At 31.6% G+C, this 144,179-nt stretch overlaps 12 protein-coding genes across 21 annotated transcripts in view; 8 read left to right on the top strand and 4 right to left on the bottom strand.

Annotated features, from left to right (window-relative positions):
* The window catches only part of LOC114164493 (nitrate regulatory gene2 protein-like), a 5,050-nt gene extending 1,386 nt beyond the window's left edge, over positions 1-3,664 (top strand). For all 3 annotated transcript variants that reach the window (XM_028049194.1, XM_028049193.1, XM_028049192.1), the window contains 4 exons: positions 1-830; positions 1,128-1,339; positions 1,969-2,192; positions 2,748-3,664. The exon at positions 1-830 is cut by the window's left edge and continues 467 nt beyond it. In XM_028049194.1, coding sequence (XP_027904995.1) covers positions 1-830; positions 1,128-1,339; positions 1,969-2,192; positions 2,748-3,483 — 2,002 coding nt within the window. In that variant the 3' untranslated portion in view covers positions 3,484-3,664. The remainder of the gene's footprint in view (positions 831-1,127; positions 1,340-1,968; positions 2,193-2,747) is intronic.
* A 16,433-nt stretch (positions 3,665-20,097) lies between these two features.
* Positions 20,098-27,060, bottom strand: LOC114164451 (mitochondrial outer membrane import complex protein METAXIN-like). The gene is made up of 6 exons (XM_028049127.1): positions 26,778-27,060; positions 26,172-26,503; positions 25,901-25,977; positions 25,706-25,766; positions 23,583-23,751; positions 20,098-20,659 (listed from the first exon to the last, which is right to left on the bottom strand). The coding sequence occupies exons 1-6, from the start codon at positions 26,938-26,940 to the stop codon at positions 20,472-20,474; spliced, it is 990 nt and encodes a 329-aa protein (XP_027904928.1). The 5' UTR covers positions 26,941-27,060; the 3' UTR covers positions 20,098-20,471.
* Positions 27,061-28,450: 1,390 nt separating this feature from the next.
* Positions 28,451-37,250, top strand: LOC114196005 (pumilio homolog 6, chloroplastic-like). Its single transcript, XM_028086476.1, has 10 exons — positions 28,451-28,674; positions 29,401-30,101; positions 30,391-31,748; positions 31,840-31,981; positions 32,085-32,192; positions 32,505-32,717; positions 32,802-32,912; positions 33,689-33,883; positions 34,517-34,685; positions 36,673-37,250. Exons 2-10 carry the CDS (start codon positions 29,463-29,465, stop codon positions 36,693-36,695), a joined length of 2,958 nt encoding a protein of 985 aa, XP_027942277.1. The 5' UTR covers positions 28,451-28,674; positions 29,401-29,462; the 3' UTR covers positions 36,696-37,250.
* A 693-nt stretch (positions 37,251-37,943) lies between these two features.
* Positions 37,944-50,249, bottom strand: LOC114162107 (U3 small nucleolar RNA-associated protein 25). Of its 3 annotated transcripts, XM_028045884.1 has the most exons (25): positions 50,069-50,249; positions 49,810-49,871; positions 49,449-49,514; positions 49,103-49,224; positions 48,441-48,615; positions 48,078-48,216; positions 47,667-47,790; positions 47,277-47,374; positions 47,082-47,198; positions 46,201-46,281; positions 44,586-44,770; positions 43,745-43,817; positions 43,164-43,223; positions 43,002-43,040; positions 42,812-42,900; positions 42,657-42,721; positions 42,147-42,193; positions 41,828-41,887; positions 41,371-41,442; positions 41,009-41,038; positions 40,807-40,901; positions 40,564-40,669; positions 39,723-39,785; positions 38,994-39,065; positions 37,944-38,462 (listed from the first exon to the last, which is right to left on the bottom strand). In XM_028045884.1, the coding sequence occupies exons 3-25, from the start codon at positions 49,481-49,483 to the stop codon at positions 38,385-38,387; spliced, it is 2,025 nt and encodes a 674-aa protein (XP_027901685.1). In that variant the 5' UTR covers positions 49,484-49,514; positions 49,810-49,871; positions 50,069-50,249; the 3' UTR covers positions 37,944-38,384. The 3 variants fall into 3 exon arrangements, with proteins under 3 accessions (XP_027901685.1, XP_027901684.1, XP_027901683.1); XM_028045883.1 differs by lacking the exon at positions 49,810-49,871 and having other exon boundaries at positions 49,449-49,519; XM_028045882.1 differs by lacking the exon at positions 49,810-49,871.
* Positions 50,250-61,385: 11,136 nt separating this feature from the next.
* Positions 61,386-73,905, top strand: LOC114162846 (villin-4-like). Its single transcript, XM_028046826.1, has 24 exons — positions 61,386-61,697; positions 63,253-63,355; positions 63,509-63,608; positions 64,035-64,103; positions 64,224-64,460; positions 64,588-64,765; positions 64,861-64,993; positions 65,811-65,976; positions 66,071-66,218; positions 66,363-66,463; positions 67,235-67,390; positions 67,967-68,035; positions 68,130-68,198; positions 68,298-68,435; positions 68,554-68,682; positions 69,768-69,915; positions 70,039-70,049; positions 70,817-70,957; positions 71,130-71,255; positions 71,334-71,399; positions 72,423-72,759; positions 72,879-73,081; positions 73,210-73,379; positions 73,493-73,905. The coding sequence occupies exons 2-23, from the start codon at positions 63,300-63,302 to the stop codon at positions 73,321-73,323; spliced, it is 2,895 nt and encodes a 964-aa protein (XP_027902627.1). The 5' UTR covers positions 61,386-61,697; positions 63,253-63,299; the 3' UTR covers positions 73,324-73,379; positions 73,493-73,905.
* Positions 73,906-78,463: 4,558 nt separating this feature from the next.
* Positions 78,464-84,651, top strand: LOC114163856 (putative glucose-6-phosphate 1-epimerase). Of its 4 annotated transcripts, XM_028048218.1 has the most exons (9): positions 78,465-78,685; positions 79,020-79,094; positions 79,664-79,720; positions 80,485-80,645; positions 80,778-80,918; positions 81,783-81,885; positions 82,693-82,792; positions 83,279-83,525; positions 84,138-84,651. In XM_028048218.1, the coding sequence occupies exons 1-8, from the start codon at positions 78,566-78,568 to the stop codon at positions 83,491-83,493; spliced, it is 972 nt and encodes a 323-aa protein (XP_027904019.1). In that variant the 5' UTR covers positions 78,465-78,565; the 3' UTR covers positions 83,494-83,525; positions 84,138-84,651. The 4 variants fall into 4 exon arrangements, with proteins under 4 accessions (XP_027904016.1, XP_027904015.1, XP_027904014.1 ...); XM_028048215.1 differs by having other exon boundaries at positions 78,464-78,685; positions 80,485-80,918; positions 84,155-84,651; XM_028048214.1 differs by having other exon boundaries at positions 78,464-78,685; positions 80,485-80,918; positions 84,143-84,651.
* A 2,346-nt stretch (positions 84,652-86,997) lies between these two features.
* LOC114164186 (peroxidase 16-like) lies at positions 86,998-89,277 on the top strand. The gene is made up of 4 exons (XM_028048752.1): positions 86,998-87,250; positions 87,935-88,132; positions 88,269-88,434; positions 88,805-89,277. Exons 1-4 carry the CDS (start codon positions 87,047-87,049, stop codon positions 89,209-89,211), a joined length of 975 nt encoding a protein of 324 aa, XP_027904553.1. The 5' UTR covers positions 86,998-87,046; the 3' UTR covers positions 89,212-89,277.
* A 3,716-nt stretch (positions 89,278-92,993) lies between these two features.
* On the bottom strand, positions 92,994-96,623 carry LOC114164197 (probable basic-leucine zipper transcription factor K). The gene is made up of 3 exons (XM_028048767.1): positions 96,175-96,623; positions 94,872-95,110; positions 92,994-94,044 (listed from the first exon to the last, which is right to left on the bottom strand). The coding sequence occupies exons 2-3, from the start codon at positions 95,106-95,108 to the stop codon at positions 93,352-93,354; spliced, it is 930 nt and encodes a 309-aa protein (XP_027904568.1). The 5' UTR covers positions 95,109-95,110; positions 96,175-96,623; the 3' UTR covers positions 92,994-93,351.
* Positions 96,624-113,750: 17,127 nt separating this feature from the next.
* Positions 113,751-115,430, top strand: LOC114162697 (nifU-like protein 3, chloroplastic). Its single transcript, XM_028046656.1, has 4 exons — positions 113,751-114,015; positions 114,145-114,265; positions 114,593-114,891; positions 115,098-115,430. Exons 1-4 carry the CDS (start codon positions 113,914-113,916, stop codon positions 115,287-115,289), a joined length of 714 nt encoding a protein of 237 aa, XP_027902457.1. The 5' UTR covers positions 113,751-113,913; the 3' UTR covers positions 115,290-115,430.
* A 4,513-nt stretch (positions 115,431-119,943) lies between these two features.
* Positions 119,944-120,993, bottom strand: LOC114162966 (transcription factor bHLH146-like). Its single transcript, XM_028046987.1, has one exon. It carries the CDS (start codon positions 120,666-120,668, stop codon positions 120,099-120,101), a length of 570 nt encoding a protein of 189 aa, XP_027902788.1. The 5' UTR covers positions 120,669-120,993; the 3' UTR covers positions 119,944-120,098.
* A 9,397-nt stretch (positions 120,994-130,390) lies between these two features.
* LOC114163400 (protein SUPPRESSOR OF npr1-1, CONSTITUTIVE 1-like) lies at positions 130,391-135,135 on the top strand. The gene is made up of 5 exons (XM_028047715.1): positions 130,391-131,186; positions 131,493-132,597; positions 132,695-132,994; positions 133,092-134,338; positions 134,787-135,135. Exons 1-4 carry the CDS (start codon positions 130,720-130,722, stop codon positions 134,292-134,294), a joined length of 3,075 nt encoding a protein of 1,024 aa, XP_027903516.1. The 5' UTR covers positions 130,391-130,719; the 3' UTR covers positions 134,295-134,338; positions 134,787-135,135.
* Positions 135,136-137,178: 2,043 nt separating this feature from the next.
* LOC114163401 (TMV resistance protein N-like) lies at positions 137,179-142,115 on the top strand. 3 transcript variants are annotated; one of them, XM_028047717.1, is made up of 5 exons: positions 137,179-137,904; positions 138,267-139,377; positions 139,954-140,256; positions 140,353-141,626; positions 141,781-142,115. In XM_028047717.1, exons 1-4 carry the CDS (start codon positions 137,342-137,344, stop codon positions 141,229-141,231), a joined length of 2,856 nt encoding a protein of 951 aa, XP_027903518.1. In that variant the 5' UTR covers positions 137,179-137,341; the 3' UTR covers positions 141,232-141,626; positions 141,781-142,115. The 3 variants fall into 3 exon arrangements, with proteins under 3 accessions (XP_027903518.1, XP_027903517.1, XP_027903519.1); XM_028047716.1 differs by having other exon boundaries at positions 141,801-142,113; XM_028047718.1 differs by lacking the exon at positions 141,781-142,115 and having other exon boundaries at positions 139,954-140,066; positions 140,180-140,256; positions 140,353-140,643.
* The last annotated feature ends 2,064 nt before the right edge of the window (positions 142,116-144,179 follow it).

Here is a 144,179-nt window from a genome sequence, read left to right as displayed (position 1 = left end):
AATTTCAGTTGAGGAAAGGCCTCAATCCCCGGAAAGGGTACGTGTTGAGACATATTATCCTCCAATGCAGCAGCAGTATGGTTTTGATGGATTTTTCAACATGCAATCCTCACCAGTGAATCCCTCAATTTTTGCCTATTCTCCCAATAATAGGCCTAATATCCCTCCCCCTTCACCTCAAGCTTCCCAATGGGATTTTTTTTGGAACCCCTTTTCGTCTTTGGACAGCTATGGCTATCCTGCAAAAAGTGTTGATCACACTGCAACGGATGATGAATACAGAGGACTCAGGCAGGTTAGAGAAGAAGAAGGAATACCAGACCTGGAAGAAGATGAAACTGAACATGAAGATGGTGTTGGAAAAAGAAATGTAGCAGAAGAAAGAACTAGACCCAACATGAATTCTTCAAAAGAAGAAGTTATTGTTGAAGATGTTGAAGATGATGACGACGATGATGATGATGATGATGAGGAAGAGGAGGAGGAAGAGGGTGAGGAGGAAGAGGAGGAAGAAACAGACGTTGAAGATGAGACTGAGCATGTTGCCAAAGATTCCCAAGCTCATGGAAGTGCAAGTTTTGAAGTATCAAAAGCTCAAGCAGCTGGTCATATTGAATCTAGCCATAGAGAAATGACAATTGGTAAGAAGGATGCTGTGGAAGAAACACCGGGTTTTACTGTTTATGTAAACCGAAGGCCAACAAGCATGGCAGAAGTGATCAATGACATTGAAACTCAATTCACAATCGTATACAATGCAGCTAATGATGTTGCAGCATTGTTAGAGGCCAAGAAATCTCAATATTTGTTGACTTCTAATGAACTTTCAGGTTTGATGAGAGAAAACAGTTTATATTTTCATTTTGTTGTAAGTGTACTTCCATGTTTTACAATTATTAGTGAAGTCCTTATGAATGGAAAAGAATCAATAGGCAGCCTCAAGTTTGACAATAAACTCCATTGTATAAATCTTATTTCTAGAGATCTCAGTATGAAAATCATATATCCAGAAATAATTTTTCATCTTTCCCATTCCTCATTTGATTTTACTGAATCTTTTTCTTTTGTCAGTCTTGTTTATCTGTAAAGTTTCATAAATATTAATTTGAGTTAGATTTCATTTGCAGGATCAAAGTTGTTGAACCCGGTAGCTCTGATTCGATCAGCTTCTTCACGCTCTTCTTCATCACGATATTTGGTAAATTGTTCAAGCACTGGCAAGGAAGGTTGTGATGGCACAAAGGATCTCTCTGAGGAACATTGTATGTTATCTGGTAGTCACCACTCCACATTGGACAGATTAAATACCTGGGAGAAGAAACTCTATGAAGAAGTCAGGGTATGCTACTGAACTTATATTATGTTTGTAAGGAAGTCAAATTTATAGAAAAGGATTTCTGGGAAGTTCTTTGTGGTGGTGTGCTTTGAAACAGATAGTTTTGCTACTTAAATATAATCTAATAAAACTGTAGAAAAGAACTTGAGTCCTATGCTCATTTCTCAATTATGTTAGACTTTCCTGCACTCTTCGTGTACAAATTCCTTCATATTCTTATAGCCTTACTCTTGAGAGATGAACAAAATCAATGATTCACTCATGTTCTGGATTCATCAAGGAAAATACTCCTCTTCTTGGCTCTTATGGTTATTACTAGAAACAGCAAACAAAATAAGTTCTCATGTAGTAATCATAAAAGAGGTTCAACTTCAACATAATATGAAAAGCATTATATCTTTAACTACTGGGCATAAACCTTTTTAGTAGATGATTGACAGGATTTGGAAAAAAGGACAGCAGAGATCAAATTGAACATTTTAATTTATATTCAGTTATTTTTTCTCATAGTCCTTTTTAAAGTATTTATATTTTTCATTATTGTTACAGGTCATTATGCTTGTGATCACATACAGTTTTATTTTATTGTTGGGAAACTTATTTGTTACTGTGGCCACTTTCTTCTTCAACAGTCTGGGGAGCGTATCCGAATTGCATATGAGAAGAAATGCAAGCAACTCAGGAACTTCGATGCAAAAGGAGAGGACCCCTCTTGCGCAGATAAAGCAAGAGCAGCCATTAGAGATCTTGATACCCAGATAACAGTTTCAATACACTCAGTTGAAGCTATTTCAAGGCGAATCGAAACTCTAAGGGATGAAGAGCTATATCCCCAACTTCTTGAATTGGTGCAAGGGTATGTATAAATGTCAAAAGCCCCCATGTATATCTTTGATTTCTAAATGAGACTAAACCCCTTCTGTTGAAGTTTCAAGTATTTTCAAACCTCAAACATACTTGTAATATTTTCAGATAAAGACATTCTCAATTACTTATATAGTTGAAATTTCTGAAATGTTTCATTACCTTCAGCTTACTTAGGGTGTCTTTGGTTCAGTGTTGGAGAATTGATTCCAGCTGAATCAATTCTCTAACGCAGAAGCAAGAATTAGTTGTTTTTCATTCTACATGAAATTTTTACCCTTTAATTGATTTTGGAAACCAAACACTTATTGATTCTGCGTTAGAAAATCAATTCTAATCAATTTTACATCACTTTGACGCAGAACCAAACATGCACTTAGTTTAGAGTTTTCCTTTATCAGTCAATGTCATCATCTTCCTTAGTAAAACACCAAGTGGAGCCATCAAATTTCCTGGTTTTTACTTTTTACATGAGCAACACTTTAAAGAAAACAATCTACATTTGCTTACATTTTGGTTGCTGATTCTTAAATTATGCAAATGACAGGTTGGAAAGGATGTGGAAAGTGATGGCAGAATGCCATCAGAAACAGAAGAGAACCTTGGATGAGGCTAAGATTCTTCTAGCTGGAACTTACTCTAAACTACATGCTAGAAAACAGTCTTCCATGTTAATGACAGATCCGAACAGGCTAGCTCGTTCAGCCTCCAATCTTGAATTTGAGTTAAGGAACTGGAGAAACGCCTTTGAGTCATGGATCACTTCTCAAAGATCCTACATTCATGCACTAACCGGATGGCTTCTTCGGTGCATGAGATCTGAGCCTGATGCATCCAAGTTACCATGCTCTCCTCGCAGATCCAGTGGCACTCACCCTTTGTTTGGACTCTGTGTTCAGTGGTCAAGGCGCCTAGATGCCATACAAGAAAAGGCAGTGCTTGATGGCTTGGACTTTTTTGCAGCTGGAATGGGGTCCCTCTATGCACATCAGTTGAGAGAAGATTCTAGGAGAAACTCATTTGGACCAAAACAAAGTAATGGTAACATGGAACTAGTGGAAGCTGGTGAGGTGGAAGAGGTAATGGCTCCAGAAAAACTTGCTGAAGTTGCTATCAAGGTGCTTTGTGCTGGAATGTCTGTTGCTATTAGCTCACTGGCAGAGTTTGCTTTGGATTCTGCAGAGGGTTACAATGAAGTTGTTAAGCAATGGGACACTGTCAAGTGTCAAAATCAAAACACTGCTTCTAACAACACCAGGACTTCTAACAACACCAGGACTTAGCTGTTTCTCATTTTGTGTTAATTAGTTTAGGTTTGTTTAGAAAAATGGGTGTCTTAGAATGTAATTATGTATTTAACTAACCAGTATAAAAGTTAGAATAGCGAGGGCAATTGCACCCAATATTTTGTTATAATTGAATTCCTTTTATTAAATTTTCAGTGGGTAAAAATTGTTCAACTGATAATTCACCTTAAAAATTAGTCATTCATTTACTTTTTTCATTATATACTTGTGAGAACATCAAAACGTAGTAAAAACTTTTGAATTTAGAAAAAAAAAAAAGACGTAAAAGAGAAAGAAAAATAATCAAAAATGAAACTTTATTTTCCTCAAGAATACATCAGAATATGTTTTTTATATGTCCCCATTGAACGAGACCGACACATTCTTCAGGCTTATGGTGAGTGATTGTTCTGGTGTTACCCGGTATAACCTTTACCAATAAATCAGTACATTTAGGATGCATAGTAAAAGTTTGAACCCATCCATTATCCAAGAGAACCTCTCCTACGATAATCATATGTAAACTAAATCTCGTGGTTCCTTGTTGCATGTCTTCATCAATGGCCTGAACCACTGTGTCATCCACAATGGGTTGGTTCTCTTCCCACCCAGTCGTACTCAAATTTAAATGAACCTTTTTTGTCGCCCCATTTTCCAACAAAGAAACTTCCTTCGATAACACATATTGTGGCATGATGGGAGTGATCACAGCTAGCGTTTGGTTTTCCTCGTAACTTATTCTCGCTTCCAGATTTATGAGGTTAATGTCGGAGTTGTTCATGACGTTCCAAATTGTTACGTTCATAACCCACGTGGATGAAACCTCGCCCTCGGAAACTTCAAGGTGAGGAACCTCAAACGAGTCGAGGAAGAACTTGGGTGGGATGGGATCAAACGTTGGTTGGTATAATTTCCTTTGGTGAAGGGCAAGTCCAATGAGCAACATTGATGTCATGATCAAGCGTAGAAAAATCACCGCACCATCCCAATCCAAATGTTCTTCTTCGCATGGCTCCACCCTCACTATGTTACCATCATTGATCTCAACATGGTGTTCTTCAATGTCTTGAGGAAGAGGTGAGAATTGGGTCCTTGATTCAAGTGCAGGTGTTGAAAGAGACATTGTTATGTTTTTTAGAAACGCAGAGTTAGGTTGGTGAAAATTAGGAATGAATGATGATTATGATAATATTTGACTTGATTGAAATTGATGTGTCACTATTAAATATATATATATATATATATATATATATATATATATATATATATATATATATATATATATATATATTAATTCTGATGAAAGGAACACAATATGTTAAATCTTAATCGGATAATGTTGACTATGTTACAACTGAAATCCAAATAGGGTTAATTTTGGTGCAAGAGCAGCCTGGGGCTGGTAAATATATTAATTACAATGATTGAGCATTCGGTAACTGTTTTTTTGTTGCCTGTGGTGATTTGTTTTAGGTGTATATCACTTTTTTAATAACTAATGTCTCAAAATTTTGAAAACTTTATTAATCATTTGTTTCCTAAAGACCTTATTAGTTATCTTTATAATGGAAAGGGTTAAAAGTCAAATCAAATCATCATTAATTTATTTCCTGTTAAATGATAAGTTAATAAAGCAACATAGTGTTGTAAGAAGATTAAGGTATGGTCATATCCTAAATTGTGTATGATGAGAAATGTTAAAAAATGGAATCTTTGCAAAAAATAAAATAAAATCAAGGAATAGCAAAATATAAGAAATCAGTTGTCAGATTCTCATAAGGAAAAATCCAAAATTTCTCAAGCTGCTATTGTTGCATCACACACAAGAATAAATGATGTTGAGAAGGAAGAATTAAGAACATCAGAAGAAAAGATTCCAGCAGAAAAATAGGTCAAAGTCTCAGTCAAAAAGTAATTGCAACGAAAATGATAACATAAATGGATTTTCAACAACTTTGACAGACAAACCTTTTAACAACAAATTTGTAGACAAGATCTCTCTATAAATAGGTTCCTCCAAGAAAAAAAAATTACCAAATGAAAAATTTGTTACATTTATAGAATTGTTGTAAATATTTCAAGCACAATAAACTTGGGATTCCATGTGAATACATTAAACATAGAATATAAAAAATTAAAGAAAAGAGCATACAGTTGTACAAATGTTTTGGAAGTACTTCTAGTACCAAAATCTAAGGATTCCAACAGTGGGGTTATTAGGGGTCGTAGGAACATGTAACATTTTAAGAAAAAAAATTCTATAAAATGAGATGGTTTGATTTTTTTTAATGGAATAATAACTATAATAATATTTGCCAATAAATTTACAAACAAAGCTTCACACAATTTCTAAATGACAAACTCCTTGACTACTATGAACAACCCCGACTTCTAATTTTATGTCAAAAGGATAAATTAAGAATAAGATTTTACTAAAAATAATTCACTTTGTACCTATATGACTTGATAGGTACACGATCCAAAAAGGTTCAATCAGTCTTATGATCACAAAATATTCTAAAAATATCCATATATTAACGGTAATCATGATAATCTCGACAATTTGATCACGTCCTACTACTAAATTTTAACAAATTACATCATAATCTTCCCTTATACTAAATATGAACAGAATATTTAGTATATCAGGTAATATATCACCTTATTATATTTATTAAGCTATATATCGCATTATTAGTATTATACTTAGTTGAGGTAAGTTGTTATAACGTTAATATTACTCTATTATCATATGGATCCAAGTCTCAGAAAGGCCCTATAAATACACATAATATCTTCCATTGAATACTAACTTTGAAAACAATCATTCAAACTCATTCTCTCTAAAAAAATCCATACTCTCTTACTGGCTTGAGTATGGAAAGGTCTTTTGCAGGTGGATCTCCCCCCTTTTGGAGCAACAAGGAATTCAATTCCGGCCATCAAAGCACTCAAGCCACCGAATCCCGATAAGAACATTTGATCCCTACTGGGAGGCCAAAAGTAAAACATTTTCTTGCCTCCACATTTATTATGTGAGATCATGGCAGCTTAAAATTGTGTCACTCATACTACCATGAACATTTATGGTAAAAAATTTGCAATTTCTTTAAGAAAATGTTATCTTTCTACATTTTATTTTGATATAATAATATATTGAATATCGATGGAGAAACAATTTTTTCCCTTTACTTTAATAACATCAACCTTAAGTGCTACAAGAGGAAGCAGGTCCAAAAGCGAATTTGGAAAAATTAGGACTAACCTTGCTTCTCCACCACCATTCACAATGGTTTCACATCAACAATTGCAAATCTTAGAACAACCACGTCCAGTAAACTGTTAGGAATCCAAGTGTGAGTCTAAGTCCCACATTGACCAGAAATGAGAAAGTAGAGCACTATATAAGAATAAAGACCCATAAACCCATTGCCTTAAGGTTTTGGGTTGAGAGTGGTGTTAGTGTCTTATGTGGTTAGGCTCAGATCTCATTGGTGTTGTATCTCCCCAGTGAAACCTCCTCTGTAAAATCTAACAAGTGGTATCAAGGTCCCAGGTAAGGGTTCCAGGTAAAGCCCTTCCGCTGGAGGGGAAGTGTACCAATGTGGTTGAAGGGACTCACCCTTGAGGGGGAGATTGTTAGGAATCCAAGTGTAAGTCTAAGTTCCACATTGACCAGAAATGAGAAAGTAGAGCACTATATAAGAATAAAGACCCATAAACCCATTGCCTTAAGCTTTTGGGTTGAGAGTGGTGTCAGTATCTTATGTGGTTAGGCTCAGATCTCATTGGTATCTCCCAAGTGAAACCTCCTCCTTTATAAACCTGACATAAACTAATATCGCTTTCTCTCTTTTTAAGTATCGTGTTATTTGGAGTTTGTGGCATTGCTTTCACTTAGAGATATCAATTATCCACCTTTGCTTGTGTGAACTAACTCTTATATTATCAAACGGCATAAACATACAACTTTAAAAAGCCATATTAAAGCACGTCAAAAAGTTTATTCCAACAAGCTAAAAGGTAATAAGAGGTATGCATTTTATTATGCCACACATAATCATATTTTCCCGCACTCATATGTGTTCTTACAAAGATCAATTGCATGTGTTTCCATTTGTACCTGGACAAGCTTTATCACAATGACAATGGATGAACCATTTCCACCATAGAATTGCCTCCACATCTAGGTGCTTTTGGAGGTTAACAACAGCAAGACGGGGTTAACCACTCTTGCACCTCATGAGAAATCTCAATTCCCTAGCCTGTGCTACTCTCACCAGAGGTTCACCTGCTCCACCGTCGCGATCCATGGTCGACATGACTGCGACCTCCAAACACAGAGCGACCCCTCGAGGTGGTTGAAACCATCGACGCAATGGTCACTATAGGCGCTGACGATTCCCAAGTAGTAGTGATCCCAGGAGACGGTGTGACGAAAAGTGAAGCTTATGCGGTGACCATGGTCAGAGAAGACAGATGCCCGAGAGGGAAAGCCCTATCACATCGTTAGCGTGACTTCCGATCTCGTTCGCCGCCGATGTCACTAGCAGAAGCTGGTCAGAGGGTTGGGGGTGTGAATCATAGTGAGTATAGTTTTCAAAATGGGCCACCTGACCCAATCCTACTCAGTCCACCGCGAGTTGGCCACTTAGTGAGCTTATTCAATCTAGTTCATTTATTAACAAGTCAAAAAAATTTGAATCTAACCCAACACACTACGAATTGGTAGGTTAAACGAGTTAGCTCACTAACTCACTTAAATAAAAATACAACTTTTTTTCTTTAGTCACAAAAATACTATAATTTTGACTAAAATCTAAATAAACTTCGATACAATCCAAAATGATGTTAAATTGCAACTCCGAAAATACAAAATTACTATGAAACAACAAACTACGAACAATCCAACCCAACCCAAATGCAAAGCTCAACAAAATAAAAAACACTTGTGTGACCCTTTATATGTAGGTTGGTGAGTCAATCTTGTTTACCATAAATATATTAAAATTTGTAAAATAATTTTAACTCAATCTAACCCGAACTCGACTAGGTTGATCCACGAGATATAACCCATTTTAATAGCCCTACAAGTGAAACTTGATCACGTGGTGGAGAGAACTTTTTGTAGAAAAGGGAGAAGATAAGGAAAGGGTTCCATTTTGTGCATGATGAAGAAAACGGGGAAACCCTTAGGTTTCTATTTTTATAAGAGGGAAAAGGGCTCTTCTTACACATATGAAGGATATAATGAAGTTGGGCCTGGTCTAGATTTTCTCTACTTTCAGCACCTCTGTTTTCATTACACAATCCAATTTTTTATCAAACTATTTTACGTCTCACTGTCACTTAAAACTACACGTTTCGAGAGAATTCGGCAAAACCACATATATGAATTTAAAGGCTTGAGGGTTACAAGGAAGTTGTTAAGCAATGGGACAATGTCAAGTGTCTAAACACTTATTCTAGCAACAACAGGACTTAGATGTCTCACATTTTGTGTTAATTAGTTTGTTTGTTTAGAAAAATGGGTGTCTTAAAATGTAATTATGTATTTAACTAACTACTACATAAAAGGTAGAATAGCAAGGACAGTTGCACCCAATATTTTGTTATAATTGAATTCTTTTTATTAAAATTACGGCGGTTAAAAAAAATTTAACTGGTAATTCACCTTAAATAATATTAGTCATTTATTTAGTTTGGTTATTATATACATGTTAGAACATCAAAACATAGAAAAAAAATTGAATTTAGAAAAAATAAGACATAAAAAGAGAAAGAAAAACAATCAAAAATGAAACTTTATTTACTTCAAGAATACATTAGAATGTGTTTTCAATGTGCTCCCATTGAACGAGACCTACACATTCTTTAGGCCTATGGTGAGTGATTGTTGTTGTGTTACCCGGTACAACCTTTACCACTAAATCAGTGCATTTAGGATGCATAGTAAAAGTTTGAACCCACCCATTGCCCAGCGAAACCTCTCCTATGATAATCATATGTAAACTAAACCTCGTGGTTCCTCGTTGCATATCTTCATCAATGGCCTGAACCACTGTGTCATCCACAATGGGTTGGTTCTCTTCCCACCCAGTCGTACTCAAATTTAAATGAACCTTTTTTGTCGCCCCATTTTCCAACAAAGAAACTTCCTTTGATAACACATATTGTGGCATGATGGGAGTGATCACAGCCAGCGTTTCGTTTTCCTCGTAACTTATTCTCGCTTCCAGATTTATGATGTTGATGTCGGAGAAGTTCATGACGTTCCAAATGGTTACGTTCATGACCCATGTGGACGAAACCTCACCCTCAGAAACTTCAAGGTGAGGAACCTCAAACGAGTCGAGGAAGAACTTGGGTGGGATGGGATCAAAAGTTGATTGGTATAATTTCCTTTGGTGAAGGGCAAGTCCAATGAGCAACATTGATGTCATGATCAAGCGTAGAAAAATCACCGCACCATCCCAATCCAAATGTTCTTCTTCGCATGGCTCCACCCTCACTATGTTACCATCATTGATCTCAACATGGTGTTCTTCAATGTCTTGAGGCAGAGGTGAGAATTGGGTCTTTGATTCAACTGCAGGTGTTGAAAGGGACATTGTTATGTTTTTGAGAAACTCGGATTTAGGTTGGTGAAAATTAGGAATGAATGATGATGACGATGATATTTGACTTGATTAAAATTGGATGTGTCGCTATTAAATATATATAACTATTAATTCTGATTGAAAGGAACACAATATATTAAATCCTAATCGGATAATATTGACTATGTTACAACTGAAATCCAAAAAGGGTTAATTTTGGTGCAAGAGCTTATTAGGGCTGGTAGATATGTTAATTACAATGATTGAGCATTCGGTAACTGTTTTTTTTTTTTTTTGTTGTCTGTGGTGATTTGTTTTAGGTGCATATTATCACATTTTTAATAACTAATGCCTCAAAAATTTGAAAACTTTAATAATCATCTGTTTCCTGAAGACCTCATTAATTATCCGTCTAATTGGGAAGGGTCAAATAAAATGATGGTTATTTAATTTCCTGTTAAATGACAAGTCAATAGAACAACATAGTGCTGTAGGAAGATTAAGGTATAGTCATATCTTAAATTTTGTATGATCAGATATGTTAGAAAATGAAATTTTTGCAGAAAAAGATCAAGGAAGAACAAGATATCATATATCAATTGTCAAAGATTCTGATGAAGAAAAATCCAAAATTTCACAATTTAATATTCTTGCATCACATTCAAGAATAAAATTAAATGTGATGAAATAATTAGTTAAATAGTATTGACAACATATATGTATAACGGGAGAAAAAATTGCAGCAGAAAAATAAGTCAAAATATGAGTCAAAAAATAATTGCAACAAAAATGACAACATATGGATTTTCAACGACTTTGACAGACAAACTTTCTAACAACTAATATGTAGACTAGATCTCTCTCTCTCTATATATAGGTTCCTTCGAGCACCAAATGAAGAAATAATTACCAAATAAAAAAATTGTTACATTTATAGAAATGTTGTAAATTCTTCAAGCACCATAAACTTGGGATTCCATGTGAATACTTTAAAACAGAGAATAGAAAAATTAAAGAAAATAACATACCGTTGTACAAATGTTTTGGAAGTACTTCAAGCACCAAAATCTAGGGATTCAAATAATTATCAAAGTTTAATTACGTTCTGATCTTTGTCGGAGTACGACAGAAAAAATAATATTTAAACGATCTTTCGATTATTTCGCATGTTGCGATTTTTATAAATTAAAGGATTAGTTGTATTCTCATGTATAAATTTGCGAGAGAAAATGCAGAAAATTGAGAGATAAATCACTTTTCACATCTCACCAAAATAAGCGAAGATTGGAAGTTATGCATAATTTGGAGTAATATCCTCCTAAATGATATATTTATATATAAACTAAAACAAATAATAAATAATGATAATACATATGTGATACTAATATTATTATTATTTATTTATTTATTATTAATATTTCGATATATATATATATATATATATATATATATAAAATAAAATAATAATAAATAGAATATATAAAATAATAATTGGAATTAATAATATATATATTTACAATAATTAATAATAGTAAATGTATATAAAATATAATAATTAATAAAATATGTATATAATAATAATAAATAATATATATGTATAGTAATTAAATATAATAAAAATAATATATATAATAATTAATAATATTATTATTAATTAATAATAATGATAATTTAATGTAATTTAATTTTCATAATTATTTTATTAAAATTTATTAATTAATATTTTTTAAAATTTAATATTTTTAACTAATCTAAAAATTATTTTATATATTTTTTCTATTAAGGACATTTTAATAATTTTAAAACTTTATCTATCATAACTTTTTATATTATTTATTAATCCGTCAAATCACTTAATCGTTTTCATAAAATTGATCTTTAGTCCACCCAGGCGTTGTGGCATCCACTCAAACTACACAACGAAAGTATTTTGTAATTGCAGGGGTTTATGATTTGGTTAACCTGTGAAAGCGAAGAAGTAGTGACGACATCTCACGAGACTGTGTGACGACAAGCAAAGATAATGCGACAACCATGGCTAAAGAAGACAGATGTGCAAGAGGGAAAGCACTATATATCACACCGTCAATGTGACTTTCGTTCTCATTCGCTGCCTTCGTTCTCATTCGTTGTCGATGTCACTGTTGGAGCTTGGTCAGAGGTTGGGTATGTGAATCCTAGAGTTGTTAAAACGGGCCACCCGGCCGGTCCTGTCTAGCTCACCACAGGTTCGTTAGCTCACTTATTAGCAAGTGAAAAAAAAAATGAACCAGACTATCACTAGTTGGTGGGTAAAAAAAGTGGATTCACTTAATTAAAAAAGAAAATACAATGATTTTACTTCAATCGCACAAAAAAAATTATAGTTCTGACTAAAATCTAAATAAATTTCAATACAATCTAAGATGATATTAAATTGTAAATACAAACCAAAATTACAAAAATACAAATTACTATGTAACAACAAATTACAAACAACTCAATCTGACCCAAATACAAAATTCAACACAATAAAAAAAACCTTGTTTGATCGTTTATCTACGGATTGGTTAGCTAACCCGAATTCGCCAGATATTGGTGGGCCGGATCAAGAATTAACACACAGTTTATAAAAAAAATTCAACTCAACTCGATCCAAATATGTGGTGAGCCAGTTAACCACGAGTTATAACCCATTTTAACAGCTCTACCGGTTAGTCTTTATCTTCTATAGAGAACCTTTTGTAGAAAAGGGAGAATATAAGGAAAGGGCTCCATTTTGTGTGTGACGAAGAGAACAGAGAAACCCTAGGGTTCTACTTTTCTAAGAGGGAAAATGGCTCTTCTCACATCAGAAAGAAGATATAAGCAAGTTGGGCCTGGGCATGGGCCAAGGCCAGATTTTTTCTACTTTCAGCACCTCTGTTTTGACTACACAACCTAATTTTTTATCAAACTATTTTACGTCCTGTCACTTAAAACTACATGTTCCAAGAGAATTCCGCAAAACTACATTTGTGGATTCAAAGGCTTGAGGGGATACAATGAAGTTATTGAACAATGAGACAATCAAGTGTCAAAACACAGCTCCTAGCAACACCAGGACTTAGATGTCTCACATTTTGTGTTAATTATTAGTTTCTTTGTTTAGAAAAATAGGTGTCTTAGAATGTAATTATATATTTAACTAACAAGTATAAAAGGTAGAATAGCGAGGGCAATTGCACCCAATATTTTGTTATAGTTGAATTCCTTTTATTAAATTTCCAGTGGGTAAAAATTATTTAACAGATAATTCACCTTAAATATTAGTCATTCATTTAGTTTTGTTATTATATTCTTGTTAGAACATCAAAACATAGTAAAAACTTTTGAATTTAGAAAAAAGAAGACGTAAAAGAGAAAGAAAAACAATCAAAAATGAAATTTTATTTTCCTCAAGAATACAAGAATACATCAGAACATGTTTTCTACATGCCCCCATTGAACGAAACCGACACATTCTTCAGGCTTATGGTGAGTGATTGTTGTGGTGTTACCCGGTACAACCTTTACCACTAAATTAGTGCATTTTGGATGCATAGTAAAAGTTTGAACCCACCCATCGCCCAACAAAACCTCTCCTACGATAATCATATGTAAACTAAACCTCGTGGTTCCTCGTTGCATGTCTTCATCAATGGCCTGAACCACTGTGTCATCCACAATGGGTTGGTTCTCTTCCCATCCAGTCGTACTCAAATTTAAATGCACCTTTTTTGTGGCCCCATTTTCCAACAACGAAACTTCCTTCGATAACACATATTGTGACATGATGGGAGTGGTCACGGCCAGCGTTTCGTTTTTCTTGTAACTTATTCTTGCATCCAGATTTATGAGTTTGATGTCAGAGTTGTTCATGACGTTCCAAATGGTTACGTTCATGAGCATGAGCCACGTGAATGAAACCTCGCCCTCGGAAACTTCAAGGTGAGGAACCTCAAATGAGTCGAGGAAGAACTTGGGTGGGATGGGATCAAACGTTGGTTGGTATAATTTCCTTTAGTGAAGGGCAAGTCCAATGAGCAACATTGATGTCATGATCAAGCGTAGAAAAATCACCGCACCATCCCAATCCAAATGTTCTTCTTCGCATGGCTCCACCATCACTATGTTACCATCATTGATCTCAACATGGTGTTCTTCAATGTCTTGAGGAAGAGGTGAAAATTGGATCATTGATTCAACTACAGGTGCTGAAAGGGACATTGTTATGTTTTTTAAGAAACTCAGATTTAGGTGGGTAAAAATTAGGAATGAATGATGATTATGTTGATATTTGACTTGATTGAAATTGGATGTGTCACTATTAAATATGTCTTTATTAATTCTGATTGAAAGGAACACGATATATTAAATCCTAATCGGATAATGTTGACTATGTTACAACTGAAATCCAAAAAGGGTTAATTTTGGTGCAAGAGCTTGTTGGGGTTGGTAGATATATTAATTACAATGATTGAGCATTCGGTAACTGTTTTTTTTTTTTTTTGCCTGTGGTGATTTGGTTTAGGTGTATATCACATTTTTAATAACTAATGTCTCAAAAATTTGAAAACTTTAATAATCATTTGTTTCCTGAAGACCTTATTAATTATCCGTCTAATTGGGAATGGTCAAATAAAATGATCGTTATTTAATTTCCTGTAAATGACAAGTCAATAGAGCAACATAGTGTTTTAAGAAGATTAAGGTATAGTCATATCTTAAATTGTGTATGATCAGAAATGGTAGAAAATGAAATCTTTGTAGGAAAAGATCAAGGAATAGCAAAATATCAGATATAAATTGTCAAAGATTCTGATGAAGAAAAATCCAAAATTTCACAATTTAATATTCTTGCATCACATTCAAGAATAAAATTAAATGTGATGCAATAATTAGTTAAATAGGTTTGAGAACATATATGGATTAGATTCTAACAGAAAAATAGGTCAAAGTGTCATTCAAAAAGCAATTGCAACGAAAATGACAACATATGGATTTTGAACGACTTTGACAGACAAACTTTCTAACAACTAATATGTAGACTAGATCTCTCTATATATAGGTTTCTTTAAGCACCAAATGAAGAAATAATTACCAAATAAAAAAATTGTTACATTTATAAAAATGTTGTAAATTCTTCAAGCACCATAAACTTGGGATTCCATGTGAGTACTTTAAACAGAGAATAGAAAAATTAAAGAAAATAACATAAAATTGTACAAATGTTTTGGAAGTACTTCAAGTACCAAAATCTAGGGATTCAAATAATTTTCGAAGTTTAATTACGTTATGATCTGTTTCGGAGTACGAAAGGAAAAATAATATTTAAACGGTCTTTCGCTTATTTCGCATGTTGCGATTCTTGTAAATTAGAGGATTAGTTGTGTTCTTATGTACAGAAAGAAAATGCATAAATTTGAGAGATAAATCACTTTTCATCTCACCAAAATAAGCGAAGATGGGAAGTTATGCATAATTTACAATAATATCCTCCAAAATCATATATTTATATATAAACTTAAATAATGATAATAATATTAATAATAAATAATGATAATAATGTTAATAATAAATAATGATATAATGCATATATATAATAAAATAATAATAAATAGTATATATAAAATAATAATTGAAATTAATAATATATATTTATGATCATTAAAAATAATAAAAGTATATAAAATATAATAATTAATAAAATATGTATATAATAATAATAAATAATGTATATGTATAGTAACTAAATATATATAATAATTAATAATATTATTAATTAATAAGAATAGTTTTAAATAATAGTAATTGTTATGAAAATAATAATAATAATAATAATAATTTAATGTAATTTAATTTTTATTATTTTTTTATTACAATTTATTAAATAATATTTTTTAAAATTTAATATTTTTAACTAATTTAAAAATGATTACATATTTTTTCTATCAAGGACATTTTAGTAATTTTAAAATTTTGTCTATCATAACTTTTTATATTATTTATTAATCCTTCAAATCACTCAATAGTTTTCATAAAATTCATCTTTATTCCACTCAATTCATATGGATCCAAAGCTCAAAGAGATCCTATAAATACATATAATATCCCATGAAATATCCACCCTGAAAACAATCACTTAAACTTATTTTCTCTAAAAATATCCTTACTTCCTTATTCACGTGTGTCGAATAGTCTTTTATAGGTGGATCTCATCTCTTTTGAAGCAACAAGAAATTCAATTCTGGCCGTTTGAGCACTCAAGTCACCACTGAGATCTTGTCACCTATACAAAGGTCCCTACTCCGGATCTCGGTAAGAACATTTGACCTTGTGGGGCCCAAGTAAAACATTTTTCTGCCTCCACATTTTATTATCTCTATGTGAGATCATGACAGGTTATAATTGCATCACTCATACTATACCATGAGCATTTATGGTAAAAAATTTGTAATTCCCTTAAGAAAAGGCTATCTTGACACTCCTCTTTCATACATCTTATTTGGGGACTGTGGCATTTTCACTTAGAGGTATCAATTATCTACCTTTGCTTGCTTGTGTGAACTAACTCTTATATTACATGGCTCCGTTATCAAATGACATAAACATACAACTTTAAAAGGCCATACTTTCAGCACCTCTGTTTTGACCACACAACCTAATTTTTTATCAAACAATTTTACGTCTTGTCCCTTAAAACTAAATGTTCCAAGAGAATTCCGCAAAACTAAATATGTGATTCAAAGGCTTGAGGGATACAATGAAGTTATTAAGCAATGAGACAATGTCAAGTGTCAATACAGCTCCTAGCAACACCAGGACTTAGATGTCTCACATTTTGTGTTAATTATTAGTTTCTTTGTTTAGAAAAATGGGTGTCTTAGAATGTAATTATGTATTTAACTAACCAGTATAAAAGGTAGAATAGCGAGGGCAATTGCACCCAATATTTTGTTATAATTGAATTCCTTTTATTAAATTTTCAGTAGGTAAAAATTATTTAATAGATAATTCACCTTAAATATTAGTCATTCATTTAGTTTGGTTATTATATACTTGTTAGAAAATCAAAACATAGAAAAAACTTTTGAATTTAGAAAAAAGAAGACGTAAAAGAGAAAGAAAAACAATCAAAAATGAAACTTTATTTTTCTCAAGAATACATTAGAATGTGTTTTCAATATGCTCCCATTGAACGAGACCTACACATTCTTTAGGCCTATGGTGAGTGATTGTTGTTGTGTTACCCGGTACAACCTTTACCACTAAATCAGTGCATTTAGGATGCATAGTAAAAGTTTGAACCCACCCATCGCCCAACAAAACCTCTCCTACGATAATCATATATAAACTAAACCTCGTGGTTCCTCGTTGCATGTCTTCATCAATGGCCTGAACCACTGTGTCATCCACAATGGGTTGGTTCTCTTCCCATCCAGTCGTACTCAAATTTAAATGAACCTTTTTTGTGGCCCCATTTTCCAACAAAGAAACTTCCTTTGATAACACATATTGTGGCATGATGGGAGTGATCACGGCCAGCGTTTCGTTTTCCTCGTAACTTATTCTCGCTTCCAGATTTATGAGGTTGATGTTGGAGTTGTTCATAACATTCCAAATGGTTACGTTCATGAGCCACGTGGAGGAAACCTCGCCCTCGGAAACTTCAAGGTGAGGAACCTCAAACGAGTCGAGGAAGAACTTGGGTGGGATGGGATCAAACGTTGGTTGGTATAATTTCCTTTGGTGAAGGGCAAGTCCAATTAGCAACATTGATGTCATGATCAAGCGTAGAAAAATCACCACACCATCCCAATCCAAATGTTCTTCTTCGCATGGCTCCACCATCACTATGTTACCATCATTGATCTCAACATGGTGTTCTTCAATGTCTTGAGGCAAAGGTGAGAATTGGATCCTTGATTCAGCTGCAGGTGTTGGAAGGGACATTGTTATGTTTTTGAGAAACTCAGATTTAGGTTAGTGAAAATTAGGAATGAATGATGATGATTATGAAGATATTTGACTTGATTAAAATTGGATGTGTCGCTATTAAATATATATATATATCTATTAATGTTGATTGAAAGGAACACAATGTGTTAAATCCTAATCAGTTAATATTGATAATGTTACAACTAAAATATTTCCAAAAAGGGTTAATATTGGTGCAAGAGCTTGTTGGGCTGGTAAATATATTAATAACAATCATTGAGAATTCGGTAACTGTTTTTTTGTTGTTGCGTGTGGTGATTTGTTTTAGGTGTATATCACTTTTTTAATAACTAAATGGAAAATGTCTCACAAATTTGAAGACTTTATTTATCCTTTGTTTCCTTAAGTGTTATACAATTAGTTATATGTGTAATGGGAAGAGTCAAAAGTCAAATCAAATCATCATTACTTAATTTCCTATTAAATGATAATTCAACAAAGTAACCTAATGCTATAAGAAGATTAAGGTATGGTCATATCGTAAATTGTGTACGATCAGAAATATTAGAAAATGAAATATTTGCAGAAAAAGAACAAGGAATAGCAAAATATCAGATATCAATTGTCAGATTCTCATGAAGAAAAATCCAAAATTGCATAAGCTGCTATTGTTGCATAACACTCAAGAATAAATGATGTTGAGAAAGAAGAATTAAGAACATCAGAAGAAAACATTCCAGCAGAAAAATAGGTCAAAGTCTCAGTCAAAAAAGTAATTGCAACGAAAATGACAACATATATGAATTTTCAACGACTTTGACCGACAAACCTTCCAACAACTAATTTTTAGATTAGACCTCTATAAATAGGTTCCTTCAAGTCGAAAAAAAAAATTACCAAATGAAAAAATTGTTACATTTGTAGAAATGTTATAAGTACTTCAAGCAACATAAACTAGGATTCCAAGTGAGTACTTTAAACCTAAAATAGAAAAATTAAAGAAAATAGCAAACAGTTGTAAAATGTTTTGGAAGTACTTCAAGCACCAAAATCTAGGGATTCCAATAATTATCAAAGTTTGGCTAATCAGAATTTGAGTTTTGTGGGAAATGGTGTAACAAGAACCAATTTCATTATTTTAACCTTATGTAACTTTTTAAAAAATTTCTATAAAATAAGATTGTTTCTTTTCTTAATGGAATTATAACTATACTAATATTTACCAACAAATGTACAAACAAAACTTGGCACAATAATTCTAATTTTGTTTAAAAAAAGATGGATTAAGAAATAAGATTTTACTAAAAATAATTCACTTCAATAATATTTTCACTTTTCTAAAATAATTAATCTCCAACAATCAATCAAATGTGATCAAAATCCTTATATTTAATAAAAAAGAAATGTGAACTTAAGGTTCTCTTTTGTAAAAAAATTCTATTATGTTTCTTAAAGTAGAAAATCTTCCGTGGCAGTAAAAATTCAAATGGTGACTTTATTACGAAAACAAATTTAGCATGTTTGCATCTTAAGTAGCTCCCCAACTTATGCAACCAACACCCCCAAATAGCAATACTTTTATCCAATGGGAGAATTCAAACTAAGATAATTTGAAATAAATAGCTATTACAGTTTGACAGAATATAATTTTATCATTACATTAATCTTTAGATACGTTCACCTAACTAATTATATATATATATATATATATATATATAGTATTATTTAATTAAAAACCCTTAGAACAATTTAACTTTAAAATATTCTGACATGTTATTATTTTTATTTTAAAAGATCTTATTTGTTAGTGAAATTTGTTCAAAGTAATTATATTTGAAGTTAACGATTTGTATTCAAACTGGTCGTACACTTTCAAAACTAATTGTCAAAATTCTTCCTCAACAAAATTATAAAAGATGAACATAGTAATAAATAATTGATAGACTTTGCTTTGAAATATAAGCATAGCTATCAGAATATAAACATAGTTAAAATGTTAAAGTTCATATCGATATTTAACATAAACTTGTCAGAAATAAATTAATTAGATGTGTTTGAAAACGCAATTAATCCATTTCAAACTAATTTTATTATTAACCTTCAGGCTTGTCTCTTATCTCAGTATGAACAATATAACAGTAAAAATATGGTCCCAAAAATCAAGTACAAGACTTACAAATCCACTCAGCTCATGGATGGTTCATTTCTCTAACTCAAACCTGCACCATAATCTAATGAAAAAGTATAGCTACTACTCATTAAACAATGACCAGTCTACTGAAATCAAATCATGTATAGAGAAAATGGATCCTGTAGGAAAAATTTATGTGAATGGTACTTTTCCATACTTCTAAATTTGGACCATACACAAGAAAAGGATGCACATCTTCAACATGCATTCAGCCTAGGCTTTGTCATTGAGAGGAAGATAAACAAATGAATGCATTTTCATTCATCGAAATCATAGCCTACATCATCTAAATCCAAATCAGCATAATCACCAAATCCAGACCTGACACTGAGGAAAAGAATAACAGCAACTAGCTGCGCTACCACAAAATATTTAGCCCTTCTTCTAAAGGTTTTCTCCTCCTTTGTTTGTGGCTTTCTTTTAGGTTTAGTCTTGGGCTTTGAACCTGAGAGTCAAAAAAATGACGAATCAAACTACATCAAAAAATGAAAGAATATAAGTAGTAACAAAGCAATTTGCAGATTTCCTTGGCAGTTTTTTTTTTATTATTATTCGTTTTTTCTTCCTATTCAGAATTGTATAGGTCTTTTGGGAAGATCTTTTTTAGAGGAGTTTAGTTTGGTCCTCCATGATTTTTGTTTAGCTTGGAGTGTTAACATAGCTAAGATGTTAAAAACACAGTGATGCCTGATAAACAAAGCAAGTTGCAGATACAACATTTTTCACATAACTATATGTATTAATAGGACAAAAGTCTCGTTTCCAAAATATAAAGCCCCATAAATAGAACGAAGAGTTGAAACATGCATTTAAGGCAGAAATAGCTAGCATTGGTGCCTTGGAGACACCAAATTCATTCAAGGAGTTAATATAAAAAGAAAAAAGAATGAATAGTACAATATTTGACCATGTTGTATTTCGATATGAACTAAGTGAACAAGCATAATATAATAAACATTCTTAGGAGAATAAAGGTTTAAATGTTCAAGTTATAAAAACCTATTGCCGAACACCAACAGTTATCATTGTCAATTTTCGGACTACTTTATTTTAGCTCTTTGGCATCTCCATTACCAAGTTAGAGATGAGTGAAAATGTTTTCAAATTTATCATTGTCAACTTTCTGACTATTTTATTTTAGCTCTTTGGCATCTCCATTACTAAATTACAGATGAGTGGAATTGTTTTTAACTCTTTTTTAGACGCATTTGACTAAATTATATAAACTACTTTATAGTAACCTATAAACCTCACATCTTGTTATGCAAATAAATAGAATATAATCATGTTTTCTTTTTCTATTAATCTAATCTATTTACATATGAAAAAGCTTATATGGCTTCTTAAGGCATCAAATTAAATGGTTTTTAAATGAGCCAAGCAAAGAAAGGCTTGAAAAAAAAACATATATAACAAAGAGTCAAGAGAAGTCTTGTAGAAGGTTTTCTAATAACAGTAAACATTTTGTTTGCAAGAAAAAAGGTTCTAGTAGACTATATTAGAAAATGATCTCAGAAGAAGTATAATTTAATGGATATTAGATTTAACTTCTAGTTTCTCTCCCGTGCTTATTGTATTTCTATGTGTTCATTGGATTTCTAATATTTTAGAACTACATCCTGTATTATTTAACATTTTCATCACTTATTACATCTTTTTTCAAAAGCTTTTGTAATAGAATCTGTCAAATTTTCTTCTCTAGAACTAGTTTTATACCTACAGTATAAAAAGCTTGGAATTTATTTATCTTCCTTTATTTGTGTGATTTGATCTTTTTTCGTGTCTTCTTGTCACCCACCTCTTTTTTATAAATTCCATCTTTGAGTTTAGAACTCGAGATGGATATATAATATGTTAAAAAGGAAAAGAAAGACATCATGGGAGAACTAGGCCAAAGCCCAACCAAAAGAACCAAACAAACATATAGGTGAATCTATATCCGGGCAAGCCAAATCTGTTTCTATTTAAGTCTTTCCCACAAGTAGGAGGTAGGGAGGGGAACCGTGTAAACATGGCCTAAGAGTAAATTCCAACGTTGGCAAGTCTATCAGCACATCTATTTCCTTTCATATAAATGTGAGATATCATAACGTTTTTCTTCTAATTCTGATTAGGCAACATTTCCATCTGTTCCTAATGCCCCAAGGTACAACCTTCATATTCAAAAAAGCCTTGGTTACTAAAATGGAGTCAGTTTCTAGCCAAAGGTTCTGTCATCACCTCTGTAACGCCAACTCTATGGCAAGAATGTCACCAGTTCAGCTATAGTGGCCAGGGCATTGCCAATAAAAGCCAAAAATCCTCCTATCTACTTGAGGAAAATGATGTATAGGTAAAAACAAGATTGTCATACATGTTTATAAATTAAAGAATCTGTGATCAATATTACAAAATAATGGAATAATTAAGGAAAATGTCAGAAAAATACAACTCGGGTGGTTTAAAATGGAGAAAGGCTGTGACTGCAAGATATCTAGCAAGCTTAAAAGGAAAAATTTTATCATACGGCAACATGACCAATTGAACTTTAAAGGGGCGAGAAAAAGTGGGAATAAACAAAATAAATAAATGCTAAAAAGACGTGTGGTCACACAAGAAAGGGAAAAATACAAAATGAATGTATATAAAGGAGAAATTAGTGCAGCACATTCAAGGAAAAAATTACAGAAAATTGATTAAGGTGGCTTGGACATGTAAGAAAAGGCTACTAGAGAAACCAATGAGGAGAGTAGCTTGTATGGTTTTAGCCCTATGAAAAGGAGGATAAGGATTACCTTACCGAGAAAAATATTAGAGGAAATTATAAGGGATCTCATGGTGAATAATATCCAAAGAAAATTGGCTTTTAACAAGCTCAATGGTGTAGTGTGATCCATGTAACTGGTCACACCTACTATAGTTGCTTATGATGAAAAGCATGTGATCAGAGAAGAGTATCACAAACCTAGAATCATTCATTGTGTACTCATGTTCATGGCTTGTTTCATTTGTTCTGTTTGTATGGCAACTAATTATCATGAAGGGGTTGTCTTAAACTCGTTCATATAACATTCAGCAACCGGAAACCTAAACATTTCAGAATATTCCACTCTATACCATGAATATTTCATAGTAGTTATAGAAATGGTACAGTCCTATTGCTATAATATCAAGCCAGTATATTATAAGCCACAGCTTTCCAATATATTCATTACTACAACAAATTTGGATATATATATATATATAGAGAGAGAGAGAGAGAGAAAGAAAGAGAGAGAAAGAGGGAGAGAGAGATGAGTGTGTTCGTCATTTAAAACGAAAGGAAAAGAAATTTGCAGTGGTTACACTTTTCAAGGAAATTCATGAAATAAATCCTAAAAATATCTTACCTGAAGTTGAACGACCTTTAGAAGCTGATGATGATGATGATGGCTCTGCATGAAAATCTGGATAATTGGAAGGCAAAGCACTAGCTTCTACAATTTTTGTATTGCATTGCTGCACATATCTCACCAAAATGATACGTTCCAAAAAGTTGGCCCGCAAAATTGATGATTCCTGGGTAGTACATAAGTGCAGCAATACTAGTAAAAAATTTGCCTCAAATATAACTTTGCAGTGCTTTTAGTAAACAATTGCTGGTAACCAGATACACAAACAGCACTTAGCTCAGTATCAAAAATCGAAAAGGTACCTCAAGGGTTGAATATAGTGCAAAAACAATTAAAGTGTAAAGGATTTGCCACACCTTTGGGGCAGCATTAACTGCACAATTTTCCTCGTTCAAGAGTATTTCCCATTATCCAGCTATGCTTTAAGAATAACATTTCCCAACACAAAGGAAATGATGAATCACAAACTATCATTCTCCCATTTGCAGGGACACTTCTGTATATCTAACCTTCTTGCATAGAATCATTACTAGGTAATGGAAATTCTTTTGCAGCAAGAATTCACTTCTAGTCCATAACTTTTTACCTAGTATTGACATACTAAGCACATTCAAGAGCAGGTTACTAAATGTGTGGTTTTTTTCCAATCATACAATCCTAGTTAATGAGTTAAGAGAAGGAGCAAATTAAAAACGTGAGATATTAAGAAAATTTTTGAAATGAAAGGGCTTTTTTATTGAGTGAGAAGGTGCCTATGGAATAAAAGTTCAGCAAGAAGCAAGTTTCATAGCAAGTAAATTTGGACAGCACGTTGTAAAACAAGTTGCAAGGTGAAAGTATCTTACTACCTTGTATCTGTTTTAGAAAGTGGTAGGGGGAATTGAGAAGGATGTAAGAGACAGGAAGCATGAGTGGATGAAATGAAGAAATGTTTTCAGACATAATGTGTGGACACAGGGTTCCTATCAAACTAGAAATAAGACCAGCAATGATCCATGGCAATGAATGTTAGGGGCCAATAAGGTATCAATGAGACAAAATATACCTGAACTAAAAAAGGAAGAGGAAAACCAAAGGAAACTTTTAGAGAAACTAGAAAATATCTTTACCCTTAATGGATTTATCAGTTTTGATAGAGTACAAAGATTTTTAATCCATATAACCAACGACACACAGGAGGATAAGATTTGACTACTATTTTTGCCACAAAGTGGTAACAAAACCTGTATTGGAGAGAAGATTAACCAAAGAAGTCAACCAATTTCTACAAGTTTCTTCCATGGTAGTCAAATAAATTGCACTAACACAATTTAAAGGTTCCCTTACTAGGCAGCCAAAGGAAAAATTGATGCTTATTCCAGAACACCAATTACACTCAGTTCAGGCAATCAAATTTACAGCACCGCAGAAGAATATTAACTTTTCACGCACCCCACTAGCAACTGTCACTTTACAACCATGGTTGGTTGGTGGTCTTTCAATACACACTCAGATCAACTGTAAGTTTGCATAACCAATAATTACTTTACCAGTCTATTACGAGACTGGTAAATATTGGAGTACAATTTTACTCTGGCATTTATTTTTACTTTACTTGAATAGCAGTAGCTGAACAGATTTAGAAGATATGTGACAGATGGCTTCTCTAACTAACTTAGTTATCACCTGAAACAGCTTCAATTAGAATCTATTGACTCTAGTCTCTGTACTATATAAACAAGACATGCTGTAACTTCAATATAATTGGGCAATGAATTCTTTTTCACCAGACAGAGAACTTTTCAAAGTCTCAGCTTTAAGTTCACCGTGAATTACTTTACCAATTCTATTACGAGACTTGTACTAAAATATTCTGGGATCCTAACTCTAGTACTTATAGATTCAATGAGTACAATTCTTCCTGATGTTAAAGCAAAGTATCTGTCAAATAAATGCTAGCAGTTATAAGTTCCTTCCGGACACATGCCACAACACACAGATCTGCAGTTCAATTCTTATTGATAGGGGATTTCTTACTCAAATGGGTATCACATTAGTTGCCAGAGTATCCATGCTATCTTAAAAATCTTAAAAAGTATATACCAGAAGCATGGCATAGTTACTGATATAACATAACTCACAGGTAAAGCTTGAAGAACAACTAATGCATGAGCAAGAAAAATAGCATCCAAGCTTGATGGCCTGCATAAACAGGAAAGAGCATACAAAATACATTACTAGGAGTTCAAAGTCAAAACTTTATCTCTACATGAACGGAACCCAAAATAGTAGCACATATTACTCTAATGGTGTATAACATAAGACCAGCATAGAACCTGTTTTCAAAAAGGTAGTTTTGCTCCCCTAACAAAGTTGACAGAGCATCATATGCAGAGTTTGCTCTCCTGTAAATCTGTTGACCAGAGACAGCTCCATAAGATTAAAAATCACATAAATACAAATGTTAAATAAAAGGAAAATATAGGACCAAAGGTTAGAAACTAAATAAAATTCACCTTTTGTAAGCAATGTTTAGAAATGGAACAGGATAGAGAGAACTTGTCCCATTCTCAAGTGTTGTCAGAGCAAAGTTCAAGAGAAACTAACCTCTTCTTCCTTCTTTTCAGCATTGTCTTTAGTTATCCCATGTTTCTGCTTCACCCAAAGAGCTTTCTTCCAATAGAGAACCTTCCCTACAGGCCAGGGAAGATCAGAATAATAGATCTTGTAAGCAGGGGAACCACTACATCCCATCCACAGTTCGTACTCCAGCGCATCAGCAAGCCATGTGGTGAGCAATACTTTGGTTGCTATCCAATCAGGGAGAGAAGAAATACCACTATCTAAATCACCCACGTCCCTTTTCAAACCCTCAATGATTCCCTCCTTCTCATTGTTGTACGCCACACAATCTCCAGCCTCAAAGTAAGGAATCTGATCTAAACACCACAAAATACAGTCAAAATGAAAATAACATTAAAAAATACAATCAAACCCATTGAAACACCCATATGTCAAGAAAGAACAAGGATAACAAAAAGAAAGACACTTAATCAGATGGAGTATGAATGTAAGAAATATTACCCACCCAGAAGCCTCAAACACAATCAAATGATTAAAACGCCTAAATTTCCAAAAAAAAAGAGAATAAAAGGGATAATGAACAATTCTTGATTCTTTACTGTCATAAAAGAGATGAAGATTGAGGTTTACCAGAATCAGGGTAGTTAGGGTGATAGTCCAAATTGAAGGGAACTTGAGAGAACTTGAGAAAAATGTAGGCGGTTAAGCATTGAGGGCAACCGGTTGGGAGACCAAAACACGGTTTTCTAACTACAAGGGTGTTCTGTGTGCTCTCATTAGCTTCTGTTGCCATGAAGATGATGAAGAAGGTGAAGAAGAAGAAGAAGATGGACCAACACAAAACTGAACACTGAAAAAGTCTCTTAGCTACAGTAAACAATACATTGAGACAAAATCAGGGTTTAGGCCTCTCTGATCTGTATAAAGTAGTGTTCCTGAGTTTGGTCCATTCTTAATTATTTTATCAATTTCAAAAAATAAATAACTTTTTTTATCAATTAGATAAATAAAATATTTATTTATTTATCTATTTATTTATTCGGTTGCATAGGGTAAGTTTGATTAGAGAAAAAACAATTGTTATGATATTATATACCCATGTAGTTATTTATTATGATATTAAATAGTCATGTAGTTACTTGTCATGGAGATTGACTCATCTTTCTTTATCAATGTGATTGAGAATTTGTTCACATTTTTCATTTATCAATCATCAACATTTGCTTGTGAGAAGTATATAAATAAAGAAATAAAAGATGTAGAATGGCACAACAATGTATGTGTGAGTATGTGCATTAACTGAAGAGAAAGACACAGATGTGTGTTTAAACAAATTCATGTTTAATGAAAGATATTCAATGTTATAATAATTGAGTTGAATTAAATTTTCAAATTACAAAATTATAAATATATTTTGTATACTGCATTTTTTAATTTATAATCTTACATCATTCATTAATTACATATTATGTATATGTGTTAACATTATTTTCCATTAAAAGTTAATTTAAATTTGAATATACAATTTGTATATGCAATACTATAACATAAAATGAAAATCATGTATAAGTATCTAATAAATTTAAATATGTAATACTAGTAAAATATAGTTTTAGTCAAATATATTGAAATTTATTATGATTAGTAACAAGCAAATTTAAATTTAATAAAAAATATAAAATATAAAATTAATTTAAATATGCTAAAATTAAATAATATATATATATATATATATATTAAATATAATATTTTAAAACAAAATATAAATTATTTAATTAATTTTTATATATTATTAACATTGAATTTATATTTTACAAAATAATTTTAATTTATATAAAACTAATTGTTGTTATTGTTTATTGAATCATTTTGCAACTTACAAGTAGAATGCATAAACATTAACATTAATATTTTTTATTTTAAAATAATAATTTAATTTTATATATTATTAAGTATAATAAATTTTGCATGTCAATTTAAAGATTATTAAATATATTTTTCAAAATATAAATTTATTAATAAATTCAAATATATAGAATCAAAATATATTTTGATATAATACACCTGACTTTATTATCACTTACAAAATAACATTAGATTTTTTTTTTCGTCATTAATACTGTTATTATGATTGAAACTACATAAAAGTTTCATGATCTCAATTATTTATTGTTTGGGTTGAAACAATGATGGGCAATAGTAGTGATATTATGAAGGCTAGTTTAGTTTCCATGTTTGTCCCATTCTGACTCTAGCAACACAGACCAAAGGAAAAAAAATATATAGGAAAAGCGCTTTTTCTTTACTATTATCCGTTTGCAGAAGAAAAAAAAAATAAAACAAACGCAGCTTTTGTTTCTTCTCTTTTCTATATATTTAAATTCAAAACAAGTAAAAAAAAAAAAATCCTCTGCTCCTCTTCCTCATTGCACTCTTTCGTTACACCTCTAAACTCAAAACCCATCAATATCTCTCTTGCTGAGCGATCAATTTAGGGTTTTGAAACAGTGAATCTTCACCACCTCAGGTTTGTTCTCTCTTGCTCTGATATTTCTTCAACTAGTTTCTTTTTGATTTCGAGGTTGCTCTCTCTATCCGTGTGTTGCATGAAATTTAACTTGTTTTGGTTTGCGTGTTATGGTGATGATACTCGAGGTAGGTTGTGAAGATGTGTGTAGGATTGTTGTGCGTTTCCTTGTATGGTCAACGACTGGGAGTATCGTAAAATACGTAAACTACGTGTTTCTTTGATCAGGAGAGACGCTTGTCTGTCGTGTAGTTAGTTTGTCTTTTACTTTCCTTATTGAATTGGATATGTAGGGATGAGGTGCTTTTGATTTTTTTCTGAGTGTTTGTGTAATTTCTGGTTTCATTAAATGTTTGATGTTGTGCATGGATGGATGGATGACACGGATCATAGTTGAAGTTCCTGTTTTTCAGTGTGATGTCATGCATTTAAGCTGTGTGACACGGTGGTTATTTGTTTTGTGTTGGTCAAATGATATTGTTTTGTGTTGGTCAAATGATATTGTGCTGTTGCCTCTGTGAAATTGAGTTTTTACTCAATGCTCCTGCAAATTTGTGTGTAGGATTTGAGTAAATGGCTTTTTCTATCACTAGTTGTATTAATTGGCTGGAGTTATTGTTTGTTTCACTAACCTGGTTTACTTTTGTGGTGGAATTTTGTGTTGCTGTTATGACGTATTTCTTGATCAGAGAATTTACTGACTTACTGATATTGGGTGTTCTTTAGGATGCAATGTGATATTTGTAATTTTCATTACAAAAGAAGGGGACAGATAATCTTACAGTAGTATGGCAACTGAGAGTCCAATTAGAATCTCCGAAGCTGGGGGTAAATGGCCATCACATAAGGAAGCTACAGCTTTCGGTTCAACATCTCGCAACATGGCAACAGAGGATTTGGGTATACTTTTGAATGGCCATAGGTTCCATGGTGGGAGAAAGGATGTGACACCAAACCGCAGTGGCAGTGCACCTCCCAGCATGGAAGGCTCGTTTTTGGCCATAGAAAACCTCTTACCCCAGCAGATCATCACCCAGAATGCAAGCTTTGCAGCTCTAAGCAGTGCCATGCAAAATTGCGAGTCTGAAGAACAATTACGAGCAGATCCAGCTTATTTGGCATATTACAGTTCCAATGTCAACCTAAACCCTAGACTTCCTCCCCCACTTACATCCTGGGAAAACCGCCATTTAGGACATCATATTGGCAGTTTTAGAAATAATTGGAGAATGTCTGCTGCTGATGATAGTGATAAAAGTTCTTTAGATTTGCCTCAAAGGACTCTTTCCACACACAAGGAGGAGTCGGAAGATGAATCACACCAACAGCCATATGATGACGAATTGATTAAGGCGAGCGGATTGTGGCGTAGACCTGATGCGGCTTCATTGGCATCTCAACCTAAAAACGTTGTTGATTTAATTCAGGTGATTGTGCTGATTTTGTAAAATTTTCGTTAAATTTTCTGCTTGTATAAATACATATTTAAGTCCCTTAATTTTCTTTCAAACAAATGGTATGTTTATCATGTTTTTTCTCCATTTATCTTCTCTAGTTTATTTTGACGTGTGCTTATAGCAGTGGGTATTAATCCCACAGTTATGTTTTTTTTTTTTCTGATTTTCTATTAGTTGTAAAGTATTTAAATTTTTTGCCTCCTTGTGTATAAATTTGTGACTGAATCGTATTTTTGTTGTGCAATACTCAAACTTTCAGGAGGATTTTCCTCGCACCATGTCACCTGTATATAGTAAGTCTCTTTCCGAAAGTCCTGGACTGGTGGATAAACCAATTGACTTAGAAGTCGGTTCTAGTTCTTCTCATGATCCCCCTGTTACTACAGTAGAAGCTGCTAAACCTACTGTAGGTGCGGATAGCATAAGGGTGTCATCAATTGTTGATACCCATGCCCCTGTTGCAAGCTCATCATCTCTTGAATCCACTGGTAGCATTGGTGTTAATGACTTAGACGTTGCATCTGTTGCATCTCAACTGAAGGCTCTTGGTGTATCTAATCTACCACACTCAGAAAGTCTGAGTTACGAAGAAAAGTGGAAGACTAGCTACCAGAACAATTTGATGCAACGCCCAGGATTCCAGCAACAAAACAATGCATCTGATATTCCTAGCGCCAATTCTCAAAATGTAAATTCTGTGTATATTGGTAGGGAACAGTTTCCTTTTAATTCAAGCAAGTTCTCCAATGTCCAGCCACTACTGCAGTCGTCTGGGTTTACACCTCCCCTATATGCCACAGCAGCTGCTTATATGAACTCAGCAAATCCATTTTACACAAATATGCAGGCCCCAGGTATGTATACTCCACAATATGTTGGTGGATACACTGTAAATCCGACAGCTTTTCCTCCATATGTTACTGCATACCCTCCTCATGGTGCTGTACCGTTTGTTGTTGATGGAGCTACTAGTTCTAGTTATACTCCACTAACACCTGGGGTTTCAACTGGGGGAAACATTTCACATGGAACTGAAATGGTACAGGCAAACAAGTACCTTGGGCAATTTGGATTTCCTGTGCAGCCTTCTTTTGGTGATCCCATGTACATGCAATATCAGCAGCAGCCTTTTGTGGAGGGATATAGTATTTCTGGTCATTTTGACCCAATGACACCTAGAGCAAGTAGTGTTAACCAAATTAGCCCTTATGATTCACAAAAAAGGCCCAGTACAGGTACTTATTTGGATGATAAAAAATTACCTGATCAGAGATCTGCTACTAATATGAACTCAAGAAGAGGTGGATTATTGATTCCTAGTTATTTTGGACACATGCCAAATATGGGTTTTTTAATGCAGTATCCAAGTTCACCACTTCCAAGCCCAGTTTTATCTGGATACCCAGAAGGAAGTCCAGGCCATCTAGGTGGTAATAATGAAATAAAACTATCCCCAGCTTCTGGTAGAAATGGAGGCATAATATCTGAATGGCAAGGTCAGAGATCATTTGATGGTGGTCATGACCCCAAAATTGTTAATTTTCTTGAAGACTTAAAATCTGGCAAAGGTCGAAGGTTTGAGCTATCTGATATTATTGGACATATTGTTGAATTTAGGCAAGTAACCTTTTAGCTGTCTTTCCAGCTGTTTAATTGATCAGAGTTTCATGGCTTTGATAATTGTTTTCACTGTGCTTTTTAACTCCAGCTCTGATCAGCATGGGAGTCGATTTATACAGCAGAAGTTGGAAAGTTGTAGTGTTGAAGAGAAGACATTGGTGTTTAAGGAGGTTCTTCCACATGCTTCTAAATTAATGACTGATGTATTTGGTAACTACGTGATACAGAAGGTTTGTTTTTGAACTGATGTATATTGTCACTAGCCTTAAGAGTTCTTATGAATAGTTGGAATGTATTTTGTTTGGTCTAATTTTTCCCTTTTCATGTGCTTAGTTTTTTGAGTATGGAAGCCCTGAGCAGAGGAGGGAACTTGCAGATCGGCTGGTTGGCCAGATACTACCTCTAAGTCTGCAGATGTATGGCTGTCGTGTAATCCAAAAGGTATATAATCTATAATTTATGAGGATTATATAGCTCTGGACATTATTATACATTTATTTCATTGACAAGTTTGACAGGCCACAACTATTTAAATCTGTGTGGAAGCTGTGATTGTGGATTTTTCTCTCTGACTTTGTTTCTGTCATTGAATCATAGCATTAACATTTGTAGTTGACATTTATTAATTCTTTGGGCATATGCATGTCATAGTTAAGCATTGGGATTGGGATTTAACAAATTATGTTCTTAAAATGGGCTATCTGTTATTGTATATTAGAAAATAAATTATTATTGTATTTTATGTCCATGCAGGCACTTGAGGTTATTGAGCTTGAACAGAAAGCTCAGCTTGTTCATGAGCTAGATGGAAATGTTATGAGATGTGTTCGTGACCAAAACGGTAACCATGTAATTCAAAAATGCATCGAATCGATTCCAACCAAAAAAATTAGTTTTATACTATCTGCATTTTGTGGTCAAGTTGCTATTCTATCAATGCATCCCTATGGATGTCGAGTCATACAGGTAAATTTATTTTATTCCCTTCCTTCCTAAAAAAATTGTTTTTGTTTGGTCGTCCAATCAGTCATTCGATTATATTTCATGTAGAGAGTACTAGAACATTGCACAGACGAGAGTCAGTGTCAGTTTATTGTTGATGAAATCTTGGAGTCAGTTTGTGATCTTGCTCAGGACCAGTATGGCAATTATGTTACACAGGTACTTGGTCACTATTCTCTCCTAAACAATAATTTAACTTTTAGCTTCAGATGTTTATGGTTCATAGTAAAAAGAAACTGACAAGTTAGAATGTGATGTCCTTATTTCTGTGTACAATTATAAATTACAGAATCTGCACACTGGCTAAACAAATCCCTTACAGAATCTGCAAGTGCTACATTGATGTTTCACTTTCTATTCTTTTTTTTACTCCCTTTTTATTCCACTCTCCGTATACTTTTATTTCTAATCCCTCTCAAATTTTCTATTTCCCAAACCTATTTCCTAGATCTCTGTTCCCAAATTAATCATTTGGTTTCCATATTCTTTCTGGTTGGGATTTTTTTTGTCTTCTATAATTGAAGAGTGTATTCTCTCACAGTGAGTTTCTCATTACAGAAAGGGCTAATTACATTCAATATTTGTGCTAATTATGCTTGGATTATATTTGATTGAAAAAATGTTGTTTTCATATACCTTGCCTATTGTTTTGTTCAGAACGTACACAGGTACACAATAACCTGGAAAATAATAAAGCAAGGGAGGTTGATGTTATTTCCTATAAAAAAGGGTGCAAGTGTAATTAACAGTAACCTCAAGGGAGATCAGCATTAATATCCCTTCTAAAAAAGTGCTAATGTATTCATGAATTGATGGTTCATACTGTTAGTATTAGTTACTTTGGACTCAGTTTATGGGTTTGTGTTTTGCTTCCCTTTCATATGTCAATTTTTCTTAATTTCTTATGCTTTAGTGCTTTCATTATGTGACCACAGCATGTCTTGGAGAGAGGAAAGCCTCAAGAAAGGAGCCAAATTATCAGCAAGTTGTCAGGACATATTGTTGAATTAAGCCAGCATAAGTTTGCTTCAAATGTTGTAGAAAAATGTTTGGAGTATGGTGATGCCACCGAACGGGAGATGCTAATTGCAGAGATATTTGGGCATGGTGAACAAAGTGATAATTTATTGGTAAGTTTAAACTTACAAAGGCAAATTCCGCATTAATTGTTCTTTAGAATATCTAATTGTTCCATTCTAAAAAAAAAGGCTTCACTCCCCAGCATCTTTGTTTAGTTTGATGTTGAAGGAGATTCCCCACAAGCTTTGAAGTCTGTTTAAACAATGAATTTAGTTTTGGGAGTACTGTTTGATGCTTTCAGGGTCTTTCAAGGAAGGAGAGTCTCATTTTCTGGTTGTAAAAAATATTCATATATTGTTCACACGAGATTACACTTTTAAAAAATCCTGTAGAGCCTCGTGACCTAGATATATATTTTTCAAAGTTTCCAAACAACCCTTTCGGTCTACTACTAATTCTACATTGATCTTTCATATTTGATGTTGATCCTGTGGAGCCTCGTTACTTAGACATATATTTTTCAAATCCAAACAACCCTTTCGGTCTATTACTAATTCTACATTGATCTTTCATATTTGATGTTGATCTCTTCAAAATTCTAAATCATTACAAACGTTGAATTTTTTGCGTTACTTATAGCATGAACAATGCTAAGTTACTAATGAATTGGATTGTGTTGTAATTAATGCATACACCTTTGAGGTATGTAAACTTACTTTATTGTATTTTGGTTTTCATTGTAGATAATGATGAAAGATCAATTTGCTAATTATGTGGTCCAGAAGGTCATTGATATCTGTTCTGAAAAACAGCAAGCGATGTTACTTTCTCAAGTAAGAATTCATGCACATGCTTTGAAGAAATACACATATGGGAAACACATTGTGGCTCGGTTGGAACATCAATTTGGAGGTGTGTATTTCTAGCACTTTGATTAACAATAAGAAATCCTAGTTCTCTTTGGTGGAACACATCTGAATTATTGTCACGTATAATTGAGTAGCTTGGGTATTCATGCTAAAAATTATTGATTTTTGACACTAGATGATTAGGTAATGGTCCATGGTCTCATTCTGTTGCTATGCAAACTATATGCCTATACCTTGTACTATGGACAAAAGAGTTAACCACAGTGAATGTTAAGAAGAGTGCGGTGAGTGAGATTCTTATTCCGTCTTTTTGTTTTAGCTTTGTCAATCTACCTTTCCACCAAATAGGATTATGCAAACATTCCATTAGTTATTTAGATAAAGACAATAGACATTTGATTGAAGCTGTGATTCTGTGTCTGAATTACACAATGGAATTGGAGGAGACTATTGTGTAGAATTAATTTTATTGCATGGATAAAAGATAAATTTTTTAAAATGAAAATAAGAATGCTAAAGCATCACTATACAGGCTAAAATCTGAACTAGGTTAGAACTATAGGCTGTACTTTGCAGCATTACTGATACCATATATAAAAGAAAAGAAATACAAAAGTGGCGAACCAAATCAAAACCCACCGGAAAGCCTAAAATGTGGAAGCCCAAATCTATCTCTAACAATTGTCATAAAAAATACAAGGGGGAATTCCCTCCCACCAAATAAAATCAACACCTCTAATACCATAGTTAGCCAAATTATCAGCACACCTATTGTCTTCTCTGTAGATATGAGAAAATCTGAAATTCATCCTTTTAGCATTATTCCATCTCCTTTATCTCCAAGGAACTACTAACATATTATCATGGATAAAAAATAACGTAACTACCATAATTACAAGATTTCACTAGCCTATTGCCCTATTTATATATTACTTATTTTCCCAAATTCCCATTCAATTTGGAGAATATAGGTCATATGCCCCAATCTTATGACATGTATAAGTTATCAAAATCCTCGCTAAAACATAGTGAAAATATCCTTGAGTTGACAAAGCAAGTGGTGTTGCTCTCAATGAAAGTTTCTCTCTGATACTGACATTTGACGTTAAAAAAGTTTTATAAAACTTGGATGGCTCTCATGTTGTAAGTCGATTTTATAAAATTAAATCTGAACATAAGACCAATTTTTAGGATAATGTCAAAGTCTATCCAAGATGCATTTGTTCGGCCAACTTGCTCATTGTTACCCTCTAGGTTGGAAGTCTTGGTGTGGGGGGAGTGTTGGAAAGCCACCTTATCAAACCATGAATCAGTTATCTACTGTGATCTCCTTTCTTAATAAGAGCTTTGTTGTACAACAGTGCGAGTGAAAGAAATTGGGGATCGCTTTCTAAGCCTGCTAATAGTGGAAACAACTTAATTTGTGAACAGAAATTCGGAATGTGACAATAATAGCCTTAAAAACAACAGCATCTGGTCCCAGGAGCCTCTCACACTAAACCTCATATTCCGCCACTGAAAATTGGAATACAAATTCTGAAATTACTGCATACCATAGGAAGTGACGAGCACGAGCAGATATCTGCCTTGATTTACTGTTTCCAATGGGCAAATTTTGTTTCATCAAGATGCAGAGGTAAAGTGCGACAGTGTCATGGGAGCAGAAGTTGGACTACAGGTAGATCTGATGCTTGGAATGGATTGGGATAGGAAGCAAGTCATGGCTCTGGATAGACGTCATGGGTTTCTTGTCTACCTACTTAACCAAGCACAGTTTAGAAAACCACACGGAACAAATGGATTTCCTGTCATCCGGATTACCTTTCTCTATTTGTATAAATTATGTGGTCTTAATTACTTGAATCGATAATAACAAGTCATTGCTTGGGGTCCAAATCCATAAACCACCCTCTCTTGAGAAATAAAATAAAATATTAAATTAAGAAATTACCCAGTGCCTGGACATGGTGACTGCCCTTACTCTTTTTTTTTCCCTGTATGCTTTCTTACCCTATATTTTTTACTGGCAGAGAATCAAACACCAGGCTCATGATGAGAAGAGAGACGAAGCCATGTGTCTTCAATGCAACTGTGACGTGCAAAACCCACAGCTTCAACATATGTTGTTTGGTCACAGGAAATAGCTGAGACATTGATAGGTTCCTGTTGTTTTTCTCCTGACTTCATGCCTGCGCCTTGATATAGCTTCCACATCGATGGCCTCAGGAGATATCAGTATATACAACTATACTTTTAAACTCTGTAATTATGAGATTCAAAATAATTGCTTCAAAATGTTATTTGGGTATAATTATTTGGAAGGAAACCCTTCCCTTCCTGATGTATAAGTTACTGTGTCTTTCGTGCTCAGTGTGGGGTTTTCTTGAGATACAGGTATTCTAGAGTTCTAGAACTGAACTAGTGCGTGTCACTTTAGCACCTGATCCTTGTGATGGATGCATGTATGTTTTAGTTGAAAATGATTAAATTGGTTGCCGTTTTTTTATCACTCGTAGCAGATATTGGGGAGTAGATTCCCTCACTCTGACTGCGACGAAATGGTGGAGTTGATGCTTCTTCAGCCAATGAATATTATTTTAATCATTTATCAGCTAAACTTTAAACTCTTCCATAGATTCGTGGTTGACGGTGTTATTTCTTTCTAAACCGACACACACTCTCTTTGCATTTAACTATCTGTCTCATTAATTAAATTTCATAAAAGAGATTTCTTCCTGCACCTCCATAGTCTTAGTGAAATGAAACACAATTATTAACCTTACACAAACTACTTGTATAAGTAGATAAGCCACGTAATAACTGTTAGTTTATTAACCAATGACTAATTCATATACTTGTACGAGATATTTATTTTCAATATTTTCTTATTCAGTCTTCCTATGAAGTTTATTACATTTTGTAATTCTCTTATTTACTTATATTAATATAAAATTGTGTTAACATTTTAGAATAGATGAAACGTATTCTGAAAAGAAAAATTTTTCAGGACAAGCTTTTTCTCGCAACACGTTCTCTCCTTTCACTAAGTGGCTGCAGCATGGTGCATTGGAGGAAGATATTTTAGTCTTTTTCTTTGTTAATTTGGGTTGTATTTAGCAATGATGGGTACAGGAAACATAAGTCTTCTTCCTATGATGATTTAAGGGGCTGATGCTAACTGACAATAGCGGTTTTAATCGGCACGTATGATGATTTGAGAATGGACACTGTCTTCCTGCACCTCCATAGCTTTCTTCCACCACCCTCCTACAAAGAAATTTCCTACATTGCCATGTTGAGATTGTACAATCTGAAAGCCACTTTTTGTCTTAAGAATTGATAGCGTAATACAAAAGCTTAAAACAAAGTTTTTTTGTATGAAGGTGCAGGATGAAGGTTCCTCATTTTTTGTGCTGTTTCGAACCAAAGACCAAAGTCGCGTAAGAGATGAAAAGTTGAGTACGATAGCCTCACTATGGACGTAGAGAATCACGTCACAGATGTACGATTAAGCATACTGTAATCAAATCACGTTGCAGAGGACCATGCAAAATATGTTCTAATAATAGCACAAAGATTTTCATTTTTTTCAGATTGCTCCAGCCTTTCCATCTGTCTCTTGCATCCGTTACCTCATTCTTCATGCTCGCGGTACAATAATTTTCAAGAGTAACATATTCTAATACACGATGCCATCACCACGGACCCAAAAATTATTTTGCATGGTTTCCCAGGAAGAATTCTAGTGGCAGAAAACAAAAACACCCTTCTCCGCAGCCACCATCCTTTTGGCTGGAGTAGTGCCAACAATTCTTTCCAGCTGAAATGCAATCCATAAAGGAAATAAGTAATTATTATGACGAGAGAGACGCAAAAAAGAAAACAAGATAGCAGGACTAGCAGTGTACACACACACAGACATTATATATCGAAAAGAGCAAAACCAATTATGTCACCACAATACAGAAAATTCTCTTTCCCTGTTGCAAAGGTGCAACATATTATAAACATTATATGCGACAAAATATCCAGAATGTTTAATCAGTTATACAAGTTCACCAAAATCTACAGTTTGTCAACGGATTTTCTTTTGTTAAAGAACAGAGCTCTAGACAGAAAAAGTCCATTGAGCTTTAGAGATGAAAAAGTCCATCTATTATCTATAGGCATACTCAAATCAACAATGTAGCAGTAAGACAAATTAGGAAGCAATAATATACAAAGCCATCAAATCTCAATCTCTACATTTACATCTCCCATTCTACATTTTACTCAAGTGCATATAAACCCACACAAACCAAATTCTAGCAAGGAACAATATAAAGGGGCAACAAAGAGAATAAAGTATTACCCGAAGCTTGTCAAGGCAGGAAAAAAGGACAGTGCAAGTCATATTGTTAGACCCATCAAGCATATTCACAATCTGCAATAGCAAAAGAATAGCAATGAAGGAAAAAGACACATTATGTTTTTTGTTTTATGCAATTATAGAAAACAAAAAAAAAATGTTGTAAATAGCAGATCATTATTATAAAAAGATTTTCAATTTCTCCACAGTAATTAGGAAAAAATATATGAAGAATCCTCCTATTCAATTCAAGATATTTGTATTTCCTTTCTTTAAAGGTTTTTCTTATTACAAATAGAGATGATGAGAATGTGATTGAATAAAATAATTCCTTATTTTCTTAAATTGTTCAGGTTAAACCATGAACGCCAAATTTGATGAAATGCATGTTATAGAGACAGTTGAAGAATAATAAACTGAAGAGGCCTTTTTTGGTTGTGCCTTTTAAAGTCTGTTGATTGTACTGGAGAACAATTCCAAAATTTTAGCCATAAATTTATATGTGGACAGGTTTGTTTCCTTAGCTACCATAGGAGGCTTTGCATGTTGGATTTTTCAGTTTTTCAAGGTTGACCATGCTATAGAACAAGAATGTTCTTTTGAACTGATCTATTTTCTTAATTTCATTCATTTACGTAGCAACAAGAGGATTTATATTTCATCAGTTTTATACCCCTTAGTGAATTATTTAGTCAAAGCCAAAAAAGTATCTGACTTTACAAGCCAGCTTACCTCAGGGTAAAATTCCTTCCTCTCTGGGAGTGAATAAATGATTAAATTCTGAACTCCTCGAATCTGCCATCAAGAAATAAACTAAATATAAAATTATAAAAATGCAAAAGATAAAACTTTTGACACAATAATAATCCAATTATTCCACTTCATAATAAAAATGGGCAACAAATTACAATCATAAAGTGTCATAAAACATTAGAACTAAATAAGATTAGTCTACATAAATGAATAAATCACATAAATTCACACAAGCATTAATTCTTAATGTGACAAGAATTCAAAAGGAAATTAATTTTTTCAAATAATATTAGTCTAATAAAATACTGCCATTGTTCAATAAAAGTCGGACAACAATTACATTCGATTTGAAACTCATTTATTTCTTTTTTAACTCGAGATTTGAAGTGAGCTCACATATTTACTCTTTAGCTTGTCTCTCAGTTTGGGATAATAAACTGGTAAGAGTTTAAGAGTTAACTGAAGAGTTTGACAACCTTTTCTATTTCTATGACTTCAAATTCAACAGTTACTTAAAAATATAACTTGATTCCGGAAAGATTGGTTGCTTTCAACCATGGCAGTGCATGTCCACAAAAAGTGGCCTTTTTCATCTCTCAAGACCAATTTCTATGGACAAAAACAACACAAATTGTCAGTTTCAGGATTAGATGTTTAACTCTTCAGCATGTATGTTACTGCATGCCATCCCATATTGTAAAATGGCCACAAACTATCTTTTTATTTTTCCACAAAAACATCTATAAAAATAATCAAGGCAGAAAAAAAATGACAAGGAAGAAAAGGAGGGAGAGGGAAAAAAATTATTTGAATTTATAACCTTATATCTGTGGTAAAAATGAGATCTCTCCGTGTAAACCATAACTTTTCTACTTCCTTCATAGAACCAAAGACGTGCACGAGAGATATCACTTTGGGTTGTATACCTAAATTAACAAAAAAAGACGCCATCAACACAAGAACTACTAGGAACTTGTAAAAAAAAGCTACTGCTATATTATTAAATAATATTGAACTATAAAACAAACAACACAATGGCATAATGATGGAAATCGATCCTTACTCCCCAAGCAAACAAAAGGAAGCATTCTGTGACTTTAAGAAATTACGGAGTCGAATAAATTCAAAGTAAGAACTGGTAAATAACATCGTCCCGCCCTGCATCAAAGATCACATCAAAGAAAACCAATATGTTAGTGCATCAGTTTAAATTATCTCATGCATAAAACATAGAAAGAAAATGTGAAAGCTTAACTAAAAGTAACCTGATCTAAATCTTTTATTCTGGGGAAAACCTGCAAGACAAGAATTATTGATTGTTATTTAAATGATCCAATTGTCAAAAAAATGTATAATAACAAACATTCTCATACATTGAATCTGATGTATATCCCAAGTTATTATAAATATGAAATTCCAGAAAAGAGGAATGCACTCTCTCAAACTCATTCTATATTCCCGTGTACCTTTCTCAAGTGTTACAATGGTCATTTGAAATCTGGCTTGAGCCAAGTTTTTCAAAAAAGAACATCAATGACATCAAATTCTCATAGTATATGGATAGATAGTTCTTCACAACCAATACAACATATCAATATTTTCAAAATCACAAATCCAAAATGTATACCTTTGTAATAAAATAATCAAAACGGGCATCATCAGCTTCTACTATCGAGTCTACATCAAATCGTTCGTAAATCTACAGGGTTCAAAATTTAAATGAAGTGTTAGCTCAAAATTGGAGTGAGGCACAAACCTACAGTAATAAATCTGAACATAAATTGATGACACTACACAAAAAACTAATTGCCTGACCGCAATAATCACGAAGAAATAGAAATGATGCAACGTTAGTATATTAAATTAACTAATCATGAAAAGAAAACCAATTAGTTTGTTCACAAATCCTTGAAACAAGAGTATATTAGCACCCTAGTTTTCGAATTATTGAACACCCATTAAAACATGCTAATTTTGTAAAGCATTGATATTACAGTCATTCCTAAAGATTTACAAAGGAAATAAACCATCTTCAAAAACGCAGAATATTTACTCAAGCAGCCAGAAATACTGAAAAAGATTACTTGTCTTATTTCCGGTAACACTTTGTGTAAGACACCTTTGTATTCACACATCAGTTTCACCTGCAGATATCAAATAGAAGTACTGATGACTAGAATATTTAAAAATTAAAAAGAAGCATTATCTTTTGTGTAATTGCCATATCAACCATATCCTTGATGCAGTTTCAATAGCCAATAGTGAAATGCTGGAAAGCAAAAGCCATCAATGACTAATTGCAGTTCTACTAAAATCCAGTGCTGTAAGGAAATGGCATGGTAACAGTGCAAAAACCTTGAACCTATGAAAAAGCTTGGCAGTGAAACCATATATCTTACATACCTTCCCTTCATAATTAATACACTGATGATTGAATGAAGCATTTATATCTGCAACAAGGAAATGCAGAGGTTATAATAGACTTGGCTATGTTTCAAATGTTCACAAAAAAATGGATTGAATGGGAAAGTCATAACTCGGCACCCCGTATATGAAGGTGCAATGCAGCATAAGTTTAACAATTTCAGAAAAGGAAAATTAAAAAAAATCAAAATTTCACCAATGTAATTGAAAACTGATTATTATGATAATTGTGATGTAAAATGTAAACACAAATATACAAAATCATGCACACAAAAAGGCGGGATGGATGGACCTTGTGAAACAAAAATAAAAACAATACATTTTTTGTAGAAACTAACATCCCATTATTAAACAGAATAAAAAAGGTAAACTGTTGTAAATTACATATGCTCAACAGATCTAGCTTCATCTAAAAAAGGTAAAGGCAAACAGAAGAATAATGTAAATTTGCTCTCAAAAGACATCACTACAAGAAGCAAGGATCATTACCTGGATTTGAATAAAAACCCAGTATTATTGTTTGCCTGTAAAATTTTGCGTGATCATCAAGATACCTAAGAAAATATACAAATCTCAAAATTCTGGTGTAGAAAAATCACATTTGTATATCTTACTTCCAATAGAATAGTTACAATAGAATATACCAAGGTCTAATGCGCATTACATCTGTTCCAGGTTGCTTGGATGGTAAGCGGTTCAAGTGTTCAATAACTGTATGCACATGAGACCAATTCTGGCAAGTTTTTAACATCAATGAGAAACAACATTCATATATAGTCAAAATAACGGGAAAATCAATTTGATACAGTAATTTAAAGGAAGAACACTACAGACCTGCATGGATATTACATCTGCATGATCAATAATCAGAACCTGTTTAGAGTAAATAATACTGTCAACTACATATTCTATGCCCCACATGCAGGCTAACTACATATTGAGATAGATTTGTTATTAATTAAATATGATCTAGCAATAACAGTTAGGAAAACTTACCTCTATGGATGAAAGAAAATCTACATCTTTTTCCTTGTTAATCCCAACCTCCTCAATTTTCTAGAAAATTGAATAATTTAATGTATAAGCAATACATTTGTAAAAGATTCAGCACACATTGATAAGACTAAGGATAACTAATAAATAAAAACTCTTTAAATTCATATTTTAGAAAAGGAACAAAATACGGAGAAAATTTTGAAAAAATAAGCATGTGTATGTATACTTTAGTAGAAAAGCCACACGATAATAAGCAACTGTATTACAATGAAGTTATAATTTTAAAAGAAAAATAAGTTGGGCCTCTATACTTGACATAATTTTTATTTTTATTTTTAGTTTAAAAAACACTACAACTTTCTCTTAGAGGAAAGATGTTTATGAATCAGCCCCTAGCATTGGCCTGAGTTATAACAGTTTCATACTGAACTTAGAGGAATATGAACTTGAAGGTTGGACACAATGCCCAAAACTGAATAAAGTTTATTCCCAACAAATATGAAGTTAATCTAAAAAAAAATCTAAAGGGAACAAAAGAAATCTCTAGAGGTATGGAAATAAACAGAAATAAAAATGCTTACATTAACCAAGCATAGTGGTGAAGCAATAATAATGTCTGAGGTATGGAAATCACTGAACAACTTGATTGTCTTCCTGTAGAAAACAAAAGCATAAAAGTTAAAATAGAACTAAAATATCATCTCATGTTGCAAGTCACAACAAATACAAACTGAAAATTCATCTCATATCTCCTTATTTTGTGTAACCAAATCATATATCTCCCTCCCCCCTCAAGTTAGAGCATGTGTTATATAAAACAAGCTTGTTACAAATGTCATCAACACAAGATCCCTTGAGAAATTTAATGAACACGTCAGTCAATATGTTGCTAGAGCTGACAAAGTAAAAATGATAAAGCTAATAGATATTTCCAAACATGACTTTCTCATTGTCAAAGTAACAATCAATCTTCAATGTTTTATCCTTTCAAATCATATCATCAACACTCCACCTCAAGTTGGGATGTATTATGTTATGCATCCAGAGAGAGAAACTGGTTAGATGACATTGCGGCTGTCTGAAAGCAAAAATTACTCAGAGGACAAGATGGTTGCAGGAAAAGAAAACAAATCAGAGTACATAACAGTTACTGTCGGCAAACAAAAATGCTCTAAGGACAGCCAACTACCAAAACCAAAGATGCTCAAAGGACATGACGGTAGCCTTCTGAACAATCACATTTCCACCAATATGAACATATTATCCTATCAAATCACACCTTACAAGCTGGTTTTGACATTAGAATAACAAACAATTTTGGCATTGAAATAATCTTAATATCATAGTCCATGTTCAGGTGCACTTCTTATGCACCAAAGAATAAATTCATTAAACAATGCTACACTATAAGAGTATAATTACCTAGTGAATTTGATGCCAATCATGAAGTCATCCTCATTATTTCCACCAAAAAGCATTTCAAAGTCAGATGCTTTGGAAGACTTATGAGGTTTCGCATTTTCGGACTCGTCAACATTTTCTATATCACCTGTATGTTCTTCACTTCCAAATTTAGTGGTAAAACGATCCTTATGTTCAACATTGACCTGAAAAAATGAAAATAATTACCATAAAGGACCAAAGGAATTATTTTTTTTCTCAAGGAAAATACAATTAGGTAAGAGAGATAATATTAACAAGTAACACTAGTACAAATGAAACAAACAAAATTTCAGTTTAAAGTTACATTTATATGCAATATTTTGGCCTACAAAGTAATAATGAAGGTTCAATACACAGATCTATCCCTCACATTAGAATTTCGCTACCCATGAAATTTGACATGCATTAAAGTCAATAGTATGAATTGGTTATATCCATTATACAAACATTTGTTGACCTTCTCACGTTATGACCTACTCACCAAATGAATCTTATCTTGAATTTCTTACTTTCAAGCGGGAATTTTCTTTTGCACTGGTCTTGACTCTATCAAATGGTGTCTTCTTCCATGTTTTTCATTTCCTTTGTTCATTGTTCTTGTGTTGGCTGTGAGACACTAAACACCAAAAATGGGTTTTGTACCCATTCATAATATTTATACATGAGTTTCAATCATTCTTGCTTCTTCTTGTGTTTCCTTTGATATGTACCGATTATAATCTTGTTTCTATTCATTTTTATTGTTCAATCTAAATTGTTGAATTGTTCTATATGTTCCATTTAATTGCCAAGACCAAAAGAGACAAGAAAATGAGTTTCATACCCATACATGTGATTTAATCCATGAAGCTCTCTTAATTTTGAGCTCCTTTTGTGAATCTAAGTGTAATTCACCGAGTATTATCATGTTTTATCTTAAAAAGTAAACTTAAACTTAACTCAACCTTACAAAACCAGCTTGTAAGGTGAAAAGGTTTTCACCCACTTATACATAATAATTTGGTCACATCTATAGTCAATATAAAATCTCCAACTCATCCTCACATGCAAAGAACTATACATCTCAAGCGTGGAAATAGATATTTATGAGTGATCTGATAGCAGATAACGAATAGCACAAAAAGCCCAACAACCCATGATAAGATAAACTTCTATAGCATCTTAGAAATGGACTTTAAGTTTAACTCAACCTCACAAAACCTGTAAAATAATAGATTTGCACTCACTTATATACTAAAATTTGGTCACATCTTTAGTGGATATGGGATATCCAACATTTTCTATCATTTCTATGTTTTACTTTGTTCATGTGTTCTTGCTAGATCATTATAACACAACGCATGGAGATAGATCTAGTTTTCTATATTTGAAAATCAATTGTATTCATAGTTTGACAGATCATATACTTCCTTAATACATACCTAGCTTATATCAACATGTAAAGATATAGATAAAATTTTATGCCATTATACTTTATTGGTGTGTCATTTCAGTTAACTCATTAACAAACATGTTATGCAAAAAAGGATCAATTCAAATGCTTGGCATGACTATACTTTATAACATATATTACAAAGTGAGAACACCAACATACCTTGTAAGCTGAAGGTGTAAGATGTATAAGCCTCTTTACAACACGATACATAATACTTGCTAATGGCAATAATATTAAAACCTAGAAAAACAGAGAAGTATACATAAAACATGCTTAGCAATTATTAAATAAGAGCTTACTTTTAACTTAAAGTTCATTTAAAAGGAATACTAAGTTTATCAAGAACTACCACTAGAAACTGAAAGCATATATACATGAAGATGTGCTTAGCATTTCTTAAAATAGAAGCTTACTTTAAATTCATTTCAGAGGAATACTAAGTTTATCAATTAAACAATCAACAAAGAATTGGGGAAAGGGGGAGCATTATCAAATCCACCGTGAAATATGAATTTCAAGTGAACAAATCTATTAATTATAAGGTTAAATAAGTTTTTCATACCTCCAAAATTGACCCACGTTTAAATTTGCACCTCTAAAAAATTTTCAATATTGTTTATACCAAAATTTAATAAACATGCAAATCTGGTCCTGACACTAAATTTATTACTCTTGAATTAATTGTGTTGACATGTCATACTAGTAAGATATTGCTAGGTATGCTAGCGTGTGACACTGTCCAAATAAACAAAAGTAACAAAATAACTATTATGACCAAATTCACTGGGAAAGAATTGGAAGTATCAATATTAATACAAACCAATTTTGAAGGTATCAAAAATTTATTTCACCCTTAAAAATGTTAAGAAATAAAATGTTTGTTTTCTACTTGTCATATATTTCATATGACAGAAGTCAAGAGTACTAGAAAAAATATATTGGAGAATATTGATTGGGTAATGCTGTTAAAGTAATATATATATATATATATATATATATATATATATATTCATCATAACAAAACAATTAGGAACCTTTACCTTTGGTCGAGTAAAACCTTGATCTCGAAATTTATCACTTTCAGTATACTCTTTAAGCTTGGTCAGTTTGGCATCATTTTTTTTCACAGAGTCTCTAGTTCTGAAGACATGATTGAGCTGTGTATAAAAATCCCTATATCAAACACGTTCAGAAAGTCCATAACTTCATATAGAATGATACAGAAATATACTTACAGAATGCATTATGTATGCATCCATAATGCTTGCATCTTCGAGGCCTTTGAAATAGAAAGGCCTCTTATTACAGTAAAGTACATCCCGGTAGCTGCTGCCTGAAACCAAGTCAACATGAAGTCAATGCCAACAAAATTATAAAAAATAATTAAAAGTGCAAAAGTCATTTGTTTCTTTTTGGTTTAGCATTTTGCTAATTTCCCTCCACAACCAAAATGTAATCCCCCATCAGACCAGATGTCCAATAGAAAATAGAAGAAATAGTAAATTTTCTAAATACACAGAATTTACACTCAGGGGAAGACAGTGCAAAGATTTAGGCCATTAACGATTATGATTGCAAATGCACAACATATTGTAATTGATCATTATCATTCACAATCAACTTACAAAGGGAGAAAAACATGCTTTGTTTAGGTGAACTGATATCTTTGCCCCCAGATGTCTTGTAGACATCCATCCAATTCTCAGACAACTTTGCCTTGAGACCGTGACAAGAATTGATATCCAAATCCTACACAAGAAAGCAAGAGATAACAATGTAATATGTACTTCAAGCATACAGCCAAATGAAGGATGAGAATATCTATTATTATCCAAAGATTATGAACTTTTGTGCATGTGGGTGGATTTTATACATAATACAGAATTACAATAAAGCCAAGATATGTGCCAGAGCCAACCATTCCTTAAGGCTACAGACTGGCAAATGGCAATGAAAATGTGCTAAATTTTGCATTTTCAGAGGTTGGAAGACATGAAATCTTCAATATACCAAAAGAATATTTTAACATGAAATACCTTCATAATGTTCTCTCCAGTTCCTATCCATTTGCAATTTTTCATACCAACAGCTGCAGTCTCCCAGCTAAATTTCACATTACTTTTGCAGTCAATTTCTTCTTTCGATAAATTATGTTGCAAATGTAAATCAAAAGAGCTGCATGGAACAAAAATGTCAGATTAAAGGATGGCTAAGCTAGAATAAAAATCAAAAGTATATGCAACTGATGTAGAACGATCCAGTGACACAAATAATGCCAAGTAACTAGTCAAGTCAGTAATAACCAGATTCATTTCGACAAATTCACAACATGGAACAGAGGTCAAAATTATAAAGCAAATTTAAAAATAAAAGATAAAAGATAAATAGCATTAAGAAACCTCAAATGGATTGAATCTTCAGAAGCTGTTTGACTATTAATTCCAATATCCTCTTCATCTGAATGAAACCCAACATCTTCAGTTTCAGAACCTTCTGTTAATCCAGAATCATCTTCATCAGGATCTTGCCTCAAATTTTCCACAACTTTGCTTTTAGTAGACTCATTGCCAAACCCTTAGCAAACAAATAGTAACAACGCATCAATTAGATAATTAACAATCACATAATCATCTCATGTCAAAACAAATAATTAATTAGAGTGGCGGAGCATGAAATCAGAAACAAATAACTACATCTATGTAACAGTGCCTTGACAAAAGGATTTTGTTTGGTAAAGCTTTGCACAGATATCAAAGCTTCTTGCTTTCCACATAAATATGTAATACTTTCATTTGGATATAAAAAATTTGATTAAAAAGATAAGAAAGCATATTAATTATTAAAACACAGGTAGTGAGTATAACATTTCCCTAGTGATATACAAAACATTTGTATTCCACATCGAAGAGTGTACAGTTTCAATGACATGTGTATTCGTCCTCCCTGCAATGTCCTTTTGCTATAGTATGAGGAGACCAGAGGATTGATGCAAAATAGACTATGGGGATAAGCAATAACAATCATAATTTCAAGCGTATAATCACAATATGCTTAATCTAACCTTCTCCTTCATCATGGTCATCCTCTAGCATGCTATGAGGTTCCCGGATGTCTACAACCTTGATTTTTTCCTCTTTCTTACCTACTTTCTTTTTTTTCTTGCCTTTACCTTCTTCCCTTTTCCTGAAAAGTGATCAGAGAGCAAAGCAAAATTCTAATTTTTAGCAACAGGTTTATTTCACCATGAACATACAATTAAAAGAGCTTTCACATGATAAGTGAAGTTTGGTAAAAGATTATTTCAAGGAATTCCAATATCAAGTAAGTAACAAGCTCAAATAACAAAGACACAGCTAAGAATGTGATGAAAGAGAGCCCAAATCAGAACAAACAAGTCATAGTATTACCTTTTCAATTTAGAAGCGGGTCGTGGCGTCTTCATACCGTTCGGGATTTTCGTTTGGATGATTTATCTGCACTGAGTTGGTGTCAGCGAGCAAAACAAAAGAGATATAACAAAAGAGCAAAAATCACTTTGGCATTGAAATTTCAAAACCATGGCAATGGCATTGAAAGAGAATTAGGTTCGAGGAAACCGAACAAGACCAGAGAGATGATTTTGAAAGTGAAATGACAGCATATATAGTTGTCAAACTCGCGGGTTAGTTAACGTAGTCGCTCCTACTGTATGCAAGCACTTTTCTTGCTGTAGAAAGTATAAAGTATCGCAAGTAAGGCAACAAGAAGAAAAGAGGCTCGGCCACTAACAGTTGCGTTAGAATTGCCTCTCCATCCGCCGCTGAAGAAAGAATCTCACCCTTCCGCTGTTCCTATTATTCGAAATTTCTCGGAGGAGTCAATCAGTGAGGGAGGGGATTCAAGACTGAATAGCGTGGATGTGAGCTCGGTGAACTCGCTCAAACTCACAAGTTTGGTACCGAGTTGGCAATTCCGAAGGAAAAAACTTGTAAACCCCAAAACGGCAGCCACCATAGTTGTTTAGTGTGAGAAACTGAAGGAAACTCACCTAAAGTAGGGTTTCACTTCTGCATCCGCTGTTATGTTCGTTCTTAATCACTGTGCGATCGCGTCTCCTTGCTGCACCGCCGCCTGTCACGCCGCCTTTTGGTTGCCGCGTCTCTGTTGCCTTAACGTTTAGGAGAGGAAGGAAAGTTTGGATGATGAAGGTTTGGGCGCGGAAAAGAGAACTATACTTAACAAATAAAATGTATATATAAAAACAAGACAAGATTAACCCTAACAAAATTTTAGGTTTTTTTTTATCAGTAAATAACTTTAGATTGTAATGTCTATAATATATAATATTTTTGTTTTGTCCCTTAGCATTTTAAAAATGTTGTTTCGATCGTAAATTTTAATATATTTTATGTGTATATAACTTAAAATATGGATGTAAGTTTAAATCATTTATCTTCACATATATGTTGTCTCGTTTTGATTGATAAGAGTGTTTTTAAAAAAATATATAAATGTATTTTTATTTGTATATCAAACTAATAATTAAGAGTGTAAATTTTAAAATAAGGGATCCAAGTAAAGTAGAAGTGCAATGCCAAAATATGGGTGAGGTAACATGAGTGTTATTGCAACAGTAACAAAAACTGCATAAAAGGGGTTGAGGTTAACAGCTACGGGGTACATAAAGCAAATTAGAATGAACCAAACTCATACCCAATTCTTTTTCTACTGGGGTTTTACTTTATCATTTCATCATTTATTTATTATCGTTTTATTTATTTTATATTATATTATTATTTTTTAACTTGTTTAATAGAAGCATCAATATCTTCTTCTTCATCATTCGCACAATACCAACATAAACCTTAACACACTCATACTTACTCCAGTCTCGATCAAAACCGGAGTTGTTCATCGGAGATGTCACCAGCATCGTTGTGGCGCTGTTTCACCTCCATTATTTTCTTTTTCCATAACGCCCATCTCCCCTGTAAAATAAACAAATAAAAGAAATTTTGTGTTGTATTTTATTGAAAGGAAAAATATATATATATAATATATATATATATATAATATATATATATATATATATATATATATTTTACGGGTCCTTTAATAATTTTCTTTTATTGGAAAGTTTAACTTTTTTGTGAAAAAATCCATTAGCTTCAAGATATCTACCATCTTTGATAATTTTTAAAGTGTATTTTCTTTCTGATATGAAAATACCTTTTTTAGAACGAGATATCTCAATACCTTGAAAAAATTTAAGATCATTCAAATCTTTTATCCGAAAATGATTGTGCAGAAATTGTTTAAGACTATATTGCAATAGAGTCGTTACTAGTTATAAGAATATCATCAACATAAATTAACAAAATTGTAAATGACTTGGGATTGTCAAAAAGGGTCTGACTCAACGGGTCAGCCCACCAACCCGACATAAAAAAGGGGGCCGGGATAGGATTTTCAACCCGCGAACGATGCAAGGGAACCACATGTGGGGAATTAGTGGGAGACACAAATGTATTTTCTGTAGGTGGTGGTCGAGTGTATGGAAAAGCTGTAAACGAAGGATTATGTGGGACAACATTAGGTATGACAGGGTCTATGATGGTGAAAGAAGTGTGAATGGATTCATACGAAAAAATATCTTCATGAAAGACAACATCACAACTAGTGAAGACTTTCTGAGTTTGAGATCATATAACTTGTAAGTCTTATGGCCAAGAGTATAACCAAGAAAAACACATGTTTGGGCACAAGGAGCAAACTTATCAGAAATATGAACATTAGCAACAAAAGCAAGACATCCAAAAACTCAAATGTGTGAATAAAAAGATATTGTATCATATAGGTGCTCAAAAGGTGTCTAACAAAGAGACATAAACAACCTGATAATATTATGGACAACAATGGAAACATATTATTTCCAAAAGTGTAAGAGAATAGGAGCTTGAATGTGTTTTGATCAAAAGTAGTAAAACATATTTACATTAGAATTATGTTCATAAAACATTATATATCACCCACCAATTAATCTATAATTTAATATTTCAATCATTGGTTATTTCATTTACCTTAAATTTCAATATTTTATCATTGATTTTAAGGTACACCAACATTCAAAAGATGATTATTATTGTCTAAAAGCAAAATTGGCTTAACATTTTTCACTTAAAGTTAAAATATATTTATTAAACACCATAGAAACTCTTATTAACTGCATAATCATCAGTGAATATGAAATGAAGCGGAATAGTCTGTCGGTCACAAAAATGTGACCGAATTATAATTCTCAACTCATTTTTAATCTGTACGGTAAACCAACTCAACTAGCTTTATGTGGATCAATTACAGATTGAATCGACTTGCATTACCACTTTTATATATATATATATATATATATATATATATATATATATATATATATATATATATATATATAATAAGGTAATCAAATATTCATTTGTTATCGTATGATAATTTTATATAATTTGTAGAAAATCGATATATCGTATAATAAGGTAAATTTCAACTGGTAAGAAACTCTTATCTTTCACACAAACTCAAATTGTAAAAATCTTTTCCTAAAATTTGCATAATAACTAACATAGTTAGAAAATTTTCATAAAAAATTTACTATTTAATACACACCCTAAAACAAGTAATATTTCTTCACTAAAAATAACCGCATTTACATCACATATATATCAATCAAACAATTTTATTAATTGTCCATACTTTACCCTACTCACACACAAACTCGGTAGATTAGAGCAATTAAATAAACGGTGTTAAGTGTTACTACAGGAAATAAAGTTGTTATAAGTCTAGGGGATGTTTTTGTTCGAAAGTGTATTATTTGGAGTAAAAAATCGTATAAAAAATGGGAGTTTAATAAATATTCATATTTATTTTCTTAGACCATCCTAGCCACAGCCCAGAAGATTCTCTTAAGTGGGCATTGCCAGCACTTCACTCTTAAGAAAATGATAACTTGCAAATCAATACTATAATCAAACATGATGACATAATATACGTGCAACTTTTTAGTTGCACGTTGTAATGAACCAACATTTTTGGTCAATCTCAAATTAAAAAAAGAAAATGAAGTATTTGATTTGATTTTGATTTATGTAAAAATGTTCCCAACACATCATTGTCCATCGAAGAAGAAACCAAACCAACTTCTGAATGGCTGCGATGACTGCGCTTGCCGGTGGGCCGGTGCCTGTCACCTACTTTACAGGTAACCATTCAAATCATAATGTATCTCTTTTCCAATTCAATTATCATTTTTTTTTTACCGTGGAATCAAATTTTTATCTTATTCTAATTAAAAACATAAGCAGCTATTTCACTCTTCAAGGTTACGTGACTTGTTATTTAACTTGGTGCAGTATTATTTCAATTTAAATAATTTTATTATATAATTAATTACAGGAGCTTTATTAACAATCAGTTTAATGATAAAATTTTTTATTTTAGTAATTAATTTAGATATTAATTTATAAAATAAAAAATATTAATATAATTATTATTACAAATTAAAAATTATAATTGTTTATTAATTAATTAGACAATAATTTATAAATTACTTTTTTCATAAATAATCTTGACGATTAATATTTAATGATTAATTTTTTTAATAGTTAAAATTTTGATAATTAAATTTTAAAAATTAATTATAATTTTATATTTATAATAATGATTATTTTAGTAATTAATATTTTTTAATTATTTTCTAAATTGATACCTAAATCAATCAACATTTAATCAGTAAAAGTAATTGATAATGAAATATTTTGTTACTGTAAATATTTAGTATCCGATATTAAATATAACTTTATTCTGTGAATGAATCTAATAAAGATTCGTACTTATTGAAAAATCGAGTTCTATAAACTATTAGTTCTAATTTATAAGTAATTATTTATAACTTAAAGCAATTTATGTTTGTGGAATCCACATTAACCTAATATTTTTTATTTTTAGAAAATATTTATAAGTAACTTCCATTAGAAATGCCCAGGAAGCTTAATGCCTAAATGTTTTGCTAGCTAGCTAAGCACAAGTAAATTTAAACATTTTGTTATTCATTGCTTATAAATAAGGATGTTAAATAAATTAATATATATATATATATATATATGTTTAGATATAAATATGAATATAAATAATATCCAACTTTTAAAAACAAGGTACAATAACGATGATGTACATGGTTTTATTTTGTTTTAAAGTCCTAGAGTAATCTCAGTTTATTTTTCTACTCTATTCTAAATTTGATATCATTATAATTTTTTATTTTTTATTTGGTATTTCATATTAAATTAATTGCAATATAATGTATTATTTTCTTTAACTTTTATCTTTTACAAAAAATATATATCGTAAATGTGTTTGGTTATATATATTTTTTCATATATAGGTTATGGTTATAGTCACTGAGAGATTGTATTTTCATATGGTTATATGACACTGGTCTTACACATATAAAGCTTTTGACACCATTTTAACCCCAAAACCTCCCTTCAAGGGTGAGTCTCTTGTTGTTGTTTTTTTCTCATATGATATATTTAATTTCAGTTGTATGAGTGACCGCTTCTTGGTTATGGTTATGCGGTCAGTCACTTTGGTGACCCCTTTTTTGTTATGGTTATGATTATGCGGTTAATCACTCCGAACCATCGGCTCTGATACCACTGTTGGGTTATATATATTTTTTCATATGGGTTATGGTTATAGTCATTGAGAGATTGTGATTCCATATGATTATATGACATTTGTCTTACATATATAAAGCCTTTGACACCATTTTAATCCCAAAATCCTAAGACAATAGTGTTATGAGTCTTTATTCTTATATAGTATTTAACTCTGTCTATTCTATTCAATGTAAGACTTTTTTGACTAACATTTAAACTATTCCCAAGTATAAATATAAGTTTATGTTATAAAATAAATTTATCTTATTGAAAGCAATGTGAAAGTGAGATAAAATTTATATAATTAAAAAAAGAAGATAAATATAATCTTTTATTTGAAAATGAGAACATTTATAGTCAAATTATTCGACGTATCTCACTATATGTGTTGTTTTCTTTACCTTCTAATTAAACTTAAATTCATAAAATTATGGATTACAAGATATAAAAGGCAATAGTTAAAACTACATTACAAGATGGAAAAAATAAACCGCAAACGTAACAATAGTATGATAATTACTACCACAAATTGGGTGAAAATGATATTCAAAGTTGTGAAACTAATAATAAAAAGTTTAAATAGTTTTGGAATAATCATAAACTATTAAGTTGGAAAAATGCATTTTATATTTATAACAATGTATAATTTGTTTTCCTATTAATCCACCTAATACTATTTTTTTCCTCGTATTCTCTTTCAAATAACTGCTAAAATTAATATTCTGATATTACAATGACAAAGTCCTGGGGTTTTGGCAATGTGTCGGGGTTGGAGTGTTGTTTTCTCATGTGATGTGTGACTTACGTTGTTCACACTCATGGAAGCATTAAATATAGTGATGCAATTCTACATTTCAAACATCTTACATATCACAAAGTGTTGTTTATTACTACTATTATGAGAATTAGACTGAAGCTTTTCTCGGTAGAGAGGTTATCCATTCATCATTATTATGTGAATATTATTATAAAATATATATTATTTTTAGATTTTTCTTGTATCTTCTATTTTAACGTATTTTGTAATAATTTAAAATATCAACCTTCATAATTCATATGTTTCAATCTTCACTAAAAAAAATGTCATTAACAGTCAATTTTAGTGAATAAAATTGTTAGTCATTATAGTGTCTAATTTATATATCAATTTACAAAGTAAAAATTATGTTTACTAAAATAATCACTCGTTATAAGAAAAACCGTAATTATCGAGAGCAGTAATCTGTTTGTAACGACACAAATCTGTCAATAAATTGATATCAATGACGGTCAGAAATCTGTCAGATAACGCATCGTCAGTAACAATTTACCGACGGATGTTTGAGATCCGTCGGTATTTACCAACATATTCATTTAATAAAATACTATTATGAATAACAAATTATAATTGATCGTTAAATTGATCACTAATTAATAAAAGTCTAATTTATAAACAAATTTCGTTGGTAACTAAGACGTTGATAGTTAATATTTAATACCAATTCCATTTGGTAGTTATAACCTTGTAGATAAATTTTAGAAATCAATTTAAAGACAAAATTATAATTTCTTGCTCATAATAGTTACTATTTTAGTAACCAATGATTTTTTTATTTTATTTTGTAATTTGGTATATAAATTGATCACTATATTGACTAATAAATTTTTATCACTAAAATTGATTTTTAATGAAACTTTTTTTAGTAATTTTCTACCACTGAGTTGAAACCTTATATTAAAAATGTTATTTAAACTACTTTAAAAAAACTTGAGAATACAAAACAAGCAAAAAAATGCTTATTTTAAGAAAAAACATTTTCTATTTTTTAAAATTTTCTGTCATTTAAATAATTGCTTCATGATTTTGAATTTATTTGCTGTATTTAAATATATGTACATAAAATGGTAAAATTGTTTTTATCTTCTTTATTTTCAATCCAAAATTTAGGAAACACAATAATATATTCAAAATGATGTAACGATTTTGAAACTAAGAATAATTATAAAAAAAAGATGGGTTTTTATCAAAGAAATGAACCCTAATATAGTAATATATTTATAAGCCACTTGTTAAGTAGAACTTGAATATAATTACTTAAATATTTGGAGGTTTTTTTAAAAAAAATAAAGGTTTAGTTCAATACTATCTGTAATAATTGTTTATATTAAATAACCATGAAGAATATTGATCTGAAATTTTATTTTCAATTAACAAAAAATAACATAAACCATAGGAATTTGTATATGAATTTTGAAAAATTATAATCTGTATAAAGTAAGAAATTTCACACACCAAAGTTTTGTCTTACCTCTATTAACATGATGCAAAACTATCTTACAATGTTATTTTTTATGTGCATGTCAACAACTTTTTTTACACTCATTAGAAATAATATCTCTATATATTTTAATTTTGAAACATTTTTACTGCTACAATCTCATCTTTTAATACATATGCAACTTTTATTGCAATATAAACAAATCATTTAAAGATTTAAAAATAAAAATTAATTGGAAACTAATTTTTGTATTTATTATTTCTATAGATAGAAAGAAGAGAAAAAGTTGAATGAGGGGCATGATACTTTTTTGATACTAAAATGAGTAGGAAGCATAGAGACCCACACACATTAGGGTTTATGACAATTTCCATGAATAATAATAGCATTAGCCGGTGACCGACCTTTCCCAATTTTTTTTCTCTTTTGCCTTATAATCCTTTCTCCATTGCCAACTCACAAATATATTGCATTTCACTGTCAATCACACTTTCACTTCTTTTATATATTTATTATAGTAAAATTAACATCTATTCACTCTAGTTACTTATTTATTAATGTTGTTTTTGGGAGTTTAAAATTTATATTAATTAAACTAGCGTAAACACATATCGCGCTTCTGTGTACATATTTTTTATATATACATGTACATGATATTATATTAGTAGGTAATGATAGTGTAATGTTATTAAGTTAATATATAAAATAAAATTATATTTATTAAAAATAAAATAAAATATATCAGAAAAGATGTAAGGTCCGTTAAGATTGCTCCTTATCTTTCAGCCCTAAACTAAAAGGCTGCCCTTGTAAGTGGGCCTAAGGGCTGGTCCAGTTGATAAAAATCAATCTTAGTTGTCGTAAGTCTCATTTTCCATTCATTTTAGAGAACCTAAGACTGCAGCCGTCAACCCCCCTCCGCTAGGGTTTGCTTCCACTGTCACGTTGAGCTAAGAGGACTTGTACTCCATTACCTTGAGTTGCCCCTTATGTTGTCGTTCTCCGCTGTTTAGGAGTCGAGATCTCGTGCTTGTCATTTTCCAGGTAGGGAAGCTAAGACCTTACTCATATGTCCCGTTTCCTTCATTGTTTGGCTGTTATTTCGAGTTTGTGTGGTTGGTGTGTTGCTATTTTGGTTCTGAACGCTTGAAATTGTTGTATGAATATGTTGTTTGGGTTGGAGCGAGGAACTGTTGTAGGAAACCAGTGGCGAGACTTGTGAATCTCGCCCAAGCGGGCCAGTCTCGCCTAGGCGAGATGAACAGGGACTCGCCCAAACCTTTTTTACGCAAAAGGTCGCCCAGGCGACCCACTATTCTTTTTGAGCGAGCGAGTATCTCGCTCAGGCGAGAGAGGTCTCGCCTAAGCGAGATCTCGCGTTGATTTCTGGATGCTTTTTTAGCCCTCGCCTGGGCGAAGGGGGCTCGCCTGAGCGAGCACGTCTCGCCTGAGCGAGACCCTTCAGCCTGAGCGAGGTGCTGGGCGAGACAGTGCTGTATTTAGATCCTTGTTTATTCTTGGCTGATTGGTATTGGTTTGGGTATGAATGTTGTGATGAGAGACATGTATGTAATGGAGTATTATGTATGCGTAGCATGATTCATGAATTGTAGATGATTGGTTTGATATGAAAATTGGCATGTGAACTAAATGAGATGGGCATTATTAATGTGGCATGATAACGAGACGAGTTGAATTCATGTACGTGGATTGGAATTAAAGTAACATGGTGTTGATATGAGATGAGGCCCTAGACTTATGGGGTGGTGATGACCAGTGATATGGATTCAAAATGTGATACGTATGAGGAATTAATTCCAGGGGTTGGTATGAAATTGTAACCATGATTTAATGTTCCCATACTGTTGATTTATGATTGTTGGTCCGTGTCAACGTGTAATTCCTTAGGGTCTTTAGGTGAGACCTTTGAGGTTGCGCTTTAGTGGTCGGGACGTAATTCTATGGCCCCTGTTAATGGGTGTCCATGGTGGTGCCCCATCTGTATAACTAGGTAAGGATTCAAGGTAAGGTTGCATCCTGATACTCTAAGGAGTCAGTTAGTCTCACCTAGAGCGGACTGGCTCCTGTGGTGAGAGTAGCAGGAGGCATGAAATCTTCTAAGGGCTAACCTTGTGGTGAGGGAAATTGATTTATTGTAACACTGTAACACATAGCTCGGGGGTGAGCAGAGGTATCCACCACAAGTGCAAGCATCCGCTGAATCCGACCAAGCTATATGTATCCAGATGAGTCGAGTCGAGTCGTAGTGTATTGCTTGATGAGTCATAACATACTTGGTTGAAGTGAGTGTATGATACTGTGAAATTATATCGGACTTGATGGATGAAATCTTTTGTGCTTTAGCTTACCCTATTTTTGTTATTGTGTGTTCTGCTGTGTGGTACTCTCTCTTGCGATGATCATCAACTTGTTGGTGTGAGCAGATGCGAGGAACAACCGCAGACAACAGGGAGGTGATGATTCCGCTGCATGATCTGCATGTGCTGGATCTTGGTTTTCCTTTAGAGCTTTGTCCCATGTATCACGCCATGCTTTACTTTCTCTACCAGTATGGATTAGACTTTTCAACTGTATTCTTTCAACATCGTGGTGTGTCTAGTTTGTAGGGGTTGGGTTAAGGACCCCAAGATTGCTATATAGTATCATTTGTGTGTGGCGTTTCTTTAATTATGTTTATTAATTAAATGGGACGTTACAAAAGATGAGAGAATAACAATTGATAAATAAAAATAAAAAAGAAACAAAGATAGATTTTATAAAAAAATTGTAAAAGTAACGGTCAATTTTTAAAAAATTAATAAACAATTACATTTTAAAGGGTAAAATTGAAGTTTTAAAATGTGAACACATAAAATCCTTTTTATATATTGTTAGAGATGTTATAGATAAATCATTAATTTAATTTACTTCAAATTCATCTAATTTATAAATCAATTGAGTTATTTCACTTTATTTTATAGTTATAAAATAATTTATTTTTATAAAGTTATGTAAATTTGATATTTATAAAAAATATGTACCGATTCAAGAATTTAAAAATTTACTTTAACATTTATATATACATTTTAGTTTGATAAAAATACTTTATTTAATCATGCTTAAATATTAATTAACTATAAATTTTTCAAATGTTTAATTATTAAGTTTTAAGTATTTGCTATGGAATATAAGAAATCACATTAGTTAATATTAGTTAAATAATTTAGTTAACATATATTTAACTATGACACTTTAAAAACCGAACTTTCTCTTCTAGATTGTATTTATTGAAATTTGATATGAAAAAGGTAATCATTCAAAATAAAGTCTTAATTAAATGAATAATTACTTTAGATGGTATTATTAAATAAAGTGAAATGATTGGAGATTTATTTCTATTTGGCACTACATACATTTTTTTTTCATACATTTATTTAACACTAAATGAATGCATCTAAAAATATGATTTTGTTGCGTGTAACACATGGGTCAACAAAATTTATTCAACGGTTTCAAATCTTGTTTTCCATGTATTTTTTATTTTATTTTATAAATACTGTCAACTTTTAAAATGTTCTTTAATTTTGGTTGTTCTTCCTAAACCTAATAACTTGTACAAAAAATCAACCACATCTCATATGATATAAACAAAGTGCTCCATTCGATTTATAATAAAAATAAATAAATTTAGGAGAGAATAAAAGGAAAAGAATTTCATATTTTTCTTCCTAAAATTAAATTTTCCCATTTTATTTATTTTTTAACACTAAAATAAAAAGTCATAGTTTTTTGACTTTTTTTTTTTTTACTGTAATGCCATCAGAACATAATTAGCACATTATTGTCTTTATCTAAACCACCTCAACTTCCAATGTTTAAACTAATTATATGCATTTAATTACTATCTAACTCGATACCACTACATAAAAAAAAAATCACTTATTTTAGGAAAAGTTCAAATTTCACCAACAGTAACACAGTGCTAAAAATCGCGTTCAAGAGCAGAAATGCGACAAAGTAACACCTGAAACACAGACTGTGGAAACAGCAACAAAGACAACAATCACCATTACAATACCAAGCTTTTTATTTTTCTTCCTTGTCCCACAAAGTAATTATTCAACTTACTTGTGTGACGAGTCAGAAACAGAAACCAAAAAACAATTAAAAAGAGGAGATTATTAATTTATTAATTATTTAATTTGGATGCTGGAAAAGAAAAATATTAAAAACTCAGTTTTACAGTTCATGTGTGTGGTGTAGTGTGGGGTTGGGGTTATGTTGCCGTTAGTGATAAGCACGCCTGGCATTTCATCATTCCCTCGCTTTCTCTCTCTCACACCTCATTTGTTTGCTTTTTTGATTTTTTCTTCACTTTCTTTTCTTTTTCCCCTAAATATTCTTTCTCTCTCTAAATTTCTTCCTTCTTTTCTTCTTCTTCTTCAGTCCCCACTTTCCTCTTCTCACTTTCCGCCACCTTCTTTTTTCCTCCCATTTTCTGCAGCCGCTAAAACCCTCCAATTCTGCGCATCTTATTGGATCTGTGCCTCCTGTTCATTCCGATTCATTCACTATTTTTTTCTTAAATTGTTTTTTCAATTTCGCGATTCCAGTTTTCTCAGCTTGAGGTCGTGCTTTTTCTTAGTTGTTTTTTTTTTTGTTACGACGAAATCGATTGGTGTTGTATCTCTGCTTCTTCTTTCTCCAGGTATGAAGCTCCTTGAATCCGTTTTCGTTACTTTGGTTTTCAGTGACAGTGTTTGTGTTTGATTTTTATTTATTTTTACTCTGCTCGGTTTTCGATCTGTTTCTGATTGGTCTGAAGTGCGATTGAACTTGATTTTCCTGAATCGGATTTGCCGTTTTCTCTCTCTTGTTTTTCGGATGCCGAAAAATTTGTATGCCTGCATGCCTCTGTGTGTTTCTTTATTTATTATTGTTATTATTATTTTTCAAATTCATAGATATTGATATTCGAGATTTTGGGGAATGGAACGACATCGCAGGGAAGTGTTTGAGCGTTTTTAGCGTCATCGTGTTTTCGGGATCAGTCAAGTGATAGTGTGGCGTATTATTTTTTGGTATACGTGTCAGCTACTACCTAGGGATACGGGTAGTTTCTTTGTGCTTTATTGTTACTGCGGTGGCGTTTTGTCGAATGGGTATCTGTCATGGGAGTGTGCATATCGTGGCAGGCGGATGCGGTGGGGTGTGTCGTCTACGAGGAGGGTTCCGGGATTTTGGTTTCTTTCTCTTGTTTTGACAAAATTCTACATTGGATGCCTTTGTTTCTGAAGCTGCTTTGGCGTTGGATCAGTTATCCTATGTGGTTTATATATTTTATTAGGGAGAGTGATAGTATGATGAGTTTATCTTGACCATTCATTCTTATTTGGATGATCGAAATTGATTTTAATTAAATTTATTCTATGTAAGATTGAATGGTGGGTATTAGCTCATTTCACCACTTCCTCTCTCTGTCTGTATTCTTGTTTGATATTATCAGGCAATTATTTCAGAATAGTAGAATTGCTAATGGCAATTCTCCTCGAATTAGTGAAATTTTGCTCAGTGCAGTGCAAAGGCTGTTTTGGTTGCAAAAGTGAGGATGTATGTGTTTTCTTCGTGTACGTATCACATAACTTAAACTTGTATCAATTGATGGCTATCAAAATATTAGCGCTATTAAATAGGTATGCAGGATTGACATAGTGACACAAGATGCATTTTTCTGTTATGCTATTGTCTGTTTTTAAGAAACTTCTATGAAAAGGCATTTGTACTTATTGAAAGTGCAATTTCTTACCTGCTTGTGAACAACCCGAAGGCAGTGTCTAGTTGCTGACAATGACATGCTTAAGAATGTGTACCTTTTCTTATTCTTTCGTTGTGATACATCTTTCTTAACTTGTAAACATGTATTTAGGTAAATAAGCTCTTTATTTACTTGGAATTCCTAATGGTAGAGGGAACTAAATATCTAACAGCTACAATTTGCCGTGCCTGCTCTTTCCCTTTTCTTTTATTGCTTATCGCCAGCAAATCAGTTACTGGTTCTGATCTTGTGTATAAACTATTCCGATTGCTGAGAAACTTCTATACTGTTTGAATAAGTAGTTGTAGTGCCTGAACTTCTTTGTTGAAATTGTTTAGGGAAGCATTCGCACTTCCTTTTTCATCCTCTATTGTCAGAGCTTCGGAAAATTGTTACTTTGATCTCACATTTCTAACCACTCATTATATTATTTATGGTTTCTTTTCAGGGCAATTTTTTTTTTTCAATATTTACTCTAGCTACTAGAAGAGTATTATGGCAGTTTCCATGAGAGATCTGGATCCAGCTTTTCAGGGAGCTGGACAAAAGGCGTATCCTGCTTCTTGATTACATATTGTGCTTTTCACTATTTATCAAATTTTCGTATGTAGAAGATTTGTTCAAGGTTTCTGCCATGTTTTTTCAATTTGATGCTTTGGTGCTGGATCTGTACCCAGTGCATTATTTTCCTTAACCATGTACAGGGGACTTGAGATATGGCGTATTGAGAATTTTAATCCAGTTCCTGTTCCAAAATCCTCTTATGGGAAATTTTTCACTGGTGACTCCTATGTGATCTTAAAGGTCAGCCATTTTGAAATTGCTTATTCATTCTTGCAATGCTATACTCATCTTGGTATATTCTATTTTAGGAAGTTACTATTTCTGTTTATTTTATTGTATTGTATGAACATTTTAATTTAAAAATAATTTTTGTTGGGGCATGACAAACACAATATTGTTATGTAATGACATGTGGATCAATTCCGTCTTCATTTTTCTTTGGAAAACATTGATTCAGATCTCTTCATATTATTCAGTAGAACTTATTTTGGCTACATTAGTTGCTTGTGCTTACTGCATTGTATATGAAACAATTTTTCACTGGTATGAATATTATTTTATTTCTGATACTTTGTTTGTATGCAACTGCTTCAAAAAGTTGCATTGCATATGAATCAGTTTTTAACTAGTATGAATATTATTTTGTTTCTGATACTTTGTTTGTAGACAACTGCATCAAAAAGTGGTGCTTTGCGCCACGACGTCCATTACTGGCTTGGTAAAGACACCAGTCAGGTAACATTTTTCTTTTATATATATATATATATATATATGTATATACACACACACACACACACACACACACACTTTTCTGGTTTAAAGCTAGTTGTACTAATGAGTGTAAATTTAAAACAGGATGAAGCTGGTGCTGCAGCCATCAAAACAGTTGAGCTGGATGCAGCTCTTGGAGGACGTGCTGTTCAGTATCGTGAAGTGCAAGGCCATGAAACTGAAAAGTTCCTGTCTTATTTCAAACCATGTATTATCCCTCAAGAAGGTGGAGTTGCTTCTGGTTTCAAACATCCCGAGGCTGAAAAGCATAAGACACGGTTGTTTGTATGCAGGGGAAAACATGTTGTACATGTCAAAGAGGCAAGTTTGAGATTATTCCTTTGCCATGGAGGTTCAAGTGTTTGTCTTTGTTTTCATTGAATGAGATGCATGAATATATAGAGACATTGTTTTCTTCTTGTTGAGTAACAATTTATGCTGGTTATAGGTTCCATTTGCTAGAGCTTCACTGAATCATGATGATATTTTTGTTCTGGATACCGAATCAAAAATTTTCCAATTTAATGGTTCCAATTCATCAATTCAAGAAAGGGCTAAAGCTTTGGAAGTTGTACAGTATATTAAGGATACCTACCATGATGGAAAATGTGATGTAGCTGCTGTTGGTAAGTGAACAAATATATTTTGATGCTTTAAAATTTAAAGGTTATTACTGATTATTATGAATTGAATGAATATCTATACTCGCACTTCCATGTAGAGGATGGAAAGTTGATGGCTGATCCTGAAACTGGTGAATTCTGGGGTTTCTTTGGGGGATTTGCTCCTCTTCCAAGAAAAACAGCTGGTGATGATGATAAGCCTACTGATTCTCGCCCTCCGAAGCTGCTCTGGTAATATGTTATTTCTGTTTTATCCCTAGTAATTTGTTCTTTTTTTTAACTTGCAGTCTGTTCCATTTTTTTTAGTTAAAATGTCATTTGGATGAAGATAATTGATGCTTACATGTTATTTAGTCTTCTCCTTCCCTCTATTGTTTTTGGGTAATTTTTTTGTAACACTCTTTAATTTTTAGTATCTTAGAGTTTGAAAAGGTGTAAATGGAACGCCCCCTTCCTCTCCTCCAAATGAGACTCCCCTTATTTCACACTTTGACCGTAAAACCCTGATGTCAAGTAAACTTCTAAGAAGTAAGGTTGTAATGACACGCACGTGCAGAGGATACCCATTAAAATATTTTTTAACGTCTAATAATATGATCAAATGAAAATCTTAAACAGTTCCTAGGAAAAACCTGGTTAGTTTTCAGATTTGTGGTATTGCTTGAGGTTTAAACTTGTTTTGTTGTTGTAAGATTTACTCACGTGACATTTCCTGATTCCTATGATCTTTTGATGGTTTTCTTGATGCAAGTGGTTTTGCACACATAAATACGAAGTCATACATATTTTATCTGCCTTTAAGGTTGATTTTATCCACACGTGGCACAAAGTTGAAGGATCAAAGAAGAATCTACCCATGTTTTAATGCATTTGCGATTTGTGAGACCGTATTTTAATCTATTGTTAATACTTGCAAATCTGCAACACTTTTGGTCTAAATGAGATAATACTGAGAGTTTTAAAAGTAATATTAATTATTTGACAGTACACTGATGGAATTCATCTGGTGTATTAAATTCTATTTCTGACGAGACTATCAATTTTGCAGCATTGAAAAGGGACAGGCAGAACCTGTGGAGGCTGCTGATTCTTTGAAAAGAGAATTACTAGACACAAATAAATGCTATATTCTTGATTGTGGGTTTGAAGTGTTTGTCTGGATGGGTAGAAATACTTCTCTTGATGAAAGAAAAAGTGCAAGTGGAGTGGCAGATGTAACCCATTTCTTTAATAGTATCATTTAACATTTTGCTATAAGGTTTAGTTTTGGTGGAAGTTTTGATTATTGTTGCATTTCACCCAAAACAGGAGTTAGTCAGCGGCATTGATAAACTGAAACCCCAAATAATTCGTGTGATAGAAGGATTTGAAACAGTAATGTTCAGGTCCAAATTTGATTCTTGGCCTCAGACAACTGATGTAACAGTATCTGAAGATGGCCGTGGCAAAGTAGCTGGTAAGTGTTAAGTAATGTTACAGCTATTAGCTTATTGCGCCTAAAGTGATCCTTTTTACAATAAATTTTGTCATCAGCAGCATCATTGATAATGTTATAATAATATATTTCAATTTTTTCCCCTTATTGCTTTTGACTTTGTAGCTCTTCTAAAACGCCAAGGAGTAAATGTGAAGGGTTTGCTGAAAACGGATCCAGTGAGGGAAGAACCTCAACCCCACATTGATTGCACAGGGCATTTGCAGGTACTCTGCTAGTTGCAAATCATCTCTCAAAACTGATATTTCTTGATGTAACTTTAATTTGATCAGTTTCTTAATGGTTTTATATCGTTTAATTTATATTTGCTAATGTGAGAATTTATTAGAACTATTGTGAGATCCTTGAAAGCACTATCGCTAATCTAGAAGAGAAGCAGAATACCCAGTGGTTCTGTACAAAAGAGCTTCATTCTATCATACATCTGGAATATGTTAAACTTTGACTACATGATATTCATATTGAAATAAATAAGTAACTTCTTGATATCCTCTTTAAAAAAGTGAATTTAAGATTATGAAAATGAGTTAGTGTAGTATTGGAAGCATACCACTTCATATGCAAATTAGAATGTATACACATGATTATCAAAATCGAGTGTTGAAAACGTATGAATTTATGTTCCCATAATTTGCTCGAGTTAAATCATAAGCAAACTTGATTTTGGAGCAGGATCTGTTGGCTCGCTGCAAACTCAGTTATCTCAACCAAACTTGCGAGCTTGCCATTGAGTTGGCGAGTTCAAAGGGGTATTTTTTTAAACGAAAATGGTGCCATTGATTGTTGTTTTTGTGTGTGAATAAACAAAACTCAAGACTATTAGGGTTTGTTCTTCTCCTCCTCTACTGCTTGCAGTTTAGGGTTCCTTTATACTTCTCTTTATTAGGGTGAAGAGGTGATTTGGTGTGATACAGTTCTAAACGTTACTTTTTTTCTTCTGTTTGTTGACAATAGTTTACTTTACTCTAACTGCACAGGTTTGGCGCGTGAACGGTCAGGAAAAGATTCTTCTTCAAGCTTCAGATCAGTCAAAATTTTATAGTGGAGATTGCTACATCTTTCAGTATACATATCCTGGAGAGGATAAAGAAGATTGTCTTATTGGAACGTGGATTGGAAAGAATAGTGTTGAGGTAAAATATTTATTATTTGATTCCAGTTCCACTTATATGTGATTTTATTATCAAATAGACAAATAATCCGATGGCAAAATGCTCACATATAGACTGTAGCTGAAAGATACAGTAGCAGTTAAATTAATCTGCACGCCTCTTTATGTTTAGGGTATTCTTAGATTGGTCCCTATAGTTCAAAACTATAATTAGGTCCATATATTATTTATTCTTTCGATTGAATCTGTGTTTGGAACCTAACAAATTATTGTTTTCAGTGGTCCTGTTGAAAATTTATATTACCTCATTTGTCATTTTAAATCGTAGGGACTTTAAGAAATGTAAACATCTCATGCTTTTATGAGAGATAGTCCTAGACAGGAATCAATAATTCTCAAAGTATTGAAGTCTGTGGATTAATTTAATCTATATTTTATAAATATGGCTATACTATTTGCAACACTGATAACTGTTCTAGGACTAGAAAATGTTAAATAAATGCATATGAAATTTGTTTCAGTCTTGCTATATATTTGCCTTTGGAGTCTTGTGAATCTATTGCCTGCATTGTTTACAAGCTCTTTTAGTCAAAAACAGGAAGAACAAGCTTCAGCTAACTCATTGGCAAGCAAAATGGTTGAGTCAATGAAGTTTCTTGCTTGCCAGGTAATTTTCTGTAAATTGTCCTTTTCTTTTAGCAGAGATATATTTGTGCTCATTTCTGTCTTTACTGATATTGTACATGTCTAATTAACTGTAGGCTCGTATATATGAAGGCAATGAACCAGTTCAATTTCATTCTATCCTTCAAAGCTTCATTGTTTTTAAGGTTCATTTTACTCTTCTTTCTTTTGGGAACTGAATTACTCTTGTTAGTGAGTGTGTGTAAATTACTGACCATATTACTTTTCTTTCCTTTAATTATTAGGGTGGGCTTGGTGAAGGATACAAGGGTTACATTGCTGGAAAGGAAATTCCTGATGAGACATACAATGAAAATGGTGTTGCATTGTTCCGCATCCAAGGCTCTGGACCAGATAATATGCAAGCGATACAAGTTGAACCAGTATGCCCTGATTTCTCTTTGTAGTAGTGCTATATATTCAGCAATACACACGTTCGAATGAACATGTTTATTTATATTATTCATTTTTTCTTTTTTTTCATATTCTTTCATAAACCAGGTTGCGTCTTCCTTGAATTCCTCTTACTGTTACATACTTCATAATGGGCCAGCTGTCTTTACTTGGTCTGGAAACTCTACAAGCGCAGAAGACCAGGAACTTGTTGAGAGGATGCTGGATTTGATAAAGGTTTGTTATTTACAAAGATATATGTTATAGTCATAGAAATCAAATCCTATATAATCAGAAATATCTAGATTATATATGTATTATCTGGAACATTTTTATTTATTCCCACATTGGAGGATATAAAATCTTTTGTAATTATTATATTGATTCTGTATTCTCAATATAAATAAACCATCAGTGTTATCTCATGAACACGATTTCAGCCCATGTCTCTATCTTCGCTATAATTTAACATGATATTAGAGTTTATTTTAGTAAGGTTTGCTGGACTTATTGTACCATTTGCTATTGGACCACTCACAACTATCTACAGTCCTAGGTATGAGAGTTTTGTTGTAGATCCCACATTGTCTAAAGATGGCTAAATTATAGTATAGGAGTGGCTACAAATCTTTCTTTGCAAATTGGTTTTGTAAGGTTGAGTTAGGTTCTTAATCTACTTTCTGCGTATATAATTAGTGAGAAAATTGTGATGCATTTATACCAACTCTTGGAAGTTAAGTTATATTGATACTAAAAAAATATTATATTAGCCTACTCATCTATGTGAAATTTAAGTTTCTAAACTTTCAAAATTTTTAAAGGGATTAATTGACTAAATTACTCTTCCTACCCTGATAAATGCTTAAGGAAAGCCTTTTATCTCTTTGTGATTCTCAACATCATTGGCAATTAGTTTCCGATCTTTCAACTTCAAGATTTTGAAGGATGAAATGCTGATTTCAGGTTTAGTTTCAAAGCTCAGAAATGTTTAAAACTTTATTTCATTTTCTAAATATACTAAACCAATAATAGGATGTTCTAAACTAGTTGCTAGTGACATTAAACGTTTCATTGAGGAAATATGTCCCTAGGAGGGTTGTTTCTAGTTTCTCACTTTCACCATAGGGTATGTTTACCTTAAAATGGACTACAATGTAGCATATTTTATCTCATAAGGAAAGAGAGTGTAGCTTTTAAAATCAGAGAGGGTGACAGTGTGTAACTGTGGGATTTTTGAAGGGAGGAGAGTATAATTTTCCTTCACATTAAATATATTTTTTATCTGTTTATCTGGTTCTTATATATGTTACCAATTTCTGCAGCCAAATTTACAATCCAAACCACAGAGGGAAGGTTCTGAATCTGAACAGTTTTGGGATTTGTTAGGCGGAAAATCAGAATATCCCAGTCAGAAGATCCTTAGAGAGGCTGAAAGTGATCCTCACCTTTTTTCTTGTCACTTCTCAAAAGGTAAGACAAAGTTTTTTGCTTGCTAAACTGATATTTATCTGTGTTTCCCATCCCCCTTCTGAAGGCAAAGAGCTGACTTGCTTTTGATGGTTTTCTTCCAATACCTGACTGGGAAATGTGCAGGAAATTTAAAGGTGAGTGTAAGCACTGATCTTAAGCTCTAGTTTCTGCATACATGTTTTTGGAATTTATGGAGATTGAATGGTGTATTAAGGTGCATTAAACTAGAACTTCATACCTTGCCTCAAAAAATATATTATTTATAACTTGTCTAGTCGCTTTGTCATAAGTAAAAGCTTAGTGACAATTTTCATAAACACAAGCGACACATTATTTCTATTAAAATAGATGCTAGGTTGATCAGCCTGATACTGTTGGAAAATGTAAGCAATAAGACCCAGACAGGGATTAAATACAGTTTGAAATACACAAACTCTGAGAAAAGTGATTAGTGATGATATCAATGAATGATCAGTATGAAAATTGGGGAGCATTGCTACTGTTACAAAAGTAAGAGTTGAAGATGAAAATGTAAAGACAAGTTTATGAAATTGCAGCAAATGTAATTCGAAGTCAAATTTACATTACTAGTTGTATAATGAGCACTTGAGCAGCAAAATAGAGCAAATACTTCAAACCAACGTAAATATAAAATTTTAGGGAGTTAGTACATATGCTTGATCACTTCAAAGTGGTTCACATTTCCTTTAGAATGTGTTCTGGCGAAGGTTGAGTCTGGCCAATGAGCTATTGAACACTTTTTTGATACCTCAGCTTATATTAGAAGCACATTCATGAATTCTTTAGGGTTAATTTACTCGAGTGGGCTGTGCTACTTATGAAGATAAATTACTTGGATTATTTTCTGCTAAAATGCATTAATCCCAAGCAATATTTTCAGGTGACAGAAGTATACAACTTCTCCCAGGATGATTTGATGACAGAAGACATTTTCATCTTGGATTGTCATTCGGAAATCTTTGTCTGGGTTGGACAGCAGGTTGACTCCAAAAGTAGATTGCAGGCTCTAACAATTGGGGAGGTATGACTGGTTTTACTGGAAGCCATCAACATGCACTATAATTTAGTGGATAGTGTTTTGAAGACTTCGATATGTATCATTAGAAAAGTGTTAGGTTTTGCTTAAGCATTCTTGTGTCTTAAACATCACATGTCATGCGCTGATTTATTGACTTCTTTTTGATTTTGAACAGAAATTTCTTGAGCATGATTTTCTTCTAGAAAAGTTATCTCGTGTAGCTCCAGTATATGTTATCATGGAAGGGAGTGAGCCACCTTTTTTCACACGCTTCTTTAAATGGGATTCTGCAAAATCTGCAGTAAGTTCTCATGTAATATTGATATGACTACTGGTCGTTTTAAAATCCTGACTATTGGCAATTCATTTTACTTTGCAGATGCTGGGAAACTCATTCCAAAGGAAGCTAACGCTTGTGAAAAGTGGGGGTGCTCCCCTTTTGGATGTAAGGCACATTCCCCCTGCCCCCCTCTTACAATAACTAATTACCAATTAAATGTTCCTTGCTTAAAATATTTATTCAAACTCCAAAAGTCAATTTTTCACTATTATTAACTTGTTAGAAAAACAGGGAATGGTATTCTGGTTCAACTTAAAATGGATTTTTCGTGACCCCTTTTATGTAGTAAATTATTGTTGGCATAATAACACATTCAATTTTAAGGATCCATGATAACTGCTGCTAATTTAGGTTTTGTGGAAAACGTTGTAGTCAATACAATGTAGTCATTTTGCATATTCAGTGCCTATCATATAAATAAATTAAATTCATAAGGGTCGTAAAAAATGTTGTAGTAGTTCCACTAGAAAAAAAGAACAGAAAAAATTATTTTTATGAAAGACTGTTTCTTTTCTGCAGCTAATTATAGCCCAATCTTATATTTTACCTATTAGAAATTCTATACATACTTTCCTAATGCTACATAATAAATGTAGGATGTTTGGAAAGATTAGAGTTAGGTGGGTTGTTTGTTTGGAAAATAAAAATCACAGGTTTATCAAAGTGTATGCTTATAAAGAAAATAAAAATCACAGGTGTATGCTTATAAAAAAATTATTAATCTATGTATATCTACTGTTTATGGAAGGAAAGATGATTTGATTAATGATTGGGTGGGTCAATTGTCTGACACCAATATCGCCCCCAAGATTTGAAATGAAAGATTCAGCCAGTTCCGGTTGAGCTACACATGCTTGAGAAAATATAACATTATTTTAATTTTGGGACATGTGTATTCTGCTCCTTGATTAAGTATGGATACAAGCTTGAGTGGTTTTCAGATCTACTTATTTCATGATATAGATGTAATGTAACTAGTTTGGATTTTTACCTCTGATCTTACTGATGTACTTGATGTTTTAATCCGCTCTGCCTTGCTACTTTGGAGGGAAAAATACTTCAGTGTATTTTTGTTTCTGTTTGCATTTTTTTTTTCTTTTTGGTTGTTGAACACCTTGTATATTTCAGAAACCCAAACGGAGAACACCGGTATCTTATGGGGGAAGGTCAAGTAGTGTGCCAGATAAATCCCAGCAGCGTTCATCCCGCAGCATGTCTGTCAGTCCTGATCGTGTTCGTGTGAGGGGCAGGTCTCCAGCCTTTAATGCTCTGGCAGCTACTTTCGAGAATCCTAATGCTAGGAACCTTTCAACCCCGCCTCCAGTAGTTAGGAAGCTCTATCCAAAATCCGTGACACCAGATTCTGCAATACTGGCACCAAAATCTGCAGCCATAGCTGCACTTAGTTCTTCTTTTGAACAGCCACCTTCAGCACGTGAAACTATGATACCTCGGTCACTTAAAGGTAAACAATAGATAAGATAATTAAACGTCCCTCTCCCTCTCCTGCTTTGAGTAATTCTTTTAGTGTTATAATTTACTTAAAAATATGCTTTCTGTTTATTTGGTTGTTGCAATGTGAAGTGAGTCCAGTAATGCCTAAATCAAACCCTGATAAAATTGACAAGGAGAATTCTGTGGGCACTAGAGTTGAATCTCTTACCATACAGGAAGATGTGAAAGAGAATGAAGTTGAAGATGAGGAAGGGCTTGTGATTCATCCGTATGAACGCCTTAAAATAACAGCGACAGACCCTGTAACAAGTATTGATGTGACTAAGCGCGAGGTATAAGGGATTATCTGGCTATAAAATCTCTTCCCTAGTTTTTCATCCTTTTGTTGTTTACTTTATTCTTTGTAGTTGCAATTAAAAAATAATTTTTATTTCATTTTTTTGTGCTATGATGTATACAGACTTATCTATCATCTGCGGAGTTCAAAGAGAAATTTGCGATGACCAAGGATGCCTTTTACAAGTTGCCCAAATGGAAACAAAACAAACTCAAAATGGCTGTTCAGTTATTCTGATTCTTGAAAGTTTACTTAGCCTTCTGTCAGCTCCATGCAGTTTATTTAAGTTGCAGGTAGAAGAAATTTTGATTATAAAGTTTTAGTTATTCTTTCTTTGGTTGACATTTTTGTGTTTACTTCTGGTAGTGTTTGTCTTAGACCTTAAAGGAGTTATTCTGTTTTGCAGTGAGGAACTAAACATGTGGAAGTAAAAGGGGACAGCATCAGTGTATTTTTTAGCATAGCTGCATCTGCTCCCAAAAAACTTTTCATGAAGAGAAACTAGAGATTTTCCACCTCTCTCCCATCTCTTTCCAATGGTTTGAATGTTTAGGGTTATTTCTTTGTTGAGTTAGCGTGTGGCATTAATTTTATAGGCCAGAGTTTGTTTGTGAGCTTGCTTTTATTTTGTTATTTTTGGGGTCTCATGTTAGTCTTCATTTTATTTTTTAATTTAAATTGTTTTGGTAACGCAATCTGGGTTGCAAATTCGGTCTACTTAGGTTGTATTGATATTGAGGATGAAGTGTGTACAGTGAGTGTAACAATCAGTCAACTCGTAATTTGTTTTGGAAATAAAGTGTGATTCTTTTTTGTCAATTGCACTTTCGAACCAGATTCCCTCAGCTTAATAATATACTTGTAACAAGTTAACTTGCATTGTAAATTTATCTGGTATTATAGTAGCTTTAGACTTGATGTTCAATCTCATATATACAGTCCAATTTCCTTATTTCCCGCAATTAATCTAAATTCCTCAGTTTGACTAATCTTACTACGGACTCAATTACATTTCATGAGTTTTAAATGAATAAAAGTGCCCTAAGCTCACACAGAAAGAAAAGTACTTCCTGATTTCAGGGGATTAGAAACTTGACTCGATCAAATAATTGTTGGAACATGAACCTTCCGTTTTTGTTATTTACACCAATCCCCATTTTTATTGTCAACTTTTTTTTCCAGTAGCGCTTTTATACTTGAGTTTTTTTTTTTTTTTTTTTCTGTCGAAAGTTAAAACAAGGATAACTTCAGAACTTAAACTCTTGAAGTCATACGTTTTGAAGAGAAAAGAAAAAGAGACATTTTTGAAACTCGGATAAGGTGTCGAGCGTCTGTCTCGTCTACTCTTTCATTTTCTTTTTATCATATTGTTCCATTTTCTTAGAGTTATCCTTTGAGTTGTCCTACCCGTATTGTTTTTCTCTCCAAAAGTTAAGCAGTGATGAATTTTGGGTATAAGGATAGGTGCTGCTATGAGGAAGGAGGAGAGCAACCAAACTGTAAGGGTTGCCCGTTTCGACTTTCTAAGGTATACCAACAACTCATAATAAAGCTTTTGGCATTCTGTTAGCATTGGTAAATTCTTAGAAATTCAATATTAGATTATATTGTATTTAAAGGTCGGTTACACAATAAAAAGTTAAAAAATTGGAAATAAATATAAAAAATATTGAGATTATATTTTGTGGTCTATGTTTGAACATTTATGTCATTAATAGATGATAATAGCTTAGGTGTACCTAGTTGCATGATTTCGAAAGAAGATCACTATTCCTTAGACTCACTTAGACATCCTAAGGAAGAGGTCACCTTTGGAAGAAAAAGTTACCAAAGGTGTAGTTGCTTTGATAATATTGAGACATGGACAAAATTTAGTGGATCGGAGACATATCCATTAACTTCGAATGATATATCTTTCTCGTAATTTATTTCATTTTAAATTTGCTTATTAAACTTATGTATGACAAATGTATTCTTACTCTGACCATGATAAATTTCTTTGGATATTGGATATGAGATATCTCAAGATGTGGGATGTATTGAAATGTTTTAATGTTTTTTTAATCACGAGTAAGTGTCAATTGAAGAGGTCTTGCTAAACGTGTAGAGAAAATAAAGTTTCCACGACCGTGATTATATGAAATAATAATAGTGAATAATAATAAAAAATAATTCTAACAATATAAATATAAAATAATTTTTTTCAATAATAATAGTAAAAATAGTTGACTTCATTCAAACAAAAAGTAGTTCTTCGAATATTATTTATTTATTTTAATTAATATTGTTTGATAAATAATTCTTATCTATATTGTGACATCTAGAAAATTATGTTTTAAGAGTGACAATATTTTAAACAAATGAGATCTTATTATATTTAATAATAAAAAGTTTACATATAAATATAAATTTCATAAAATGATTTTATTAATTAGTAAACACTTTATCTCACTAAAAACACTTTTTAAGAACTTTTTGTTCTAAAGTTTTTCATTATAAATTCATCTTTTTCGAAGATCGGAGGTCGCTAGAGTAATTCTTGTGGTAAGTTCTTTACATCTTTACGATTAATTTCCTCAATTGAGTAAGTTGATTTTTTATTCTTTTTTCTGGTCAATTATTCTTGTGCATGCATGTGAGCAACTATAGCTCATATGTGACTTCTAAGTTTTCATTGTGGGTTTCTATTGATCAGTAGTTCTAATGATGTGTCCTGATCATGTCTCTGATGTTCATAGGTTGAGTTGTGCATTTTAATAGCTGGAACGGAGATTTGATACTCCTTAAGTTGTTTGAGTTTTCTTACAAGTAAAGGGAGGGGAGTTAATAGTTTTTAGAGTGAGTGAGTTGGATGTTGCATGCTTGTGGTTTACCTGAATTTGATGATTTAACTGTTTTATTATGGTGAATTATTGATGTCTATGCTGGTATGTTGGATTTGTGATTAATCAAATTAAAATCTATATATATTATAATGTGGTGGCAATCGAGGAAAATGGAAATTTAGTCATTGATTCAGTTGATACTAACTATTTTGAATTAAAAATTGTTTTAAACCTGTAGTAGTAGAAGTACCAATTGGAACTATGAAACAAGTCCAGGTTGCTCAAGAACAAAAAATTTAAAGTACACATATATGGTGTGAGGTTAAGCGGTAGTCTTCACTGTTGAGCGCTAAAAAAGATGAACCCTCTGGGGTTGAGCGCTACCTAAGTAGCGCTGAACGCTAGGGACCTGTGCATGTCTTGGAGCATTTTAGCTCTAGGACGTTAAGTGGTGTCCTCTGGCGTTGAGCTCTAATTTTTACGAGGCATATGATGTTGAACACTAGCGTTGAGCACCAGATTGTCCTATTTTACTATTTTTATTTATTTGAAGGTCCTAAGTAGGCTTGAACTAGATTTCGTGGTTGTGATTGCTATAAATTGAATTGATTAGATGATTTAGCATGTGTTGTGATGGTGATTGAAAGGATTTCAAGGAGAAATTTTAAGTATTGGTATTTTAGTGTATGCACATAATGATTCAATATGGTGGTATCCTTTCTCTAATAACAACTCACACTTAAGTAGAGTAGAATATGTTATGTCGAAGAGAAGAAGGAGGTCTTAGCCACTGCACTTGATCATGTCCTAGTCACGAAGGTGATTTACCTTATGAATGGTTGGGTAATAACCCTTGAGGTCAAACTCTGCAGAAATTGAAAACTACTACGGGTATACACCACCAGTGAGTGTGATGTTAAATGTATGTACCCGAATAATCGAGTTTAGTGTCAATTGTTTTTATGTTTATATACATACCTGCATGTGTTATCATGTAACATGTTTATGGTTTTATATGAATACTTTTGTTTACATTAGCTTACTCTGTTTTTTGTTGCATATATGTGTGTGATTATTTCTTTTACAATGATCACAATTATTTAATTGTGTGAACATAAAAGAATACAAGTGAGAATATTGTCTTTTGACTAACAGTGAAGCAGCAATACAGTGTGATAGAATTGAGGCAACTTATGTTTTACAGTTAAAAGATTCATGCGTTGGGATTTATATATATTTATAATTATTTTGAAAATAATTGTATTAATATTTTATATTTGTCTTCTATCTATCTGTTTTCGCTAAATGAGATGTGTTACATACTTTATCTAAAAAATAATTCTAATTGATATTAAAAAACAATTATATCTGACGTTAACTATAAATTAAAAAAGTGCATGCTCTGATTTACATTAACATTAAAGTAAGCTCTATGATGTTGGTAAGAGAAAAAATAAATACAACTTTAGTTTCATTGATGTTTAATAATAAACAATGTTAAGATCCTGTTGCTTAAACAGTGATTAAATTAATATTGTTTTACTTTCAGTCAAGTCAAATCGAATTCAAATCGAATTGAGGAGATAATTTTTTTTTTAAATATGAAAATTTACAAACTTTTAGTTTAAACAGGATTTAAAATTATCTCACTTCAATTAATTTAATTATTTTTATTAAATTTTAGAATTTCAATTTATTTTAATTTTTTTATCCAAATAATTTATTTTATTATTTTAAATTATATACAACTTTTTATTTTTAATATTATATTATTAAGCATTTTAAATTATTTATAAAAGTTATTGATTTTCAATCTTATATCATTACAACCTTTGGATGAGATCTGTTCTAAGGGGTTGTACCCTAAATCCTAGGGTTTGAAGGAGACAGAACCCAAATCTGGTGGATTGATGATGGTCTTGTGATTCGAAGTCCCTAGATAATTTCGTATTAATAAAATCTAATTCGTAAAGTAGCATTTACATCAATATATAATCATTTTTCAATAATGTCATACTGTTAGGTCCCTATCATTCGTGATGTTAATATCATGCATGTAATGTTAGGAATACATCTCAATCATTTTATCCCTATGTATCCATGGCATTTCAAATTAACTATATTAATTATAGAGACCCAAACATAGCATATGTAAATGTTTATATTAATTAAAAGTAAATGAATTTGTCAAACATAGTAATAAGTCATATACATAAATATGCAATAAAATAAGAAGGTAATTATTATGGAATTAAGAGAAAAACATTTATATTTAAATTGTAATATGTGAGGACCTTTAAATTTAATTTTATTTATTTACTTCAAAACAAAGTTTAGAGGTGTGGTTGCGTTGCGCGTACACCCAATGTGAGAGGATCTCGGGGGAGTGTCCGAGAAACGAAACAAAAAAGCGTAGCTTCGTCTAGGAGAAGTGGCGGTGAAGTTGAGAACGCGCGATCCAAAATTCGTGAAATCAAGGGAGTTTACTATTTTTTTTTTCTGTTAGTATATATATATATATATATATATATATATATATATATATATATATATATATATATTCAGAATCGATAGAGCGAAGCATCAACAGAGGCACTTTTAGGTACTATCATTAACATTATTATTATTGTGATTATTATTATTGTCACGTTATCATGAGTGGCGAAAAGGAAAAAACCTCTGCACCTTCTTCTTCGCCTTATGTTGAGTTCTGCAAAGGAGTCAATGGCCTTGACAAGGTTATCCTCCGCGAATCGCGTGGCTCCTCCGCGGAGGTAATCGCTAATTATTCCTTTCAAAACGCGTCTCTTGTTTTTCTTCCTTGATCTGATTCCGTTCGTTCTTTTCCACTTCTCGCGTCGCATTCGTCGATTCTCATTTGCGGTTTCGCTCTGCGGAGTGCTGATCTCGTGAGAATTTATTCGGATCTGGAGTTTTAGGTTTTTGTGGACTGTTGTCGCGGTTATGTAGCTTAGGATGCGTGATCTGGTTTTGAGCACTGGTTTTCGATTATATAAATTGTAGAAATAGGGGAATGATGAAGAAAAACTGTCTCTCTCTGTTTCTGGCTCTGTCTGATTCTGACGTTTGCGTGGCGATCTTGTTCAGGTGTATCTGTACGGTGCACACGTGACGTCGTGGAAGAACGACCATGGAGAGGAATTGCTTTTTCTCAGTAGTAAGGTGTGTGTGTAAATTATGATGGAACGCGTTTGTATTTCATCTCTTGTTGTCAGTTCTTTATTTCGTTATTTACGCCGTCGTGTTTTAGTTTCAATAGCTTTTGTTTTTGTTTTTCCTTTATGTGCTGTTGTGACCGAATGAAGACGATAAAATACGAATTTTCTGCTATAGATCTGGATTGGTTTGTTAAGTCTTGTTATCCTTTGAATTCGTTTGTACATTGAGTGATCGGAAGTAATTGCTTGACTTCTCATAAGTGTAGGAGCTTTCTATGGTTCAAGATATTGATTTGTTTTTATGGCACATTAATAGCAAACCCTGATTTCGAGGTGGATTTAGTTTCTCCAAATTGGCTAAGAAATGTGTGAATTTCTATCATGATTATAATCTACTATGTAAAATGTTGGAACTCCTTGTTATGTTAATATTTTCTTCAATAGCAGTAAATCATATTGAGCAAATTAATTTGTCCATGTCAGTCTGGTTTTGAATACTTTCAAGTTGAGTGTTTGTGTTGATTAGATAAGCTATAATCCATATTATTTACTGCTAATTTGTTCCTTATGCAGGCTGTATTTAAGCCTCCAAAGGCAATTCGGGGAGGGATTCCAATTTGCTTTCCTCAAGTATGTACTTCTTACATAATTTTGTTTTCCATTATTGTTTTGGTCATCATAATGCGTATTTAGAAGAGGTAAAAAAAGTTGGGAAAGGAAGAAGAGGGATGCGAGGTTAATCGGTAATGGCTCATACTCTTAAAACTTAAGGATTGATGTTCTAAAATTGACTAATACCTTTTTAAAGATAACCACTAGTGACTTTTCATAATCTCATAATACTATGGATTCAGTTGTGGCTTTTCATAATCTCATGATACTATTGACTACTTAATGCTAAAGTTGATGATTTTACACACAGATTTGTTTACTCTTAGCCATTTGGGAGGAAAAGTTAATCATCATTAGACATTTGAATAACATTTCAACACTATTATTTGCTTGTGAGGCATCCTAATTGTATGCAATCACATTCATTTACGCTTGATCACTTTTTTGGAAAGAATATTAAAAATATTTACACGTGGTTGATCATGCATGCTGGGTGGAAATCCCCAGTGGCGTATTAACACCACTTCTTTAAATAAAATACCAAAAGAGTAATTTGTATTTAAAAATCCATTTTCCTTCTAGATTTTATTACACTTTTGATCAAACTCAATCTGCAAATGATAAATAAATACTAGATCAATAAAAAATTGAAATCCAGTAATTTAAATTTCTACAGTCTATTTCTGATATCATCTAATTTGTAAATGGATTTTACAAAAATACTGTGTTATTATCATATCATTCAGATGATGTGATCATGGAAAATTGCCCTCTGTTTTCAGTTTGGAGGCCTTGGCACCCTCGACCAACATGGATTTGCTAGAAATCGATTGTGGAGCGTTGATGATGATCCTCCTCCATTTCCAACAAACACGTTGAGCAAAGCCTTTGTTGATTTGATACTTAAGACCTCTGAAGAAGACTCAAAAAATTGGCCTCACAGGTATAACAAATATTTAATATGTTGTCTATGTTTATTTATCTACCTATTTTTTTCAAACCTGCTTATTTCATACTTTGAATTGTGTATATTATGTTTCCTTATGTTATTATATACCTTTCTGTTTGTTTGTAGTTTCGAATACCGTCTACGCATAGCTTTGGGACCAGGAGGAGATCTGATGTTGACATCACGGATCAGGAACACAAACAGCGAGGGAAAACCATTTTCATTTACCTTTGCATACCATACATATTTCTCTGTATCAGACATAAGGTTAGTGCAGTATGCTTGTTTGACACTTCATCACAGTTTAGTGCTAGTGTTCTGTTTTACATCTATAACTTAATACTGTTGTCACATTTAACAACTTGCTACTATTTACTTGTAAACTGTATTTGTCTACTTCAGTGATGACATTTCACAAATTTTGTAATGGACTATCTTATTATTAATTGGTGAATTTTGTAACCAAGATTGTAGCATTGGGTAGTTATCCATATAATTATTAGGTTTAAATATGTTTTTGATTCATAGAATATGTTTGGCTTTTTATTTTGCCACCTCTTAAATTTTTTCTTGATTATGGCCCTATTTTCTTTTGTATTTTGTTCTTGAAAATTTTTTGCTATTTTAAAATGGCTGCTAAAATATTTTTGGATTTTTCTTTTGGTCCCTAAGAAAAATATTATCACATTTTTCCAATGGTGAAGAGTCTAAGCTAGTAAAAGCAATGTAATATGATGATGGAGTATGGATATATACATTTTCAGTGCCGCAGTGTAAAATAATAAGCTATTGTTATTACCTATATGAAATTTTCAGCATGCAAATGGTATCACGTTAACCAAGTTAACTTTTGGTGCATATGTATCTGACCAAAATGTTATGTGTATGATGAAATATTTCTGTTTATTCTTAGGTTTCTCATTTTTTGGTTGGTGAAATTAGAAATTTGTCGTAGTTATAAAAAATCTAGTTATGTTTTGTCTTTCTTTAGTTTGAATGCTAATTCAGCGGACTTTTTTCTAGTTTTTTTTTTTTTTTTTTTTTTTTCTGGGCTTTCTGTATATTGATATTTTTATGTTACTATAATTAAAAATGGATTACCATCTTATTTGTTTATTTGGGTGATTTCAGTGAAGTTCGAGTGGAGGGATTGGAGACCTTGGATTATCTCGATAATTTGCAGAACAAGGAACGTTTTACTGAACAGGGGGATGCTTTAACGTTTGAATCAGAAGTAAGATCCGTTTTTCCCTTTTCTTTTGTTTCATGAAGCAAGACACTGATATTAAGTGTACAATTTGGATTTATTTCCATAAAATGAATTAATTGAGTATTTTTAATATAAAAACACTTTAGGTGAAATTTAAAAGACCAGTTTCTTTTTTTAATTGGTTTTATCGAACATTCAAACAATTTATACTTCTTAAATATGTTTTTTTTTTAAAAATTGTTTATCAATTTAAATATTTGCGGTATTCAATTCATGCTAGAAGTGGGCTTTCACATTTTTTGAACAATGTTTTTGATTTGACAACTTTTGTGAGTTCATGCGCACATGTGGAAGGATGAAGAGATGTAAAAGCGTATTGTTCATCACACACAGAAACAATTAGTCAGTTTCTTTTTCTTCATCCCAATCCCCCTAAACTTTTTTTTTTTTACTTTTCCCCTACTCATTCCTGTTTTATTTTTTTTATTTCTTTTGCCTATCTTTTATTTCTTTTCCACCTTGTCATTCTTTAACGTGATGTAATAGGGTGGTGGGAATACCGAGTATTTTATGGCTGATGCTGTCACCCATTCCGTATCTGGGTATTAGCTGAACCCAACCCATTTACGTAAGAAACACATGTTTACAGACTTAAATTGGAAAAAGGAACAAAAGAAAGAAAAACACGTACCTGATCTGTTTTATATGTGGTTGTACCTGGTTTCTAGTATTAGTTGGCCTATTCTAGCCACATCAAGTGGCCAATTCTGATATATTGATGTTTCATGGACTCTGTTGACTATAAAATAATTCTTCTGTTTGATATGATAGGTTGACAAGATATATCTTAGCACTCCTACAAAGATTGCAATTATTGATCATGAAAAAAAGAGAACATTTGTTGTCCGTAAAGATGGCCTTCCTGATGCTGGTGCGTATTATTAAGTCCATTTTATATAGAAATAGTGTTACTCATAAGTGTACCGATTAGAACTTCCATTATTTTTAATTTTATATTTTAATTCAAAATTGTACTTCATACATGTGTGTATTTGATCAAGAGCGGAATGAGGTATAATGTGTAAAATATATCTCTTCTAATTTTCATTTCTAAAATGTTCATTTAAGACTGTAAGGTATAACTTGTAACATTATGGTGATAATGACTTTTGCAAGAAATTATGATTTAAGCTGGCAATGACATTTTCCAAATTTAACTCGGACACATTTGTGATCTAGTCATTCAAGACTTTTTAAGCTAGTAATAATGAACTTGGAAGAATCATAAGAAATTGATAGTTGAAGTAGATAATTATTATGCCTTCATTACAGTTTAGTTGTGATGCCTCTAAGTTCACATTAAAGTGTTCGTCTGCCTAGTTTTTCATAAATTTACATTTATTATTACTCTGTGTAGTGGTGTGGAATCCTTGGGATAAGAAAGCAAAGGCCATGTCTGATTTTGGTGACGATGAGTACAAGCACATGCTGTGTGTAGAGGCTGCTGCTATTGAGAAGCCAATCACTTTGAAACCTGGGGAAGAATGGAAAGGAAGGTTAGAGCTTTCAGCTGTTCCCTCTAGTTATTGCAGTGGACAACTTGATCCCCAGAGAGTTCTCCTGGGAAGCTGAATGATCTTTGTTGTGTTCTGTGTCCTGTACAGGTAATAACCGTATATTTTTATATTTCAATTCAAATATCCTTTAACATTACCATAAAAAACGACCTAAGCCTCGGCTTACATTTGTCCTCCTTAAATTTTGGAAACAAAAGAATTTTGAGTAGATATTTAATAGATACCAATTTAAAATCCAGAGAGTAATTGAAAGAAAGCAATATACCATGTGAAATCAACTTTTCTTAATACACAACCCTCTATATATGTCTTACCTTTGCTACTATAGTTAGAGAGGAGAAGGTCTTAATAGAGGCTCTTCCATTCAGTTCTTTGGGCCCATCTTTATTTCTTCTTACATATACTTTAATAACCAGGCTTTTTGTCGACAATTTATTTTCCTACATTTTTTTTGTCGTGCGTGTCTCCATTTTGCTCCGTGTTACTGCAGAGCAGAATTAAGAATTGGGTATTATCCTCTCCAAATGACATATTATTGCTTAAGCTGATGCATATCAATTGTAGCTCCTGGCTCTGAAATTGAGTTTTCTTGGGCTTTGATATTGATGATTTATTAATAAAAGATTTAAACTGTTAGTTGCTCGGTTGTCTTTTATACATGTGTTAATCCATTTAAATGTGTCACTAATAATCCTTTAGGAAAGATTTATCTGCAGGTAGCTTGTTGCAACATTTATGGATGTTAAAAAGGAAAGTGTCTTCAGTAATTTTGCCCCTTCATGTTTCATTTAAGTCTGTGGTGGACAGATGAACTCATGTTGGATAGATTTTTATTAAACTTTTATTTTTTCCCCTGTAATGGATGACAAACTGAACAAAGCGTATTAAGCTGTTGAGGCCACAGTTGTTGCCATGGATGGCATGGAAGATCGCAATTACAGCCTACAATTCAACAGATTTTCACGTTGGGTTGAATGGCCTAGACCCAGAGGGATTCATTTTGAATTCATAGTTTTTTGGGTTCTTAAATCCCTGTAAGTTGTTTTTTCTAAATGTTATAGGGCATTGAACACACCCTTTAAGAGTATTTTATAATGCTAAAGGAGTGTACAACAGAAGAACGATTGACAAGTGATTAAATATTTCTGGGTTATTTTGTTACATAATCCTATGTTTAATTAAATCATTATTTGTTCCGCCTTTGCCGTGTAAACATGTTTTACAAAGCACTGTAGATCATCTTGGTGGATGGAGGGAGTAATGTATATTTGTTTAAAATTGTGAACCTATTTAATTTTCCCTCTTGATCAACTTCAATCAGCTGTCAGCATATTTTATTTGTTTTTCTATCTATTGGTTTAAGTTGTCCCAAGGCTGCCGTAGGTAGAAGCCTCAGAATGGGACTTTTAGCGAGGAAATAAAAAAAAAATTATAAGTGAATATTCAGTCTGATAAATAGCAATATATTTTGTTTAAAAAGCAATGTCTTTATCGAATTGATATTATTGAAAGTTTCCATGCCTAATAATCTGTTCGGGTACTTTAAATTGCGATCCGCAATTAAATGGAAATAAATTAAACTTTTCTTATATAATAGTAAGAAAATTGTGCCTACTTTCCTAAAAAATGTTCACTGGTTTTACTTTGTTTTTGATAAATTATGGAGTTATTTTCCAAAGTATAAGCATATTAAAACAAATATAATTTTTACGTGATAAAGTCGTCAAAATTGACACGGGAAAGTTCGATTTTGTAATCACCTTTGTCACATTTTCTCTGGTTTACTTTTTGGGCCGCTATTATGATTTTTTTTTTTAAATTTTATTGTATTATTTTAATTAACTACTATTTTCTTTAAATATATCAACGTATATTTTTTTGTCAAATCTTCAGTGACAATCTTATTATTACCACAAAAGCATAACTTAAACCTTTTAGTTTTAGTACACAAGAATAAGTGTTAATATAAAATATAAGAGATTTCATTTAGTTGGTTCCCATCTAATTTATTATATACAACATACCAGTTCTACTACAATTAATAGACCTTGGTTAATAATGATTCTATATTCTTCTATTTACTCAAGTATATATTGGAAAAATTTTGAAAATATAAAAAGTAAGATGATAAAAGTTGTATATTAATATAAATAGCTATACTATTCGAGTAAAAAAAATGCCATATATAATAAATTGTTAATAATAATAGTAATAATAATTGGTAAAGTAGTTTATTCATTTTCGTTTTGAAAATTTATTCTTATGTCATACTTGTTAAACATATATCTTCATTTATTTTTAAAATGGTTAAATTAAATTTATAATAAATAAGAAATTAAAACAAATAGCAATTCAAATAGATTTTGCACCCAAATTTGAATTAACCGATGAGTTTTGATAAGAGCCGACTTTTTATGGAATCAGCATATTAGTTATTAATCTGTTGTCATATGGCACCCCCATTTGAAAAAAGAATGGTTAGCGTAGTTCTTCATCATCATATTATTATAATGCCTTATTGAGCCATATTTTTGTCCTATTTGTTTTTCAGTTTGAATTTGATTCAAACATATCTGTAAATTATTCTCAAATGCCATTCCATCTAGAAAATGCTTGCTTGCGGACTCATTAACTTCATATTATGATCTACAATATAGTAGTCTACACTTATAACTAACTATTCAAATTAAACTAAACCCTTATTTTTGGGAAATCAAGTCATCCCAAACATTAAAAATTGATTAATCTATGAATAGGTCACATTCAACTTGTGGTGATGTTTGAAGCAGACATATTTAGCTCATTAATCTAGGACATGGATTGATTCGTTGCTTCTAGCTTGAAAAATGTAATGATAATATGATACACATGAAAGGAGATGAGAAAACTTCAGAATTTACGCATGCATTGTGTTCTAAGCCATTGCATGCTTCTTCATAAAGTTTTCTATCAAGTCCACGTCTGTGCTACGATTATGGCAATCAATTTTTTGTCTCTTCATTTCTCGTTAGGATTAAAAAGTAATAATACTATATAATAGCACAAGTAGACCACCATAGCAGTTAAATAAATGGATAACTCAACACAACTTCAACCCAATTTCTGTTCAATTTCACATGCAAATAGAGACATTTGAGTCTATGACCTAGAATTTGATCCTCTTCAGAGTGCCTTATGACTGTTGATTTCTAGCATGTACAAAATAAGTCCCATGTGATACTAATTACATGAAAGCTTCCCTTTTTTTTTTACTACCAGTTATGATCAATGGGTACTTACAAGAGTGAAAGTTTGGATATTCTTAAGTATTTTAAGTCATCTTAGCTTCAATTACACTTCTTTCCACCCATTTTTCGCTATTGCATGTGAAGTATATGGCCAGACTGTCCATGAAACTGACTTTAGTTCTTCGTATCCCTCATTCTCCAATTTCCAATCCTTTTCAATTTCATCCCATTTTTTTTTATCATTAACATGTGATATATATATATATATATATATATATATATATATATATATATATATATATATATAAGATATATATTACAATGTGCAGCATAAGAATCAATTGATAGCAGCAAAAAGTAAACAGAAGTGAAGAACTAGTGATGGGGGTTGTGATATTTTCATCCTTGTTGGTTCTCATAATTTGTGCAGAAACAAGCTTAGCTCAACTTACTCCTGATTTCTACAGAAAGACATGCCCCAATGTGGAACAGTTGGTTCGTTCTGCTGTGGAGTTGAAGTTTCACCAGACCTTTGTCACTGCCCCTGCTACTCTCAGACTCTTCTTCCATGATTGCTTTGTGAGGGTGTGTAACATTGCTACACACACACTTCTCTTTCATATTCTCTAACACTTTTTGTCATTAAACTGAAATTTGTTGGAAATGACTTTAGTTTGGTGGTTACGTTTGTTGAAAATTCAAGTGTGAGTTTAAGTCTTATTTTAGACAGAAATAAGAAAGTTAAGCATCATATAAAGGTGAAAACTCATAAACTCACTGTCTTAAGGTTTTGGGTAGAGAGCGGTATCAATCTTTCGTGTGATCTAGGTTGATGTGTTATATGTGTTGTATCTCTTTCGTGATCCTTTCTCGCAAAACCCAACAATGTTTAGGAATAGGATCCATCAAAATTGGTGGTTTGGTTCTTAATATATCAGCCTTACTATACTTAGAGTGTTCCAAAAAAGTGTGGCTAGCATTATGATATTAGCTCATCACATTAACTATAGTATTGCTTTTTGAGTTCAAATAACATCTTATATGCTCCTTTTTGCATTGACTTTAGATATGAGAGAGTGAGTAGAAAATTTGATATTGACTCTTAAAAACATAACTAAATTACAGTGAACAAGTACAAATCTTATTTGACAAGATGCTTTAGAAAGTTGAGTTAGATTAAACATGAAAAATGCAAGAGCAGTTTATATAGCAAGTGCATTTATCATATTCATTCATTGTTCAATGATTTTCAGCTTCATTCCTGCACAGGGTTGTGATGGTTCCATTTTGCTTGCATCTCCAAATAACAAGGCAGAGAAAGATCACCCTGATGACATTTCTTTAGCTGGGGATGGTTTTGACACTGTGGCTAAAGCCAAGGCAGCTGTTGATAGTGTCCCTCAGTGCAGAAACAGAGTCTCTTGTGCTGATATACTTGCTCTGGCTACCAGAGATGTCATAAATTTGGTATATAATTTTCACATTACTTTTCTACTTTCAAGTTACACATCAAATTCTTCTGTTTCTTTCTATGTTCTACCTCTTCATGCCAAACATTTTCAACTGTGCTAACTTCTCATCACACTATCTTACAATCCTTTAGGCTGGGGGACCGTTTTATAGAGTTGAATTGGGAAGGCGTGATGGGAGAATATCCACTATTGCCAGTGTTCAACGTCGTCTTCCTCATCCTCATTTCAATTTAGATCAGCTAAATTCCATGTTTGCCTCTAATGGCCTCACCCAAACTGATATGATTGCCTTATCAGGTAACTTCAACACATTCATAAGGTTCTGTTTTTAAGAGGTGGACTTTAAGTTTAACTCAATCCTACAAAACTGACTTATAATATGAGGTTTGAACTTATTTATATACTGTAAATTCGTTTTATTTTTAGTCGACGTGAGTCTTCAAGACATTTTCTCATGTTGAGACTTATATCTTGCGTGTGAGACTAAATATTAATAGATGGTCAGATAAAGGGTGACACGATAGGTCTAATAAACAACAAATCTCGTTAGAATAGATTTCGGATGTTTCTGATACCATTGGATAGACTTTTATACACATATTCAGTGATGAATTATCATTTTTCTGTCTAAGAAGCTTGAAAATGATGTGTTGTTTGTTTGTGTCAGGTGCACATACAATTGGATTCTCTCATTGTGGTCACTTCTCAAAACGGATCTACAATTTCAGCCCCAGAGAACCAATTGACCCAACACTAAACTTACAATATGCCTTCCAACTTAGAGAGGCATGCCCTCTGAGAGTGGATTCTAGAATTGCCATAAACATGGACCCTGTCACACCCCAAAAGTTTGATAACCAATACTTCAAGAATCTTCAGCAAGGAAAGGGTCTATTCACTTCTGATCAGGTTCTGGCTACAGATGAAAGATCAAAGGGCACAGTCAACTTATTTGCATCAAGTCAACTAGCTTTTAACAATGCTTTTGTTGAAGCTATCACTAAGATGGGAAGAATAGGTGTTATGACAGGAAGACAAGGGGAAATAAGGCTTGATTGTTTCAGGGTGAACTGAGAAAGTGAAATCATGGTATGCTTTGTAGAAAAATGTTTGTAAGATGATTAAGAAAAGTGAGAGTAAGAATTGAAAAAAATATGAAGCAATATGTGAAAGTACTAGTGAGTAACATTATTCACTTTCTTTAGGGTAAATGTCTTGATGTATAGCCTCTAAATATAAAAAGTAAGTGTTGATTCTTGCTTAGTATAATTTAATGATAAGATATCCTATGATTTAGTGTTAAATTAGTTTTGAAAATTAAATTTTAATTTTATGGAAGATATAATTGTTTACTTTTTTTCATATTCGAACATTAAATAAAGTTTTTGTTGAGTTCATCATTTATCTCTTTATTTTTTTTTCACATATGAATTTATATTTTGTATATTTTGGTAATTCCTAGTTGAATTAATAATAGAAGTTCTTCCTTCCTTTTAAGCTTACTTGGGAATTAAAGCAAAATGTTCTTATTAATAAAAGAAAAGAGACAAAAAAAATTATTACTCCAAAATAAAAAGGCATAAGCAAATTATCCGTTTATGGTAACATATTTTGGGAATCTTATCAATTTTTTTTAATTGATTATTTTAGTTTCATGTAAATTCATGTTATGCATCATTATGAAATTTATGAAATTTGACATCTCATTTTTGACACAATAAAATCTATTAATTATATGTTATAAAACATTATTAAAATATGATTGTGAAAAGTTAAATTAACTAATTTATAAGACTAAACACGAAAAACATGAGAAACCTTGAATTACATGTCAGAAGGAAAGACAAAAACTTGTGTCATCTCCCTTTAAGAGCTTAAAGTATTATTTGTTGATTCACAAAACCTTAACAAATCAAAGTGGAGTCACTTTCCATCCAAAGTAGTCAAAAATCCATCCTCTTGACATGCTCTAAAACATAAATAAACCACATAAATTCAACATAAATAAAAGTTTGCATTCCTAAAAAAGCTGAAAAACTACCAACTTATTATTTTGTGTCCTCTAAAAATACTAGCACATGTAATCAAATGAAGACAATCTAAAACTACACTATCAATATTCACTTTAAGCTAATTAGTAGATAGAACTTGCTAGATAATTTCTTTAAATTAAACCATTTTACTCTTCCTACTGTGAATATTTAAAAAAGATAATTTTCTTAAATGAAACCACCTTATTCTTTCTACTGTGAATATTAAACAAATTCAACACCAAAATACTAGAAACAACATTACATATATACTTTTTAAATTTATTTTCAATCATACACATCAATTTCTGAATTTGAAATATAGCAAATATAAAAGAAAAATCTACAATAATTCACATCCTCCAAATCACCTATATATATAACTACACTAAGTACGATCACCTTAATCACAATAAATAAAGAAATAGAATAATTATAAACTGATTAACCAAATACAATTACAAGTCCTGAAATGACCCTTATAACTAAATCCATCCAACCGAATTGACTATTCCTACCTTAATAACACTTGTCTTATGCAAAAATTGCTTAACTTATATATGAATAAAAAATATAGTTCGATTTTTTTTTTTCTTTCACCCATTGTCAAAAGAGTGAAACCAGAGATACTATCACTTAATGGAAATAAGTTAAAGAAGATTATCTCATTTAAAGATATAATTAAGTATACGAACAAAAGACTTTATGAGATTTGGCAAGTAAATTTGATTTATTAAATTAAAATAGAAATTACTATAATTTTTTTTGAAGTTTTTAAATCAAATCATTATTATTTATAAATCAATTTTCAAAGTTATTTGGTAGATCATACTAAACCATTTTGTGAACCTTAAATTTAATTAAGAAAAAAAAATATTTACAAGGAAAATATTCTACTATTGATGACAACATGTTACATGTCAACCCAACTATTATTCTACGTCCACAAACAATATGAGGTAGGACACTCAGAATGAACAACCATTTAGTTGGAACACAGAATGATTATTTCACTTATGAATTTTTGGGTCATGACGACATTATGGTATTGTAGAAGTTTACTATTTCCTTAATCATTATTTGAGAAATGTTTTTGGTTTCTTAAGATTTTCATTGATTTTGTTGACGAATCATATATATATATATATATATATATATATATATATATATATAATAACTGATTCATGATTTAACAATTGAAATAGATTCTCTAGCTATCTTCTGGGTAATAAAACATTTACTTCTCACTTAAACTAAAAAAATTAATTAAAATTTAGGTTTAATTAGTCGGATGATACCCACTTTTGTTTAAATGTGTCAGTTTGATATCTGTGTTTAAAAATGTGTCAATCGAATCCCAACTCTTGTCTTGAAGTAGTGTTTCAATCAGGTCCCTTTCAGACAAAAATTATTAAAATCGTTGCTGAAAATGACATAATTGAGGCATCTTTTTAAAAGTTGAGACTCAATTGATAAATTTTTAAAAGCGAGTACCAAACTGACACATCTAAACAAAAGTGAGTACCATTCGATTAATTAAACTTTAAAATTTACTAACAAGTAAATATTTATCATGCTTTGATTTAATAATAAATGATCAAATATAGTAAAACTGTTTTAACTCTTGTAATAATTTCTTTTAAATTCTAGTATTTAAGATGATTTTTGGCAGGTTATCAAAACAAAAAACATCTTAGATTTGTAAGGTTTTATGTTTCATATGATAAACACTTGGTAATTAAAGAAACCAATAAGTAAATAAATTAATATTCATACAATATTAACCCTATATATAACATCATCAACCAATATTTTAAGATGGAAAAAGCACGAGGCACATCGAAGCTAGCAAGTAAAGGTGATTTATGATTGAGCTCATTCATTATCATTTCAATGTATTGAAAATTAAAAGGTATGCATCCGTACACACTCACTTTAAGAACAACAACCCCACTTTAGAAGAAATTTTTTATATGGAAAAAAAAAATGACAAGAATTCGATAAAGAAGATTGGCTAAAAAATTGTTGGAGACACACTAGTATTTGGGTGTTGTCGTGTAGTTAGGCTTATGAAGGAAGCACACGAGTCCAAAGTGTAGCAGACAAGAAATTGCCTAACATTATCTTGTGTGTGATGAGGTCCCATCAATTTGCAAGTCTTCTGAATCTTTTGCTCAGAAAGGACTATATGGAGTTTTATATTCATCTCAAACAACTTGCACTCATAGTGTACACATGAATCAGTAACAACCCCATTACCACATAAAAGAAACAACTTCTGGGCACACAATAGTGAATGTTGTGACAACTTTTCTTTCGGCAAGGGACACAATCTGGAACCAAATTTTCAGTACTGCTCTACTATTTACACTTCTGACAGATATCACTTGGTTTTTTTTCACACAACTACAAATGTTTAAGTGTCAAGATTTTTGTGATTTTAAGAGGAGAACATACTACATGATGCTGGAAGACTGATTTTGTGATGAAATGTTACTTGTTAGTATTTTGTCAGTGGTGGAATTGAATCGATAATCTCTCTGAGAGTTCTTTTTAAACCCTTCAGATCAATCTTATAACTCTCAAATAGTGAAGTAGTTGAACTTGCGGTCTCTCTCATCTTTCCTTTCAATTTGTACCATTCAATTTTTACCACTAAGTCAATCTTGTATAGCTCCTGTGGAAAAGTGAGGTGTGATGTTGATAAACATTTTTGACATGTTGCAACTTGCCATGCATGTGATGCTCTTATAAGGTGGTGGTGCATTTTCTTTTGTTTTCATTCCAGAACAAGGTTCAGAATAACATCATTTTCAGAAACAGGAATTTGGGCCAAGAAGAACCTTAACCATTTTGATTTGATGTAGTGTTTTGACAATTGGCATTCCTTGTATGCTTAAATTCCCATGTAGTGGCAAGTAGTACTAGGTTATGCCTTTACAAGATAGGTTTGAAAATAATATGTTGGACAAGAAAGTAAATGAAGAAGCACATCAAACTCACTCTACCTATTTACAGAAAGGGACTCTCAGAAGTGGGAGTATATAAGTTATCCATTTATTGGAATAAAGTAAAAGAAAAAACTAATCTAGGAATCTGAACACATGAACCATAAAAATTCAGTGGTCCATGTAGAGTTGAGATGAAGGATCCATGATACAATATTCAAAGAGGTTAAACTCTCCTATTTAAGCTTTAAACCTTGAGAAAGCCAATGTGGCCCCTTTCTCTCTTGATCAAATGTCACACTTGAGCTGCTCATGGGTGTGGTGGGGTCACTGCAATCTCCCACCCTATCTGATTGGAAAGAGACAGAAGAATTTAGCTCTCTAGTTTTCCCGTTGGGTGAGTCTGAGCACCCTAATGGAAGCAGATAAGGTTTCTTACTGTTGTTGTTACTGTTATTATTGTTATTATTATTACTATTATTATTCTTAACTTGGCTTCCTCCTATGCTTAAAGTCAAATCCACTTCCATCTCTTCATCACACCCTTTGTTGCTTATTTTGCACCTCTCAAGTGCAGTGTAGGAGCTAGGTCCTGCTTCATTCTCTTCACACCCTCCAAAAATGTCTCTCTCACCAGGCCTTTGAAGGTCAAAAAAACCCCTTTGCCTCTTCATGCTCTCCCCAGAACAGCTTCCACTCCTCTCCTTTGAGCATAGCTCCTCTCTCAAACTTTGGACATGGAAATCAGCTCCATAAGAAATCAGTGCTGTAGCACTTTGCTGCTGCTGCTTCTGCTGTTGCTGAAGGAAATGAGAATGACTCATGTCTATGCCATTCATTGGACTCCAAAACTTCTTTTGTTTTGTTTCCTTTCTTAGGTCATCCATCAGCATCTTTTGCACACTGTATACCCTGTGTAGTTCTCTTACCTGCAAATTCCAAACACTCATCATTATTTGCCAACTAGTATTTCCTTCAAATCTCAGCATGCCATATTGTCCCTTGAGAATATCCTTGAGATGTGAGAGAGATTTCAACAAATTTTTGACAAAATAATGTTACATATGGTGTCTGTTAGGAATTGTGAACAACATACAATTATTAGGACTTGGGGAATAATTAAAATCTGGCCATGGATACAGTACAGATGTCACAGAATGCAAGACATCTTACATTGATTTTGACATCAGCATGGCCACGGTCAAAAGAATAATGATTGCACATTACTACCAATTTTTTTTCTACAGTGCTCTCTTAAGTCCAAAGATTAATAAAAGGTTAAAGTCTCTCATTCAGTTGGATTGAAATCACATGTCCCTCCTCTTCCCCATTTCACACCCCCCAATCAAAAAGTAGTAACACACGGTTAAAAAAGTAACACACTTGAAAGTTCTTGTTCCCCTTCACATGCCACTTTTTAATCGGGGTGAAAGAAAAGAGGGATATGTACTTTGGTTTCCGTTGTGTTGGGGCCTTGGAGTATTTGGTTTGAGAACTTTCTCTACAACATTTTAACTGAAGAAAATGTCACCTTATTCCATAAAATAGTGAAAAACAATGTGTGACATTAGTGTGTTGTTCTGACACATTCAATCAGGAATGAACATGAATTTAGAACCAAAGCAAGTGTTTTTTATCACCCTATGACATTTTCTTCATGCTGTATGTGTAACATTTCTGCTACAAATTGAATGACAACCTGAATTTTTTGTGATGTTAAGATGAGAAGATGAAGATCACAACATGGATGTGATACCTGCTGTTTGAAGATGTCCTCATGCATCTGCATGGTCTTTTTGATGGACTCTATGTTGTTTCTGTCAAGCATCCTATCCATGGGATCTTGCAATTTATTAATGCCAAGACTGAAATGGTTGTTGGTCACTCCTTTGTTCTGATAGTGCTCCCAGACATCCACACCACCCACAATGAAGTTGTTGCTGTCTACTGAGGATGCTAGAAGATTTCTCGAATATTCAATTTTAGTTCCCATGCCTGTAAAAAAATGATACTTTTTTAAGATTTTTGTCACCAAAACTTCTGTGCCTGGTGAGTACTGAGTAATGGCATCAACAATTGGAAAATTGCCTTCTATCATGCTTATCCTTAACAATAATGAATGAAACATGCTATATCTCTTCCTGCTTCTAGTGGTAGTTAATAATCTCAAGAAACATCAAAGACTAATTGAAGAAACTAAGGAATTCACATATGGAAAATCGAAATTCCAAAGAAGTAGTCGTAATAAAGCTTGGTATCATGTGCAAACATTAAATTGCAAGTTTCTGCTGCCTCCTTTTTAGGTGCAAAGATATAGAGCCATATCTTGCAAAGGTACTACTTTGATGTCTGAATAAATTTGTCGAAACAGGGGCAACTTTCCTAGCCAAAAGTACAGAGGGGACAGAGAATTTGCGTAGCAAGGTTCAAAAGTGTCAACAAACATTGCCATTATGCAGAAGAAGTATGAAATAATGAACATCTGATGTAGGCATTTAGGTGGGTCTGTGTTTGGGATGAAAGCATCACTACTACCACTGAGACCAGGCCCATATCGTTGATCTTGATTTACTATTCTTAGAAATTAGGCACAGAAAAGTGTTGATTTCAAATTGTTCCTTATAAAGCTATGCTCGATGAAAAGGAAAGGAAAATAAAGCCAAAAAGACAACAACCAAACTTTTATATCTAAAGAAGCTCAAATAGAGACTCGGAAAAGAGTTCAAGAAAATCAAAAGAACACCCCATTCACACAAACACAAGGAGTTTAAATGTCAAGACATGAACAGGTGACAAAAAAAAAAAAATCACATGCATGGTCACCATGGATGGACATGAACAAAACTTTAAGAGCAATCAAAGCAATCAGAAATTGTCTGCAACCATCTCAGTTGATGAAACACTCAAGAAGCATTAAATCTGAGAACTGCAACACCTTCTCTCTCACCTTATTTCTTTGGAGACTGAGACTCCAAACCAAAGGAAAAAAGTACAAAAAAAAAAAGACTTATTACACCACAAGTGGTTGATATCTGTTTAAAGTTGATGTAAAAGATCACCTGTTGTGAGTAGTACCAAAATTGCAGCTTTCTGTGATGAATTTCATTGAGCATCTTCCTCCCTCATGCCAGCATTTTTTCCCATAGGTTAGTCTTACTACTAATTAAACCAGTACTAACACAACAAGAGGCAAATTCTGTCATGGTTCTCCTTGAGTCATGGTTGAAGGGAAAAAAAATCAAAGGAAGGGTGAATCCAAGTGGAGAACAGCACCTATGGAATTTGGAGAAAGTTGATGGTAACACCAAAATCTGTTTGGATGTTGAATTTGAAGCCTTTAGTTGGAGAGAAGAAAGAAAGAAAGAAGTTGAAATTTTAAAAGAAGAATGATGGGGTTAATAATTAGGCTTGACAGGCTGTGAGAGAGGGAAGCAAGGGAAAAGCTGGAACTGCAATGTGTCTGTATATGTGTGAGTGCTTGAATGATTTTGAGAGAGAGAGAAGGGGGAAGAGGGGATGATATAATATGAATATTTTTTGTATTTGTGAACATATACTTTAATTTAATGTATTTTGTATACATGTAGTTTCACTGTAATGTGGGAAAGGATAGGGAGTGGGGACCACAAAGTTGCATAATAAAAACAAATGACACTCCTAAACATGAGCCAATGTAGGCCAGTGAACAAGATATTCCAGACAAAGTCTTGCAGGGCTTAATCAAGATATGCATGAACAATGAAAGTTAGTGCTTCTTTCCTATAGGACCTACCACCTCTTTCTGCCTTTAAAATTTGCTTGTTTTTGGATATTCAACGATTGAGATTTGATTATTCTTTCCGTACATGCAGAACAATATCTAGAGATCTGTTATGTTTGAGATTTCACCAGAGTGTACCAATTTCAGTTCAGGTGGGTGGTCATTGGGATTCCATGTGTGCTCTTCTTCTTGTGGTGGTAGTGAAATTTTTCCCTTTGCTGCAGTAAATTCCATTGGCTTGGGATTTGAAACTGATAATGACTGCTTCCATGGAGAGAAGAAGAGAACAGAATAAGGGACACACACATGCTGCCTTCTTCTCTTCTGACCCTACTGCATATGCCTCTTCCTTCTCAAACAATCAAATTCACTACAATTCTCATAATATCTCAAAACTTCACTATAAAAGATTTTGTGACAGACATTTAATCCCTGTAACAAAAACATTGTTTTATATTTCTAGTAAAAGATATTGGGGTTCGTACAATTATCTCGTGACAAAGATAAGGTGAACGAAATTATAATGTAACATTTCTAGTGAAACAATAGTTATAAATGACTTTAACTGTCTTAGAGATCAAGTAAGTTAAGTCACGATCGAATTATGACGGTCATCCTGATACGTTTTTAAGTATGTTCTTTCATTAAAAAGTATTACTTTTGTCTTAGTGATGCGCGCTCGATAAAAGAGTTATTTTATTTTACCTATAGAAGGGAAGGAAAATGGAGATTTTTAATGACTGATAAATATATATTCCCTAGCTTGGTTTCATTGTGTGGTTGATGGTTAGTGCATGGCAATTCAAGTTTGTTCTCCTGGAAAAGCAGCTTGTTTTTTTCCCTATGTCAACCTTAAATAAAGTTATGCAGTTCAATTATTCTGTTGAATTTGCTGAAGAGAAATAAGGGGAGAAATAATAATTTTGTTTGAAAATGGAAAAGGGTTTGGTGAGTTTTATGTGCTTGTTGAAGCAAAGAATTTTGATGTGAGGAGTGGAAAAAGAAAGCATGATGTGTTGTGCTTCCAATGGGTGTTCCCACGTCAGTTGTGTCCCATCTTCCACTCTTTTGGTGCTTTCTTTCCTTCTGCCCTTTTCCTTACACATAAATTTTTCACGAGAAAAAGAAAAAATAGGAGAGAGTGCTAAGGAACCTTAATAAATAAAAATCTAAATGGAAACTTCAAGTTTGTATTAATGAGTTGTCAGTAATAATAATTGCAGAAAACATAAAGAATTGAAATGGAAGGATGAGAAACTTCTTCTTCTCACCAATGGATCATTTTTCCCCACAGGTCAAGGTCAAAGTAGTTATTTGTAGCAACTTTAAAAAAGTGTTGAAGAAAAAAAAAATGCCCATGCCCTTTGTTACTGGTTGTTGTATTTGATTTTGAGAATCATAATTTTAAATGTTTTAACTTTGTTGGATTTTCTTGTTTCTTTATGTTGTTTTTTGTTGTTGTGAATTGGGATGAATAAATGGAAAAGTTGTCTTTAAGAAACGAAAACTGTGATGCAGAAAATAATGGCACAGAGATTCTTGTGTGTGTGTGTGTTGTGATGATTAAGAAATGCATAGATTTTGGTATTTAAACGTTTTGTTTTTTAGTTGGAATGCAAAGACTGTTGCTAAATTTGGCCTCTGGTTTGAATTTGGAATTTTTATTTATTGTTTCTCTGTTATATTTTTAAAATATACTAATTAATCACTTTGAAATTTTAAAATATATTAAAAATATTTTTAAAATATTAAAATAATATGATTTTAATATTCAGCAGTGACAATGAAAAAATTCAACAGAAAAACTGATTCATGTAGTTTTTAGTTTCACACAAAACAATGCACAGGCGTGCTATATACTATATATACATTTCTTCTTTCAGTTCTCTTATAATAAGTTTTTTTGTAATGATTTTTCAAAAGTGTACTCTTAAAATTTTAAGTTTGAAGTGCGAGTTTGGTTTCATATTAAATAGAATAAGTATCGAAAAAAAAGACTCACATATTTATTTATAAGATTTTAGATTAAATAATATTTAAGTTTTTTATATAGAATATTTATGTCAAATCTTCTTGATATTTATTTAAATAAAAAAAAAGTCATAAATATTTTAAAAATTTCAAATCAATTTACATTATATAATATACAATCACATTGAAAAAATTCTAGTGATTTTTATTCTATTATAAACAAATTTTATCAATATTTTTCTATCGTACATATTATTAAAGAATTAAATATATAACTTTAAAAAAAACTTCTTTTTGTTTTTCAAATGTTTAATGTATTATTTATTCAATTCAAAATGTTGTTTCACAACTCTGTAACTCATACGCTACATGATAAAAAAAAAAGGTGCTACTATAGCATATTAATTAGATGTTATCGGAATATCCAAGAAATATTTTTATCATTTACTTACTTAATCTTAATTTTAATGTAAAATTAGAATTAACTTTTAACTCAAATTTTAATATATTTTAATTTTTAAATTTTTAAATAAATAAATATATATTTTAACTTAATTATATTAATTGTTTTTAAATTTATTATATCATATTTCAAATTAACAATTAAACTGAAATATAAATAATTCAAATATTATTTTAAAATATATATGACATGTAAAGAAAATTTAATAAATAAATAAATTTATTTAATTTTAAAATTTAAAATAAAGAAATATCAATTTTAGTTTTAAATTTGAAACTAAAAATATATTTAACTTTATTTTTAATAATTCAAACCAGTAAGCTATCATCATCTTGTTGAAGAAATTTTGATGATTAAATAAATGTTCTCAAAATTTCAGATGATTAAACCAGTCAAACGTACTAATAGATAAATAATTATTTATTAATTCTATATCTTCAATCCTATGTCACTTCATTTGGAATCAAAATGACGTACTTTTAAAACTAGTCTCTGTTGCTTCAGGATTACAGTCTTCATTTTCATTTTGACCCTCCAAAAATATTATTCATTGATAACATTTAAAAAAATAAAATCTCAATTTCTTCATGAATACATTTTTTTGAAGAATTAATAAATAATATTAATATATTAGCATAAGTTAACTACTTTTCTTAAAATGACACTCGTCGTTCATGTTTATTTCTTTCTATCAAAAAGTCATACAATCTTTTAATTTCTTCTTTTATTAAAAAAAAAACAGAAAATTTTAAATCGTAGAAAAAACTAGAAGTCAACTTTTTTTTTTAATTTTTATCTATAAATCATTTAAGAAAAACTTGTCCAAGTAAAACCTAATTTATTTGCACTACTATGATTATCGTTTCATTAAAGAGTTTAAACAAAATATAAAATTGAATATGTTATTTTTAACTAAATAAATAATTCCATAACATGTGAATATAAAGTGTTTATCATTATATATCTTTCATTAATTTGTAATGTTTTTTTTTCTAATGTGAGGTTTTTTCAAAATAGACACCAAAAAAATTTGACATTAATGAGCGGTTTACAAATTCATATAATATTAGGATATCATTTTTTATCTTATTTATTTTTACTTATATAATAATTATCTTATTTATTTTTACTCAACGTAGTACTTCTAATTTACTTTAAATTTTGAATATTTAAAATAATTAATATCTTTAAAAGGAGGATATATTTCATAATGATTTGATAACTTTTGAAAAGGGTTGCAAACAAATTAAGGTCGGATGAATTGAATTACGAGTCTAAATTCTGTACTGATTTTTTTATTTTTTTTATTTGTGTTGTTTTCTGTTGGACATTAAAAATAAAATATATTATATTAATATTTTAAATATTTTTTTAATATATTTTAAAATATTGAAATTGATGGTAATAAATGTATTATAAAAGTAAAGTAGAAAACAGTACACAAAAAATCAATAAAGAATTCAAATTCTTTGAGACAGATATGATTCATTGAACATGTTGAGTTGATATGTATGGAAGGTTATGTGAAAGGTTTATTCTGGTATTCTTGGGATGGTTGAATTAATATGTGACATTAATTAGATAGGTTGAAGAAGAAAGATTATAATAATATTAGGAAGTTGATGTGTCTAGGTTGGCCACGTGAAGCATCCACATGATCAATGGACCTAACAATCAACAACACCAAAACAGCACAGAGAGATTCAATCATGCATTGTTGCACAAAACAACACACCAAAACCCTAAAAATATCTCAATCATATCACTATCTATTTTCTTGGAGGATCGAGCCATATGTGATGTTATTAACTATGTCAACATGTTGTCATTTTCTAGGAAAATTGTGTAATACGAGAAAGAGCCATGCCTGTGACCAATCACCAAGGGAGCACAACTAATCAAAAAGAAAAATTAATGTCAAAATCAAAGTTCACCAATTTTATGTACATAAACATAAAAAAAAATAGCTTCAATACATGATGTCATCAATTTTGGTTATCCATGGGTTTATATATTTTTTCGTACTAGATATGAGGATCGAAAAATTATGATTAATTGATCTTACATATATAAAATATTTAACACCATTTTTAATTTTTTAAAATTTTAAGATAATGAAATTATAGATTTTTATTTTTATATTATATTTAATTTTGTCTATTTTATCCAATATAAAACTTTGACTCATACTTGAATTATTTTCGACGGTTATATAATAAGTAAATATCCATTATTTTATTAGTTTGGAAAGATTTAGAAAAGAAACAAGTTTACTTAGTTTTGATTAAAGTGGTGTTGACTTTTTTTTCATCTCAATTCGGGTTTAAATTTTTTGAAAAAAAAAGGCTATTAAATCGAAAATTTTATTATAAAAACTAATCAAGTTTTCCGAGAAATAAAAAACTAGTCATCCTTTGAAACCATTGCATATTCTATATCAATAAATAATTGCTTTGTGTATTTGTGAAGTATGACAATGTATTCATAAATATTATTCCGTACCGAAATCTTATTGGTCTGAACTATTTAGAGCAAACGGATTAAAGGGGTTTATAAGTATTTACCTAGGAATATGTCTCAAAATATTAAATATTTTAAATTGTTTCTGAAAATTATAATGAAATAATTTTATGCTTATGATGTAATAAGTTTATATAATAAAAATGTCATAAATAAAATAATATGTTTGCTTAAACATTGGCAAGCCACCTATGCATAATCTAAACCATCTTATTTTAAATCACATATATTAAAGAGAATAAAGAATGACATTATTTTAACAATTTTAAAAATTAGTACATGTTTTTGTCTAGCAGCAACGTTCTGACACGGTCTATCACAATTTAGAGCATGAAACTCTATCACAATTTTATCTTAAAAAAATGTCTTAGAAGGTAGAGAAATGAAGAAATATTTAAACTGTGTTTAATCTCGAGTCCTAAGTGATGTGAAATTTATTGGGTGTACCAGTTCACATGCAAATTAATTTGAAATTACTTTTTTTCTTCTAAATATTTTGTGTAGAAAAACTACTTGGTATGTCCTATTGCCTTTTAGGGTTGAATTTATTTAATGAATAGGAATTTTATATTGGTGTGAAACCCTAGGGATATGTGAGAATGAGTTGTGGGTAGGAAGATAAGTGTGTGAATTTTTGAAGAGAAAAATTGATGTTGTGATTGAAAAAAAAAAGTGTGATAAAAGGTAATTAGGGTTTGTAAAGTGGTCCATGTTGTAAGAACACTATGGAGAAAATGTGTAGAGGGATAAGATAGGAAAGGACATGGAAGCATAAAGGCTAGTCCTAGAGTTGAAGTTGAAGCTGCTTCTTCATTGGGTCACCAAAGGCACGCGTTGTACCCTAACAAAGGTACACACCCTTAGCAAACTAGACCCACCATTACTTTTTTTTTCTTTCTCTTTTTCTATTATATTTTATTTTTCTTATTTCAAAAATAAAAAATTATCATCAAAGTTTATAGAAATAAGGAAATTGTCACTCTACAGTGTTCTTTGGTAACCTTCAATGGCATGAGTTTCAAAATCCTTGATTTCTAGTACAACTTATCTTATTTTACCTATAGTGATATTTTATAAGATATTCTTCTTATATAAGTTACAAATTATATGTTGAAAGACATATATTAAGTAAAAACGGATAAGATAAATAATATAAAAAAATAAAATGTTATCATATATTGAGGGTTTTATTGGGGTCTTCGACGTAATTCTCTTTTCTAGATTAGTACACTTGGAGAAAAATAAAATAAAATTCAAGTAGTACTTGGTGTATTTGATTACTCAAATGACTCGGTTTATTGTACAAGACGAGAATTTTATTCTTAAAGAGTAGAATTATTGTCTTCGTTTTTTCTCACTACAGGAGAAAATAAAACAAAGTGATGTTTCGTTTTAAGAAATCATGAATAGAAAAAAATATTTAAATAAAATATATTATTTCATTAATTAATTCTTTAAAATTCTTTTTTTTATTAAAATAATAGCAAAGAATCAAGTCAGAATTTAGTTTTTCCATGAACTAATTCGTCGATTTTTTGGCGGGGACCATTGATATCTAGAATTTACTCATTTATGCTAACTTCTAGCCATAGACAATGAAAACAAACTAATTTTATAAATAATATACATTAAGTTTATTTAGGAATATTTTTAAAAGATATATTTTACAAGACATCGAGCTTATATGGTAATTATTTTTTTGAAAAAAAGGTATATATAATAAAAATATCTTTCTAACTAATATATATATATATATATATATATATATATATATTGGGAAATCACGCACTAAAAATAATAATCTCTTCAAGCGGAAGCACACCCACAAATAAGAGCAGAAAAATATAAATAAAAACACACAGAAAATTAACGTGGTTCAGCACCTCAAGGCCAACATCCACAAACACTCAACAAAAACATTATCACTCAAAGTGCAATTTTTTGTGGACCAAAATTGCAAACCCTTCATAGTGCAATTTTTCTGGCAAAAACTGCAAACCTTCTAATGACACACAACTACCCAAGTCCCTCATACACCCAAGAGACCTATTGAGTTGTGGTAACAACTCTAAAACCAACTCTTTACTTTTATAGTATTTTTCTGCTGCTCTCTTCTTCATATTACTCGATGTGGGACTTTGGTGAATACCCACTTGAGAACCAACATATCCTCCCTTCACCAAAAGTCTCACTGCTATGAAACAAACATTTGACACACCACCAACATATATGCTTGAACCACTCTTGCCACTAGTGATCCAACAGATATGCTTGAACCACTCTTGTCACTGGTGCTATGCACAGACTCACTGATGATGACAATCTTTCCCATCAACGGCCCTCACCGCTTTGCACATCAGACTCGTTGTCGGCAACTTTTACATCATTGTCACTAACAATTCACTGATACTCAAAGGGAATCCATCATAACGCCACCTTGGTCAAGCCACGACACGGCCACAACACAACGACGCAACATTGTTGACGAAGCATCGCGTGAGTCATGCAAAACACCACCATTGGACATTTCGAGCTCCACACTCACCATGCAGATCCAACATTATCAAACATCGCAGTCTACTGGACACAACAACACAGATTTGTAAACCGTAGAGCACTTTCTCCATGCACATGTCGCAAACCATGACTCACACATATCAGATCTCCATGGTACATCACTCATTAGGCCACATGAGCACCATTTGCAACCTCCTTCGTAGATCTGGGAGCATCTCACAACACATGAACTCCACTACCACTGTTGGGAAATCACGCACTAAAAATAATAATCTCTTCAAGCGGAAGCACACCCACAAATAAGAGCAGAAAAATATAAATAAAAACACACAGAAAATTAACGTGGTTCGGCACCTCAAGGCCAACATCCACAAACACTCAACAAAAACATTATCACTCAAAGTGCAATTTTTTGTGGACCAAAATTGCAAACCCTTCATAGTGCAATTTTTCTGGCAAAAACTACAAACCTTCTAATGACACACAACTACCCAAGTCCCTCATACACCCAAGAGACCTATTGAGTTGTGGTAACAACTCTAAAACCAACTCTTTACTTTTATAGTATTTTTCTGCTGCTCTCTTCTTCATATTACTCGATGTGGGACTTTGGTGAATACCCACTTGAGAACCAACAATATATATATATATATATATATATATATATATATATTCTCAGAAAGAAAAATTTAATATTTAACAACATATTTTAATCATAAATTTAAATAAAAATACAATGCATATTATTCATAAATTTTAAACAAAGTGCAAATAGTCTATTTAAATAGTGTTCAATGATAATTTACAAAAAAAAAATGAAGATTTTTTTAAAACTCGTTACCTATAGGTATTCATTTATAATATTCATTTTCTATCCATTGCGGATTTTATCCTTAAATACTCACGAATACAAATTTTTTTGACACCCAAAAATGATAGTAATAGTATTGATAGTGATACTACTACTATTAATAATAAGTAATTATTGTGGTAAAACATTGTTTTAAGAAAATGAGGAGTCAGTGACAATAATAGTAAAAAATGGTAATGGATAAAGAGTGAATGAAAAGATATAGTTTATGATGAAAGTGTTAATTAATAATCACAATGATTATAATATTTATTATAATTCTAACAATAATTATATACATAGTTAATTTAAAGATGATTATCATTATTAACTAGTATGATGAATTATATTTTCTAAAAATAATATTAATATAATTAATTATTTTCTTAAATTTTAACTTCAATCATACATGTCTTTCTTCTTTTATGTTTTAAGTATTTATATCACATGTTTTCTTCTATCATTCAAGCACTTACTTATATCACTTTTTTTTTCATATACTAATGAATATAAAATAACATGACGTGCATATAAAAAGAATTGTTAGAAAACACAACATACGCATTAATTTCTTCATTGAACAACAATCTTAATTTTAAATTTTCAATCAAATAATTGAGATAAACTTCTATATCACTTGTTGGATGTATTGAATATTTCAAGTGTTTATATCATTTTTTTTTCATATAGACAATGTTCTTTGACTAATCATGATGTAACTAGTCAAGTTCTTACATTTGAAAAAATCATTATGAATATAAAATAACATCAAGTGTATATAAAATGTTCGCTAAAAAACTCATTAAACACGTTAATCTCTTCATCGCAATTTGGTCATGCGTTGAAAAATTGATTTGAACTGAATCTATTTCATCAATAAAGAAGTTAATATTACTTGTTTATCTTTGAACATGAATTTTTTACTTCTAAATTGATTTTGAAATCAAACATATAACCATTCTGTGTTGAAAAATCAATTCTTCATCAATGTGACGCGAAACCAAACGCACATTTTTAATCAATGAATTGAAATAAATTTCTATATGATGTCTTGAACTATAGATAATCATAAATAACATAATGTATTTATGCTTTATGTACAAATCTATATGTAAGTTATAAAACAGTATCATTAGAAGTAAGTTCATGTGATGAATTTTTTTAATTTGCACTATGAACGTTGTATTGTATCTTGAGTTATATGGTTACTCTAAATTGTACTATAATTTTTAACACAATTAAATAGTTAACATCCAAAATTCTAAATAAAAGTCTTAAGTGTAATCTAACATCTAAATATATACCTCAATAGGTAAATAACTAAGTAACATTAAAGTTACTTAGTTATCATTTTATACCATTCCTTGATGAGAACTGTCTAATAAGCTGCTTCATAATATTAATGTTTAAAATAAAATATAAAATTATAATCTTAAAAAAAATGAATGATAATTCATTTTAAATTCATCATCTAAAACAATGTAAAACAGAATCGAATCTAAAGAGACATTTTATCAATCAGTTTGTAAGAAAAATAAACATTGTTCAAAATATAAACTATGTTGGGTGTTTGACCTCACAAAAAGGACTAAAGATGCTTGTTTGATGGGTGGGTATTGTATGTTGAAGTTCCAATTTTTTTTTTTCTCAACGGAACTTACTTAAAATCATATAAAATAAATATTTTTATAAAATCTTGTTTATAGCACAAAACTTACAAACGGAAACAAAATTGTCACTAAAACAATACTAACTCAATTATAAACAAAAGAAAAAGAAATTTTTAATTTTTTAAATTAAGAAATTAAATGTAGACAATAACTACCAATTATACTTGATTACAAAAATAAAATATATTAACATACAAAAAATATTTTAAACTATAAGAACCACCGGGAGCTAACAAGAAAAATTAAATTATTTACAAACTAAAAACAATATATTAAAAATAATTTTAAACAATTTTTTTTGTAAACATTTCTAGAAAGGAAAAAGAACTTTTTTTATATATAACTTAAGATTATAGCTAATACACAAATTAAAAATAAAATTTTTAAAAAGTATATAAAGAATAAAGTTTCTGCATTATGAACTAAAATTTTAATTCACAAACAAATTTAGTATTAGAAGTGGACTTTAAGCCTTTAATTCAATCCCGTATAACCGATTTGTAAGGTAAAAATTGTATCTATTTTTATATTATGAATTGACTTTATTTGTAGTCGACGTAAGAATTTCAACATTTAGTTTCATTTTATTTTTTTATAAAAAAGTTTTATCCAAACAAGTTACTATAAATATAAAGGTAGCACTCATATTGTTTATAATATTTTCTTGGTCATCGATAACATGATGAGATCATCCCCACCGAAACAAAAATAGATTCTTTGAGCACTATAGAAATCCAAATAAGTGCATAATGACTACTCACATAAACCTTCTCTTTCCCTCTTTACTTGCTACCATCTGGGTTACTTCACCATTCACAATTGCTTCAGGTTTTGGCAGTTTCCGAGAAAGAAAAAAAAAAACTACTTAATTATGAACCAATTTGGTATTTAGAATGTTCTTGTCAATGTGCCCCACCCCTACCTCAATTATAGAATGTAGTTGAGGAAACAAACCTCCTTAATTTAACCAATCAAAACACCCACACAATCTAATAACAAAAATCTTCAATTGGATCTAAAAAAACGTAGCAGATTTTTTTACAACCCTGTGGCCCCCCACTGTATAAAAATATTAACTTTATACATGATTGGTCCCTTCAAATTAGTTGTTCACAAAATTTCAACAATTGTGTGCCACTTTGTTGTGTAATAATATATATAAATAATACAAGGGTCACTCACTCTCACATGGATGCCTTGTTGATAAGGTGTGACCAGAAAAATGTGTGGGGTCGAAACACATTGTGGGGGTGACAATTGTCACTCACCCAACCTTGTAAAATGTTCATAGTACTCCTCTTATCATGTTCTGTCTAAGTTCCAACCAGAGTGCAGAAGATCTAATGTTCACTTTCTGATTTGACATGTTTTGGGATCAGTTGGTGTTGATTAGTTAAGATTTTTTTTTTCTTTCTTTTTTTTTTCTTCATGTGGCTTCACTAATAGGCTTCTGGTTTGGTTGATTAAAGAAGCAATTGACTCAGGATTGAGCTTTTTGCTTAAGCATGCTAAGTTAAAGTCACCTTTTTTTTTTTTTTCTTTTGATTGATCACAATGCCCAATGAGAGCATATACATTACTTCAGATAAAAGGGATCCCATGACCATCATACCTTTATTATATTTATATCATATAAAACATTATTTTAATATAGGCCAACCTGTATATATTTCAACCAAAAGCATACATTAAATTAAATTAAATTAAACCCAGTGTTACCATCTTTGGAATTAGTATCACCTTCCACAAATCACAGTTTAGTTGTGCTACAGAAAAGCTAAACTATAGTTTTTTCATGTGTTTGATGAAAAACCAGAAGATTTTTCTAAATTCGTTAGTACTATTAAAATATAAAAAGGTGAACTTTTTAATAAAAAGAAAACATGTGATTTTACTAAATTTTAACTGGGTTTTTTTATATATTTATTTTTGGAAAATTAAGAAAAAATTACGTGACTTTTTTGACAAAAAAAATTTCTGAATCCGAATCTATATATGTGTCTAAAATGGGGTTCTGAAGTTGAAAATGATCTAAAATTTGTAATGGGAAAGTCAAAACACTATTGATTTTGTGGTGTCTAAAATCTCCATGACAGAAAAGCAAAGTTGTTTATGTTTTCTTTGAGGTAATCTAATTCTGGTGTGACACAAGCCACGCCTATAAATAAATTATTTTATAGAATGTGTTTATAAGAAATAAATAAATAAAAAAAATATAGGGAAAGGAATCATCACAGAGGTTGGTTGATGAAGTAAAAATATAATTAGCATGATGATTAATTATTCTGAAAAAAAAGAAGAAAAGTTTGGATCCAATTCAGCCTCCACATTCAATGCATCAGATTCTGGTTAGGAGTTCCCCACCAAGAAAGATTAAAATAAGAACATAAAAATTGATATTTAAAGGACAAAAGGAATCTCTCCATTTTGGGATGAAGGCTTATCTTCTCTGGATCCAATACCCTCTCTTCATTTATAATAATATCTTCCACTCCTTGCATTCACACTTCCTTAATCTTCTATAAACCCTAATCCTCAATTATTGTTCACAACATTATTCTATTTATCTACAATATCTTTCCTTCTCATTCCTCATTCTGTCATAAAATATCAAATCAACAACAAAGTGCTTCTATTCGTTACAATACAAGGACACTCTTTTCTTTCACAGACTGCCTCTCACCTTTTTTTCTTTTTTCTTTTTCATTCAAATTATTGCTTTTCTCTTTCATCATTTGAATTAGATTCTACTACAAAATTCCATGCATTGCATACCCTTAGGGCATACCAAACCTTAAGATAATTTTATTTATTTATTTATTTATTTATTGTCGTGTTTGGTGTTCTTTTTATTTGGGGGTGAAATTTTATTACTATTTTTTAAGAGTAATTATGTTATTGGAGTTGCAAAGATCCACAATAAAGTTGGTGTTGTGTTACCACCACATGGAGGAAGCATTGAGTAAGGGTTGTATTGTGATTTAGAAAGAAGGGAACAACAGACAAGAATCTGAAACTTTGATTGCATTGTTCTTTTGTTCTTAAGGAATCTGTTTATTTTTAAGATATCAGAAAATTAAATTTTTTCGAACAATCTGTCCATGTGTTTGGTGAATAGATCCATTGAGTTTAGAGGGGCAAGGAATGTTTATTAAGATTAAGGATGCTTTTTCTTGATGTAAATGTAAGTAAAGATTAACACTTTTTTTTTCCTTTGATATATTAATTTAACATGAAAAGGGTTTGATAAAAAAAAGTTTTCTTTTTTCAAACCCAAGATTTATTTGTTAAAATCAAGATTAATAAAAATCTTTCTATATATGTCTCCAAATTGAAAAAAAAAAAAAAGTATGAAAAGTTGGTCATATATATATAATTGGCCTTGTTTGTTTGTGAAGTCTTTTAAGATTGCTTTTTTGTTAATCTTAACTATTATCTTTAATACTTATAGTCCATAGTTTTTATGAAGAGACTTTCAAAACTGGAAAGAATAAAGGCTTTTATGAAAAAAAAAAAAAAAACCAGGTCATTAGTTCACTTGTAACCATATATTTGGTCACAATAATAGAAAGAATTTTACAATAACTTTCCGACATTAAGTTTAAACTAATAAAAAATTTCTTAAATGAATGAAACTCCTTTTCTATATTACAGTGCAATTATAATATTAATAAAACATTTTTCAATTTCTGTGTATTATTTAGAAATTTCCGTACAATTGACAAAAAAAGACCAACAAATATAGTGCTAACAACTTTTCACGAAAACTTTATTTTTCTTCAAAACACTATATACCCTTTTGAAATTTTTATTAATAAAATAACCCTTTTTGTATAATATTATTTATACATAATTTATTTATAAATATCTATATTTATGTTATATCCATATTATATTATACAAGCAAAATTTATTTTTGTTTTGACCCCTATAACTGCTTTCTCAATTGAGTGGTTTTGGGACAAATTCAATTATGTTGCTCTTTGTTGACATAAAAAAGATTTAATAGAACTACATATATTATATGCAGCCATAACTGAAAAGAGGTAGGTCATGCCACATACATGAAATTTTGAAGAGGAGAAAGACAAAAAATTAAAAGGAAAAAAAAATGTCCATATTGGTGTCTAATCACACCTTTGGTTTTGATTCCACATTGCAGCATAGCATATATATGAAAGAGTAAAATGAGATTAGGTTATAAAAAAAAATAATAAGTTGCATTATTGATTTGGAAAATGAAGATGAAAAGGAGGGGTGGGGGGAACATCTCTTTTGGTCGGATAGGATAGGGTTACTTTTTTTCTTGGTCAAAAGGAGATAGATATTCATGAGTTACAAGTCTTGTTCCATGACTTAGATTGTGCTTCATACATTTTCTTGCATTGCATCTCACTCACTTCATTTTCTTTTTCTTCTTTTTTCTTCTTTCTTCTTCTTCTTCTTCTTGTGGCCAACCTTAGTGACAATACCAAAGCAAGAGTGTGTTGTGTTTGTGTGTTTAGTGGCTAACTTGACATGACCTTTGTGGCTAATTCAGTGCTCCACAACCTACCTCCCTCATTCACACTCACATCATCACTTCTTTCTTAACCTCATCTTTCTCAACAATTCAAAAAAAAAAAAGTTTCTAAACCATGTGTTCAATACCTTTTAATTTACAAAAAGATTAATAGTATTTGATTACATATCAAAGGTTTGATGAATGTTTCAAGAGATAATTTACTTAAACATATAATAGTAATGAGACATAAATTCAACTCATATAAGAAATTGATACCACTTTCAACTGGTTTTTGTTCTTATATATAAAATATAAACTTACAATAATGAATTTATAAAACATAATCTAGATAAGAAATTGATACAATTTTCGACTCAAAATCTTGAAATAGTAGGTTTTTTTAATTTTTATTATTATATGTTAATTAATTTTTGGGTTAAATATGTTTTTGTCCCTCAACTTTCAGTAAAAATTGGAATTAGTCTCTCTTTGAAACTTTAACCTAATTTATTCCCTCAACTTCAAAATTGCGTAGATTTAGTCCTTTTAACAAAATTTTGTTAAGTTTATTTGACGTTTCAAATGCGTTTCATGATAGTTTCTTAACTAATATTGAAGAAAAAATGTGTCAAATAATGTAAACATTTCAAATGCTATCATGAGATGCGTTTGAAACTATAAATAAACTTAACAAAATTTGCTTGAAAGGACTAAATTCACGAAGTTCTGAAGTTTGGGGACTAAATTGGACTAAAATTTCGAGGAGGGACTAATTCCAATTTTTATGAAAGTTGAGGAACCAAAAATATATTTAACCCTTAATTTTTTTTATCTTTACTCTATGTGAGTCTTAAATTTATAATTGAATTTTTGATAATATTTCGTACTCTAATTTCCAATAAAATTTAACGGATCATTTAATTAACATACAACCTAAATCAACTATATCATGATTAAGGTTTCTTTGTTTTTGTACAATTTCGTGGTACTTGTATTGTGTGAATCAGGATTAACCATACAATTTAATATAGATTACTTCTTAGAAAAAGTTTTGTAACTAATGAGGTAGGTGAGTGGAGGGAGAAACATGACATGGTTTGAAGAGGAAGAAATGTAGTTGAAAAAGTAAAGTTTAGGGTTTGGTGCATTTCTGAAAAGCTTGTTCGTACGTTTTAACATTTTCTTTCGATTGATCTGTTTTGGTCTTTGTTTCCTTGTCCTGGCCCAGAAAGATAGATTTGTTGTACTGATTGGACTTAAATTACTTCATCTTGGATTTTTCTTCCACCATCTTCTAAATCAAAGTTTTATCCTCGGTAATATAAATCTTACAAATACCACTTTTTCTTTTGATCGGAGAGATTTCTTATATAAATAATTGTTTTTAATGTTAAAATATTTATATTTGTGGAATTTATATTAAAATAATATTTTTCACTTTTAGAAGATTGTTTATATATAACAATCTGACATTAAAGGTTAAAAGATAAATTCATAATTTTCTAATTGAAATATTTAACCAATAATATTCATTTTGGTTTATGTGTCAAAGCATCCCGAAATATTTCTATCAAATACCTACAGAACATTTATGTGAATAAAGAACATAAACAACTTTGTGAAAGAGAGCTAAAGTACCCAAAAAGCTATAAATTAATTGTTTAAAGTAAGATTTTCCAAAATGCTGCTTTAAAACGATTATTAATTTAAAATAGACGGGTTTGGTAATAAATTTTCTTTTTTTTTTCAAACCCAAGGTTCATTTATTTTTTTTTTATTTTAATATATATTTAAAAGTTCGTCAAATAAGTTATTTTATATTTTACTCGTTATTTTGTTGTTAATCTTAATTGCTCATTGTAATATTTACATCGATAACAATAACATAAGCCAGTAATATTTGTAGAGAGACTTACAAATAAATAAAAAATAAAAAAATTACGAAAAGTTAGAGTTAATATTTGTTATCACATACCTGATCATACACAAAAACAAATGTCTTATTAATATTCGGACATTAAATTCAAACTATTAAAATAATTACTTTAGTGAATTAAATGTCTTCCCTATATTATAATTTACACATTTTAAAAGCATAAAAAATATTTTATCCAAAATGATAATTCCTTATAATTTAATAAAAGGGGTGAAAAAAAGGGCAAGAATAACAGTCACCTTCATTCAATCCCAAATATGCAGTCTTGGGCTCTGCAATTTGATTTGTGGACTGTTACTTCCTCCACCTCCGTATTTTTGTTCTGCAGCTCCATACATCTCGAAATTCCCGTTTTGTCCTTCCCACATTGTGCAGAATTTGGCTTGCATGGTTCAGTTCTGACCACAGACTTTATTATATTATTTTCTTTTATCATCACAAAGAATCAATGTCAGCCAATCAAGAAACGCGAGCTATCAGCTTCTCCTTCTCTGCTACTGATATCAAAACTGAACATTGATACAACATTTTATATAAACCAAAATAATTTCAGTTTCAGATGTTCAAATTCTTATGGTAGTTTTCTGTGTTATCCACTCACACTCAGATGTTGTTGGGTGGTGCACTTTCAACTTCAATATCTCAAAGCCTCAATGCAACAAGAACAATTGCAATGTTCTATCCAACTCACCGATTATTGTCTCTTAAGGTACGTTTCTACTTTGCTATTAGTTCCGGTTATTTCCCATTTTTTTTTTGTTTTATACCAGGATTCTTTAGTTTGGTAATGGGCACGTCTCAATTCGTTGGTCTGTGATTCAATTTTTTGTTTTTCTAGAACCCAGTGGCAAATACCAGAGGATTTTCGTCAAAAGACACTGTTTTTATCAGGGGTCATCAAATCAATATAAAGCAATTTTTTGGGGTTATCTCGGATCGTGCTCGACTAAGCAAAGCAGGTGCTGGTTACTCCAATGCATTCATTACTCAAGATGTTCATCTGTTAGAAAATTGAATAATTACACTGATTGTTACTTTACCATGATGCTAAATGAGTACTGGAATTTTACATCATAAATGTTTTCCTGCAAATGTTACAAGTCTGAAGTTGGTTAGTGTTGTGAATTATTAAATTTGCCTAATGAGAAAAAAGAAATGGGGTTTGACAGTGTGAGTAATGCTATTTGATGATGAATTTCAATTGTGCAGCAAAGTAGGTTTGAAAGGGTGTGTGTGAGTAGATAGATATCATAGTTGATTGTGGCACTCACATTGTTATGTTGCAGGATTTGTTGTTTCCCCAATCTGTGCACTGCCACTGACAGAAGATAATGTGGAGAAGGTTTTGGATGAGGTAAGGCCTGGCTTGATGGCTGATGGAGGGAATGTGGCATTACATGAGATAGATGGTCTTGTTGTTGTCCTCAAGCTACAAGGGGCATGTGGATCATGTCCTAGCTCAACCATGACATTGAAAATGGGAATAGAAACTCGCCTCAGAGACAAGATACCTGAAATCATGGAAGTGGAACAGATAATGGACACTGAAACTGGTCTCCAGTTAACAGAAGAAAATGTAGAAAAAGTATGGGAAACTTCTTGCACTGCATAATTTAATGCATTTCTACAATTTCATCGGCCTCTTGAATCACTAATTTTCATCTCATCTAATGCAACTTAACCACAACTTTTATGTTATGCAGACATGTTGTAGGATTCATAGTACTAGTCAGTACTTGCTGTTGCTTAAGGTATTGGATTGTTGGTCTTTAAGGTTGTTAATTTTTTCAGGTTCTTTCTGAAATTAGACCATACCTTGTTGGCACTGGGGGAGGAATATTAGAGCTTGTTGAGATGAATGATTATGTTGTGAAAGTTCGGCTAAGTGGACCTGCAGCTGGGGTTTCCACAGTTCGTGTTGCCTTAACACAGAAGCTGAGAGACAAGATACCTTCTATTGCAGCTGTGCAACTAATAGACTAATGTCACATTCACATACAATACAAGTTCTTGTATATTTTTGATTTATGTGTTGCAAGATGAAGTAGAACCAATCCATAGAAAGAACATGTAAATTTTTGTCTGGAAAAAAATATCAATGTCAGTTAGTTTTACAGGGTTTAATGTTGTTGGTTCCCTCCATTTTCTTCAGAATATTTTACTATAGAGCTTCAGAAAAAAATTTCCTCTCCATTTTCGTTTCCAAAGACTATTTTATTGGTTTGATTTCATTTCATGTATTACACACATTCATTTCCAACTTTTGTAATTCGAATATGACACAATCTTATAAGGGTTGGATATCTTCATTTAGGATTGTATTGATACTCATTCATTTCTTCCTGCACCCATCACAGGCTTTCAGAAATTTTGATCTGGAATAGGGATGGGATGACTGTTTTCCGAAAAGATATTTCCGGAATTGGTATAATATGTTCCGGAAAGCAAAATCCAATTTATTGGGTGCAGAAAGGAATTTGATGGGTGCACGAAGAAAAACCTAAACTGAATTAGACCATTCTTGGCCCAACCAATTTAGCCCGTGACCAAAATGGACTTGGACCAGCTTGTTCTATAGAATAATTAGTTATATTTTAAAGTTAAAAGTAATTCCTTTTAAAACATATATTTAATGACTACAAAAGTTGTCTGGATAATAGTACTAAATTTGATTTGAATGCTTGATAGTAAATATAAAAAAAAAAACTATAATTAATGAATTAGGATATCTCATTATTTACAATTTTAATAACACGTTATGGATGATTATTTTTATCTATCAAATAAATAGAAATATATTTATAACATTTATTATGATAAACACATCTACTTTACTTTTAAATATTTAGAAAATGTGATTTTTAGATAAGTGATTCTTTTACGTGCATGCATGGATGGTTTAACTTCCCTTACGTGTTTCCCTTACCATACCCCACTTTCACTTTCAATATCTTGAATAAAATTGTGTATTTAAGGTTCACCAGGTTGCTTTGTTCCTGAATAAAATTTTTGAGGTGTTATAAACTCTTCTTATTTTTTCTTGTTGAACATAAATATTGTCCAAACTCGAAGCCTTCTAATTAATATATCTTTTAAGGTTGAATATGATCCCTGACTTTTTACCTTTTCCAAGTTGAACAATATTATAATTTATTTTATTTTATTTTAATAAATATGATAATTTTAAATAAAATAAGAAAAATGAATATCATTTTATTAAAAATATAGAAAAGATAATTTCAAAAGTAAAGGAATGATTTAGTATAATATTTCGGGAGATAAATATAATTTTCATTTAATTTAGTATCAGATCAGCCTATAAGAGATGGTTGATGTTGAAAAAATCTACTAAATTACGATGTGAAATTAACGTAGGGATCCACTTTTATTATTCAGTAACACTTAAAAACTAAAATCGTTCGGTTAAATATGAAGACTAAAATTAATTTAAACAGATAAAAAAATTAAGGGGACATATCTGTAAGATTTGCTGAATTAAAAAAAAAAAAAAAAAACTCTTCAAATTAACAAATTACCGTTATATTTTATCGTACATTTTGAGATATTATTCAATTTAGAATGTAAAATCTATCATAGATGAAATTCTTGAAAAACATATAAAAAAACAAAAGAAAAAAAATAATATTTAAATTACTTTAGGCCTCAACTTTATATAAAATTATTAGGCAGATAATAACATTAGTTATGTTGTTTTTGCAATATACTTCTCTCCCTTTATAAATTCTTCCCCTTAATTTTTTTTATCCTCAATGAATTGAAAGGTCAAAGTAAATACAAAAGAGGTAGGGATGATTAGTTATAGTTTTGTAAGGAAACAAGTAAACTTTTCCGAAAAGAAAAAGAAGAAGAAAAAAGTAAAAGAAAGTTAGAAAAAAGAATGGAGTTATGCTTTGTCAGGTTGCATTCTTTTATTTACTTTTTTTTTTATACATAATGTTCACTATAGTTACAAATATTGTTGGTATGATTTTTAAGTTAATTATTTTATCTTGCAAAATTAATACAAGGTGTTGATTTCACTAGAGTATCTAAGAGTTACTTCACATTTAATTATAGGTACTCGTTGTGGACTTTATATAACCTTTTATGATCTCAATGATAGAGTGGTAAAATTTATTTATAAATGTTCTGCAAAGGACATGTTTTGGTTTTATATTCACCATCCTAGTTGCTTGTTAGAGTATTTGTTGGAGTTATTGGTATGTGTAAAGTGTTAGAACTTTAAATCTAGGTTAAATTTTGTCTTTGGTTTTTATTTTGGTTGGGAAATATTAATTTATTTTTTTATATGTATTAATTTCGTCATTATTTTGAAAATTTTGATGTAACTAGATGTCACATGTTATTTCGTGATTTTTATATTTTTTAATTTTAAAAAAATTAAAAATTTGTTAATTTCAAATTGACATCATACCATGGCGATACTGTCATACCAGATGTCATTGCATAGTCTCAATTTGGTCCTGTAACTTTTTTTTGTCTCAAATTAGTTCTAACTTCTTTAAAATTTGAATAAGTTTGTTCTTCTCCAAAATAAAACCAAATTTATTTTTTATATAAATGGTATACAAATATTTTTGTTAAAATTGATGTTTTTAACATGATTAAGTGTACTTAAATTAATATTTTGTATTGAAATTTATCTAAAATTGTTTTAAAAGTGTTATTAGAAAGTAATGCTAATAGAAAAAAAAATTCAAAATCAATTTCAACTAACAAATATGTTAAATCTGTTTATTAATTGCATTTCATAAAATAAAATAAATTTATCAAACCTTTCAACTCTTTTAAAATTTATATTTTACATTGAAATTTATTTGTAGTGATATTTTATTACATCATATTTTAAATATTGTTGTTTAATTTGAATTTATAGTTTAAATAATTGTATATTTTTAAAATGTGTAAAATATAATAATTTTTATACAAATGTTTGAGTTGGTTTAAAAATAACAATTACATAAATTCATATGTAAAATTTTAAAATAATTTTAAACAATTTTATAACAATTTAAAACAAATAAATTTGAAATTTGAAAACAATTTTAAATAAAGTTTAATGAAATATAAATTTGAATAAACTTAATTTTGTTAAAAATATTTAATAAAAATTTCAATTCTAATAAAAATATTTTTTTTCAATTCCAATAAACATTTAATAAATAATTGTTCAATTTTTTTAAAAAAATTGGGAGTAAATTGAGATAAAATAAAAATACAAAGAAAATAAATTGGGAGTAAACAATTATAGAGAAAATAAATGTTTAGTCACTATAATAACCAATTTAGATACCAATTTACAAAATAAAAATGTATTGGTTACTAAAATAGTCACTATTATAAAAAAAATTATAATTGGTTTCTAATATTTAGCTACCAAGGTTCGATACCAAAAGAATTAGTTTATAAATTGGCCACTAAAGATTAGATACCAAAGTTTTGGCTACCAAAAGAAAATTAGTTTCAAAATTAGTCTATAATTAATTAGTGATCAATTTAGTAATCAGTTATAATTTTTTTTTATTTGTGATAGTGACTATTTTAGTAACCAATATTTTTTTTAAATTAATATCTAAATTGGTCACTATAGTTATTAACAATTTTTTATCACTAAAAATAGTTATTATTTAAGAGTTTCCTTGTGGTTTATCATTTAAAGTTTTATATGATCTACTCTTCACATTTTTGTGTATCATCTAACTTTTGCATTTTTATCAAATTTGCTCAACATTTTGTACATCGTCTGACCTTTTTATTCTTAGAAAATTTACTCTATGTTTTTTTATTGTCTAATCGATATTTCATTTAAAATTTAATTTGAAGTCTTTATTATGATAAACTCAATCGTAATATATTGTTTAAAACAATTATATATTTTTAGAAATTCAAATTAATATAATAAGTATATTATAATTTTTAAAAGTCCCATGGGTACATATAATAGTTATATTACATATATTAGAGAATGGTAGTTGCTTACGGCAAAGAAAAGGAAAGATTTGAGATGCATTCCTTAGAATTTCATAATAAAGTGCATGATTTAATGTTATATCAATGCATCTTAACTATCATAATTTAATAAAAAAGTTATCCATTAATTATTAATAATGATTCCTTGCTTTGTGAAGACAGAAGATATTGAATTTGACTAACATGAAGTTGGAAACATTAGTGACTAAGCTTGAGTCAAACGACTTTTAGATCTCACTCCTCTCTTCATGACGCATGAATGAAACACATGTTTTGTGGTCCCAGAACGCGTAAATTAGGCCAACAATGGTGGTGTTGGAAAACGAAAAAGGAAAAAAAAGAAAGAAAAAGAAAGAAGATTAATCATATCATATGATTCTGCGTGTGTAACTTGAATATCTAATAGTACTTACTCACCTAACACCAGAAGTTAGTTTAACTGTCAAACTTTCATTCCTCTGAAATACTATTGTATTCATTATTATAAACTAAACATTGAAATAATCGAAACCGCATTGTACCTCGTCTTAATCAAACACGACATTCACAAACATTATACCAGACCATTGTTAATTCCTTTTCTTTTCTTTAACTTGTTCTCTTCGACAGATTGAAAAAAGAAAAAATATATCTATATATACAACACGATATTCAGAATACATTATAGCTAGCAAAAGATAGAATATTGATGAAGTTGATTTGGTAATTGAGAATATATATTATATGTGGAACACAGAGACATATAATAACAGTGGTAATGGCTTTATGAAAAAAGCAAAAAAGCAGAAACATATGAATGAATCAATGTGTCTCTGCGAGGCACTGAAGAATGTTCACCTGCATTTGCAAACAGCTTACATAGCTTTGAAGCTCTGTCACCATTTGTTCACTACACATCTCTTCTCCACCAGGTATCAACATTCTAAGGCTCTTCAACTCATCTTCATCTTCTTCTTCTTCTCTCAAACCCCTTCTTCTTCTTCTAGGCTTCAAGCTAGGGTTTGAAGGAAAATGGTTGTTCAATGGCACCATTTCACCACTTTTGCCACAAACCCTTGATGAAGCTTCACCAGCCTCTTCATTGCTGGTTGTGTCACTATCTGCATTGGCTCTATTATTTCTCTGAAGCTTCACGCTTAGAGCATCGCTCCATGCAAAACCCTGCGCCGAGTGCACCATTGCCATGTCCACTTCATACTTGACAACATTCTGAATATCATCACAGTGCTCTGAAGAGGTAATTCTTTCCTTGATCTTCATCAATGCCGGCACCAAATAGTTCATGTAGCTTCTAGCAAACGCTGCTTGTTCCACTTTGTTGGGTTCGAGTGAGTATACGCGTCTGCGTTTAGCAGGTTGTTGACCCTCCATGTGTTTGTGTAATATTCCGAACAAACACCTTTTGTATCTAAAGAAAAAAAATAAGTGTAAGGAAGAAGCATAAAGGGTGGAAGAAGAAGATGGAGAAGAAGAATTATTGTGAGTGGGAATAGAAGCTAAAAGGGTGCAAAATTGTGCAAAGAAAAAAAAGGTGGGGGAGAGACAGAGGTAGTAGTGGTTGTTTTTTGTCAGCAATGTTAAGGAAAAAGAAGGCAAAAACAAGCTTTTAGGGAATGGTGTGGTTGTGGTAGAGTTAGTGTTGAGGATTGTTGAAGTTATAGGGGTTTTTGAGATGAGGGAGTGAAGTTCACTAGCAAATAAATTTTTAATTTTTCCTTGACATGAGGAGGCCCCATGTAATTGAATAATTGGAGTGATAAGGAAATTGGTTTATAATAATTTCCATCAGAACCAGGTATGGACGCAAGCACACGCACAAAAAGAAGACCACAGGCCTACAAACACAAGTTTCTGTAGGAAACTGATTATAGGGACTCTGTACAACCACATATCAATAAATGGTTACAATTGTGTTCCTTCTTTAAATCAAATCTTGACTTCAAAATCTTCTAAATATAAAATATGATTAGGTTAAGAGTGGTTAACAAGTTATCTAACATAAATTTCTCTTTAATAGCATACAAGCATTTTACATTTTTACATTTTTACACTTAGATTTTAACCATGCTGAATAAAATAGGTAAGTATTTCTTGTTAGTTGTTACCAAGAAGAAAAAAAGATAATTGAAAAGAGTGTGCATAAGAAGGTACAACACAAAGATATGAGTGTGTAATGTGTATGAATGTGAGTGTGCAAAATAGTGAGAGTGGTCAATTTTGAATGGCACATGGCCTCACATGCTTGTTGCTTTTCACAACTACCCACATAAGGGATTCTCTCCCATGTGCCACTAAAAAACAAAAACACTAAAACCCCACTATAAATGCACCTCACATGACTCCAACCCCTTTAAGTGGTACTCTTTCTCTTTGCACTTCGAGGGTCTCCCCTACTTACAAGTTTTTCCCCTCTCATTTCAAATCAACCAGCTCATCCTACACTTCTTTCCACCACCTCTCTTTATACCTTTTTCTTTTAATTAATTACCCTCTTCATATTTTTTTTATTGTTTTTCCATTGGGTGTATATCACTTTAAATATTTCATCATTCCACGCTTCTTGGGTGAGCACAGAAACATGAAGAAACAAAAAAAAAAAGTGATGAATATGAGGAATGACACTCAAAAGTTATGATAGATATAGATTTGAAGATGACTTATATAAAAAATAGTATAAGTTGATCATACATAAGAATTTGTAATGGGGATGATAATATAAATAATCATACCATTCTTTCACCCTTTCTATATATATAAAAAAAGTTTGGAAAAGTCATAATTGTTATTGATATAATGTGCTAATTGATATCAAATGTCATTGAATTTGACTTTTAAGATGGGGTGATGTACTTTCTAAAAGGGAGACATTTTTTATTATTTTGTTATATATAAAAATTAGCATATGAATTTATAATTAAAGAAACATGCCTTTTTGTAAACTATGAAAAAGTTTATTTGATGGTAGAGGATCCATATCCATTGTTGATTATGGAGAAGTGAAATCATGAAAGTTTCACCATTAGTAATCCCAATACAAGGTGAACCTAATAACAAATCTGGTATATTCTGATAAGGTGGGGGTGTGAGAGGTAGTTATGGTCCCATAAATTGTTCATATTAAGAAAGTTTTGATTTTGAAAGGATACACAAAATCCAAATTGAAATGGTCCTACTATAGTAGGATGATTAGAGAACAACGATAATAAACCTAGCTTTGGGCAAGCAAAGTCAAAAACTTGTCTTCATTGAGAAAAAAAAAAGTGAAAAGAAAAAAAGTAGTTAGATAACTTAATCAAATTTGACCCTCATGTTTTGTAATATAGTCACTCATGGGAGAGCCCCACATGATTTATTATTATTTACTTCAAATAGAAAATGAAAATAATAATAATAATAATAATATAACAAATTAAAAAAAAAAAAAGTTTGTGTAGAAAGTTAGCTTAGAGTCCTTTTGCTTTCAGAGGATCTGAACATTGTAGTTTCCAAGTCTGAGGCAAAACTAAATGCCAACCACCCTTTGGACATTTGTGGGACAACCATGCATGTGCAGAAGAGTCTCAAAGTTCAGTTCAGATTATTTGCATAAAGTACAATTCTTATTCTCACAGTTAATAATTATTAGTAGTGAAATTATTCTACCTGATGCAGAAAAAAAAATGCTTAGAATTTCTATATGAATTTCACATTGGTATTTTGTATCACATACAGGGGTGACATAATCTACAGTGTATTTCGTTGGGTAGGGTCAATTATTATGTCAAAGTACAAATTAGCCTTGGCAAAAAATAAAATAAAATTCAGGTATTAACATTAATTAAATGTTGAAGCTGTTTGAAACAGGTGCAACAAGAGCATTAAAGAGGATAAAAAAAAAAAAAAACTTTCTTTCAAGTACTTAAGTTGACCAAATCTAGGACTTCAATCCAAATCATTGTATTAGAAAGAACTAAATCTCATACATGTCAAAAATAATATCTACAAGTGAATGAATGAACTTTCATTGAATGAGATATAAACTCAAATCTAAGAAGACATAACATATCTTAAATACATTAATGTTGGATCATTTATCATATTATCTACTGTTGAAACACAGTAGTGTTTGATATGAAAGAATGTATTGATAAAATTTCAGAATCTCATAATAATTACTGTCAGTGCCCACTTGAGTTATATAAATATGAGAGCAATTTTGACCTATAGAATAATTAGATTCAAACTTAATTCTTATAATTATCCGTTAGATGGAAGAACCAGACCATACAAACAGATTACACACATAAGAGACAATTACACTAACACTTCATGATTATAAGGTAGTTTTATCCAAATTAAGTCGGACAGTATTTGTTAGGTATAGTTTAAACGTGAGTTAAAAGTTTCACATTAAATATAATAAATAAAATTAAACATTATATAAGAATAAAGACTTGTAACATCATTATCTTAAGATTTTGAGATAAAAGCAATGTCAAATGTCTTATATATATATAAGATTAATATCTTATATATATAAAATTACAATCGCTCCATGATCATAACCTATATGATGAAAAAAATACATATAATCACAATAGTAATTATTAAGAATAGTTTCATTATATATAATAGACAAAATTAAACACTATATAAATTTGATCGTAATTTTATTCCTAGAAAACGTCTTAAATGATTTGATAAGAGACGAGTGACGTGGTTTATTTTTTGTAGTTTAGTCTAATTTGGGATTATTGTTGAAGAGTGGGATGAGGTGTAAAGCGTAAAGGATGAGATGTTTGGTGGGAAGAGTTGTTGCAAATTGTAGGTGAAGTGGTGGAAGTGAGGAAGGCCCTATAATAGGCTCACAATGCTCCACGGCATCCAATTCTGGATCACAAACAAATCTATCTGTCTGTCTGTACGGACAACACCCTTTCTTCTTCCTCATCGAGAACGACAACGCCACACTTTGTCACTACTGTGATATGATGTGAGAGCCCACGAAACATTGTTAAACACGTTCCTTTTCTATTCTTAATCACATTACAGCTAACACTCGCCTGCTTTCATTTCTTCTGCACCACACCACCTTCAACATCTCATGTTTCACACACTCATGCCTCCATTCACAATGTTAAAGACAAAATCCAAGCTCATTCATTTTGAAAATAGTATAAGTAAGTCAAAAGTTTTATATTGAAAGAATAAATAAAATTAAACGCTATAAAAATTATGTTTGATTAGTCAGATAATAATCACTTTTTTTTAGATGTGTCAATTTGGTATCCGTTTTTAAAAATATGTGAGTTTCAATTTTTGAAAAAATACCTTAATTAGGTCCTTTTCAGCAAAAAAATTATTAACATCATTAACGATATTGATATTTAAAATGACTTGTAAAATTAAGTATTGATATTTAGATTAAAATTTAGAAGTAAAAGTCATAAATTAAGTTAACGACTTTAGTAATTTTGGTCTGAAAGGGATCTGATTAAGATAATTTTTCAAAAATTGAAACTAGATTGACACATTTTTAAAAGCGGATATCAAACTGATACATCTGAAGGATATCATCCGACTAATTAAACCTAAAAATAAAAGACTCATAACACTATTATTTTAAGATTTTGTGATAAAAATGATGTCAAATACTTTATATGTATAAAACTAAACAAAATTAAATACTATATAAAATCATGACTTCGTTACTTTAAAATTTTAAATTAAAAGTGATATGTTCACCAAATCCAATAGATTTACAGGTCTAATTAGAAATCTATAACCAAAGAAAGGAAAAATAATATGTGAAGAAATTCAATAGATAAATGAGAAAGGAGATTCAATAATGGATTGGATATGGCACAAACATTCTACATCACATCTTAACTGGAAAATGGAACTAATAATAGGCGTGGAAAAGATTTATTATCACAAAAGATTGTATAAAGAATAAAGAATAAGAGAATAATGATTTCTTCTTTCTCTTTTGTATTCTTATCCATCCTGCAAAGTAATGACAATAATTGGTTCAACTTGAATTTTGAAGTGCTACTAAAAGTGTCTGTATAAAGAATATGGCTAACAATTCAAAACATCCTTTTTCACTACGAAACAAAGTTTTTACGACAACATTATACATGTGGTATTGAGTGATACTTATTAGAGGTTAAAATTTTGATTTTCGGTAAATTTTAATTAATAATAAAAAAATGTGTTCAAATGAGCATTTTACATAGTATATTATACTAACATTATTGTCGGCTTTAATTTTTCTTCTTCTACTTCCATACTATTTTGAAAATGATTTCCTGTTGACGAATTTCTCTGCGGGCTTTTTGACTCTTTTATTACAAAATAAAAACGTTTAAATGATGGTAATTTTAGTTATTGTATACTGTACCTAGAGTATGATAATCACGTTGTTCTTCAACATGTTTTTAATAAAAATAATAAAAATTAGTCTTCAGTTAATGAAAAAAATTAAATGATAAAAAATATAAAAATAATATTAAGTACTTATTAAATAAAAAAAATTTAACTGAAACTTAAATGAAAATACTATCAAAATATATTCCCAAAAACCAGGTCTTCTATTGATCACAATGTGTCGATATATACATCAAATAAGATCGAAATCTAAACTAATAAAATAGGATCAACTCCTAATTTATAGATATCAAATTAATATGTATTGTTTTCATGCCAAAATAAAAGGAAATTATAATAAAATATAATCATGACATGATACGGTAAATATAATAATATAACTTGCGAAAATGACACATCATACCCTTCTGAGACACAAAATCAATTGGGAACTTAAACTTAATTAAGTCATTATATAATTTAAAATTATATTTTAAAGTTTTCAATTCATAATTCTGTTTTATATTATTCAATGTAAGTTTATGATTTGTATTGTATAATTCAAAATATAGTTAAAACAAGTTATTTTTCTTCTATATTATATAAAGAGAGAAAAAAAAGTTAGGAACTGTTGGAAAAATTAGTCAAAAGAAATTGAGATTTATTTTTTAATTATTTGTTGCACCTCATATTTTGAAAAACGTTTTATGTCTACCAAAAAAACACTTATTTTGAAAATCTCATTCTGAAATACTTGTTCTGAAAGGTGCGACATATATTCTGAAAAACTTGTCTTGAATATTTTGTTAGAGAAATCTTATTCTAAATGCATTTCATGTATTCCAAAGATCTTAAAAATTTATTTCGTAATTTATTTTCTTAGAAATTCTGTTCCAAAAATCATGTTTTGAAAATTTCAAAAAACTTGTTTTGAAAAGTTTTTAGAGCAAGTAATCTAGAAGCCATATTTACGAAGAGTGAACTTAGAAATTTTGGAGGTTCAAGAAGAAATAGTTAAAGTAGTTATGCTTACTTATACTTTACCTGTTGCAAGTAGGCTACATTTGAACTGTCTATACGTAATTTCTCTTGACTTTTCTTTTCCGCACCCAAACAATATTTTTTCACACTCCCAATTTTGAAAATGATATTTATTAAAATATGAGTAATCTGGTAGTTACTTTCGTGAAAATAACTACCAGATTACTCATTTTATAATTTTTTTTGGAATAAGCTTTCTAGAATTTCCAGAATATAACTTTTACCATGGGATTTGAAGAACTGAATTTTCACAATAAGATTTTTGCAATGGGATTTTTATAACAAAATTTCTAGGCACGAATATGTTTGGAAACAAGTTTTTGGACAAGATTTCTGGAACAAATTTCGCCAAATGTATATAATATCTTCCTGAAAAAGTGTTTTAAAATGAATTTTTCATAACAAGCTTTCCAAAATACACGTTACAAAAAAGTTTTATACTGTGTCGGTTGTTTAAAATTATTGTTTTTTTAGATTATAATATGATAATTACAGAACTCTCATATTTTACATATGAAATATATCGTTTTTAACTATCATTCTTGTAATAAATCCGTATTTATTTTAATTTTCTGATTCTCTCTTATTTTTTAATATGGCAAAAAAGAAAGAGTTATTCCCTCCAATTTTCTATTCTTCAACTTAAACTTATTGTATTTACACATTTAATTCGATCATTTATATTCTTATTTTCTATTTATTGTAGGCATCAAATATTAGGAGGAACTTTTCATCTCCAAATGATGTAATCAGATTATGTGGTGGAAGCAAAATATGTTAGAATTATGATAAAAACTTTAGTTGCAGAATTACATGATAAACTTATAATGTTATCTTTTTGTTTGGATACTTGAACATGATACTCTGATGTAATTGTTTTGTTATGTTTGATGAAAGATGATGTTTGTTAATTTATCTTGTGATAAGTATGAAAAATACTTATTATTCTTATTTGATTGGACCTCTTAATTGTTTTTATTCATGTGTTTTGTGGAAAGTTTTAGGTTGTTTTTAGGTTAGATATATTTTGTGTTTTATTGGAGATTATTGTATAGGAGAGTGAAGGATCGAAGAAGAAGTGAGGTTGTTCTGTCAGACCCAGTCGCCCAGCGAGCATGCCCAGTCGCCCAGCGAGATAGCCCAGTAGGTCATCTCGCCCAGCGAGTGGACGGTTTTTTGAAGTGGTTATATTTTCGAAAGTTACACAAAACTGGTGTGTGCTGGAGTGTGGAAACGCGACAGGACCAGAGAATGTAATGAACTTATACTCTTTGTTCTCTAGATGCCTAGGAGTGACTAAGCTCCTATTTCATTGGAGTTAGATGTAATGAACTTATACTCTTTGTAATTTTCCTATGCAATGTAATCTCTTTCATTGTTCATATGTTCTATCTCAAACTATTAATGTGCATGATGAAAATACCTGCTATTTGGTTGTATCTAATTATTGAAAAATGAATTGGGACTTAACCTTGGATAGAACAACCATGAGATTGGGTTCTAGGAATAGACGTAATCTCTAGGTCATTCTATATATCAAATCTTAATGCAAGTCATGTGTTAAAATAGTTAAGGAATTAATGTTTTGACATATTGGACTTAGAACTTGCTTCTAAGGAATTATGGGCTAGTATGCTTATGATGAAGATGTCTAAGCAAGATAGAGAAATTGTGTAGAAAATATTGCGTTCGTATGGTTCATGAAATCCAACCTTGGTGAAGTCTTTCCTAAATTCTTTTATAACTTTAGTATTTATTAATTTTGCATGTTGTTCTTAAATTAAACCAATCTTTTTATGTTGACATTATTGCTAAAATTTATAAATAATCACAATTAGACAAACGAACACAAATTCTTTGAAAAAATGATACTTGAACTTCCATTTTTACTACTTGTAACGAATTGGTACATTTGTCAAAGAGTTAACATCTTGTAGTATTATTTTTTATATATTTTAAATTTTCATTACTAAAAAAAATTATTAAATTACAAATATACATGGATATAGTAAATAATAAAGTATTTGGATGACAATATTTTAGTAAATAGTAAAGTATTTGGATGACAATATTTGATAATAGCGATTGTTATAAATGTCGTAAAGATAGTGTCAATTACAACATTTGTAAGTGGCGGTATATTCAATTTCTTCTTAACATTTAATTGCGGTATTTTACCCAGAAAATCATCAGTTTATATAATGTAATAAATGGTGATTGTTAAGGTAATTCGTTTGAAACCGCCATATTATATTATCATCAGTTTTCAAAATCGCTGCCAGAGTAAATTGTGACCAGGTAAACATATCGATCAAACAAACATGAGCTAATTTCCTTGAAGGAAAAAATGTTTTCTAAGCTATTAGGATATAATGTCAAAATTGATCATGTGCAGGAGTACAAAGAGCTTTCTGAAAGGGTGGTTGATTATGCACAAGGAATTCCATTGGTTGTGAAAGTTTGGGCTGGTCTTCATCATGGAAAAGATACAGAAGAATGGGAAAGTATGTTGGGAAAGCTTAAGAAAAAGCCTCCTAAAGAAGTTTATGAAGTAACGAAACTGAGTTATGATAGTCTAGATCGCAAAGGAAATATTTCTTGATCTTGCATTGCATGTTTCTTTCTCGGAAAGAACTCATGTAGCTGTAAATGTGGATTGTCTAAAGTCTTTATTGAAAGATAATGATAGTTATAATTCTCTGGCTTTTGATATCTGATGATAATACTGTATCTATAGATGATAGTTTACAAGAAATGGCGTGGGAGATTGTTCGTCAAGAGTCCGTTGAAGACCCTGGAAAAGGTAGTCGGTTGTGGGAACTAAATGACATTGTGAAGCATGGAAAAACAATTAAAGGAAAACAGGAAAGGGATTCTGTTCTGGAAATGCTTGAACTTAGATATATAATCAGACTATGGTGGCTATTGAATTTAATGTTCAAATCAATGTGATGAAATATGCAAACCAGCAAATATCTACACCCAGTCACAATCATGTTGACCGTTGTGACGATGATAATTGTGATTCTTATTCAGGTTTTTACGTGTATCCAGAAAGTAGCGTTCTAAAGTGGTTGGAGTATAAGACAAGAAAGGATTCTATAATTATTGATTTCATTTTCTGCTTTGTTCTTGGTAAGTACCATAACACAGATGTTGATAGATTTGAAGTAATGATCACTATCGATGGAGAGAATGAAGGTATCAGATTACGTGTGTGTGATGTGTGAAGAAAGATGTTCTACCTTCTTAAACAACAGAGCCAAAAACCAAACAAGGTTTAGAATCCAAGCTACAGTCGAAGAAGCACTGTCACAAGTTTTTGAAAGGATTTGGCGTTAGCCTTGTAAGCCGCTCAACGTATAAAAAATTCATTCAGAAAATGGAATTGCGTGACTCAAAGTGTCAATTTCATTAAACAAATGGAATTTGGTTGTTTGTGGTTCATGTTGATCCAGGTTTTCCTTCCTGTAATATCCCATGATTTTCTTTTTCTTTTTGTCTTACTTAGGTCTGGACATGAAGAGAATCAACCCATGTGATAGTCAAGTTTAAATATTATATTATCATGTTTACATTTTAATTGATTTTCTCGGTCTCTTAGATTTAATTAGCACATTATATATATATATATATATATATATATATATATTATAATTGATGCTCAACCACCATCAATTATTTCTTTTTGGTCAAAGGAAAGGAAGGAAGAAAAGAAGAGGGAAGGCATAAAGGAAGCATTCTTATAAAGAAGAAGCTGGTTTTATGAATGTATTTGTCATGTGATAAAACCTACAATTTTTCCACTTTCAAACTTCATTTCCTTCCTATTATATACCTTCTGGTTCATACATGTTCTGTTGTTGTTGTTGAGTACAAAGAAAGACCCAGTCTTGACTTGTTCCAATCCAGTTTCTCCTTGTTTAACAAATTGAATATGTTGTATTTCTTCGTCACTTGATAATTTCTCCGTGTGTTCCTTTTCATTTTCTCTCGGTTATTCCGAGAACTGAATGGTGCCGAGAAAAAACCCATGTCAAATAAAAGCTCAACTCAAATAAAGTACGATGTTTTTGTTAGCTTCAGGGGTGAAGATATCCGTGATGGGTTCCTTAGCCATTTGACAGAGGCTTTTGATGTGAAGAAAATAAATGCCTTTGTAGATGATAAGCTTGAGAAGGGGGAAGAGCTATGGACATCACTCGTTGCTGCAATTGAAGGATCATCCATTTCTTTGATCATATTCTCCCCAGACTATGCTTCTTCTCGTTGGTGTTTGAAAGAACTTGTGACCATATTTGAATGCAAAGAGAAATATGGACATACTGTCATCCCTGTTTTCTACCATGTAACACCTACAGACGTACGGCATCAATCATCTGATAGTTACAGAAAAGCATTCGCTGAGCATGCAAGAAAACATAAGAATGAGGTTCAACTCTGGAGACGTGTCTTCAAAAAGTCTGCTGATTTATCTGGCATTGAGTCATCAAAATTTCGGTTAGCTCTTTTTTCTTCCACATAGATGATCAATGTTTTCTAGTGGTCATACAGTATATGTGCATATCATGGTAGCTAAATTACAAAATGATATAAGCCTTTATATGCTAAGAAATTCATACTTTTGCATGACATATAATTTAAGCCAATACCACTATGCTAGAATTCTGATTAAACCAGTGTTTTGTTGATTCATTGAATTTAGTAGTTAAGGAATCTCCACTGAGAAGGATGGATGAAAGGAAGGAAATTTTTCATAACATTGACTTTGACGTTTTTCTCTCTTTGCGTGTTGGTGTCCTATAGAAATGATGCGGACCTGCTAAAAGCAATAGTGGATCTAGTGATCACGAAGTTGAGGAAATCCCTGGTTAACTCAAAAGTGCTTGTTGGAATCGATAAAAGAATTGCAGATGTAGAATCATTGATACATAGAGAGTCAGAAAAAGCCCGTCTAATTGGACTTTGGGGTATGGGTGGTATTGGCAAGACAACCCTTGCAGAAGAAGTATTTAACAAACTAACGTCCAAATATGAAGGTTGCTATTTTTTGGCCAATGAAAGAGAACAGTTAAGTAGACATGGAAAAGTTTCTTTGAAGAAAGAAATTTTTTCTGCACTGTTAGGAGGTGTAAAAATCGACACACCAAATTCATTGCCAGAAGATATTGTTAGGCGAATTCGTCAAATGAAGGTTCTCATTGTTCTTGATGATGTATATGATTCAGATCACATAACAGATCTTTTAGGAGCTGTTGACAATTTTGGATCAGGCAGTAGCATAATTGTAACAACCAGAGATGAGCAAGTGCTTAAAGCTAACAAAGCTGATGAGATATACCATGTTAGAGAATTGACTTCAGATGAAGCTCTTGAACTTTTCAATTTGAATGCCTTTAACCAAAGTGTTCATCAAAGGGAGTACAATGAACTCTCAAAAAGGATTGTACATTATGCCAAAGGGCTTCCACTAATTCTGAAATTTTTGGCTCATCGACTACATGGAAAGAATGTGGAAGTATGGGAAAGTGAGCTAGACAAGCTTAAAAAAGTGCCTCCTGCAAAAGTTTATGATGTCATAAAGCTGAGTTACGACAATTTAGATCGAAAAGAAAAAGAAGTTTTTCTTGATCTTGCATGTTTTCTTTGCAGATCACGTGAGAAGATAACCATTGGCTACCTAAAATATTTACTGAAAGATGGTGAAAGAGATAATTCAGTGGTTGTGGCACTAGAAAGACTTAAAGATAAAGCTCTTGTAACTTTTTCCAAAGATAATGTTGTATGTATGCATGATAGTATACAAGAAATGGCTTGGGAGATTGTTCGTCAAGAGTCTACTGAAGACCCTGGAAAACGCAGCCGGTTGTTGGATCCTGATGACATCTATGAAGCTTTGGAAAATGATAAGGTTGAAGCCTAAATAAATATATAGCATCTGAATATTTATTTATTGTGAGAAATGTGGTTGTAAATGCTGTTTAACTTTTCTGCTATATTGATGACAGGTTAGTGAGGCCATTAGAAGCATACAAATTGACTTGAAAGAACTTAAGGAACAAAAATTAATGCCTCACATATTTGCTAAGATGAGCAGACTAAGATTCATGGAAATATATGGGGAATGTAACTATAATTGCTACAGTCAACTAGTTGCTGAAGGGCTTCAACTTTTGGGAACTGAACTAAGATTTCTTTGTTGGGATTTTTACCCTCTAAAATCCTTGCCAGACAAATTTTCAGGTGAAAAGCTTGTGATATTGAAATTGGAATCGGGTGGAATGGAAAAACTTTGGGATGGAGTGAAGGTAAATATGAGTACCACTTATAAGTTTTTCCTAATTCAAGCAATAAGAAATTGATCTAACTCTAGTGACATCGTCATTTTGTTTTATTTTATTACAGAATCTGGCGAATTTAAAAGAACTTGACCTCAGAAACTCACAAAACTTGAAGGAGCTGCCAGATTTATCAAAAGCCACAAATATTGAAGTATTGTGCCTCATGCGTTGTTTGAGTTTAAACAGTGTGCACCCATCTGTTTTCTCTTTGCCTAAACTTGAGATTTTGAACCTTTGTGGGTGCGAGTCCCTTACTATACTCGCAACCGATCTCCATTTATGCAGGCTCAGTTATCTCAACCTTAGTAGGTGTTATAATCTTAAGGAGTTCACACTGAAATCAGATAATTTGAAAGAACTGAGATTAGAACTCACGAGGATGAAAGCACTTCCTTCATCATTAGGGCATCAACGCAGGCTTGAATTGCTAAGTCTTGGTAGAAGTCTTATTGAGAGGTTACCTGCATTCTTCTCCAATACACAACTGTTACATCTAGACATATCCTTTTGCTGGAACCTTGTAACCATACCAGAGCTTCCTCTTTCCCTGCAAACTCTATATGCTGCCGGCTGCGAATCATTGAAGACTGTATTCTTCCATTCAACGGCAGTTGAACAATTAAAGGAAAACAGAAAACAGGTTTTGTTCTTCAAATGCAGGAACTTGGATGAACATTCTCTAGAGGCTATTGGGTTGAATGCACGAATAAACGTGATGAAATTTGCTAACCAACACCTATCTGCACCAAAGCAAGATGATTTTGAAAATTACAACGATTATGACAAGAAGTATGAATCTTATCAAGCCTTTTATGGGTATCCAGGAAGCAGTGTTCCAGAATGGTTGGAGTTTAAGTCGAAAAAAGATTATGTAATTATAGATCTCTCTTCTGCTCCACCTTCCCCTGTATATGGCTTCATTTTGGGCTTCGTACTCTTCGAAGAACTTGATAAGCTTGAATTTAGCATCGCTATAACTGATTGTGAGGGTAAAGGTATATTCGACGAAGTTAGACTGAAACTAAGTTATATGTTTTGGTCTGTCAAATCATGTGAAGTGGTTGTGATGTATGACCAAAGATGTTCCAACTTCCTAAATAGCATAGCCAAAAATCTCACAAGGTTTAAAATCAACGTTAGAAGCAATGGCAAATATTATCGGGCGTTTCCATCACGTGGATTCGGGGTGAGCATAGTAAGAACATCGTCATATAGCAGTTTCATGCAGCAAATGGAATTGGGTGACTCTATGTACCAATTTCATTGAACAACTACAATCAGTTGTACTTCATATCTTCCCAATAATCCCAGGTAACTAGTTCATTTCTTTTGGCATGATATTTTGATCTAAGTTTAGTAGAACTTTAATTTTTTATTTTCTGAAAAACCTATGATGTCTAGAGCTATTATAGCACTGAAATATGTTATAATTTTAAAATTTGTAAGTTCATTTTCAAAACAAATCTCATCTAATACTGTAATTTTATTGAGTTATTTTTTGAAAGATCTTATTTTACTAGGAATGTGAATGAATTATAATCAGATGTATTCATATGAAACGTAAAAAGATCTTACACAATTTTGTAGTTTTATTGAATAAATTTTAAAAACATCCTATTTTACTTGTAATGTCGAAATGTTTACCACAATAAATTTCATAAAGTAGTAAATTTTGGATAGGGTATAGAACAAAGATTTAGCCAAGGACTATTTGAGGTTCAAACTCATGTATTCAACAGTTTTCATTTTCTCTTATCAGATGAAAAGTCGTAATCAAACATGATGCCTAGGAGCTCCAACACATGAAGGCTTTGTACCTTCCCTTCATATGTCTGAGGGCAAAGTGATTCCAAAAAGATGAGTCAGGTGAACAATAAGTTTAGAATAAGCTTTACTTCCTGCAGACCATTGGCAATATCTTGCAGGTGCAAGTGCAGAGAAGGATAATAGACAATATACTTGTTGCCACGAAGTCAATTTTACTTCTTTTTTGTATAATTTTGTTAAAAGTATATTATGAGACTTGTGTATGTATGTTGTTCTAGTAATAGCTGTTGTTACTTATCTGTTACAACTAAATATTCATGTTAATTACATTTTTATATGTACTTTTCTTTTTTAAGATGAATATTAGATGGAGATGGTGTTAGAGCTAGAGAAACAAATTCATAACCATTGACTAAGATCCTACACGTATGATAAAAACAATCTACATTTATTCCTCTAATAACCAAAATAATATTTCTGTCTGAAGAGACAATAATCATGGCCTACTTCTAGATCAGACCAGAATAAAACTATATTATAAAAAGTCTCTAAAGTGTCACGCATACTAGAAAAAATAAACAAAATTTTGAGAATATGTACTCAATCATACCGATGATGATTGATATTCCGGAAGTGGTGTTGGTATCCAAAAACATGTTAGGTCGAAACGGCAAGGACACCGGTAGCAAGCACGTAATAAGTATTTTATTGTTTCCTTCTAAGAGACTATGCGACACATGACACTTTTATATTCAATAACTCGATTAGATAACAATGTTCATAAAATCACTATAAAAGATCTTTTTGATATTTTAATGAACAACTGATGTACAAGAAAATTTAACATAGAATATGTACTCTTATGATGAACTTACTCTTCTTAAAGGTCCACAAATTCTGGCAACTGAGCTAAGGTTTCTTTCTTGGTAATACCCTCTGAAATCCTTGCTAGAGAATTTTTCTGCACAGAAACTTGTAATGTTGAAATTGAGAAATGGCAGAATGGCAAAACTGTGGGATGGAGTGAAGGTAGTGCCTCTTTGTTATTATTAGTTTGTGTTAATTCAAGGCATGCAATGCAAAGTTAAGCAATTTAGCTTGGTGTGATGATATCTTCATTTTGTTTCATTATATTGCAGAATATGGTGAATTTAAAACAAGTTGACCTTACTCGATCACAAAATTTAAAGAAGCTACCAAATCTATCTAAAGCCACAAATCTAGAAGTACTTCTTCTTAGGCGTTCTTGTTTGTTGACTGGTGTTCATCCATCTATTTTCTCTCTGCCCAAACTTGTGAATGATGATAATTGTGATTCTTATTCAAAGTGTTTACGTGTATCCAGGAAGTAGTGTTCCAAAGTGGTTGGAGTATAAGACAAGAAATGATTCTATAGTTATTGATCTCTTGGTAAGTACCATAGCACAGATGTTGTTAGATTGGATGTAAGTGATCACTATTGACGGCGAGGGCGAAAGTAAAAGTATCAGTGTTCCAATTTACATAGGTTATGGCTATGAGAAGACTGAATCAGATCACGTGTGTGTGATGTATGAAGAAACACTAAACCATTTGACCCTAACCCTGAGATTCCATAAATACCCATAGCAAAAGTCATGCCTGGGTTTCGTAGTCAGAATTTATAGGCCAACGTTCACATTAGAAATTCATTTTTAAGTCTTAAGGATACTATCATGTAGATAGGGCTAGCTTTGTTTGTTATAACCTCTACTCGCAGACTCATTCCTCCTTCTAAGTTAAAATATGTTAATATATCTTCTTTTATATAGATAATTTTGAATATCTTATTGTTGAAAATAAAATTATTGCATGTTTTTCATTCTCCTCAAGTCAAAAATGAGTATAAATACATAATCATACCATGGATCTTTAAGAAAATTTTTAAGAGAACTGTTTTCATGAGTATAAAAATTTTAAAAGTATTATATATATCCTCATATTCTCATATTTGATTTTTTTAAAATTTATTTGTTAATGTATTTTGAAATTTACGTATTCTTTTTGTTATTTGAAATGGAAGAGAGGAAGATGTAGCTGATTAAAGTCAGATCAATATATTTATGTTTATAATTTAGAAACTAATGAAAATGATTTTTAAAAGACTTGATAATTTGGATTTGGTAGCAAAATAATTGTAACAACGAGAGATAAGTAACAAAGTTGATGAGACATAGCACATTAGCGAATTGTATTAGGATATGAAACATGTGAACTTTCAATTTCAACGCCTCTAACTGAAGTGACCATCAAAAGGGGTAGAATGAGTCATCTAGATTGATTTTTCAATGTGAAATGTTACTTTAAATCGATTTGAGAAGAAAGAAAGAAAAATGCGAGTCTTACATTTATACTAGGTCAATGAAACTCCCTCCATGTTTCTCATCTTTATATTCTGAAGTTTTTCTTTGAATTGATTTACATGTTTATTGGATTTTACAAATGAATTGTGTATAGAGTTAAGATCCAGTGAGGACTTTGTTCCAATCCAACACCATACCTTGTTTCTCTGTGTTTGGCAAATTGAATATGTTGTATTTCTTTGTCTCTTGTTCATTTCTCTGTGTGTTCCTTTTCATTTTCTCTAGGTTATTTCCAAAACTGAATGGTGTAGAGAAAAAACCCATCTCAAACAACAACTCACCTAAAATAAAGTATGATGTTTTTGTTAGCTTCAGGGGTGAAGATATCCGCGATGGGTTCCTTAGCCATCTGACTGAGGCTTTTGACGTGAAGAAAATAAATGCCTTTGTAGATGATAAGCTTGAAAAGGGGGAAGAACTATGGCCGTCACTTGTTGCTGCAATTGGAGGATCATCCATTTCTTTGATCATATTCTCACCAGAATATGCTTCTTCTCGTTGGTGTTTGAAAGAACTTGTGACCATACTTGAATGCAAAGAGAAATATGGACATACCGTCATCCCTGTTTTCTACCATGTAACACCTACAGATGTACGGCATCAATCATCTCAAGGTTACAAAGAAGCATTCTCCGAGCATGCAAGAAAACGTAAGAGTGAGGTTCAACTCTGGAGACGTGTCTTCGAAAAGTCTGCTGATTTATCTGGAATTGAGTCATCAAAATTTCGGTTAGCACTTTCCCCACATAGTTGATCAATGTTATCTAGTTGTTATGTAGTATATGTGCATATCAAGTTAGCTAAATAGCAAAATGATATTTGCCTTTATATGATTATTAGTTAATAATACTTTTGCATAATTTAAGCCAGCACCACTATGCTAAAATCCTGCTGTAACCAATCCTTAGTTCATCCATTGAATTAGTTAAGGAATATCCACTGACAAGGATGTATGAAATGGAGGAAATTTTCCATGATGCACCTTGAAAACCCATGTCCCAAAACTAATTTCACAATTCCAAATGAGTTAATATTGATACCATTGATTTTAACTCATTTTGTCTCTCTTTGTGTGTGTTGGTGTCTTATAGAAATGATGCTGACATGCTAAAAGCAATAATAGATCTTGTGCTGATGAGGTTGAGGAAATCCGTGGTTATCTCAAAAGGGCTCGTTGGAATCGATAAAAGAATTGCAGATGTAGAATCATTGATACACAGAGATGTAGAGTCTGAAAAAGCCCGTCTTATTGGACTTTGGGGTATGGGTGGTATAGGCAAGACAACCCTTGCAGAAGAAGTATTCAACAAACTACGGTCTAAATATGAAGGTTGTTATTTTTTGGCCAATGAAAGAGAACAGTCAAGTAGAAAAGGAAAAGTTTCTTTGAAGGAAGAAATTTTTTCTGCTCTGTTAGGAGATGTGAAAATTGACACACCCAATTCACTGCCAGAAGATATTGTTAGGAGAATTCGTCAAATGAAGGTTCTCATTATTCTTGATGATGTGAATGACTCAGATCACATAACAGAACTTTTGGGAGCTGTTGACAATTTTGGATCAGGCAGTAGCATAATTGTAACAACCAGAGATGAGCAAGTGCTTAAAGCTAGCAAAGCTGATGAGATATATCATCTTAGAGAATTGACTTCAGATGAAGCTCTTGAACTTTTCAATTTGAATGCCTTTAACCAAAGTGATCATCAAAGGGAGTACGATGAACTCTCAAAAAGGATTGTACATTATGCCAAAGGTCTTCCACTAATTCTGAAAGTTTTGGCTCATCGACTACATGGTAAGAATGAGGAAGTATGGGAAAGTGAGATAGACAAGCTTAAAATGGTTCCTCCTACAAAAGTTTATGATGTTATAAAGCTGAGTTATGACGATTTAGATCGCAAAGAGAAACAGATTTTTCTTGATCTTGCATGTTTTGTTTGCAGATCGCGTTTGAAGATAACTATTGACTGTCTAAAATATTTACTGAAAGATGGTGAAAGAGACAACTCAGTGGTTGTTGCACTAGAAAGGCTTAAAGATAAAGCTCTTATAACATTTTCCAAAGATAATTTGTTATGTATGCATGACAGTATACAAGAAATGGCTTGGGAGATTGTTCGTCAAGAGTCTACTGAGAACCCTGTAAACCGCAGCCGCTTGTGGGATCCTGATGACACATATGAAGCTTTGGAAAATGACAAGGTTGAAGCCTAACTAAATATATGTTGGGATTTTTAGGGCTTTTGATAATATGAGAGATATAAGAGATATATGTGATATGTTATACGGAGGAACATCATCTTCCTCCACAACTTCCCATAGATCTAGCCCCTCTAGATATGTTTGCATTCTTACCGCCCATAGATCATAGCTTTCACCATCAAAGAGTGGAATTGCGACGTGTGACATATTTCCTTCCATTCTATCGGCAGTAAGAACAATGGCTCTTGATACCAGTTGATAGGTTATATTTTTTCATATATGGTTTATAGTCATAGTCATGACATAGTTATGGTCATTGAGAGATTGTGGTTCTATATGGTTATATGACATTAGTCTTACACATATAAGACCTTAGACACCACTTTTACACCAAAACCTTAAGGCAATGTTGTTATGGGCCTTTATTCTTATATAGTATTTAACTTTGTCTTTTCTATCCAATGTGGGACTTTGACTCACACTTGGACTATTCCCAACAATATATAACATCTGAATTTTTTTTTTGAGAAATATGGTTCCAAATTATGTCTAACTTCTCTGCTATATTGGTGACAGGTTAGTGAGGCCATTAGAAGCATACAAATTGACTTGAAAGCACTTAAGGAACAAAAGTTAATGCCTCACATATTTGCTAAGATGTGCAGACTAAGATTCATGGAAATACATGGGTACGATAACTATAATTGCTACAGTCAACTTGTTGCTGAAGAAGAGCTTCAATTTTTGGCGACTGAACTAAGATTTCTTTATTGGGATTTTTACCCTCTAAAATCCTTGCCAGACAAATTTTCTGGGGAAAAGCTTGTGATATTGATATTGGGATCGGGTCGAATGGAAAAACTTTGGGATGGAGTGAAGGTAAATATTAGTCTCACTTATAATTCTTTGCTAATTCAAGCAATAAAAAATTGATCTTAGTCTATGACATCGTCATTTTGTTTTGTTTGATTACAGAATCTGGTGAATTTAAAAGAACTTGACCTCAGAAACTCATTGAGATTGAAAGAGCTGCCGGATTTATCAAAAGCCACAAATATTGAAGTTCTGTGCCTCAGGGAGTGTATTAGTTTAACCAGTTTGCACCCATCTGTTTTCTCTTTGCCTAACCTTGAGACTTTGAACCTTTGTGGGTGCATGCGCCTTACTATACCCGCAACCGATATCCATTTACGCAGTTTTAGTTATCTCGACCTTGATGGGTGTTGTAATCTTATGGAGTTCACACTGACATCAGATAATATGAAAGAACTGAACTTAGAACTCACGAGTATGAAAGCACTTCGCTCATCATTTGGGCATCAACGCAAGCTTGAATTCCTATGTCTTGGTGGAAGTCATATTGAGAGGTTACCTTCATCCTTCGTCAACCTTATACAACTGCTACATCTGGACATAACCTTTTGCGGGAAGCTTTTAGAAATACCAGAGCTTCCTCTTTCCCTGCAAACTCTATATGCAGGAGGCTGCGAATCATTGAAGACTGTATTCTTCCATTCAACGGCAGTTGAACAAATAAAGGAAAACAGGAAGCAGGTTTTGTTCGACAATTGCATGAACTTGGATGAACGTTCTCTGGAGGCTATCGGGTTGAATGCACGAATCAACATCATGAAATTTGCAAACCAACACCTATCTGCGCCAAGGCAAGATGATTTTCAAAATTACAACAACCACTATGATTCTTTTCAAGCCTTTTACGCATATCCAGGAAGCAGTGTTCCAGAATGGTTGGAATACAAGACAAAAATATTCTGTAATTATAGATCTCTCTTCTGCTCCACCTTCCCCTGTATATGGCTTCATATTTTGCTTCGTACTCCTCGGAGAAGTTGATAAGCTTAAAGTTAACATCGTTATAAGTGATTGTGAGGGTAAAGGTATAACGCACACATATAGAATGCAACTAAATTATCAGTTTTGGTATAAGTTTGACAGACCTAGTTCTGTTGAATCGCAGAAAGTGGTTGTGATTTACGACCAAAGATGTTCCAACTTCCTAAACAACATAGCTAACAGTCTCACAAGGTTTAAAATCATGGTTAGAAGGCCGACTAAGACAATGGCAGATATTATAGTAAATGGTTTATGATTGTATTAAGCGGATTTGGGGTGAGCATAGTAAGAACATCGACATATAGCAGTTTCATGCAACAAATGGAATGGTGTGACTCAATGTGCTTACATTGAACAACTGCAACCAGTTGTATTTCATATCTTCCCAATCTCAGGTATTTACTTCATTTCCTTTGGGATGAAATTTTGATCTAAGAAGTTTAGTTGGACTTTTATTTTCTGAAAAGCCTGTTATGTCAGAAGCTGTTGTAGCACTGACATATATTATACCTGTTATCAAACATGTATTCAAACTTATGTATTCAACAGTTTCCATTTTCTCTTGTCAGCTGAAAACTCCTTCACAGGGTGATCAAACATGATGCCTAGGAGCTCCATGTACCTTCCCCTGCATGTCTGAGTGCACAGTCCTCCCAAAAGATGAGTCAGGTGAACAATTAGGTTAGAATAAGCTTTACTTCCTGCATACCATTGGCAATATCAGGGTCGTCTCCAACCTAACAACTCATCTTTTTTGTTGTTTATCCTTCTTTTACATTTTACTCATATTGAATAAATCTCACCTTTGTATTCCATCAACATTAATTTTTGGTACATCATTATTATGTTTTTATTTTTGTATTATGATATAAACTATTTCTTTTTGAAAATTTTTTGGTCGGTCATAATAAAGTTGAACCAGAACCCCAAACTTTTTTTAACATATTCTTTTTAATTTTCGCACTTCGTATTTACCATTCCTGCACCTTGCATTTCGTTTTGAGGCTTCTCCGTGCGTCTCCAAACAATTCTTCAACACCTTCAATATTTTTCAATTTTCCCACAATTATACTTTTCTGACTTTGACCAATAAACATTAATTAATCTTCTCTCCATCCTTTCTCCTAGGAGTGAATTAAGGATACAAAATGAATTTGCAGAAATTTCCACGATGAATTTCAAGTTCACAGAAACGAAAAAGCAGATAACTATATGAAATTGACTCTTTTGACCATTAAGCAGTTGTTGTGATTATTTAAAAGTTATAATGCATAGATACGATATGTATATCAGATACGACACTGATATGTCAATATGTTTATTTTTAAAATAATATGATACAATACGTGATAGATACGTGATATATGAATATCGATAAGTGTACAATAATTCTTACAAATAAATATATGATTGTTAATGTGAATCCAAATTTCTTAATTAGAGATCAATTATTTTAGTAGCCAAAATCTGGTAGTTAATGTTAGTGACCAATTTAAAAATCAATTCATAATTGAAACTATTTTAATTATTAATTTAGAGATCAATTATAATTTTTTTTGAACTATTTTAATTCTCAATTTGGTCATTATATAGTGACTAATTATTTTTTTATTAAAATTGTTCATTATTCAAAGATTTTATTATATTGTACTACAACTTTATAAATTAGATACTTCATTGATAAGTATCGGTCAAGTATCAGACACAATATGTGTTGAATACAGATATGTGATTTAATTTGAAATATCGGTGCATCATAGTTTAAAAGTAAGGGATGAGAGTGAAATAAACTGTGAAACTTCTGTAATTGGACTCATGGCCCATAAGTGAGAATAGAATAAAGAAGGGGGCATCCAAAAATGCGTGGTGTAGAAGGTAACAGGCCAGTGTGATCAGAATTTTGAAAAAAGGAAAAACGAATGGGCTCCTCCATGCACCTCCAGACCATTCTTCTAAACCTCCAAATTTATTTAATTTTTCCACAATACTTCTTTGACTTTGTCCAATAAAAATTAATTACACTTTTTTCTCTCCCTCACTCCGCACCCCAAACTATATATATATATATATATATATATATATATATATATATATATATATATATATATATATATATATATATATATATATATATATATATTCAGTTTTATTTAATAGATTTTAAAAAAATTGAAAAATAAATAAAATTAAATAACACAAAGAAAAATAATAATGTATTAAAAAATTAAAAAAAAGAAAAAAGAATTATATATTTATACGAAAATTTTGAAATTTTGAAATTTCTTCAATTGGATTTCTAAATTCGATAACTTCAACTAGATTTCGAAATTCGATAATTTCTTTTAGTGGTTTTTGAAAATACAGTGCATTTTAATTTATAACGGATTTTACTTTTGTGAATCAGATTTCGAAATATAGTATTTTCTAAAAAGGAATTTCACTTTAATTGGGAAACGAATTTTATATTTGTTTACTAAATTTCAAATTTTGGTAATTTATTGGTTTGGGGTGTGGATTTAGGACATCGACAATGAATAAATACGAGAGAGAAAAGGGTAATTAATTTTATTGGAAGAAGTCAAAGGAGTATTGTGAGAAAATTAAAATAAATTGAACGTGGAGAAGAATTGTTTGGAAGAACATGGAGAGCCCCTTTGTTTTTCTTTTTTTAAAATTCTGAACACACTGGCCTGTTACCTTATGCACCACGTTTTTTCTTTTAGATGCACCCTTTGTTATTCTATTCTCACTTATGTGCCTTCAGTCCAACTACAGAAGTTATACAGTTTTTTACACCATCATCCCTTACTTTTAATTCAATTACGTTAACTTTTTTCAACATGTCGAATGTGTCTCTTGTTAATATTGGAGTTGTTTATGCCGTTTGACACATTCTTAGTTCAATATTTACTGAGAAATGCGTTCGAAATCTAAAAAAAAGTTAACAA

The sequence above is a fragment of the Vigna unguiculata genome, chromosome 9 (assembly GCF_004118075.2).
Source record: "Vigna unguiculata cultivar IT97K-499-35 chromosome 9, ASM411807v1, whole genome shotgun sequence".
Lineage (NCBI taxonomy): Eukaryota > Viridiplantae > Streptophyta > Magnoliopsida > Fabales > Fabaceae > Vigna > Vigna unguiculata.
Note: the sequence above shows the minus strand (reverse complement) of the source record. Positions and strands in the feature narration are given on the sequence as shown.

Excerpts from the sequence above, each read along its gene's own strand:
- LOC114163401 (XM_028047717.1), top strand. The coding sequence starts at position 137,342 with ATGTTGTATTTCTTTGTCTCTTGTTCATTTCTCTGTGTGTTCCTTTTC. Across the intron at positions 137,905-138,266 it reads ATTGAGTCATCAAAATTTCG|AAATGATGCTGACATGCTAA; the intron begins GTTAGCACTTTC and ends GGTGTCTTATAG. Across the intron at positions 139,378-139,953 it reads AAGCTTTGGAAAATGACAAG|GTTAGTGAGGCCATTAGAAG; the intron begins GTTGAAGCCTAA and ends TATTGGTGACAG.
- LOC114196005 (XM_028086476.1), top strand. The coding sequence starts at position 29,463 with ATGGCAACTGAGAGTCCAATTAGAATCTCCGAAGCTGGGGGTAAATGG. Across the intron at positions 31,749-31,839 it reads GGACATATTGTTGAATTTAG|CTCTGATCAGCATGGGAGTC; the intron begins GCAAGTAACCTT and ends TTTTAACTCCAG. Across the intron at positions 31,982-32,084 it reads GTAACTACGTGATACAGAAG|TTTTTTGAGTATGGAAGCCC; the intron begins GTTTGTTTTTGA and ends TCATGTGCTTAG.
- LOC114162966 (XM_028046987.1), bottom strand. The coding sequence starts at position 120,668 with ATGGAGGGTCAACAACCTGCTAAACGCAGACGCGTATACTCACTCGAA.
- LOC114164451 (XM_028049127.1), bottom strand. The coding sequence starts at position 26,940 with ATGGCAACAGAAGCTAATGAGAGCACACAGAACACCCTTGTAGTTAGA. Across the intron at positions 25,978-26,171 it reads CTGAAAAGAAGGAAGAAGAG|ATTTACAGGAGAGCAAACTC; the intron begins GTTAGTTTCTCT and ends TCTGGTCAACAG. Across the intron at positions 20,660-23,582 it reads TAAAGGTCGTTCAACTTCAG|GTTCAAAGCCCAAGACTAAA; the intron begins GTAAGATATTTT and ends TTTGACTCTCAG.
- LOC114163856 (XM_028048215.1), top strand. The coding sequence starts at position 78,566 with ATGAGTGGCGAAAAGGAAAAAACCTCTGCACCTTCTTCTTCGCCTTAT. Across the intron at positions 78,686-79,019 it reads CGCGTGGCTCCTCCGCGGAG|GTGTATCTGTACGGTGCACA; the intron begins GTAATCGCTAAT and ends GATCTTGTTCAG. Across the intron at positions 79,095-79,663 it reads TGCTTTTTCTCAGTAGTAAG|GCTGTATTTAAGCCTCCAAA; the intron begins GTGTGTGTGTAA and ends TTCCTTATGCAG.
- LOC114162846 (XM_028046826.1), top strand. The coding sequence starts at position 63,300 with ATGGCAGTTTCCATGAGAGATCTGGATCCAGCTTTTCAGGGAGCTGGA. Across the intron at positions 66,464-67,234 it reads ATTGCACAGGGCATTTGCAG|GTTTGGCGCGTGAACGGTCA; the intron begins GTACTCTGCTAG and ends CTAACTGCACAG. Across the intron at positions 68,036-68,129 it reads TGAAGTTTCTTGCTTGCCAG|GCTCGTATATATGAAGGCAA; the intron begins GTAATTTTCTGT and ends AATTAACTGTAG.
- LOC114163400 (XM_028047715.1), top strand. The coding sequence starts at position 130,720 with ATGTCAAATAAAAGCTCAACTCAAATAAAGTACGATGTTTTTGTTAGC. Across the intron at positions 131,187-131,492 it reads ATTGAGTCATCAAAATTTCG|AAATGATGCGGACCTGCTAA; the intron begins GTTAGCTCTTTT and ends GGTGTCCTATAG. Across the intron at positions 132,995-133,091 it reads AACTTTGGGATGGAGTGAAG|AATCTGGCGAATTTAAAAGA; the intron begins GTAAATATGAGT and ends ATTTTATTACAG.
- LOC114164197 (XM_028048767.1), bottom strand. The coding sequence starts at position 95,108 with ATGGGAACTAAAATTGAATATTCGAGAAATCTTCTAGCATCCTCAGTA. Across the intron at positions 94,045-94,871 it reads AGGACATCTTCAAACAGCAG|GTAAGAGAACTACACAGGGT; the intron begins GTATCACATCCA and ends TGGAATTTGCAG.
- LOC114164186 (XM_028048752.1), top strand. The coding sequence starts at position 87,047 with ATGGGGGTTGTGATATTTTCATCCTTGTTGGTTCTCATAATTTGTGCA. Across the intron at positions 87,251-87,934 it reads TCCATGATTGCTTTGTGAGG|GGTTGTGATGGTTCCATTTT; the intron begins GTGTGTAACATT and ends ATTCCTGCACAG. Across the intron at positions 88,133-88,268 it reads CCAGAGATGTCATAAATTTG|GCTGGGGGACCGTTTTATAG; the intron begins GTATATAATTTT and ends ACAATCCTTTAG.
- LOC114162697 (XM_028046656.1), top strand. The coding sequence starts at position 113,914 with ATGTTGTTGGGTGGTGCACTTTCAACTTCAATATCTCAAAGCCTCAAT. Across the intron at positions 114,016-114,144 it reads ACCGATTATTGTCTCTTAAG|AACCCAGTGGCAAATACCAG; the intron begins GTACGTTTCTAC and ends TTGTTTTTCTAG. Across the intron at positions 114,892-115,097 it reads CAGAAGAAAATGTAGAAAAA|GTTCTTTCTGAAATTAGACC; the intron begins GTATGGGAAACT and ends TAATTTTTTCAG.
- LOC114162107 (XM_028045884.1), bottom strand. The coding sequence starts at position 49,483 with ATGAAGACGCCACGACCCGCTTCTAAATTGAAAAG. Across the intron at positions 42,194-42,656 it reads GGGTTTTTATTCAAATCCAG|ATATAAATGCTTCATTCAAT; the intron begins GTAATGATCCTT and ends TCCTTGTTGCAG. Across the intron at positions 39,066-39,722 it reads GGAAGGAATTTTACCCTGAG|ATTGTGAATATGCTTGATGG; the intron begins GTAAGCTGGCTT and ends TTGCTATTGCAG.